This window comes from Bubalus bubalis, chromosome X (genome assembly GCF_019923935.1).
Source record: "Bubalus bubalis isolate 160015118507 breed Murrah chromosome X, NDDB_SH_1, whole genome shotgun sequence".
Taxonomy (NCBI): domain Eukaryota; kingdom Metazoa; phylum Chordata; class Mammalia; order Artiodactyla; family Bovidae; genus Bubalus; species Bubalus bubalis.
In genome coordinates this window covers 97,989,307-98,133,485 of record NC_059181.1, presented here as the reverse complement: position 1 = coordinate 98,133,485, position 144,179 = coordinate 97,989,307, and the positions used below count along the sequence as shown (strand labels likewise).

The 144,179-nt window shown below is 40.3% G+C and overlaps 2 protein-coding genes and 1 pseudogene across 2 annotated transcripts; all 3 read left to right on the top strand.

Moving 5' to 3' along the window:
* Positions 1 to 1,859: 1,859 nt before the first annotated feature.
* Positions 1,860 to 2,233, top strand: LOC102396957 (annotated as a pseudogene).
* A 32,520-nt stretch (positions 2,234 to 34,753) lies between these two features.
* Positions 34,754 to 127,160, top strand: LOC112582039 (endogenous retrovirus group PABLB member 1 Env polyprotein-like). The gene is given in 5 exon segments (XM_045164348.1): positions 34,754 to 35,612; positions 35,615 to 36,188; positions 63,901 to 63,963; positions 64,569 to 65,009; positions 126,881 to 127,160. Coding segments are annotated over 5 exon segments (2,217 nt in total).
* Positions 126,958 to 128,729, top strand: LOC102397612 (E3 ubiquitin-protein ligase SIAH1-like). Its single transcript, XM_006074123.3, has one exon. The coding sequence runs from the start codon at positions 127,201 to 127,203 to the stop codon at positions 128,083 to 128,085; it is 885 nt and encodes a 294-aa protein (XP_006074185.1). The 5' UTR covers positions 126,958 to 127,200; the 3' UTR covers positions 128,086 to 128,729.
* The last annotated feature ends 15,450 nt before the right edge of the window (positions 128,730 to 144,179 follow it).

The following is a 144,179-nucleotide window of genomic DNA, read 5'->3' as shown; positions in this document are numbered from 1 at the left end:
TTTTGTACTAAAGCAGACCACTGGTCCATATAATTAAACAAAGGAACTCTAGTAACTAATATTCAACACTCCACTAAAAAGTATGCAACATGCAACTACTTCTGTGATATTTAATTATTAAAAACATTTATTTATTACTTATATTGAGGAATGTAAAGATAGTGGTCATGATATTTACATCATAACACAATTTGTGCATTCAGAGAGAGGACCCCATAATGAATTAGTCAGATTTAGTAATAATATTTATCAAAGTTACCAATTAATATAATTTATGTTGTCCATGTCTCTTTTTAAAAAAATTTCCTATGTGTCTGATTATCTTCAACTGTTTTACCAGTTATCGCCCTTAAAAAACTGTGTCATAAGGCAGTTCTATTTCCAGTTTTTTAAGGAATCTCCACACTGTTATCCATAGTGGCTGTACTAGTTTGCATTCCCACCAACAGTGTAAGAGGGTTCCCTTTTCTCCACACCCTCTCCAGCATTTATTGCTTGTAGACTTTTGGATTGCAGCCATTCTGACTGGCGTGAAATGGTACCTCATTGTGGTTTTGATTTGCATTTCTCTGATAATGAGTGATGTTGAGCATCTTTTCATGTGTTTGTTAGCCATCTGCATGTCTTCTTTGGAGAAATGTCTATTTAGTCCTTTGGCCCATTTTTTTTTTAAATTTTATTTTATTTTTAAACTTTACATAATTGTATTAGTTTTGCCAAATATCAAAATGAATCCGCCACAGGTTTACATGTGTTCCCCATCCTGAACCCTCCTCCCTCCTCCCTCCCCATTCCATCCCTCTGGGTCGTCCCAGTGCACCAGCCCCAAGCATCCAGTATCGTGCATCGAACCTGGACTGGCCCATTTTTTGATTGGGTCATTTATTTTTCTGGAATTGAGCTGCAGGAGTTGCTTGTATATTTTTGAGATTAGTTGTTTGTCAGTTGCTTCATTTGCTATTATTTTCTCCCATTCTGAAGGCTGTCTTTTCACCTTGCTTATAGTTTCCTTTGTTGTGCAGAAGCTTTTAATTTTAATTAGGTCCCATTTGTTTATAACCCAGCAATCCCACTCCTGGGCATACACACCGAGGAAACCAGAATTGAAAGAGACATGTGTACCCCAATGTTCATCGCAGCACTGTTTATCATAGCCAGGACATGGAAGCAACCTAGATGTCCATCAGCAGATAAATGGATAAGAAAGCTGTGGTACATATACACAATAGAGTATTACTCAGCCATTAAAAAGAATACATTTGAATCAGTTCTAATGAGGTGGATGAAACTGGAGCCTATTATACAGAGTGAAATAAGCCAGAAAGAAAAACACCAATACAATATACTACTGCTAAGTCGCTTCAGTCATGTCCGACCCTGTGTGACCCCATAAAGGGAAGCCCTATACTAACACATATATATGGAATTTAGAAAGATGGTAATGATAACCCTGTATGTGAGACAGCAAAAAAGACAAAGATGTATAGAACAGTCTTTTGGACTCTGTGGGAGAGGGAGAGGGTGGGATGATTTGGGAGAATGGCATTGAAACATGTATAATATCATATAAGAAACGAATCACCAGTCCAGGTCCGATGCAGGATACAGGATGCTTGGGGCTGGTGCACTGGGATGACCCAGAGGTATGGTATGGGAAGGGAGGTGGGAGGGGGGTTCAGATTTGGGAACACATGTACACCCATGGTGGATTCATGTTGATGTATGGCAAAACCAATACAATATTGTAAAGTAATTAGCTTCCAATTAAAATAAATAAATTTAAAAAAAAACTATTTTTGGACTTTGGGTCCAATGTCTTAGCAAGGCAGCAGTGGCAGCAGCGCTCTCTAAGCTTCACTATGAGACTCAAGGATGACAAGAAGAATAAAGATGCCAGAAAGCTAGCTAAGAAAGACAAAGACCCAGGGAACAAACTTGGCAAGGCCAAAAAGAAGAGGTGGTCCAAAGGCAAATTTTGGGATAAGCTCAATAACCTCAATTTGTTTGACAGAGCAACGTATGACAGACTCTATAAGGAAGTTCCCAACTGCAAGCTTAAAACTGCAGCTGTGGTCTCTGAGAAACAAGATTTGTAGTTCCTTGGCCAGGGCAGCCCTTCCGGAGCTCCTTAGTAAAGGACTTTTAAAACTGGTTTCAAAGCACAGAGCTCAAACTAACTTATACCAGAAACACCAAGAGTGGAGATGCCTCGACTGCTGGTGAAGATCTATAAACAGGTCCCACCAACTATACATTTTGAAAAATAAAACTTTATTAAATCAAGAACAATTGTTTGTGGAGATTCTCCAAGGCTTGTAATAAGTGTACTTTCCTTCTTTTGGCTGTGCTTTGGGGGCTGTACAAGTTGGGGATCACATCAAGCCAAATTCTTTGACTATCTATGCTATATATTCCTAGGGTACAAATCTGCCATATATTCCTAGGGTACAGATCTTCTCAGGAGTATTTTATCCCCCTTCCTTTCCCTTCTTCTGCTCTGTTTAGGTTGGAGGATCAGGAGGTGACCAATTAGTTCTGATTTATCTTAATCTTGATAGTGGGTACCCCTTGGGGATCCAGCTTATGTAGGTAAATGTGTCATGTAGAAGTCTCTACATTGAATGTGCTCTGTGCCTTGAATTCTATCACCCTTACCCCTCCAATGTCTTCAAGGCAAAAGCAACTTTGGCACTCAAATAATCTGCTAGCCTCTTTGGTCAAAGTGTTAGTCTCTCAATCGTGTCCAACTCTTTTGTGATCCCATGGGCTATAACCCACCAGGCTCCTCTGTCCATAGAATTCTCCAGGCAAGAACACTGGAGTCGGTTGCCATTTCCTTCTCCAGGGGGTTTTCCAGACCCAGGGTTCAAACCTACATCTCTTAAATCTCATGTATTGTAGGCGAATTCTTTACCATCTGAGCCTCCAGGGAACCCCATGCTTCCCCTCAGAATGGGCCTGCTAGGATTGCATTATCTTTTCAACTCAGTGTTTTTTTTTAGGGTAAGTTTCCCATGCAAATTTATTTATTTTTGGCCACACCAAGTGGTTTGCAGGATCTCAGTTTCCTGACAAGGGATTGAACCATAGTCATGGCAGTGAAAACCCAGAACCCTAACCACTAGGCAACCACAGAATCCCTGAAAATCCTTAGTGCTTGTAAGGTGATTTATTCAGTTGTTTTCAGCCAAAGGATTTGATCAAAATAACCTGCTGCCTAGTTTGCCCTTATGGGAAATAGCTATTACATTTTTATTGTATGAAATTATGCATTTGAATTTAACAACTGTGATATTTCCTTTTAGGAACTTTACAGGGCAAAAAGATGAAGGCAATGTAGCCCCACAAGTTTTATTTGAGAAATCAGTAACCATATGGAAGACTGCTCTGCTGTAGACTTTTGGGGGGAAAGGGTGTGAGACTTTTGATAGATTGTCCCATTAACATTATGAAACAGAAGAGCCCATCTTGCTGATGACACTTGTTTTTTCCTCAAGGGGTAACTTCAGTTGGTTAACCAATAAATTGTATCCTTGCCTTGAAAAAATAACCACCAAAGGAAAATCACTACTAGCTGGTTTCCCAACCACCTCCACCTAATCTTGAGCTGCCCTGTGGTGACCGAAGTCCAGCCTCATGCAGGAAAGCTGTTGAGGGCATCTGGCTGAATCAGACTGTAGAGACAGAATTTAGTCAGGAGCCTTGTCTCAGGTGCCCTGCTGCCTTTGAACTCCAACGTGTGTCTGTGACAATGAAGACAGAGTCCAAACTCTGGCACAAATAAGTGGATAAGCTCGGGCCAAGTTTGTGACTTCACAATTCTTTAACAACAGCTCCATTCATGCCTCCATGCTTAACTAGCCAGAACAATGGATTTGATTCCTGAAAGAACAAATCAATGACACTGGACACCACAGCTTTGAGGGCAGGATTATGATGAAAGTAGTATTTTATATCTTACAAAGGAACAGTAAATTTACATTTACTAAAGACAAAGTTTAGGTATTAACATACTTTCTTACAGTGGAGAGGGAAATGGCAACCCACTCTAGCATACTTGCCTGGGAAATCCCATGGACAAAGGAGCCTGGTGGGCTACAGTCCATGGGGTCACAAGAGTTGGTCACGACTGAGCGACTGAGCACGCATGCACATACTTCTTTATATATACTTAAATATATATATACTTAAAGCTTGTCTAAATTACCCAATATTAACCAAAAGGAAGCATAGAAATGCATTGCAAATATGAAAAAAACACTAAACTTAAAATCACAAGAATGTGTTATTCTTCTCTTAGCATATTAACATCGAGGTCATCTGAAATTCACAGAGTATTAACTTTTTGTTTTTGCATGTACATAAATAGCACCTTTTACCTAAGACACTGGACTTTTTATGAAAATAACTAGTCCATTAAAATTAGTTCAGTGCCTTTACAAATGAATAAACTGAAATACAAAGCAAGATCTATTTATCCAAAAACAAACTGAACCAGGATTTTAGTTTATTAGTGAAACAAAATTGTTAATCTTCTACTAAAAATTATTTGTATAATATCCCACAGTTTATAAAGTACTTACACACCCAATATCTTATTTAATCCTTTCAACAGCCCTATGAGGTAAACATTACCACCATTTTACAGATTAAAAAACAAACTCAAGACTCATTTAGAATATTGTTGTTATTTAGTCACTAAGTCATGTCTAACCCTTTTGCAACCCCATGGATTATAGCCTACCAGGTTCCTCTGTCCATGAGATTTCCCAGGCAAGAATACTGGAGTGGGTTGCCATTTCCTACTCCAGGGGATCTTCCCAACCCAGAGATCAAACCTGCGTCTCCTGTATTGGCAGGCAGATTCTTTACCACTGAGCCACCAGGGAAGCCCCATGTAGAATATACATCTTCCTAAGTTCACAGACAGAGAAGGCAATGGCAACCCACTCCAGTACTCTTGCCTGGAAAATCCCATGGACGGAGGGGCCTGGTGGGCTGCAGTCCATGGGGTCGCTAGGAGTCGGACACGACTGAGCAACTTCACTTTCACTTTTCAGTTTCATGCATTGGAGAAGGAAATGGCAACCCACTCCAGTGTTCTTGCCTGGAGAATCCCAGGGACAGGGGAGCCTGGCGGGCTGCCGTCTATGGGGTCACACAGAGTCGGACACGACTGAAGCGACTTAGCAGCAATAGCAGCAAGTTCATAGAATAAATCAGGGGCAAATCAGTCTTAAATTCAGTCATCTGACTTACAGTCCAGTGCTTTTTACACTAAGTTTATAATTTACACTGTTCTCATCATTGCAGAAATCACTACTAGCATCCTCATAGGAAAAAAAGCAACCCTTACAACTCTACATCATGTGTGCAGATAATCCATGAAAAAATACAAGTTTCACGAACTTTCAGTTCAAGTTTGTCAATCAAAAGATTCTATATTTACATGTGTACTCAGTAGTGTCCAACTCTTTGGGACTCCCTGGACTGTAGCCTGCCAACTTTTCTGACCATGGGATATCCCAGGCAAGAATACCAGAGTGGGTTGTCATTTCCTTCTCCAGAGGATCTTCCTGACCCAGAAGTCAAACACCCTGTCTATTGTATCTCTGGCATTGGCAAGTGGATTCTTTACCACTGTACCACCAGGGAAGCCCTACAGACAGAGGAATTCCTCCATGATGAATTAATAGCAATGCCTAGAAAATACTCTCCAGGTCTAAATGAACAACACTTCAACTATCTAATAAGGGAATTTTACCTCCTAACAAAAAGATTTTTTCCCTCCATACAAGTGAAGTTAAATTCTGGCTTAAGGCCAGATAGTTAAATTATTTTTGTCATCCTTAAACCTATAAGTTGCTCTTCTTAACTAAATTCACAGAAACACTCTACATATTTTAAGAATTTTCATTTAGTGTTACATCAACTTTCACCTTTACTTTATGGCTGAAACTTTGAATGAGTACCAATAAATCATGACTGAGATGAACAAGATCCTTAGAAGTAGAATAATCAAGACATATGCATTTGAGAGATCTGGAAGTATAAATGAATGTTACCTGCTCCTTCAATTTTGCTTGCATTAAATTTACATTTATTCTGCTTAAAATTATTAAGACTTGGATTTGATATACTTTCTAAGTCATTAGTGCTTAAGATATCATACCATTTTTGAGGAAATATTTAAACATTATATAAATATTGATCAATAAACTACACGTTTGTAGGAACTTTTCAATACAGTTAATAATTCTGTTAAATCCCAGTGTTTTTATTTCTTTCTACAGACTATAACATTCCAATGACATTTATATCTATCTCAATACATTCATTAACAATTCATTTCATATTTGTAATTTAAAAGTTAACTTTACAGTACATATTCCAAGTTTATAGGCCAAAAGGATTATTTTTCTCTAATTGACATTGAAACAAATGATTAGCATGCTACAGTACTTGTCCAACTCTTTTATATTCATTAATTATTCAGGATTAATTCTGCGAAAATCCAGAGCATGCTCATGATGATGAGATTTTAAGATATACAACTGTTCCAGGAGATAAGAAATGTTCATGAATTTATCATGTGTTGAAATACACTATAAAGCTCTTGACTGCTAGAAATGTCTTCTACATTTTTAAAAATATAATTACTAAATGTTGGTGGAGAATGCACATTAACATTTGCCCATTAACACTCAGTTACAATTTTCTGAACTATTAAGATTTATTAACCTTGTGCAAAGTTATATACAAGCTATTCAAATGCTTTTTATTTGTGAAGTACTTTATTTGGGCTTCCCTGGTGCCTCAGACGGTATAGAATCTGCCTGCAATGTGGGAGACCCAGGTTCAATCCCTGGGTGGGGAAGATCCCCTTGAGAAGAGAATGACAACCCATTCGATTATTCTTGCCTGGAGAATTTCATGGACAGATGAGCCTGGCAGGCTATGGTCCATGGGATTGCAAGAGTTGGACACAACTGAGAGACTTTCCCTTATATTATTTCACGTGCATTGTCTCATCTGATCCTCTTAACAATCCTGGCAATATGGGGAGCAGTTAGTAAGCCCATTGTAAAGGAAGAGAAGACATGCTAGAAGCCCAGGAGAGAAAGTGTCAACTCTATGTCAGGTACAGTAGTAGGTGCTTATGATGTAATGAACAAGCTGCATAATCAGAATGTTTTTGATCTGGCAGAGAAGACAATTAAACAAGCAGTAAGAATAAGTTGTGATGCTAATGGAGGAATCAAAGATGCTACAGATGCTCAGAAAATGCAATGTAACTTCATCTTAGAGCAGTCAGGAAAGTGTCCTTGAAAGAAAATAGATTTGACAGACACAAAATCAGAAACTTCCTTGCATGATATGTTCAGTGGTTTGTATCTTACTGTGAAGGCTGTAGGAGCAGTAGGAGAAAATTAGAGGAGATACTGGAAACATGGGTCTGAGATATAAAAAACATTTTTGAAAATTATACTAGCATTCATTAGCCCCTTAAAGGTGGGGCAGGAATTGTGGTGAATCTATTTCTGCAATCTATATTTTATTACATCCTTACATCAACCCTGGGAGTTAGTTACTAATGGTATTGATATTATTACTAGTAGCAGTAGTAATGGTAGTATTTGACCAAAATGTCTAAATAATAGTTGATGATTACTTAAATACTGTGTAACAGGTATACAGCAAACATAGTAATATCCCATCTCATATAAAATAAAAGAGAAAATGTCATGCAAATGGTCCATCCTCAAAAAAGTAATGAGAGTGATTGTTATGGATTGCTTTGTGTCTCCCCCAAATTCATGTATTAAAGCACTAACTCCCACTGTGATTGCATTTGGAGATGGGGCCTTTAAGAAGCTCCTAAGTGTGAGGCCCTAATCCAATCTGACTGGCATCATTAGAAGAAAAGGAAGAGACACTTGGGTTATGGATGCACACAAAAAAAAGGCCATGTGAAGACACAGCAAGAAGATGGCCAGCCACAAGCCAAGGAGAGAGGTCTCAGGAAAAATCAGACATGCTGACATCTTAATCTTGGACTTCTAACCTCTAGAACTGTGAAAAGTAACTTTCTGTTGTTTAAGACACCCAGTCTGTGAAATTTTGTTATGGCAGCATGTTGTGCTGTACCCCACAGTCCTGTACCTACCCAGCTGTGCAAAGAAAGAACTCAGAGCCAGTGACAGAGACATTGATGATTTGTTGAACTGGGTATCATATAAGCCAGAGGCAAAAGTCCTGGAGCAACACCCCACATCCTGCCACATATGGGTGTACAGCCAATGGCAGGCAGGACACAGCAGCAATCTTTGCTCTACAGCGACCAGGAGGAGGAGGCTATAAGTTAGAGAGAGCATGATGTCAGAAGAGCTCCTTCATTGCAAGGGCAGCCAAGGCAAGGACTGCTCTTTTCCTATTGATGGCCGAATATACTGGGCCTTTCTGGTCCCAGAGCTAGAATAATCATTATCTGAGGATCAGGCCAATCACACAGACAATTACTGATGAAACTTTCAGCATAGAAAAAGGAGGCAATCATGCACAGAAAGTTGAGGCAGGGCCAGGTAGGGAAAGGGTTGCACAGAGAGCAAGAGAGCAGCCATTTTATGGGCCTTGACCATACTTTGCAAGAGCAGAATAACACAGTTACATTATTTATTTTCAAGTCATCATATTGACCAGCCCACTTTCAGCCAAAAGGAAAAATAATTGTTTTGGATAACATTTTGCTTATTTGTTTGCTTTAGCTTTTGTATTTTCTAGTGAGAGGAGGGTGGATACTCTGCCCTAAGCTTCAGCAGAGTGTGAGCCCACTGGTACAGGTGTGGAAGCAAAGGAAACTAAGCCTATGTCCAAGGCACTCACACCTAATACATATATGTAAATTCTTTAGAAGATTTCTTACACATTGTAAGTGTAGTACATATATTGTTTGTTTAGTTGCTAAGTTGTGTCCGACTTTTTGTGGCCACATGGACTGTAGCCTGCCAGGCTGCTCTATCCATGGGATTTCCCAGGGAAGAATACTGGAGGGGTTGCCATTCCTTTCTCCAAGGGATCTTCCCGACTCAGGAATTGAACCCATGTCTTCTGCATTGGCAGGCAGATTCTTTACCACTGAGCCCAAAGGGGAGGTGGTATATATATTTTATTTTTTTAATTTTTTTTATTTTTTATTTTTACTTTACAATATGGTATATATATTTTAAATGTCATTATATATGAGAGTATGGGGGTCATCATTTGTTTTACAAAGATGGTATTATAACATAGAGATCCTTTTGGAAGGAGAATCATGTTTTCCTGATAGGTGAGACATAACAATGTATTTCATTAAGTCTTTAAATGCACTTGATTGAGAGATGCATTATTACTTTGTGCACCACTAAGAAAGAAAAGCTGGGCTTCCCAGGTGGATCAGACGGTAAACGATTTGCCGACAGTGTGGGAGACGTGGGTTCGATCCCTGTGTCAAGAAGATCCCCTGGAGATGGAAATGGCAACCCATTCCAGGATTCTTGCCTGGAGAATCCTATGGACAGAGGAGCCTGGCAGGCTATGGTCCATAGGGTTGCAAAGAGTCAGACACAACTGAGCAACTTTCACTTTTTGCAAAGAAAGAAAAAGTGTTACCAGTTAAATATGACACAATATTTTCTTCTCATTTAGTCTTCATTCTTATTGAAAGATTTATTTGATATATTTGATATATTTATTTGATATATTTACACATAGAATTTTATGATATATTATTCTTATGCATATGTTTGTTTAAAAAACTATAAAAGAACTAAATTAGTTATAGTATTCTTTAAAAAAAACTTTCTCAGGAGTCCAACTAATGTGCACACTCTCAAGTCAGAGTTATCATAACCCATGGATTTATACCCATGTTTTCCTGTGTCATCAAGAGCATTGGTGGTGAGTCATTTCTTTAAGAAGGGCTTCACTATCATCACTGGGATTTTATTTGAAGCCACGTACACCCATTCTGCAATTCTTGATGCTGCAGTCATCTTGATCATATCAGAAAGTGTTAATACAAAGTTTTCAAAAAACAGTCAGGGGAGTTCCCTGGTGGTCCAGTGGTTAGAACTCTGTGCTTTCACTGCCAAGGGCCTGGGTGCAATCCCTGGTTGGGGAACTAAGATCCCACAAGCTGCACAGTGCAGCCAAAACCAAAAAACTGTCAGGACTCATATTCTTTTCTCCAATGATTTGCTTGGGTGAAATATTGAAGAACTGTAGTTTCCTAGCCATGCTTCTTGCCTTGATAATCCCAGGGACGGGGGAGCCTGGTGGGCTGCCGTCTATGGGGTCGCCTAGAGTCGGACACGACTGAAGCGACTTAGCAGCAGCAGCCATGCTTCTGGGAGCAACAGCCGTTTTCGTGCATATGCAGTGGGGGTAACTGTGTGCTGTGCTATGCTTAGTCGTTCAGCTGTGCCCGACTCTTTGCAACCCCATGAAATGCAGCCCTCCAAGCTCCTCTGTGAGGATTCTCCAGGCAAGAATACTGGAGTGGGTTGCCATGCCCTCCTCCAGGGTGGGTAACTATAGCTTGACTGTTACATAGCCCAAAGTGACTGTAGAATGTCATCAATTCTAAGGTACGTTCCAACTTTAGAAATGAAAAACTGACAGAAAAAAAAAAATGTGTTTGAACTAATGCAATATTGTAACCCATTATTCTGATTAAAAATATTTTCCCTGACTGCCACTGAGCTTAGTAGGAGGAGGATTTAGTCTTCTGTGATTTGGTTTTTTATCTCCTTCATTTTTCTACTGGGGTATTTTTTTTTGTGTGTGTCATTTTATAACAGTTCTTATATATATATGATAGATTTAACTCTTTGTTATCATCAGTACTAGAATTTTCCCAAATCTGTAATTTATCTATTGACTTACTGGAGTTTTTCTCATACCAAATAGTTTCATTTTTATATGGTCAATATGTATACTTTTTTAAATAACTTTTGCTTCTCCTGCCTTGCAAATGTAAATATAGTCATTTTATTTTGCTTCCGTAATTTTTATTTTGTTTGCTTACACATAGTATTTAACTCACCTATCTGTTTCTCTGGTGTTTTTTTAAATATGTTTTGAAATTGGAGTCTAACATTATATTCTTCCATATAGATAGCCAGTTGTCTCAGAACCATATATCAAGTATTTCATCCTTTTCCCACTGAATTTGAAATACCATCTTTGTTATAGATTATCTTCTCATATACATTGGGGTAGATTCCATTCTATGTGGTAGATTCCATTCTTCAAATTCATCTTGAATTTATTCTTAGGCAAATGGTTATCCAGTTGTTTACAGTTATATTTTGAATAATTATGCCTTTTCCACTGATTTGAAATGACATGTGTGTCTGTTCCATTCATCCTTCAACTTTGGCACTAACCACCCCATTTCAATTTTTTCCCCTCTATACTATATTTTTATATTTAGTAGACAAGTCATCTTTTCCCATTCTTTTATCCTTCCTTATCAGAATTTAACTGAATATCTTCTCATGTTTATTCTTTCATATGAACTCGAAGATGCTCTGGTCATGTAACATCTCTCTTCCCACACACATAGATACTAAATAAATAATAAATACTGTTAAGTGGTTTTGATTAAGAGTGTGTTGCATGAATAGATGGATCTCTCCATTAAAATACACTTTCCATAATATGCTCCTCCATTTACTAAAGTGTTCTTTCATGTCTTTAGTTGAGCTTTGTAGCTGTCTTACTTTGGTGGTGCACATGTTTTTGCAAACTTTATTATTTTTTGTTAATACAGTGATTTTTTTTCATTTTATTATCAAATGAATTAGCATTAAAATATTAAAACATTTTGGTTTTAGTATATTAATGTCATAGTTTTGTACTTCATTTTCTGAGAGTTACAGATGAGAATTGCACCACTTATGAATAATAAATGTTTGTATTTTTTATTTATATTTGATTTGTCTATTCATATTTTAGAAACTCATGGACAAACATATCCATATTATGTTAAATAATAGAGATGGTGAACAATCCCATTTGTTTTTCAACAGGAATGCTTTTGGTATTTCCTCATTAAGTATGATGCTAGTTTTAACTTGCATTAGTTTTTTTATCATGTGAAGAAATTCTCTATTTATATTTTACCAGGGGTTTTCTTTAGGAATGTCTGTTGGGTTCTTCCCCTCAAAAGATATTTAAGCATCTGTTGAAATATCTTTCTCCATTGATTTATTTTGAACTAATATTAGTTTCTTAATATTGAACCATCTGTTTTAATGGTATAACATTTACTTAATCAGCAAATATTAATCTTTGACTATATCACTAGATTCAATTTGCTTTGTCATTTAAGATTTGTACACCAATATTTACAATTGGTGTTGAACAGCTGTCAAAATTTGTGCTGTCAAATTTTGGCAACAGGTTTATACTAGCTTTGTAAAATAATTTGTAAAAGCTTTCTTTCTCTACGATCTCTCACTTGGAAGTTTTTAAATAACGTAGAATGAAATTGTCTTGACAGGTGGCTTTTACAAGATGTTTTCTTTGATAAGTCTCAATTATAATCGTTTTCTACCTCTGCTTGTGTTGATTTCAATAATTAATATTGCCCCAAATATTCATGCATTATGCTGAGGTTTTCAGATTTTTTATACTTTTTTAAAAGTGAGTTTCTATCTCTAATTATACCATTTATTTATTTCCTCAGTCAGTTTATCAGTTCAGTAGCTCATTCGTGTTTAACTTTTTGTGACCCCATGGACTGGAGCAAGCCAGGCTTCTGTGTCCATCACCAACTCCCGGGCGTGCTCAGACAGATGTGCATAGAGTCGGTGATGCCATCCAACCATCGCATCCTCTGTCGACCCCTTTTCGTCCTGCCTTCAATCTTTCCAAGCATCAGGGTCTTTTCAATTGAGTCAGTTCTTCACATCAGGTGGTCAAAGTATTGGAGTTTCAGCTTCAACATCAGTTCTTCCAAAGAACACCCAGGACTGATCTCCTTTACGATGGACTGGTTGGATCTCCTTGAAGTCCAAGGGACTCTCAACACCACAGTTCAACAGCATCCATTTTTCGGCGCTCAGCTTTCTTTATGGTCCAACTCTCTCATCCATACATGACTACTGGAAAACCCGTAGCTTTGACTAGATGGACCTTTGTTGGCAAAGTAATTTCTCTGCTTTTTAATACGCTGTCTAGGTTGGTCATAGCTTTTCTTCCAAGGATCAAGTGTATTTTCAGCATCTGCAGTGATTTTGAATCCCAAGAAAATAAAGTCTGTCGCTGTTTCCATTGTTTCCCCATCTATTTGCCAAGAAGTGACGGGACCAGATGCCATGATCTTAGTTTTTTGAATGTTGAGTTTTAAGCTAGCTTTTTGACTTTCCTCTTTCACTTTCATCAAGAGGTTCTTTAGTTCCTCTTCACTTTTTGTCATAAGGGTGGGATCATCTGCATATCTGAGACTTATGATATTTCTCCCAGCAATCTTGATTCTAGCTTGTGCTACATCCAGCCCGGCATTTCCCATGATGTACTCTGCGTATAAGTTAAATAAGCAGGGTGACAATATACAGCCTTGTACTCCTTTCCCTATTTGGAACCAGTCTGTTGTTTCAAGTCCATTTCTAACTGTTGCTTCTTGACGTGCGTACAAATTTCTCAGGAGGTAGGTTAGGTGGTCTGGTATTCCCATCTCCTTCAGAATTTTCCACAGTTTGTGGTGATCCACACAGTCAAAGGCTTTGGCATAGTCAATAAAGCAAAAGTAGATGTTTTTCTAAAATTCTCTTGCTTTTTTGATGTTCCAACGAATGTTGGCAATTTGATCTCTGGTTCCTCTGCCTTTTCTAAATCCAACTTGAACATCTGGAAGTTCACGGTTCATGTACTGTTGAAGCCTAGCTTGGAGAATTTTGACCATTACTTTGCTAGGTGTGAGATGAGTGCATTTGTGTGGTAGTTTGAACATTCTTTGGCATTGCCTTTCTTTGGGATTGAAATGAAAACTGACCTTTTCCAGTCCTGTGGCCACTGCTGAGTTCTCCAAATTTGTTGGCATATTGAGTGCAGCACTTTTACACCATCATCTTTCAGGATTTGGAATAGCTCAACTGGAGTTCCATCACCTCCACTAGCTTTGTTTGTAGTGATGCTTCCTAAGGCCCACTTGACTTTGCATCCAATAAGTCTGGCTCTAGGTGAGTGATCACACCATCATGATTATCTGGGTCATGAAGATCTTTTTTGTATAGTTCTGTGTATTCTTCCACCTCTTCTTAATGTCTTTTGCTTCTGTTAGGTCCATATTATTTTAGTCCTTTATTGTGCCCATCTTTGCATGAAATATTCCCTTGGCATCTCTAATTTTCTTAAAGAAAATTACTCTATCCCATTCTATTGTTTTCCCCTATTTCTTTGCATTGATCTCTGAGGAAGGCTTTCTTATCTCTGCTTGTTATTCTTTGGAACTCTGCATTCAGATGTTTATATCTTTCCTTTTCTCCTTTGCTTTTTGCTTCTCTTCTTTTTACAGCTATTTGTAAGGCCTCCTCAGACAGCCATTTTGCTTTTTTGCATTTCTTTTCCATGGGGATGGTCTTGATCCCTGTCTCCTGTACAATATCATGAACCTCTGTCCATAGTTCATCAGGCACTCTATCTATCCTTTGCCTTTAGCTTCTCTTCTTTTCTCAGCTTTTTGTATTTACTTCCTACTATTGCATATTTCGGAGAAGGCAATGGCACCCCACTCCAGTACTCTTGCCTGGAAAATCCCATGGATGGAGGAGCCTGGTCGGCTGCAGTCCATGGGGTCACTAAGAGTCGGACACGACTGAGCGACTTCACTTTCACTTTTCACTTTCATGCATTGGAGAAGGAAATGGCAACCCACTCCAGTGTTCTTACCTGGAGAATCCCAGGGACGGGGGAGCCTGATGGGCTACCGTCTATGGGGTCACACAGAGTCGGACATGACTGAAGCGACTTAGCAGCAGCAGCATTGCATATTTATGCTTTCTTTCTTTTTTTTTTTTTTTTCTTGTTTGGCCTTGCTAAAAGTTTGTCCATTTAATTCCTATCTTTGAAGAAATTATCTCTGTAATTGTTCATCAAAAAAACTGTATAATAGAGGAAAACAATAGAATGGGAAATACTAGAGATCTCTTCAAGAAAATTAGAGATACCAAGGGAACATTTAATTCAAAGATAGGCTCAATAAAGGACAGAAATAGTATGGACCTAACAGAGGCAGAAGATATTAAGAAGAGGTAGCAAGAATACACAGAAGAACTGTAAAAAAAGATCTTCATGACCCAGATAATCACGATGGTGTGATCATTCACCTAGAGCCAGACATCCTGGAATGTGAAGTCAAGTGGGCCTTAGAAAGCATCACTATGATAAAGCTAGTGGAGCTGATGGAATTCCAGTTGAGCTATTTCAAATCCTGAAAGATGATGCTATGAAAGTGCTGCACTCAATATGCCAGCAAATTTGGAAAACTCAGCAGTGGCCACAGGACTGGAAAATGTCCGTTTTCATTCCAATCCCAAAGAAAGGCAATGGCAACGAATGCTCAAACTACCACACAATTGCACTCATCTCACATGCCAGTACCCTTGCCTGGAAAATCCTGTGGACGGAGGAGCCTGGTAGGCTGCAGTCCATGGGGTCGCTAAGAGTCGGCTACGACTGAGTGACTTCACTTTCACTTTTCACTTTCATGCATTGGAGAAGGAAATGGCAACCCACTCCTGTGTTCTTGCCTGGAGAATCCCAGGGACAGGGGAGCCTGGTGGGCTGCCATCTATGGGGTCGCACAGAGTTGGACACGACTGAAGCGACTTAGCAGCAGCAGCAGCACATGCTAGTGGAGAAGGCAATGGCACCCCACTCCAGTACTTTGCCTGGAAAATCCCATAGATGGAGGAGCCTGGTAGGCTGTAGTCCATGGGGTCATGAAGAGTCAGACACGACTGAGCGACTTCACTTTCACTTTTCACTTTCATGCATTGGAGAAGGAAATGGCAACCCACCCCAGTGTTCTTGCCTGGAGAATCCCAGGGATGGGGGAACCTGGTGGGCTGCTGTCTATGGGGTCACACAGAGTCGGACACGACTGAAGTGACTTAGCAGCAGCAGCAGCACATGCTAGTAGAGTAATGCTTTAAATTCTCCAAGCCAGGCTTCAGCAATACGTGAACCATGAACTTCCAGATGTTCAAGCTGGTTTGAGAAAAGGCAGAGGAACCAGAGATCAAATTGCCAACATCCTCTGGGTCATCAAAAAAGCAAGAGAGTTTCAGAAAAACATCTATTTCTGCTTTATTGACTATGCCAAAGCCTTTGACTGTGTAGATCACAATAAACTGTGGAAAATTCTGAAAGAGATGGGCATACAAGACCACCTTGCCTCTTGAGAAACCTGTATGCAGGTCAGGAAACAACAGTTAGATCTGGACATGGAACAACAGACTGGTTCCAAATATGAAAAGGAGTACGTCAAGGCTGTATATTGTCACCCTGCTTATTTAACTTATATGCAGAGTACATCATGAGAAATGCTGGGCTGGATGAAGCACAAGCTGGAATCAAGATTGCTGGGAGAAATATCAATAACCTCAAATATGCAGATGACACCACCCTTGTGGCAGAAAGTGAAAAAGAACTGAAGAGCCTCTTGATGAAATTGAAAGAGAAGAGTGAAAAAGTTGGCTCAAAGCTCAGCATTCAGAAAACTAAGATCATGGCATCCGGTCCCATCATTTCATCACAAATAGATGGGGAAACAGTTGAAACAATGGCTGACTTTATTATGTTGGGCTCCAAAATCACCGCAGATGGTGACTGCAGCCATGAAATTAAAAGACACTTACTCCTTGGAAGGAAAGTTATGACCAACCTAGATAGCATATTCAAAAGCAGAGACTTTACTTTACCAACAAAGGTCCATCTAGTCAAGGCTATGGTTTTACCAGTAGTCATGTATGGATGTAAGAGTTGAACTGTGAAGAAAGCTGCGCGCCGAAGAATTGATGCTTTTCAACTGTGGTGTTGGAGAAGATTCTTGAGAGTCCCTTGGACTGCAAGGAGAGCCAACCAGTCCATCCTAAAGGAAATCAGTCCTGAATATTCATTGCAAGGACTGATGCTGAAGCTGAAACTCTTTTACTTTGGCCACCTGATGCAAATAATTGACTCTGGAAAAGTCCCTGATGCTGGGAAAGATTGAAGGCTGGAGGAGAGGGAAATGACAGGGGATGAGATGGTTGGATGGCACCACCAACTTGATGGACTTGAGTCTGAGCAAGCTCCGAGAGTTGACAAAGGACAGGGAAGCCTGACATGCTGCAGTCCATGGGGTAACAAAGAGTCGGACACGACTGAGTGACTGAACTAAACTGAACTGAAAAACGACAGATTATCTTAAATAAGAACAAAAATTAGACTGAATAGCTGTTTTAAAAAAGCAATATTATGTACTAGGAAACAAAAGATAATAATTTCAATGTCTTAAGAGTAAAGTGTTAGTCCCCCTTAAGCTACCATTCAAGGATGTTACCAAAGGAGGGAAGAAAAAGAGGAAGGAAGGAAATAAGAGAGGGAGGGAAGGAGGGAGAAGCAAAGAAAGAAAGAAAATAGAATCCAGAATGAAAGCACTGGATAGAAAAACACAAAGCTGAGCAAAGAAGTTGTCAGTAAAACAAATTAATTTTTTTATTATAAAAATGAAATATCAGCTCTCTTTAAGCTTCAGAAAAAAAGTTTAATACAACAGTAGCAAAAATGCACATTAAAGTAAGTCCTTATTGTCATCAAATGGAAGAGAAAACCTAAACAATCTATGAGAAAATATATATATAAAAATTTAAGGTCCAACTTACATTTCTACAAATGTGGAAGACTAGATAACCTGAAAATTCCCCAACCACAAAACAGCTAGAAATGCTGGAATAATAAGGTATAATTGACATCCTTTTAAAAGCATAGCTGCACTTTTATGAAAGGAAAGGAAATCACCAGTGGCAAAAAATGAAGAGGAAGCTGAAAGCCAGATAAATAAGCTTCTGAGCTGATATTGCAGGAGTGTTGAGGAAAGTTTCTGGTCACAAAAATTTAGGATTTTAAAGTCCAAGCAAGGATAGGACATCAGGCTTAGAGAATATGCAAAGTGTGGAGTTGAAACTGAAAAATTCCTCACCAAAAAATGGGTCTCCAATGGCTAAATTTGATTAAAAGGAAGAAGCAGAAAAATGTAAACAACTGGTACAAGGAGAAAACAAAGACAATAGTCTGTATTGTCTTGCTTGATTTGTGGGGAGAGGGGTAGGCAGGGAATCACCTCTGAGAATTCCTAACCACAGCCCTGCTTTTAAACAATGAGTTTGTGGTATGAATTTACATTACTTGCTTGATCTAATCTAAAGAATCTAGCTCATATGATTATAATGGTTGCCAAGTCAAAAGTCTCCAGAGTGGGCAGGTAGGCTGGATATTCAGTGAAGAGCTAATGCTGCAGTTTAAGTCCAAAGGTAAATAGCTAAAGATTCAGAAAAGAGCCAGTATTACAGTTGAAGTTTAATTATCATCTGCTGCAGAAAGGTCCATATAGTCAAAGATATGGTCTTTCCAGTAGTCATGTACATATGTGAGAGTTGTTGAACCATAAAGAAGACTGAGAGCTGAAGAATTGATGCTTTTGAAATGTGGTGCTGGAGAAGAGTCTTGAAAGTCAATTGTTACCATCTTTCTAAATTCCATATATATGCGTTAGTATACTATATTGGTGTTTTTCTTTCTGGCTTACTTCACTCTGTATAATAGGCTCCAGTTTCATCCACCTCATTAGAACTGATTCAAATGTATTCTTTTTAACGGCTGAGTAATACTCCATTGTGTATATGTACCACAGCTTTCTTATCCATTCATCTGTTGATGGACATCTAGGTTGCTTCCATGTCCTGGCTATTATAAACAGTGCTGCAATGAACATTGGAAAGATGGTAACAATAACCCTGTATACGAGATAGCAAAAGAGACACTGATGTATAGAACAGCCTTTGGACTCTGAGGGAGAGAGAGGAAGAGGGTGGGATGATTTGGGAGAATGGCATTGAAATACATATAATATCATATAGGGAACTAGTCACCAGTCCAGGTTCGATGCACGATACTGGATGCTTGGGGCTGGTGCACTGGGATGACCCAGAGGGAGGGTATGGGGAGGGAGGAGGGAGGAGGGTTCAGGATGGGGAACACATGTATACCTGTGGTGGATTCATTTCGATATTTGGCAAAACCAGTACAATATTGTAAAGTTTAAAAATAAAATAAAATTAAAAAAAAAGAAAGAAAGAAAGTCAATTGGACAGCAAGGAGATCAAACCTAAAGGAAATCAACTCTGAATATTCATCGGAAGAACTGAGGCTGAAACTGAAGCTCCAATACTTTGGTGACCTGATGCAAAGAGCCAGCTCATTAGAAAAGGCCCTGATGCTGGGAAAGATTGAAGACAGTAGGAGAATAGGATGACAGAGAATGAGATGATTGGATGGCATCACTGGCTCGATGGATATAAGTTTGAGCAAACTCCAGGAGGTGGTGAAGGACAGGGAAGCCTGGCATGCTGCAGTCCATGGGGTCACAAGAATCCAACATGACTGATGGACTAAACAACAGCAGGGGAGATGAGTGTGTCTTCTATTCAGGCCTTCAACTGATTGGATAAGGCCCACCCATATTATAGAGGGTAATCTGTTTTACCCTTAAATCTGTTGATTCAAACGTTAATCTTACCCCCAAAACACTCTCACAGAAACATGCAAAATGTTTGACCACATATTTGTGCACTGTGGCCCAGCCAAAATGACACATAAAATTAACCATTACAGTTAGCTGACTCAACAGTCATCTACAGCTTTATTTTCCCTTGCCTCTTACCCACAAATACTAGAGATGGTGGAGAAAGTACATGCTTGCTTTTCCAATCTCTGGAAATGGCTATATGACCCAGATCTGGTCACTGAGACTTAACTAGAAGTTGACTATTGCAAAGGGAGTAGTTTCTTTTGTGGGTAACAAAAATACCCTAAAATTGATTGTGATGGTTCCAGAATTCTGTAACACTTCATACAGGTGAGTAGTATGATAATCTGAATTATATCTCAATAAAGCTGTCACCAAAAAATACTTGTTTCTTCACATCATTTTCTACTTAATTCTTTCAGATCAGATCAGATCAGATCAGTCACTCAGTTGTGTCCGACTCTTTGCGACCCCATGAATCTCAGCACGCCAGGCCTCCCTGTCCATCACCAACTCCCGGAGTTCACTCAGACTCACGTCCATCGAGTCAGTGATGCCATCCAGCCATCTCATCCTCTGTCGTCCCCTTATCCTCTTGCCCCCAATCCCTCCCAGCACAGAGAAGGCAATGGCACCCCACTCCAGTACTCTTGCCTGGAAAATCCCATGGACAGAGGAGCCTGGTGGGCCACAGTCCATGGGGTCGCTAAGAGTCGGACACGACTGAGCAACTTCACTTTAACTTTTCACTTTCATGCATTGGAGAAGGAAATGGCAACCCACTCCAGTGTTCTTGCCTGGAGAATCCCAGGGACAGGGGAGCCTGGTGGGCTGCCATCTATGGAGTCGCATAGAGTCGGACACAACTGAAGCAACTTAGCAGCAGCAGCAAAGTATAGAAATCTCTCCTCCCTGAAAGAAAGTAAGAAAAAAGAATAGAGGAAAAGTCACCTCTGCCAACTCTTTTCAGGCCCTTAAGAGAGCAGAAATCTGAACCAGACTATTTCCAGCTTTCTATGTGATAGTGACTAACCCAACCATACAATAGGTCAAAATTGATTGCTTTGTATTTGTTTCTACTTTACTGCCTTGTTCCTAACTAAAATAATCTCTGACACCCTTACTAATATTTTTGGCAAGTAACTTGCTCTTGGGACAAAGAAAATCCTCTTTATTAAAAAAAAATGGCAGGGGAGGGGGTTCAGTGGGCAAGAGGAAAGAAAACTATTTGACTTAGCCTTTCTTTGTGACAAATTAAGTACAATGAGGTTCCTTCAATCCTTATGCAGTTTCCTTCAATCCTTATAGAGGTTCCAAAGACAAACATGTACAAAGAAATTTTAAAAACATAACAGAAGACTTCAGAGAAATTCCTCAGACTGGCTACTTTGGACTATGCTTCAAGAGTTACTAAAAGTGCACGTGTGACTGGCAGCTTCTAAAATGGCCCTGAGTGATCTCCAACTCTTGATAGTCAGATGTACTATAGTTCCATCCCCTTGGGTATGAAGTGGAATTTCTGTCAACAAATAAAACATGTCTGAAAAGATGGGATGCTACTTTTAAGTTACAAAAAGATGGTGGCTTCCATCTTGGGCTCCCTCTTTCACAGTTTCACTTCAAGGGAAACCAGATGCCAGCTTGTGAGTTGTGCCATGGAGAGGCCCACAGAATGAGCACCTGAGGCCTGCCAACAGCCATATGAGTGAGCTTGGAAATGGGCTCTTTCCGAGTTGCACCTTGGGATGATGGCATCCCAAGTAAACACTGATGGGAGTCTTATGAGAGACATTGAGAAAAAGACACTCAAGTGAACAGCACACAGACTCCTGACCAACAGAAATTGAGATAACATGTGTCTGTTGTTGTACGTCTGCTGTTTGAGATAATTTGTTAAGCATTAACAGATAACTATGGACTTCCCCGGAGAAGGCAATGGCACCCCACTCCAGTACTCTTGCCTGGAAAATCCCATGGATGGAGAAGCCTGTTAGGCTGCAGTCCATGGGGTCGCTAAGAGTCTGACAAGACTAGGCGACTTCACTTTCACTTTTCACTTTCATGCATTGGAGAAGGAATGTGTTCTTGCCTGGAGAATCCCAGGGACGGGGGAGCCTGGTAGGCTACCATCTATGGGGTCACACAGAGTCGGACATGACTGAAGTGACTTAGCATAGCATAGCATAGCATGGGCTTCCCAGGTGGTTCAGTGTTAAAAAAAAAAAAAAAATCTACCTGCCAATGCAGGAGACACAAGAGATGCGAGTTTGATCCCTGAGTCAGGAAGATCCTCCGGAGAAGGGAATGGCTACCCACTCCAGCATTCTTGCCTGGGAAATCCCATGAACAGAGGAGCCTGGCAGACTACAGTTCATGGGGTTACAGTCAGACACAACTGAAGCAACTTTGCACGCATGCACATGTGTGTGTGTGTGTGTGTGTGTGTGTGTGTATCACTGTTGCACATCTGTAACACAAAATTGTAAATCAATTAGAGTTCAAAAAAATAATAAAATTTAAATGAAAAAAAGAAGACTGGTTATTGTATGTCCAGGAAGCCTTTTCATCCAGCTAGAGTTCTAAAACAGATGGCAATGCATTACAGTTTATTGACATATCCAGAAACATAAACTATGTCATTTACTATGTGCATCACTCCCCTTTACACAATCCTTTACAAATCCATCCATGACGGGAACTGAATGGTGACCTTTAACCTTTAGTTTTACACAAGTTTGGGGCTCATACTCAGCATTGTTGTTTGACCCTCTCCCTCAATTTGACATGCATACAACTAAGGCAGTGATTTTTCCATTATTAATTATTGCATATAAACTGATTTTGGGGGGTACTATAGATACTCCTATAGATACTCCTAGTGAATTATGCATGGGTTTGCCAAGAAAGTTATAATTCTGTCATTCCAAATACTTTGTTCAACCAGGATATCTGGACTGATTTAAAAGTATGCTGTGATTGTAAACCACTTTGGGATCCTTTGGGATGAAGCACAATGTATAATAATGCTACATCATATGAGATCTGGTAGAAACAAGAATGACAGAATAAATGAGGAGTTAATCACTTAATATTATTTCTAAATTATGCAAAGTGATTCCCAAGACAAATGTTATCTTCATTTTGACATCAAATCTATGTTAACTTGACAAGTAGAAAGCAAACTACTGCTTTATATATTCTCTACCTTTTTCTATAGATTCATAAGTCAATAGTAAGTTGGCTTGTTTCTTCACAAAAGACAGAACTACATCAATAGATATCATCCATAAAATAAAACTCAGATCATACCCCAGGGAAATAGATTTTCCCCAGATACTCTTAAAATCCCCACAGTGGTCAACCAACTGTTCTAACCTCTCTGTCTTTCACATGGACATAAATTGCTTTCTTTCTTGAATTCAACAGAGATTTGGCTTTTTCTAAGGCAGCCCTAAGGGACATTGTTAAAGCTTTCTCAAGATGGTATCATTTATTTATCTGCCACAGAGAAATGCAAGCAAAAAGCCATGTTGTAAGTAACAGCTAGAATTACATTTGAAGTCCTTCTCTCCTTATGCTCAGGTCAAGGCCTAGCTGTTTAGTTCTCAACCACAGAGTAAGTCATTGTTACTATTTTGTAAAGGGAAGCAAACTGAGGAAAAGTGAAGCAACTCTTTTAGGGAAAAGGGGAAAAAAAAATCAGTGAAACTCAATAATCTACTTTCTCCAGTTGGAGAGCAGGTTTTTATCTTTCCTTTCAAGAATATATATGGAAGAGCTAATCTTTTCCTTCAATCACGTCAATGAAAATTTTCCTCATGTTGCTAATGAGAATTCTGAAGACACTTCCAAAGGAGTTTTGACATCATCGTTATGATTAAAGGAAATACGTTCAAATGAAAGTTGGGAAGACTGTAGCAAAAAAAATAATTTAAAAAAATTTAGCATTTTAGCTTAGGAGGCATCTCATATTAGTGGATTAGAGATTATATTTTTGAAGTCCTGCCTATTATAAAAACCCCCAGGTTTTGTTGAAAAGGTTTATTTCAAAGACTTGGTGGCACTTCAAAGAACATATACTCAGCCCAGCATAAGCAGTCAATCTACTCAAAGACTCAATGAATTAAAGGGCACCATATTTTTTAACTTTTTTAATTAATTTATTTATTTTAATTAGAGGCTAATTACTTTACAGTATTGTAGTGGTTTTTGCCATACATTCACATGAATCAGCCATGGGTGTACATGTGTTCCCCATCCTGAACCCCCCCTCCCACCTCCCTCCCTATCCCATCCCTCAGGGTCATCCCAGTGCACGAGACCTGAGCACCCTGTCTCATGCATTGAACCTGGACTGGTGATCTATTTCATATATAATAATACACATGTTTCAATGCTATTCTGTCAAATCATCCCACCCTCGCTTTCTCCCACAGAGTCCAAAAGTCTGTTCTTTACATCTTTGTCTCTTTTGCTGTCTCACATATAGGGTCATTGTTACCATCTTTCTAAATTTCAAATATATGCATTAATATACTCTATTGGTGTTTTTCTTTCTGACTTACTTCACTCTGTATAATAGGCCTCCAATTTCATTCACCTCATTAGAACTGACTCAATTCATTCTTTGTAATAGCTGAGTAATATTCCATTTTGTATATGTACCACTGCTTTCTTATTCATTTGTCTGCTGATGGACATCTAGGTTGTTTCCATGTCCTGGCTATTGTAAACAGTGCTGTGATGAACATTGGGGTACATGTGTCTCTTTCAATTCTGGGTTCCTCAGTGTGTATGCCCAGCAGTGAGATTGCTGGGTTGTATGGCAGTTCTATTTCCAGTTTTTTTTAAGGAATCTCCACACTGTTCTCCATAGTGGCTGTACTAGTTTGCATTCTCACCAACAGTGTAAGAGGATTCCCTTTTCTCCACACCCTCTCCAGCATTTATTGTTTGTAGGCTTTTTGATAGCAGCCATTCTGACCAGTGTGAGATAGTACCTCATTGTGGTTTTGATTTGCATTTCTCTGATAATGAGTGATGTTGAGCATCTTTTCATGTGTTTGTTAGCCATCTGAACGTCTTCTTTGGAGAAATGTCTGTTTAGTTCTTTGGCCCATTTTTTGATTGGGTCGTTTATTTTTCTGGAATGGAGCTGCAGGAGCTGCTTGTATATTTTTGAGATTAATTCTTTGTCAGTTGCTTCGTTTGCTATTATTTTCTCCCATTCTGAAGGCTGTCTTTTCACCTCACTTATAGTTTCCTTCATTGTGCAAAAGCTTTTAAGTTTAATTAGGTCCCATTTCTTTATTTTTGCTTTTATTTCCACTACTCTGGGAGGCGGGTCATAGAGGATCCTGCTGTGATTTATGTCAGAGAGTGTTTTGCCTATGTTTTCCTCTAGGAGTTTTATAGTTTCTGGTCTTACATTTAGATCTTTAATCCATTTTGAGTTTATTTTTGTGTATGGAAGGGCACCATATTTTGTGTCTTGAAAATCATGTATATAAATCTGTATCCCTATGCAAATGAACATAAAAACTGATGTCACATGTCTGTACAATTGAATTATGTATAAACTATAAAGAATTAATAAGCAAGAACCTCAATTAAATAGATTTGGAAACCAGAAGGGAAAGCTCTCATGCCTTGTGATGATAACAGAGCCCAACAGGAAGAGGAAACACTCCTATTCTTTCCTAGCAAGGACTTAGCCAATGAAAAGCCATGGATTCTTTGTTTACTACAGGCCACCCAACTTCCTTTTCTATTTAAAATATGTTCTTGTTCCTTGCCCTGTGGGGACTTGCATGTGGCTTGCCATGGTTGCAGACCCTGAATGGCAATTCTCTGCTGATCTAGTCTTTGCTAGAGAGATATCTGATGGTTTATTTGATTCTAATCAACATTTGGTGCCCTTACAGGGACCAGAGAAGACTCCTGTTGGCTCCAGGACTGGTAAGCAAATAGGTGTGGTGCCCAAAATTGAGCCCTTGTTGCACACTGCTTTTCTTGCCAACCATGGAGTTCGAAGATACATCTTTCTCCTGGATCTGAACTCATGCCCTTGTGAAATGGAATATCTCCTGCCATATCAATAAACAAGGATGTCACAGCTATCTGGGATTCTGGTCCTCCAATGTGAATTTCTGAGTCAGGTGGACAAGCAGCAGACATGAATTCCAGAACCATGCTGACAAGCAGTGCCACTCTCTACAGGAGGAACTTCAGGGTGTCACAGTCATCAGTAATTACAGCCCTCGTGTGTAAGCAGAAGGCCTTAAGGGAATTCAAGAAAAAGAGCAAGATCTCTGTAAATATGCAGGATGCTGGCCCCAGATAGCCGAGATGCAAAGTCCTTTCATGCAAAGATGAAAGGACTGACTTCAATAAGCCCAGACTCTTGCATCTCCCCATGCATAGAAGAATGTTAAATTCCTTAAATTTATATATGGATGCACGATACTGGATGCTTGGGGCTGGTGCACTGGGACGACCCAGAGGGATGGAATGGGGAGGGAGGAGGGAGGAGGGTTCAGGATGGGGAACACATGTAAACCTGTGGCGGATTCATTTTGATATTTGGCAAATCTAATACAGTTATGTAAAGTTTAAAAATAAAATAAAATTTAAAAAAAAAAAAAAAAAGAAAATAAGAATATCAAAAAAAAAAAAAAATAATAATCTTTAATGTTCAGATTGTCTGCCCCCTTTGTTGCAAACTTGTATATCGCCTGACTCTATCTCCTGCATCCTTGGAGCAGTTTCTCAGGGCTACCTAACATTCCCACCAAATAAAATAACTCTCTACATTCAGGTTGTAACTGTATTTTTTAGTCAACACCCTCTTTGCATTTGAAGCCCCCCAGCATGGCACTAGTGGTAAAGAACCTGCCTGCCAATGCAGGAGACACAGGTTTGATCCCTGGGTCAGAAAGTTCCCCTGGAGGAGAGCATGGCAACTGTCAGGGGAGTGTGTAATTTCCTTGGTTCTGTCTCGTCACAACAAAAATTTGAAGCAACAGACGTTAAAGCCCTTGGGCGTCACAGCTGTCAAACAGTGTTACAGCTCCGTGTTACAGCTCAGTTTTATTTAGAAAATAAAGGAAAGTACATCCTTGAGGCGTGAGGGCTGCTGCTGCTAAGTTGCTTCAGTCATGTCCGACTCTGTGCGACCCCACAGACGGCAGCCCATCAGGCTCCCCCATCCCTGGGATTCTCCAGGCAAGAACACTAGAGTGGGTTGCCATTTCCTTCTCCAATGCATGAAAGTGAAAAGTGAAAGTGAAGTTGCTCAGTCATGTTTGACTCTTAGCAACCCCATGGACTGCAGCCTACCAGGCTCCTCCGGAGGCGTGAAGGCATGCTGACCCAAAAGACTTGAAAAGGAGGGAGAAAGAAAAAAAAGAGAGAGAGAGGGAGAGCATGCACGCATGCATGCATGGGAGAGAGACCCCTGGCCCTTTGACTCCTCTTTTTATATGTTTTATCCTCCCCCTGGGCCTGCCCTATGTAAACTGGGCTAACCAGGAATTCTGTTTGCTCTACCTGAAGTCCTCACTCTGGTCCTCTTGAAGGAGGAAACAGACAGAACAGGCTCCATCTTGAAAGCAGGACCCCATCTTGGGCCGGACTGTGGACTTTGAGCTATATGCCTAGTATCTATGGAAACGACATACCAACTGGAAAACCAGACCTCCCCCCCCCCCCCCCCCCCGCCTTGGAAGAGCCCCAAGGCTCATACCTAGACTCTCCATCACCTGAAAGAATACCCTAATTATCTGTGTAACCGAATAGAATCATAAATTCTACTATGCTTATTGGGGTATGATCACAGGCCTATTGATAATTCTCCACTGTTAACTACCTAGGCTTAAGGCAAATGAATCACTGGTTAACTTTGATTGTATCTTTTTTTTCCTTTGTTCAGACTAGTTTCAGGGAATTTGGAGAGGTGGGTTTGGACACATACACTTAGGGTATATAAGGTTTTCACAAAAACTGGCTAAGAGGAGACTCTGCCTTGGGTCCGCTGGTGTAATAAACTGCACTCCACTATCTGCTTTGTCCTTCTGAATGAGTTTGTTTCCCGGAACGTGTTGGTACATTTGGTGCACTGGCTGGGAAACTCCTCACTTCAAGGAGACAAGTCCCATTTGGGTCTACTCTGAGGCCTTGCAGCTCAAATCTTTTAGAAGGGGGAAGGCACCTCACCCTTCTAGAAGGATTCTGCTTCTCAATTCCAGACCTTTCACATTAGCAGGTAGTGGATGGCAGCAGGGGAACTGAGCACTCAGGTGAGGAGGAACCCACCCAGCAAGGTGGAAGAGGGGGCCTGATCACCCCCCTGGGAGGGACTAGAAGGGGCACAGACCCACAGGAGCCTGGAATAGGCAGGTGGCAGTGATTGCTTGGTACACAGGTTGACGAGACTGTTAGGGTTTAGGAAGGAAATTTGTGAATGTCATTTAGAAGGTGGTGTCCACGCCATTTTGGGGAAAATTATTACCAAGCAATCGCCAGGGGATTGTTAGGAGAAGAAACTAGGTCTTTGTGTGCTCATATTCTGCCCTCCCCAAGGAGGTATCCCATCTGCTGTGAAATTCTTGACCCCCTCGGAATTGTCAGGCTAGAAGGAGGGGGATACATAAGTGAGTATGAATTGACTTTTTCCGGAGATGGCCTGGGATGTGGGCTATTTAACCCACCTGTGTTTTCATCCACACCCAATCAAGCCCACCAAGGCAGAACGGACTTTAAAAGTTAAGGGAGAAACAGTCTTGGACCACGTAGTGTTCTGGTTCGGTGGTGCTGACTGACAGATGAAGACACACCAATCCCCCTTCTCCTTCTGGGATCTGGCAAGTAAGGCTCTTCTCACCCAATTAGGAAGGAGGTGGAATGGCAATTTAAGTGTTTCACAGAGTGGAAATATCAGAAGTACATAGGGTACCAAGAACTTCTTAGACAGAACAAAAAGGAAAAGTAGAAGAAGGTCCAAGAAGGTAAGCAAGATGGAGGAAAGTGGATTTAAGGCAACTGTATTGAAGTGCATGATTAAAAATTTAAAGAAGGGATTTGTAGGGGACTATGGGGACTATTTGGGAGAAGGCGATGGCACCCCACTCCAGTACTCTTGGCTGGAAAATCCCATGGATGGAGGAGCCTGGAAGGCTGCAGTCCATGGGGTCACTGAGGGTCGGACACAACTGAGCGACTTCCCTTTCATGGGTTGATCAGATCAGATCAGATCAGTCGCTCAGTCGTGTCCGACACTTTGAGACCCCATGAATCTCAGCATTTAAGTGTTTCACAGAATGGAAATATCAGAAGTACATAGGGTACCAAGAACTTCTTAGACAGAACGAAAAGGAAAAGTAGAAGAAGGTCCAAGAAGGTAAGCAAGATGGGGGAAAGTGGATCTAACGCAACTGTATTGGAGTTGCCTATGGCCTACCTGTCCATCACCAACTCCCGGAGTTCACTCAGACTCATGTCCATCGAGTCAGTGATGCCATCCAGCCATCTCATCCTCTGTCGTCCCCTTCTCCTCCCTCCCCCAATCCCTCCGAGCATCAGAGTCTTTTCCAAGGAGTCAACTCTTCACATGAGGTGGCCAAAGTACTGGAGTTTCAGCTTCAGCATCATTCCCTCCAAAGAAATCCCAGGGCTGATCTCCTTCAGAATGGACTTGTTGGATCTCCTTGCAGTCCAAGGGACTCTCAAGAGTCTTCTCCAACACCACAGTTGAAAAGCATCAATTCTTCAGCGCTCAGCCTTCTTCACAGTCCAACTCTCACATCCATACATGACCACAGGAAAAAACATAGCCTTAACTAGATGAACCTTTGTTGGCAAAGTAATGTCTCTGCTTTTTGAATATGCTATCTAGGTTGGTCATAAATTTCCTTCCAAGGAGTAAGCGTCTTTTAATTTCATGGCTGCAGTCACCATCTGCAGTGATTTTGGAGCCCAGAAAAATTAAGTCTGATACTGTTTCCACTGTTTCCCCATCAATTTCCCTTGAAGTGGTGGGACCGGATGCCATGATCTTCGTTTTCTGAATGTTGAGCTTTAAGCCAACTTTTTCACTCTCCACTTTCACTTTCATCAAGAGGCTTTTTAGTTCCTCTTCACTTTCTGCCATAAGAGTGGTGTCATCTGAATATCTGAGGTTATTGATATTTCTCCTGGCAATCTTGATTCCAGCTTGTGCTTCTTCCAGTCCAGGGTTTCTCATGATGTACTCTGCATATAAGTTAAATAAACAGGGTGACAATATACAGCCTTGACGAACTCCTTTTCCTATTTGGAACCAGTCTGTTGTTCCATGTCCAGTTCTAACTGTTGCTTCCTGACCTGCATACAAATTTCTCAAGAGGCAGATCAGGTGGTCTGGTATTCCCATCTCTTTCAGAATTTTTCACAGTTTCTTGTGGTCCACACAGTCAAAGGCTTTGGCATAGTCAATAAAGCAGAAATAGATGTTTTTCTAGAACTCTCTTGCTTTTTCTATGATCCAGCGGATGTTGGCAATTTGATCTCTGGTTCCTCTGCCTTTTCTCAAACCAGCTTGAGCATCAGGAAGTTCATGGTTCACATATTGCTGAAGCCTGGCTTGGAGAATTTTGAGCATTACTTTACTAGCGTGTGAGATGAGTGCAATTGTGTGGTAGTTTTAGCATTTTTGGAATTGCCTTTCTTTGGGATTGGAATGAAAACTGACCTTTTCCAGTCCTGTGGCCACTGCTGAGTTTTCCAAATGTGCTGGCATATTGAGTGCAGCACTTTCACAGCATCATCTTTCAGGATTTGGAATAGCTCAACTGGAATTCCATCACCTCCACTAGCTTTGTTCGTAGAGATGCTTTCTAAGGCCCACTTGACTTCACATTCCAGGATGTCTGGCTCTAGGTCAGTGATCACACCATTGTGATTATCTGGGTCGTGAAGATCTTTTTTGTGCAGTTCTTCTGTGTATTCTTGCCATCTCTTCTTAATATCTTCTGCTTCTGTTAGGTCCATACCATTTCTGTCCTTTATTGAGCTCATCTTTGCATCAAATGTTCCTTTGGTATCTCCGATTTTCTTGAAGAGATCCCTAGTCTTTCCCATTCTGTTGTTTTCCAGATGACGCCTAACTGCCTCCACATACTCTGTGAGGTCGAATGGCCCTCTATGGGAGGAGGATGGCCACCATAGAACACCATGAACTTAAAAATAGTGGAAGCAGTCTATACAGTAGTCACAGGAGAGCCAGGACACCTGAATCAATATCCATATATTGACTCATGGCTAGGGTTAGCTCAAGACCCTCCTACTTGGACAAGGTTCTGTATCCAGAAAAAAAAAAAAAAAAAAAGGAAAAATATCAATGGCACAAAAATTGACTGACGATAAAAAAGGAAATTCTACAGGATTTGGACGGGGATGACCTGACCCCTCCCCCATACTGAATAATGATGCGCCTGCCTCTCAGTGCTCCACCAATACCGGAGGCCACCTTAACGCCCAATCCAGGGCCAGGGGAAGTTCCTGCAGCAGCCGCTGCTCTTCCACCAGCTCTCCCAGAGATCATAGAGCCACCATTTTGGCAGGCTCCAATTCCAGCGATGGAGATCCTGGTCAACACCCCCAGAATTCCACCTCAGCTGGACCTCCTAGACTGTATCCCCCTCTCCTGGTGAGTAGGGGAAGGGGTAAGAAAACAGGAATTAGACAGAGGCTGCCCTCCACCAAGGAACAGGGGGAAAGAACCCCACTACAGATGCCCCTCAGAGAGCTACAACAGCCTCCGATTCAGGACGCATGTGGGCACTACCATCAGGCCCCTGTAGCCTATTATTACCAGCCATTTTCCTCTACAGATATATTAAACTGGCAGAGACACACTCCACCATACTTAGGGGAGCCACAAGCCATGATTACGCTAGGAAACTATTTTTCAAACCTACCGCCCTAAATGGGATGACATAATCCAACTACTAGTCTCCCTTTTCAGCCCTGAGGAAAGACACAAGATCCTAACTGAGGCCAGAAAAGGGTTAAGAGAAATGGCACCTGAGGGTACTGCAAATCTGCAGCAGTGGGCAGAACTAGCCACCCCAGATGAGAGGCCCAACTGGGACTGTAACACAGAGGAAGGGAGGGGCCGCCTGGAGAGATACCGGGCAGCTATTTTACAAAGTCTCAAGAGGGGGTCCCAAAAGCCTATGAGTATGGCAAAACCCTCCGAAGTGATTCAAAGGGAAAGCAAATCACCCTTTGAGTTCTTTGAAAGACTGTGCGAGGCCTGTAGACTTTATACACCAAAAAATCCAGAGGCTGCTGGGTCTCAGATGGTTGTAAATGCAGCCTTTGTGTCTCAAGCCTACCCCGAAAATGTCAGATGGGGGGACTCCAAGTGACTCAATTTTTATACATCCCTGAATGCCCAGTACCTTTGTTGGGAAGAGACTTGCTGTATAAATTGGGGGCACAAGTGACCTTTCCCCCCAACGAAAGGCTCACTCTTTGAGTAGGCTCAACCACCTATTTACTCTTCCTCTCAGTAACCCCTCAAATTGAATGGAGGTTGCACCATGTCCCGGAAGAAAAACCAGACGGGCTAAACAGTTGAGAGAGAGAGTTAACTCAACAATTCCCTGAGGTCTGGGTGGAAGACAACACCCCAGGCTTGCAAAACAAGTCCCACTGTTAACAGAACTCAAACCCATTACAATTACATCACACCCGCCTTGGGCCTACAAGACCTTGCTAAGCCATTAACTCTTTGCATGACTGAAAAGGACAAGGTAGGTATGGGAGTGTTGTCCCAGACTATGGGAACATGGGACAGACCCATGGCTTATCTCCCAAAATGGCTGGACAATGTTGTCACTGGGTGGCTGGGATGCTTATGGGCAGTTGCTGCAGTTGCCTTACTGGTCCGGGAGGCAACCAAGCTGACTTTGGGCAAAGATTTGATCGTAAAAGTCCTTCGTGAGGTCAACACTCTCCTGTGAGGGGACCTCCATAAATGGCTGTCAACATCCCGGATTACTCAGTACCAGGGACTGTTATGTGAGAACACCCACGTTACTATTGAGCCTTGTCAGGCCCTGAGTCCAGCCACTCTCCTTCCTGTGGGAGAATGTGGGCCCTCACATGATTGCAAGGAAATATGCCAGCAGACCTGACTTGAGAGACCAGCCAATCCCGGACCCAGATTTGGTCCTGTACACCAATGGCACCAGCCTGGTGAAACAAGGACAAGGACTGTCGGGATATGCAGTCGTCATGGAAGAAACCATCGTTGAGGCTAGCTCTCTGCCATCACACTGGTCTGCTCCATGGGCCAAACTACATGCTCTAACCCAGGCCCTCCAGCTGTCAAAAGGTGAGAAGACAAACATTTACACAGACTTCAGGTATGCTTTTGCCACACTACATGTACACAGGTCTCTGTATAAGGAGAGAGGGCTTTTGATAGCTAGTGAAAAATATATTAAAAATAAGGAAGAAATTAAGACCCTATTAAATGCTGCCTGGGAGCCAGAAAGGGTTGCAGTCATACACTGCTGAGGACATCAAAAAGAGGATACCCTCCAAGCTCAGGGAAACAGACTGGCAGATGAGACCACCAAACAAACAGCTGAGGGCTTGGGGGTGACAAGTAAAGCCCCTATTAAAGTTTTCATATTGGCAGAGCTGCCTGAGCTAAGGCTGGACTCTCCAAAATACAGTGAAGCCCAAAACCAACTAGCCAAAGCAGAAGGGGCCATCAAGACTGAAAAGAGATTGTGGGAATTGCCAAGTGGCAAATTATTGGTACTGGAAGAGCTGGCACCCACTCTGGTAAGCCAAACACACCAAGTGACCCACCTAGGCCATGATAAACTGGAAAAGCTAATTTGAAAATATTTCTTGGTTCCCCGCCTCTCTTCCCTATGCAGGACAGAATCTCAGAACTGCACTGCCTGCTCATAGGTCAATGCTGCCTCTCGGCACAGACAGAAACATCTGGGGATTCAACTAAAAGGCACACTGTCCTTTGAACACCTTGAAGAGGACTTCACTGAAATGAAACCTCACCAATACTACCGTTACCCACTGGTCATGGTATGTATGTTCTCAGGATGGGTAGAAGCTTTTCCTACCCGGACTGAAAGAACATCAGAAGTAGCCCAGTGCCTGCTTAGGGAGATAGTTTCCAGATTTGGATTTCCTACCAGCATTGGATCAGACAGAGGCCCAGCTTTCATAGCTGATTTAGTACAACAAGCAAACAAAACTTTAAACATCAAGTGGAAATTACACACAGCATATAGGCCCCAGAGTTCTGGGATGGTGGAAGGAACCAACTGGACACTTAAAGAGACAGTTTCCAAGTGGATCATAGAGACTGACTGCTCCTGGGTGGACTTGTTTCCTATGGCTCTGCTCAGACTCAGGATGACTCCACGGTCCCATGGCTATTCTCCATAGGAAACTGTGTATGGGAGGCCCCCTCCCATAATAGAACAAGTATCAACAAATTTGTCTCAGGTAAGGGGAGATGAGATTTCACAACAGCTGGAACAACTGGGTAAGGTAATAAATCAGGTAACTAAGTTTGTACAAGAAAGGGTGCCGTTCCCCCTTGGGGAACAGATTCATGAATTTGTGCCTGGGGATCAGGTGTGGGTCAAGGACTGGAAACACGACTCCTTGACCCCACTTTGGAAGGGTCCATATACTGTTGTTCTAACCACCCCTATGGCAGTTAAAGTTGCAGGTGTCACCCCTGGATCCAGCATATGAGGATGAAGAGAATATACCATGCGGACCCAGAAAACGTTGAGTGGACTTCACAGAGGGACCCCACTGACCCTCGAGAGACTAAGATCATCCTTAAGAAGAAGAAGGAAAAGAAGATCCTGGACGAGCCCCTTCAGGATGAAGCCACAAAATCAACTCCTGCTGCTTGGCCTCATCATTGTGATTTTGAATTTAACTTCTGTTTCAACTCAAGACAATGTTTTCATCTCATGGATACATTCCTATGCGGACTTCCACAACACCTCCAACTGCTGCGTATGTGGGGCTCTGCCTCTATCTGTGATGGATGGACTTCCTTGGTGGGTGTCACCGTTCCGCCAAGGAGATTTTAAACCACTCTGCTCTTTTCTGAGATGACGAAAAGAGACTTTCCTTTCTCTTGTCAATCATAATCTCTCCCTGCTCTCTTGGTATAAGCCAGACCTACAGTCAATAGACTCGGGTCATGGGGTTACATTTGATGTAAACACCAGTTTCATAGAAGTAACAAAATCCTATACCTCATATTTAAAGAACAAAAAGGAAAAAAGCTCCCTGACCAGCAAGGGAGGACAGGCCTCTAGGTATGTTAAACAATTCTACCAAGTCTGGGATGAATATTTCTGGATGACCCCAGAAAAGGGTGAATTAATTACTCCTGCCGCTATATTCTGGGAACAAAAAGAACAAAGGGTAGGGTTTAGTGACCTTCCATTAGACCCAAAAGAACTAAAATATATGGGGTATCTATCCCCCGAACAATCTAAATGAACATTCAAGGTCACATACAACCTCAACCAGTCGTCCATCCATTAGCCAGGCTCTGATTGGAAATATAACCCTGAAATCCACTGGGTGGCGCCCAACAGAACCCAAATGTTTTGTGGGCTTAACCTTTGGCCTTGGTTACCAATCGGCTGGGTAGGCCGCTGCAGACTGGGATTCGCTTTTGCCCATGGCAGCATAAAGCCTAACCTACAACAAGCCCTGGTAAATCTAATTATTTACATGCTAGGTGGACAAGGTCTGTGTTTCAATGGTATGAGTATATTGCTGCCTTATTCATACCTTCTATAGGGATAACAGATATTATGATTAAAGTAGAAGCCTTGAGTAATTTCACAAAACAGGCCCTCCTAGATAGTGCTAAAGGAATCCAAGCCTTAAATGAAGAACAAATCCAAAAGAGAAAAGCGGTAATTCAAAATAGAATGGCTTTGGACATGCTCACAGCTATTCAAGGAGGAACCTGTGCTATAATTAAAGTTGAATGTTGTGTATATATTCCTCATTTATCTGACAGTGTATCAGCTGCTTTAGATGACATGAAAAACCAGGTAAAAGCAATGTCAAATGAAAACATTCCTTTCTGGACTTCGGTCCTATCTTGGATGAAGGGTGATTGGTGGAAAACTATATTTACCATTGTTATAGTTGCCTTGATAGTTCCACTTTGTGGACCCTGCATTTTACAATGTATTATGAACTTTGTAACCCAAAGGTTGGTGTCATTCTCCCAAATTGGAAGTCAGAGAGCCAGGGTGCAATATATCCCTAGATACTCATACTATGAGTTACGAGCATCAAGACAGGGGAATGAAGGAGGAAAAAGACAGAACAGGTTCCATCTTGAAAGCAGGACTCCATCTTGGGCAGGACTGTGGACTTTGAGCTATATGCCTAGTAACTATAGAAATGACATACCAACTGGAAAACCAGAGCTCCACCCCCTCACCATGGACGAGCCCCAGGGCTTGTACCTAGACTCTCCATTGCCTAAAAGAATACCCTAATTATCTGAATTAATTAAGCTGAATAGAATCATAAATTCTATTATGCTTATTGTGGTATGACCACAGACTTATTGACAACTGTCCACTGTTAACTACCCAGGCTGTATGCAGGTCAGGAAGCAACAGTTAGAACTGGACATGGAACAACAGGCTGGTTCCAAATAGGAAAAAGAGTACGTCAAGGCTGTATATTGTCACCCTGCTTATTTAATTTATATGCAGAGTACATCTTGAGAAATGCTGGACTGGAAGAAACACAAGCTGGAATCAAGATTGCCGGGAGAAATATCAATAACCTCAGATATGCAGATGACACCACCCTTATGGCAGAAAGTGAAGAGGAACTAAAAAGCCTCTTGATGAAAGTGAAAGTGGAGAGTGAAAAAGTTGGCTTAAAGCTCAACATTCAGAAAACGAAGATCATGGCATCCGGTCCCATCACTTCATGGGAAACAGATGGGGAAACAGTGGAAACAGGGTCAGACTTTATATTTTTGTGCTCCAAAATCACTGCAGATGGTGACTTCAGCCATGAAATTAAAAGACGCTTACTCCTTGGAAGAAAAGTTATGACCAACCTAGATAGCATATTCAAAAGCAGAGACATTACTTTGCCAACAAAGGTCCGTCTAGTCAAGGCTATGGTTTTTCCTGTGGTCATGTATGGATGTAAGAGTTGGACTGTGAAGAAGGCTGAGTGCCAAAGAATTGATGCTTTTCAACTGTGGTGTTGGAGAAGACTCTTGAGAGTCCCTTGGACTGCAAGGAGATCCAACCAGTCCATTCTGAAGGAGATCAGCCCTGGGATTTCTTTGGAGGGAATGATGCTGAAGCTGAAACTCCAGTACTTTGGCCACCTCATGTGAAGAGTTGACTCATTGGAAAGACTCTGATGCTGGGAGGGATTGGGGACAGGAGGAGAAGGGGACGACAGAGGATGAGATGGCTGGATGGCATCACTGACTCGATGGACATGAATCTGAGTGAACTCCAGAAGTTGGTGATGGACAGGGAGGCCTGGGCCCCTACTGACCTGGGGAGTTCCTCTTTCAGTATCCTATTATTTTGCCTTTTCATACTGTTCATGGGGTTCTCAAGGCAAGAATACTGAAGTGGTTTGCCTTTCCCTTCTCCAGTGGACCACATTCTCTCAGATCTCTCCACCATGACCCACCCATCTTGGGTTGCCCCACGGGCATGGCTTAGTTTCATTGAGTTAGACAAGGCTGAGTTCCTAGTGTGATTAGATTGACTAGTTTTCTGTGAGTATGGTTTCAGTGTGTCTGCCCTCTGATGCCCTCTTGCAACACCTACCATCTTACTTGGCTTTCTCTTACCTTGGGCGTGGGGTATCTCTTCACAGCTGCTCCAGCAAAGCGCAGCCGCTGCTCCTTACCTTGGACGAGGGGTATCTCCTCACCGCTGCCCTTCCTGACATTCAATGTGGGATAGCTCCTCTAGGCCCTCCTGCGCCCGAGCAACCAGGGCTCCTTGGACGTGGGGTTGGTCCTCCCGGCTGTGGCCCCTGGCCTCGGGTGTGGGGGTGTGGGGTAGTTCCTCTCAGCCACCGCCCCTGACCTCGGACTTGGGTAGCTCTTCTCGGCCGTTCCTGCGCCGTCGCAGCCTGGCACTCTCGGCCACTGCCCCTGACCTCGGACGTGGGGTAACTCCTCTTGGCCACCACCCTTCGGGCATGGGGTCCTTCCGGCTCCTGCCCCTGACCTCAGACGTGGGGTAGCTCCTCTCAGCCGCACTTAGTGCACCGGTCACAGCCGCCACCATGCTTAGTGCGCCGGTAGCAGCCACCGCCGACTTTATTTTGGGGGCTCCAAAATCACTGCAGATGGTGATTGCAGCCATGAAATTAAAAGATGCTTACTCCTTGGAAGGAAAGTTATGACCAACCTAGACAGCATATTAAAAAGCAGAGACATTACTTTGTCAACACAGGTCCATCTAGTCAAGGCTTTGGTTTTTCCAATAGTCATGTATGGATGTGAGAGTTGGACTATAAAGAAAGCTGAGCACCAACGAATTGATGCTTTTGAACTGTGGTGTTGGAGCAGACTCTTGAGAGTCCTTTGGACTGCAAGGAGATCCAACCAGTCCATCCTAAAGGAAATCAGTCCTGGGTGTTCATTGCAAGGACTGATGTTGAGGCTGAGACTCCAATATTTTGGCCACCTGATGCGAAGAGCTGACTCATTTGAAAGACCCTGCTGCTGGAAAGATTGAGGGCAGGAGGAGAAAAGGATGACAGAGGATGAGATGGTTAGATGGCATCACCTACTCAATGGACATGAGTATGGGTAAACTCCGGGAGTTGGTGATGGACAGGCAGGCCTGGCGTGTTGCAGTTCATGAGGTCGCAAAGAGTCAGACATGACTGAGCGACTGAACTGAACAACCTAGGCAAAAGGCACATGAATCATGGGCTAACTTTGATTGTATCTTTCTTTTCCTTTGTTCAGACCAGTTTCAGGCAATTTGGGGAGGTGGGTTTGGGCACATACACTTAGGGTACATAAGGTTTTCACAAAAACTGGTCGGAGTCTTTGGCTAAGAGGAGACTCTGCCTTGGGCCCCCAGTGTAATAAACTGCGCTCCACTATCTGCATTGTCCTTCTGAGTGAGTTTGTTTCCTGGAACGCATGGCTACAACACTCTGACCTTCCTTTGCTCTATTTTCACGGGCTATTCCCTTCCTTGTCTTTTAGCCACCGCCATTCTGGATTCCTTTTTCCTATTCTAACTACCTAACAGCAACCCACTCCAGTGTTCTTGCCTGCAGAATTCCATGGGCAGAGGAAACTGGCAGGCTACAGTCCATATGGTTGCACAGAGTCTGACGTGACTGAAGCGAAGCCAGACAGCAAGCAAAGCAAGCATTTACTCGAGATCCATTCAAAGATTTTGTCTTGTGGTTAAAGCCTTGCCTGTATGCAAGTGCTCATTTTGTACTAATACTTCAGTATGTTTTGGGATCAGATTGTTTGACTGAAACGGGCCGGCCTTTGACCCTCTCAGGAACAGCTCTTGTTTCTCTGAAACAGGGCTGGGTTTTTTAGTCTTTGGCCTAGTCCTTTGGAGACAGGCTTTGGCCTGGCTCTGGGACCAAGCTCTCTCCCTAAGACCAGCTGGTATTGGCTTGCAAGCTATTTGAATTGAACCCTTTGTGGTGGTTGTAAGCCATTTAAACTGTTGGACAATTGCTTTTTTTTTTTTTTTTTTAATAAATTTGGAGTGCAAATTCTTGATTCTGGTCCTGGTTTTCCCACTGACTCATTATACGGGCAATTGCTCTTTACTCTAGAGGAAAAACCTCTAGGAAATGGGATCACGATTATCTTAAGTATTTTAAGGGTGCCTCCCTACACTGACCTCAACCTGAGTCCTTCCTCATGCACATTTCTAAGAAAATGGACCAACCTGACCAAGGGCAATCTAGAATATCTGTGGCCATTATGGAGAACTTTTGAAGTCCTCAAATTTAATTAAATTAAATCTGAATTGGACTTAATTTCCCCAAAACTTGGAGAAGGAAATGGCAGCCCACTCCAGTATTTTTGCCTGGAAAATCCCATGGACGATGGAGCCTGGTAGGCTACTGTCCATGGGGTCGAAAAGAGTCGGACATGACTGAGCGACTTCACTTCACTTCACTTACTTAACTTCCCTAAAACTAAAGTGAGCTACTTCTTAGAACTGAGTGGAATTCTTAGTTCGATTGGTATTTTGAGGCTGAAATTGCCTCTCTGCAAAATAACATTTTAAGATTAGCTGAGGCAAACAGGCAAAATGATAAAAGATAAAATGACTCCCAAAGCCTCGGGCTCTCCTTCCCCGGCTTCTTCGTCTCAAATTTCACCTCCTTCCCTTCTCTGTCACCAAAACTCTTGTCTTCAACTTGAGCAAATGAAGGCTACTAAAAGAAACCAAAACCCCTCTAGATTCTGCTACTGTTGCAAAGAGCCAGGACACTGGAAAATAGATTGTTAACCACTTTAAGAATTTTAGGCATCTTCAAGTCTCTAACCAGCCTTTGTAACATCCTCCTAATTCTCCAAGGAACTACAAGGGCCCTTCCCAATCTTCCTTCTTAATCTGCTTGGGAAAACATTTTCCTATATTGGGAATGAATCTCTTCCAGTCCTGACCCAGAGTCACACACTCAGTGCTCAAACCCTCTACTGTAAAACAGCCACTGCCTCAGAGTACTCATGCTTGTGCTCAGTCACTTCAGTCGTGTCAGACTCTTTGCAACCCTACGGACTGTAGCCCACCAGGTCCTTTTAGCCATGGGATTCTCCAGGCAAGAATACTGGAGTGGGTTACCATGCCCTCCTCCAGGGGATCTTCCTGACCCAGGGATTGAACCCATATCTACTATATCTCCTGCATTGGCAGACAGATTCTTTACCCACTGAGCCACCTGGGAAGCCCCCTCAGAGTATTAAAACAATTCAAAGAATGGGTTCTCTAATAAATCTCCAGAGATTTCTGTCTGTGAACCCCATTCCCTTTTGTTTAGGCTCTTTGAAAGATACACACCCTTGTCCCCTTAGTTTTTCCATGTCTGTCCATTTATTAGACCAAGACTTCTTACAGAAATATCATGCCAGAATTTATTTCTCCCAAAAGGGGGAAATCATTTTAGAAATTGATCGTTGGCATCAAAGCAACAAGGCAAGTGAATTAAATGACCCTTTGACATCTTTTACTTGTTCCTCTCTGATGACACTAGAGCTGATTCTGGAAACACTCATCATTTGTCCCTATTGAATCAGCTACCACTTTCTTTTCCTGTAGAAGGTCTTCCCTGTAGCTCAAACAGTAAAGAAACAACTGCAATGCAGGAGACCTGGGTTCGATCCCTGGGTTGGGAAGATCCTCTGGATAAGTGAATGGCAATCCACTCCAGTATTCTTGCCTAGAGAATCCCATGGACACAGGAGCCTGGCGGGCTACAATCCATGGGGTCACAGAGCAACCAACACTACCACTACCACTCTCCTTATGGGCAAAATCTCTAACTGATGTTGGCAAGATTCACAGCAAACCTTCCAACAAAATTCAAATAGACCCTCAAATAGAACCTTTTCCCAGAATTAATCAATACTCTATAAGTAAAAAGCCTTCAAGGCATAAGTCCATAATAGAAGATTAAAGGCTCAAGGCCTCATTATCCATTGTACTAGTCCCTGCTGCTAAGTTGCTTCAGTAGTGTCTGACTCTGTGCGACCCCATAGACAGCAGCCCACCAGGCTCCCCCATCCCTGCGGTTCTCCAGGCAAGAACACTGGAGTGGGTTGCCATTTCCTTCTCCAATGCATGAAAGTGAAAAGTGAAAGTGAAGTCCCTCAGTCATGTCCGACTTTAGTGACCCCATGGCCTGCAGCTACCCCTATTTACTGATGAGAAAATCTATAGCACCTCCAAGCAATAAGCAACATTGTTATCCTTCCAAATCCTGTTGTTGCTGACTCTCATAGGCTACTAACATCCACTCCCACTGGAAACAAATTCTTTACTGTAATTGATTTATGCATTGCATTCTTTGGTATTCCAGTTGATGAAGCTAGCCAATATACCTTTCTTGCATTCACTTGGGAAGAAAAACAATTCGCCTAGACAGTCATGCCTCAGGGTTGTACTGAAACTCCTTATTTCTCACAAATCCTGAAGGCTGATCTAGATGATGTAAAGTTCCCTAGGGGTTCTGCTTTGTTGTAATATGTAGATGATTTGCTTCTTTGCTCTACTTCTTATGCTGCCTCACAGGAAAAGAGCAACCACATGCTAAAGTTTCAGCCTGAAGGGACATAAGGTCACCAAAGAAAAACTGCAGTATTCCCAGACCCAGGTTTTTTTGTTTTTTTTGTTTTTTTTTTTTTCCCTAAATGAAGGATAATTGCTTTACAATATTTTATTGCTTTCTGCCATACATCAACATGAATCAGCAATAGGTATACATATGTGCCTCACCCCTCGAACCTCCCTCCCACCTCTCACCCCATCCTACCCCTCTAGGTTGTCACAGAGCATCACCAAACCCAGGTTTGATATTTAGAATATCAGAATAAGGGCTGCAGCTAGATCCAGTGTCCTGTGTTTCCCAAAACTAAGCACCAACTGAGAGGTTTTCTCGAGCTAGTTGCTTATTGATGAAATTGGATTCAAAATTTCTCTCTTATGGCCAAACCCCTATATGTTTTAATAAATAGTTACAACTGTAAACCAGTTTTATGGGAAAAAAACAGATGACACAGTCTTCAAGGCCTTAAAGGAAAATTTGAAGAATCCACCTGCCCTTGGCCATCCCACTGATCAGATTCCCTTTTTCCTTTTTGCATATGAAATGAAAGGGAATGCCCTTGGTGTACTCACCCCAAAACATGAGAACCACCATTGAAACATACAGTATTTAACCAGCAACTGGACCTTGTGGTACAGGGGTGCCCCCTGCTTACCTTAAAGCCATTACAACCACTGCCCTTTCAGTTAAAGCCATTGAGAAAATCACTGTGGGATCTCCTTTAACCATTTTTATACCTCACCTATTAGGACTGTGTTGTGTTAGTCACTCAGTCGTGTCCGACTCTTTGCGACCCCACAGACAGTAGCCCGCCAGGCTTGTCTGTCCATGGAATTCTCCAGGCAAGAATACTAGAGTAGATTGCCATTCCCTTCTCCAGAGAAACTTTCCAACCCAGGGATTGAACCCTGGTCTCCTGCCTCACAGGCAGATTCTTTACCATTTGAGCTACACAGTGAAGTCTCCTGATTTCTCATCACACTCAACATTTCTCAGTCAGCACCTCACCTCTGAAGTCCTTTTGTTAATTTCTTCTCATATAACTCTTTTATGTTGTAGTAACCTTAACTTGGCTGATCTTTTCCTCTTTGTCCCCAATTAAGTCCCTTAGGACTGCTTAAGGCTGACAGACCATCTCCTGACTCCTCGTAATGATCCACAGGAAATTCCACTGGGTAATGTTGACCTCTCATGGTTCACTGATGATTCTGATTTAAATGGTGACCATAACAAATACTGCGCTGGATGTGGTATTACAAATTCTTTTGAAGTTGTTGAAGCAACACCTCTACCTATGACTACTTTGGCACAACAATAAGCTCTTACAAAGGCTTGCGTTTTAGCCAAGGACAAAACTGCCAATATTTACACTGATAGCAGATAAGATTTTAGAGTAGCTCATGATTTTGAAATGTTGTTGAAACAACATGTCTTCTTTACTTCCAGTGGAAATAAAATTTAAAATGGCCTCTATGTTCAGGAATTATTGAATGCAATATTTTTATCTGCCACTTAAGTTCTTTTTTTTTTAAGCTTTGTGGGCATTCTATACTTGACTCTTTGGAAGCTGCTAAGGGAAATCACCTTGCTGATATTTCAGCAAAGATTGTTAAAGGGACCAATAGCAGCCAAACCTCTGTCATGGTCCAAAGAGATATTTCATAAAATTGACATTGATATCTAGAAGATTGATATTAGAAAATAACAGATCCCAAACACGGAACTGATTGATTGCAACTGAAATGTGGGACAGTCGATTCTCCTGCCTCCAGCCATGAAATTGACAGTAGATTTTGCAGTAGTTTATTAAACTACCCCTGCTGCATCTTAGGACTTGAGCTTACCAAACTTTAGGGGCTTGATATAAATACTTCAGGATACTGGATTTCATCGTCTACTGCCTTTGTCCTTGAATAGGTGCATATGCAAGGAGGATAAAAGGTATGGTCCATGTTTTTATGTGTGACAGTGGATAGGGAAGAAAATATACTTTCTGCTTGTGGCTAGAAATACAAAATGGCTGACAGATAGATAATCATGAATTTTACCAGGTTGGAAGTACTGTATGTATACTCTGCTCCAAGCTAAACTTATGTGAACAAGTTTTGGGGAACAGCAGATATATCAGGAGACAAGACCAGTATAGATATCCTAGTTGCCTACCAAAGACCTTATCCTGTGCATTTCCTGTGTGACAGAGGACACAATTACCTGCATTTTAAGGAACTATTAGGATTCTGCCTTGGGCGAGGGGCAGATTACCTGTACCTCCATCATACCCTAACCTACTTTAACTTCTCCCAAGAAAGAGCAAGATGCTATTTAACTAAGGCCCGTGTCAATGGGTAGAGCATCTTGGTTGGTTGCATAAAGGCAAAAATTCTAGGACTTCTTTGGTGATTCAGTGGTTAAGACTCCACACTTGAAATACAGGGGGCCCAGATTTAATCACTGGTCAGAGAACTAGATCCCACATGCTGCAACCAAGATCAAAGATCCTGTGTGCTACAACTAAGACCTGGCACAGCCAGATGAATAAAGTGTTAGTCACTCAGTCACGTCCAACTCTTTGCAACCCCATGGACTATAGCCCACCAGTTTCCTCTGTCCATGGGATTCTCCAGGCAAGAATACAGGAGTAGGTTGCCATGCCTTCCTCCAGGGGATCTTCCCGACCCAGGGATAGAGCCTGGGTCTCTTGAACTGCAGGTAGATACATATTTTAAAAAAAATTTTTTTTAAAGGCAGAAATTATGAGGCCCAGACTCAAGGTCTATGACTCTAAGAGAAATGTGCCTTTGGTTACCAGACCATGAAACTGACCAGATACAAACTGGCAAAAAGCAAATAAAAATTTTATCAATAAAAGGATTGGATTGGAGTCTGCCTGAAAATAAGCCAAAACAGTGAAGAGCACTACCAAGAGAAAGACATTCTAATGGCATTGGTGAAACACCTTGAATTTCCCAGTTAAATGAATGAACATATTCTTTTTTTTTTTTTAAAGATTCTGTTTGATGAGGGTTTCCACCACTTGTAACTAAGAGTCCTGACTAACACAAGACTAAAGTGAATGGGAAGAAAATTAATCTGTATTCAGAAGTTATGATGTACCAGAAACTGTGCTAGGTGCTTTCCAATATTTTGATTTAACGTTCACAATAAGCCTGGAAAGTATTAAGTATCTTCCCTCATTTTGTATAAAGGAAATTGAGGCTTAGAGACATAAGCACGTATTAAATACCCATGGCTGACTTGTTAGTTGTTCCCTGGTAGCTCAGACAGTAAAGAGTCTGTTTGCAATGCAAGAAACCCGGGTTTGATCCCTGGGTCAGGAAGATCCCCTGGAGTAGGGCATAGCAACCCACTGCAGTATTCTCACCTGGAGAATTCCATGGACAGAGGAGCTTGGTGGGCTACAGTCCATGGGGTTGCATAGAGTTAGAAACAACTGAGTGACTAGCACACACACACACCCACATACATTGTTAGTAATTGGTAGATTCAGAATTTAATTCAAGTCTGTTTCTTGCTAAAATTCATACTATTTTTACTAATCTACATTCCTCTTCAATAAAATGAGGATTGCAATAGTGCTTGCCTCATAGAGTCACGGTAAACACTTAGATTATTACCAGGCACATAGTAAGTGCTAGATAGTTAAACAAAATGCATAAGGATAAAATAAATAAATAGACAAATGTAGACCAATACATTCCTCCTTGACATCAGAATTTAACATAATCTACAAACGACATGCTGTTTGATCGTGACAAATCTTATGATGTCTAATGGCCTCCATTATTTGAAATCTGTAATCAGAAGATGGTTATATTCACTCACCAGCTTAAAGAAGATTAATTATAAATGCCACAAACTTTTAAAATACAAAAGCTACCATAGTCAAAGTTGACTTGGTTACCTTTTTTTCAGGAGAGCTAAAATAATTAAAATATGTTTACTATAAAAACACTGTTTGGACATTATAATTCTTTCAGCATCCCAAGCTGGGAATTTTTAGCATGAATATTATAAAATTAGAAACATTAAATGCTGGACTTTTGTAATGAGATTTCTCACTTAATATGCAATACTACACATAGGACTTGAACTTACTGCTATCTTGACTGGTATCTGCTTGAAAATTTAGGTAACATCAACTATGCCCAGAGTTTCCAGGTATAAAATAAATTATTCGTAATGAGTTAATTATCATCTCAGTGTACCATAACTCCTATTTTTAAGGTGATATTCAAAAGATTAAATCCTCTGGAATTTAATCATAATTTGCATACATAGTTTTGAAAATAAGTAACAGTCTCTCGATCAATGCAAAATTACAAAATCCTCCAAATGAAAGATAACCTTGACACCAAAATACAGATAGAAAAATATTTTCCTGTCAAAAAAGCTAACACCCATCCTCAATTCCTTGCAGGCATTTTATAGTTTATTTTAATAAATTGTCTCACATTCCCCTTTTTTATGAAAAGAGGAAAAATTATATTTCTAATTCTATGTGGGTCTTTGATTTTCAGGACATCCCTGTAGCACAAATGATAAAGAACCTGCCTGCGATGCAGGAGACCAAGATTCAATCCCTGGGTTGGGAAGTTCCTCTGGAGAAGGAAATGTCAATTCACTCCAGTATTCTTGCCTGGAGAATCCCATAGACAGAGAAGCCTAGCCAGCCACAGTCTGGGCGGTCACAAAGAGTCGGACACGACTGAGTGACTAACACAGTGCACACACACACTTTGATTTTCAGCACATAGAGCTTCAGTAATTGAGTTTCTGTTTCTGCTCTTTTCCTTTGACTATATAGGTGTTTGAATCACTGAATGGTGACTGACACATAGTGTCCCCCTCAAAACTACTTAGACTTGCGTAGAAAAGAAACTAACAGATTGTCACAGAAATTATTATTTTCTCCCTGAAGCCAATGTGAAACACAATGGCTGAACAGTATAAATGCAGGCATCTCTTTTTCCTCTGGACCCCAAAGCAAGCCTTTGTGATAACAAGGACCAAACATTACCTAAGAGCAGACGCAACATTTCTTCCACTTTGAAAATAAAGAATCAATAGATATAAAAGCTTTATGATTTCTCGTATTTAGTTTACTACCAAGTTATGTTTTGGACTAGTATTTCTTCCTGCACAGAAATCCACATAACTGTAACATATTGAGAAATTATACAGAATTAAACCATTTCATTTTACAAGCATATTTATTGTTTCATTGAACGTGTTACAGATCACAGTTAAGTCTAGATCTTATCATTTACTGCTTAACTCAATAAATGTGTTTTCCCCAAATTTATTACAAACTCCAAGTGTTTTTGTCTGAAGACTCTATGTAACACTTCCGTATTCTCATTGTATACTTTATCCCAGCATTGACACTGTAGTCTGCGCTACTTCTTCAAAAACAAAACATGTTTGTTATGATTCTAACCAAATAGAGTCTAGACATCAAAAGAAAAGTTTTCTATAATCTTTCCACCTTTTCAAATACTCAGAGAATTTACTGAAGAGGAAGAGAAGAAAATGGGATCAAAGTTTTAGCATTTTTTAAAACTGTATGTTCCCATTTCTTGATAGATAAAGAGACAATGAATAAGATCTGCATCCTGTGATCAATAGAAATGTAGAGGTTTGAGTTTTATTATTTTTCTCTTGCTTGCCTTTAAAAAATGAATAGCACTTGCCAATGACTTCATTACACCCAGCACTTCAAGGTAAACATAATAGAATTCTACTTTCCTGGCACACTGCAATGGTATGCATTTCTTGGTAAATAAAAGATGATACTGAATTAAAGAACTTATTTCTTTATAGGAACTCAATTATAACCTTCTCTGGTATTTTCCTGAATCAAAGCCAGGGCTACATCTTGTGTTAAAATTCTCATACACTCCTTTGGCACAGAGGTAAAGAAAGGCTTCTCTGTCTCCCTCTTTGATTTTCCTGTTCAATCAGGTTAAACTCCAACCCAGGATTTTTAACAAATAAAACTGTATATAAAAAACAATTGCTTAAAAAAAAAAAAACAATTGCTAGAAAACAAAGGAATTCTTAATAGACTTGAATAACAATGTGGAAAAAAAAAAAAAAACTGTTCAAATGCTGCCAAGTTCTCCAGTCTTCTGAAGCTACTCTTTCATATAATACCCAAATATAAAATTATATGTCACTATTACTTATATAATGAAAAGTCTAGCACTCTCCCTAATATCCAAGGATTCCTGGGATGGGGATGCTGGCTGCAGAGGTGCAATCTCGTCCCCAAGTACATCCCTCACTGATTCTAAATCCCTTTGTCATCACATGTCTGAAAAGCTGCTGACTTCTTATCTCCCCCTCTTTGTAGGCCCCCCATCCTCCCACCCCTCCTCAACTAGCACTATTCCTCCTTGACTCCCCAAAGTGCCACAAACACATGTACTGCGGAGTTCAAGGAAGTCATTTGGAATCAAACGAAGCCAAAATGAGATGTGGAATTAAACTGGAGAAACAAATGAACAGCAAGACAGAAACAGACTCACAGATACAGAAAGCTAACTAGTGGTTACCAATGGGGAGAGGTAAAGGGGGAGGGGCAAGGGTAAGGGATTAAGAGATACAAAACTACTATGTATAAAATAAATAAGTTTCAAGGATATATTGTACAGCACAAAGAATATAGCCAATATTTTATAATAATTTTAAATTGAGTATAATTTATAAAAATTTTGAAACACCATATTGTATATCTGAAACTAATATAATACTGTAAATCAACTATTGCTGTTGTTGCTGTTGTTTAGTCACTAAGTCGTGTCTGACTCTTTTGCAATGGACCCTATGGACTGTCGCCCACCAGGCTCCTCTGTCCATGGGATTTCCCAGGCAAGAATACTGGAGTGGGTTGCCATTTCCTCCTCCAGGGATCTTCCCAACCAGGAATCGAACCTGCATCTCCTGCATTGGCAGGCAGATTCTTTACTACTGAGCCACCTGGGAAGCCCTAAATCAACTACGCTTCAATTTTTTTTTTTTTAATTTTTATTAAAAAAAAATGTTGCCCCAGGGGAAAAAGTCAAACAGAAGAAATGTCAAACTGATAAGCCCAAAGGTGACAATGAAGACAGAGACGTAGCTCCAAAAATATGAGCCTTGAAGGTCTCTGCCTTCAAGGAATGTATATACAGTCTATTGGGACACTTTGAAATATACTTGAGCACAACTTGGGCTCAAGTTGAGGCCTCTGTTATACACTTAATGTCTTTCCATGATCGTGTTTTTTTCCCTTTAATGAACCCAATGATCAGAGGTCTGTCAAAGTAAATAGGAAGCCAGAGAGTAAACAGCTACCTATTGGTGTGCTTTATAACTGGCCAAGTGATTTAAGACCTGTCTTGAGTGAATAACTGGACAGGAAGTGGCCAGGAAGCGACAATATTTTCAGAAGATTTGACTGAGTGGGAGTTGTATTTTCCATTGTCTGATACTTGCCAATCATTACACATATGTCAGTAAAACAGAGTTTATTCAGCCCATTCAGTGCACCTGTGTGATCATGTTCTTTTTTTTTTTTTCTTTGGCTTAAAGAACTAACATTTATTTTCTCAGTTCTGGAGTTTGGAAGTCCAAGGTCAGCATCTAATTCTTGATCAGAGTTCACTTGCTTTAGGGGAAGCCATTTCCAAATGAACAGTTCTTATTTCATTCTCCTGATTTTTTCTTTGCTTTTTGGAGCCAAAGAAGTGCTTCTTTCAAAGGGTAAAATTTTCTGAAATATCCAGTGAGCTGAAAACTTAAATAAATGCCAGATTCCAACTGTAAATAGGAAGAGTGGAAAAGAAAGTATATCTGAACATTGAATTGTAGAAATATGTAATCAGAGTTGGGAATAGTGATGTAGAAATAGACAAGACTGTCAAAAAAGATTTTTCCAGGCATCCTTGTAATCTACTTAGATATTTCAGTATTTGACCTTGAAGCAACTTCTGGAAAGTTGGATGGCATAATTTCCTAGAATATCATAGTGGATAAATCCATTAGCCCGATGGGCCTCACTTGGCATTTTCAAAGAAATTTACTGCCAGTAATAAGGTTGCAAACACTAAAAGCTGCCTGGCTGATGAAAATCTTGCTTAAAAAAAATCTAGGCAGATTTCTCACAGGAGTTTCACCAAATACACTCACACACCCATACTATTAAAATGTATGAAAAGTGAAAATCGAGTCTGACTCTTTGAGAACCCATTGACTATATGGTCCATGGAATTCTCCGGGCCAGAATACTGGAGTGGGTAACCTTTCCCTTCTCCAAGGGATCTTCCCAACCCATGGATGGAACCCAGGTCTCCCACATTACAGTCAGATTCTTTACCAACTGAGCTATCAGGGAAGCCTGTCAAAATGTATACCTTTCAAATATATGCATTAAGGCCTGAGGCTATTATGGATATTACGAAGTCTATTTCATCTATGAAATTATTTTTAATCCAGCAAAAATGTTGTGAGACATATTAGGTGCAAGGCATATGCTTGGTGCTTAGGAGAGCACAGAGAAGAATAAGAGAGTCCCTTCTTTCTAGTAACAGATAAGACAACTAAAACAGAATAAGTAAGTACTAAATAGAGAGACAAATACCCTCCTGGGAGAGCTCAGGGAAAGAAGCAATTGATTATGACCAACAGAATTAGGGGAGACTTAACTGGGGTCAAAACTGACTCATAGAAACAAAAGTAAGCCACACTCTTTGTGGAATCAAACAAGAATACACATTCTTTAGCTAGATTTATACATGATTGGAAACTCATTTAAAGATTATCCATCCTACAAAGGGAGAAATGTTATTAATGAAAAAAAAAAAAAAAAACAGTAATCCACAATGTCATCACAAATTACACAACCTGTGGAAAATTCTTCCAGAGATGGTAGTCCCAAACCACCTGACCTGCCTCTTGAGAAACCTATATGCAGGTCAGGAAGCAACAGTTAGAACTGGACATGGAACAACAGACTGGTTCCAAATAGGAAAAGGAGTACATCAAGGCTGTATATTGTCACCCTGCTTATTTAACTTACATGCAGAGTACATCATGAGAAACGCTGGGCTGGAAGAAACACAAGCTGGAATCAAGATTGCCGGAAGAAATATCCTCAGATATGCAGATGACACCATCCTTATGGCAGAAAGTGAAGAACTAAAGAGCCTCTGGATGAAAGTGAAAGAGGAGAGTGAAAAAGTTGGCTTAAAGCTCAACATTCAGAAAACTAAAACCATGGCATCCAGTCCCATCACTTCATGGGAAATAGATGGGGAAACAGTGGAAACAGGGTCAGACTTTATTTGGGGGGGCTCCAAAATCACTGCAGATGGTGATTGCAGCCATGAAATTAAAAGACGCTTACTCCTTGGAAGGAAAGTTATGACCAACCTAGACAGAATATTAAAAAGCAGTGACATTACTTTGTCAACAAAGGTCCATCTAGTCAAGGCTATGGGTTTTCCAATAGTCATGTATGGATGTGAGAGTTGGACTATAAAGAAAGCTGCTGCTGCTGCTGCTGATAAGTCACATCAGTCATGTCCAACTCTGTGCGGCCCCATAGACAGCAGCCCACCAGGCTCCCCTGTCCCTGGGATTCTCCAGACAAGAACACTGGAGTGGGTTGCCATTTCCTTCTCCAATGCATGAAAGTGAAAAGTGAAAGTGAAGTCACTCAGTTGTGTCTGACTCTTCGAGACCCCACAGACTGCAGCCCACCAGGCTCCTCCATCCATGGGATTTTCCAGGCAAAAGTACTGGAGTGGGGTGCCATTGCACCAACGAATTGATGCTTTTGAACTGTGGTGTTGGAGAAGATTCTTGAGAGTCCCTTGGACTGCAAGGAGATCCAACCAGTCCATCCTAAAGGAGATCAGTCCTGAGTGTTCATTGGATGGACAGATGTTGAAGCTGAAACACCAGTACTTTGGCCACCTGATGCAAAGAACTGACTCATTTGAAAAGAGCCTGATGCAAAATGCACAGAAGTAGGACAATGGGTTAAAGTTATAGCAAATCAAATTTGGGCTGAGTATTTAAAAATAAAATCCTAACAAATATTCTAAAAAAAAAAAAAAGAAAGAAAAGACCCTGATGATGGGAAAGATTGAAGGCAGGAGGAGAAGGGGACAACAGAGGATGAGATGGTTGGATGGCATTACCAACTCAAAGCACATGAGTCTGGGTAAACTCAGGGAGTTGGTTATAGACAGGGGAGGCCTGGTGTGCTGCAGTTCATGGGGTCACAAAGAGTCAGACATGACTGAGTGACTGAACTGAACTGAACTGAAAATGCTATCAGTAAATAATATCTGTTCTCCTGGGAATTGCAATATTTTACAAAAGTGTATTTAATTCAAGAAGGACAACATCATGACTCTTAGTTGCAGGAAAATAACATTTTGAACAGTGGCTAACAGAGCAGGAGGACATAAATATTATGTCCCTAGAAAGATGTGCTATAGAGTACAACAGGAGTAGTTTGCTTGTCCTAAACATGTCCATGATTCACTCTTCTCCCAAGACTATCAATTAGTTTGCTCTTATTTCACAAATACCTGGTAGGTCTTTGATTACTAACGTACAGTTGTCCCTCAGTATGCACAGGGCACTGGGACCCCGCCACCTCCCCCTGTAGGTTACCAATATCCAAGGATGCTCAAGTCCCTCATATAAAATAGCATAATATTTGCATATAACCTATGCAACACTTTAAATCATCTCTAGATTACTTATATTTATTACAATGTGAAAGCCATATAAATAATGTGCAGCAAATTCAAGTTTTGCTATTTGGAACTTTCTGTAGTTTTTTTTTTGTTTTTTGTTTTCTCTTATTATTTTTGATCCATGGTTGGTAGAATCCACAAATTTGGAACCTGTGGATAAGTAGGGCTGATTATAACCATGCATTTTAATCGCAGAAAGGAAACTGAAGAATAGCACTAATCTTTGAACTCCTTGAGGGCAAGGACTATACATTGGTTATTGGTTTTTTTTTTGTTTAGTCACTAAGTCATGTCTGACTCTTCTGTGACTTTATGGACTGTAGCCCACCTGTCCCCTCTGTCCCTGGGGTTTCCCAGGCAAGAATACTGGAGTGGGTTGCCATTCCTTTGACCAGGGGATCTTCCCAACCAAGGGACCAAACTCAAGTCTCCTGCAGTGGCAGGCAAAATTCTTTACCACTGAGCCACGTGGGAATTTATACACTGGTTAGCATAGATCAACATGACAGTGCTTGGTGACAGCTTAGTAAACTGACAAAATTGAAAATTCAAAAAACTGTCAAAAATCACAATTTGAAGTACCAGCAAAGCAAGATAGACTCTTAGTTGTCACTTAACTCTCATACATCCTACCAGACTCACAAATTTACCTGTTATACACTTATTTTACAAAAGAAAAGAAAGCCAGTAGAAAAATGATGGAAGAATCCACATAAAGTAATCTGATATATCAGGTCAGATCAGTCGCTCAGTCATGTCCGACTCTTTGCGACCCCATGAATCCCAGCACGCCAGGCCTCCCTGTCCATCACCAACTCCCGGAGTTCACCCAGACTCACGTCCATCGAGTCAGTGATGCCATCCAGCCATCTCATCCTCTGTCATCCCCTTCTCCTCCTGCCCCCAATCCCTCCCAGCATCAGAGTCTTTTCCAATGAGTCAACGCTTCGCATGAGGTGGCCAAAGTACTGGAGTTTCAGCTTTAGCATCATTCCTTCCAAAGAAATCCCAAGGCTGATCTCCTTCAGAATGGACTGGTTGGATCTCCTTGCAGTCCAAGGGACTCTCAAGAGTCTTCTCCAACACCACAGTTCAAAAGCATCAATTCTTCGGCGCTCAGCCTTCTTCACAGTCCAACTCTCACATCCATACATGACCACAGGAAAAACCATAGCCTTGACTAGATGAACCTTTGTTGACAAAGTAATGTCTCTGCTTTTGAATATGCTATCTAGGTTGGTCATAACTTTCCTTCCAAGGAGTAAGTGTCTTTTAATTTCATGGCTGCAGTCACCATCTGCAGTGATTTTGGAGCACAGAAAAATAAAGTCTGACCCTGTTTCCACTGTTTCCCCATCTATTTCCCATGAAGTGATGGGACCAGATGCCATGACCTTCGTTTTCTGAATGTTGAGCTTTAAGCCAACTTTTTCACTCTCCACTTTCAACTTCATCAAGAGGCTTTTTAGTTCCTCTTCACTTTCTGCCATAAGGGTGGTGTCATCTGCATATCTGAGGTTATTGATATTTCTCCCGGCAACCTTGATTCCAGTTTGTGTTTCTTCCAGTCCAGCGTTTCTCATGATGTACTCTGCATATCAGTTAAATAAGCAGGGTGACAATATACAGCCTTGACGAACTCCTTTTCCTATTTGGAACCAGTCTGTTGTTCCATGTCCAGTTCTAACTGTTGCTTCCTGACCTGCATACAAATTTCTCAAGAGGCAGATCAGGTGGTCTGGTATTCCCATCTCTTTCAGAATTTTCCACAGTTTATTGTGATCCACACAGTCAAAGGTTTTGGCATAGTCAATAAAGCAGAAATAGATGTTTTTCTAGAACTCTCTTGCTTTTTCCATGATCCAGCGGATGTTGGCCATTTGATCTCTGGTTCCTCTGCCTTTTCTAAAACCAGCTTCAACATCAGGAAGTTCACGGTTCACATATTGCTGAAGCCTGGCTTGGAGAATTTTGAGCATTAGTTTCCTAGTGTGTGAGATGAGTGCAATTGTGCGGTAGTTTGAGCATTCTTTGCCATTGCCTTTCTTTGGGATTGGAATGAAAATGGGCCTTTTCCAGTCCTGTGGCCACTGCTGAGTTTTCCAAATGTGCTGGCATATTGAGTGCAGCACTTTCACAGCATCATCTTTGAGGATTTGGAATAGCTCAACTGGGATTCTATCACCTCCACTAGCTTTGTTCATAGTGATGCTTTCTGAGGCCCACTTGACTTCACATTCCAGGATGTCTGGCTCTAGGCCAGTGATCACACCATCGTGATTATCTGGGTCATGAAGATCTTTTTTGTACAGTTCTTCTGTGTATTCTTGCCATCTCTTCTTAATATCTTCTGCTTCTGTTAGGTCCATACCATTTCTATCCTTTATCGAGCCCATCTTTGCATGAAATGTTCCTTTGGTATCTCTGATTTTCTTGAAGAGATCTCTAGTCTTTCCCATTCTGTTGTTTTCCTCTATTTCTTTGCATTGATCACTGAGGAAGGCTTTCTTATCTCTTCTTGCTATTCTTTGGAACTCTGCATTCAGATGTTTATTTCTTTCCTTTTCTCCCTTGCTTTTTGCTTCTCTTCTTTACACAGCTATTTGTAAGGCCTCCCCAGACAGCCATTTTGCTTTTTTTTTTTTTTTGACAGTGCCATAATCTTTTTATAATGTAATCTCACAAGTCACATCCCACCATTTCTGCCCTATTCTAAATACCTGCCTGCCAGTCTTTAGCTGGATGTTATGTAGCTACTAAGTAAAAAGTAAAAGTAAAAAGTCACTCAGTCGTGTCCGACTCCTTGCGACCCCGTGGACTATAGCCTATCAGGCTCCTCCGTCCATGGGATTCTCCAGGTAAGGATACTGGAGTGGGTTGCTATTTCCTTCTCCAGGGGAGAAGTTACTGCTGCTGCTAAGTCACTTGTCGTGTCCGACTCTGTGCGACCCCATAGACGGCAGCCCACCAGGCTCCCCCGTCCCTGGGATTCTCCAGGCAAGAACACTGGAGTGGGTTGCCAATTCCTTCTCCAATGCATGAAAGTGAAAAGTGAAAGTGAAGTCGCTCAGTCGTGTCTGAGTCTTAGCGACCCCATGGACTGCAGCCTACTAGGCTCCTCCGTCCATGGGATTTTCCAGGCAAGAGTACTGGAGTGGGGTGCCATTGCCTTCTCCAGCCATTTTGCTTTTTTGCATTTCTTTTCCATGGGGATGGTCTTGATCCCTGTCTCCTGTACAATGTCATGAACCTCATTTCATAGCTCATCAGGCACTCTATCTATCAGATCTAGGCCCTTAAATCTATTTCTCACTTCCACTGTATAATCATAAGGGATTTGATTTAGGTCATACCTGAATGGTCTAATGGTTTTTCCTACTTTCCTCAATTTAAGTCTGAATTTGGCAATAAAGAGTTCATGTTCTGAGCCACAGTCAGCTCTTGGTCTTGTTTTTGCTGACTGTATAGAGCTTCTCCATCTTTGGCTGCAAAGAATATAATCAATCTGATTTCGTGTTGACTATCTGGTGATGTCCATGTATAGAGTCTTCTCTTGTGTTGTTGGAAGAGGGTGTTCGCTATGACCAGTGCATTTTCTTGGCAGAACTCTACTAGTCTTTGCCCTGCTTCATTCTGTATTCCAAGGCCAAATTTACCTGTTACTCCAGGTGTTTCTTGACTTCCTACTTTTGCATTCCAGTCCCCTATAATGAAAAGGACATCTTTTTTGGGGTGTTAGTTCTAAAAGGTCTTGTAGGTCTTCATAGAACCGTTCAACTTCAGCTTCTTCAGCGTTACTGGTTGGGGCATAGACTTGGATTACTGTGTTATTGAATGGTTAGCCTTGGAAACGAACAGAGATCATTCTGTCATTTTTGAGATTGCATCCATGTACTGCATTTCGGACTCTTTTGTTGACCATGATGGCCACTCCATTTCTTATGAGGGATTCCTGCCCACAGTAGTAGATATAATGGTCATCTGAGTTAAATTCACCCATTTCAGTCCATTTCAGTTCGCTGATTCCTAGAATGTTGACATTCACTCTTGCCATCTCTTGTTTGACCACTTCCAATTTGCCTTGATTCATGGACCTGACATTCCATGTTCCTATGCAATATTGCTCTTTACAGCATCAGACCTTGCTTCTATCACAAGTCACATCCACAGCTGGGTATTCTTTTTGCTTTTGCTCCATCCCTTCATTCTTTCTGGAGTTATTTCTCCACTCATCTCCAGTAGCATATTGGGCCCCTACTGACCTGGGGTGTTTCTCTTTCAGTATCCTATCATTTTGCCTTTTCATACTGTTCATGGGGTTCTCAAGGCAAGAATACTGAAGTGGTTTGCCATTCCCTTCTCCAGTGGACCACATTCTGTCAGATCTCTCCACCATGACCCGCCCATCTTGGGCTGCCCCACAGGCATGGCTTAGTTTCATTGAGTTAGACAAGGCTGTGGTCCTAGTGTGATTAGATTGACTAGTTTTCTGTGAGTATGGTTTCAGTGTGTCTGCCCTCTGATGCCCTCTTGCAACACCTACCGTCTTACTTGGGTTTCTCTTACCTTGGGCGTGGGTATCTCTTCACAGCTGCTCCAGCAAAGCGCAGCCGCTGCTCCTTACCTTGGACGAGGGGTATTCCTCACCACAGCCCTTCCTGACCTTCAACGTGGGATAGCTCCTCTAGGCCCTCCTGTGCCTGCGCAGCCACATCATGGGGTTGGTCCTCTGTGCCGCCGCCCCTGGTCTCCGGTGTGGGGGTGTGGGGTAGCTCCTCCCGCCCACCACCCCTGGCCTCGGGCTTAAGGGCGTAGGGTATCTCCTCCCTGCCGCCCGCCCGTGGCCTCAGGGGCCTATTATTTCCAGTTTAACAACAAGTATTTGATATCAGAATCAGGTGGACATCTAGATGATCAAGGATCTATTTAAAATTTTTTAAAATTGTATCAGAAATATTTTAATAATATATATGATGAAAGAATGCAGAACATTTTTCAAGCAGGTCAAAACTAGAGCACAATGAAGTTAGGAACAAAATCTAATGAAATGAGTATATCTTGCTTAGTTAAATTTATTTTAAAGTCTTGTGATTCAGGTATTTAGAAATACTGCCTGTTTAGTAAAAATTTAATCCATTTATTTATTTGAGAACTATTTATTAAACAGCTACTCAATGTTGGCATTGAGTGTACAGTAGTGATGAAGACAGGTAATATTCATCTTTTTGAAGCCAGGGCAAACTTATCCATTAGGCATGGTGAACACAGTGCCTAGGAACCACAGTACTTTTCAGGGATCCACAAAAATATTTTAATTTTCTTTAAGATGAGAAAAAAGAAATGAAATGAATGTAATCCTGGCTGGACTGTATTAGTCTTTATTCTAATACAGTGATAAAATATAATTTTAATGTTAGTTATGGCTAAAGAGGCCCACAAAAGCAAAAGTTGCTAGGACAGGCCTGTGGGGATTTTATGTTCTATTAGAGGAGACTGGCTAGTGCTGCTTCTGATAAAGAAAGAAAAGGAGGAAGGAAGGAAAGAAGGAAAGATGGCTGGAAGAATGAAGGGAAGGAAGAAGGAAACAGTCATTAACCTTCGACCTCCCATCCCCCATAAAGAGATTGATTCCTAGAAAAGCAAGATAGGTTTAAGACTCCAAGAGTTGTATTCAGCAGTGAGGAAGATCTTAGGAAGACTCTGAAATAAAGAGCATCTTTAATAATACTCATGGTAAAACATTTGAAATCTATTCAAAGGAAAGAACTCAGAAGACAGGAAAATATTTCGACCTACTGGATCCTCTAAAGTTCACTAAATTTAACAGGTCATCACACCCATTTCTCTTTCCTCCCTCACATGGGCAATGACCCACATGCTTTTTGATTGCTGAATAAGATAAGATCATGTGACCTGCTAAGAGACTTTTAATCAATAGAAAAGAGCAGCAGGCACAAATGTATGGAGTTTATCAAACACTGGCATAGCAACATAAAATTTGATTAGAGTGGATTTCCGCTTTAAATGACAACATCAAGTTACTGTACTATTGGAAGGCCATTACAAGTGAGGATGAAGCAGAGCATAGACTACTTAAGGAGATGTATACTTTAGAATCCTTTAGCAATAAATGGAAAAAGTTATTTTATGTTATCTTCCCCAAACTTTGCTTTTCTGAAAATATTCAGAGTTGTAGTCATCTTTAACATGAGCTAAAATATGTTTCCAGAAAGTTCTGACACTAATTTTTTAAATCAAACTTACTGGAATAGTTTTGCAACCCCAGACTATCAATTCTATGATCACACTGCCATTTAGATTTCCTGCTGTTAGGCACTGCACCAAAAGTTATGACTGGAAAAGTTATGGGAAGTATTCTGCCACCTTAAGGCCCTGTGTTCAGGGAACTGAATCAAGTACCTTATTTATATTAGTTGGCACCCTACAAAGATTATGTAAAAGAGATTTTTAAACACTAGATGATGCATAATTAATCAGTTCTCATATCTTTGAAGTAGCTGAAAGAATGTCACCAAATACACCACGGACACACACACAAATCTCTCTGAGGAATAAGTACTTGCCAATACACATATGCAATCACAGCAACATTCTTTTCTCTGTTTAGAAGTCAGAGCAGACTAGCTCAAGACCTGTTTTTTTTTTCTTTTTTAAGTGGCATTGATTTACAATTTTATGGTAGCTTCAGGTGTACAGCAAAGTGATTCAGCTATATATTGTTTTTCAGATTCTTTTCCATAATAGATTATTACAAGACACTGAATATAGGTTCCCTATGCTATACATTAGGACCTTGCTGATCTATTTTATATAGTTCAGTTCAGTTCAGTCACTCAGTCATGTCCGACTTTTTGCCACCCCATGAATTGCAGCACACCAGGCCTCCCTGTCCATCACCAACTCCTGGAGTTCAGTCAGACTCATGTCTATCAAGTCCGTGATGCCATCCAGCCATCTCATCCTCTGTTGTCCCCTTCTCCTCCTGCCCCCAATCCCTCCCAGCATCAGAGTCTTTTCCAATGAGTCAACTCTTCGCATGAGGTGGCCAAAGTACTGGAGCTTCAGCTTTAGCATCATTCCTTCCAAAGACACCCAGGGCTGATCTCCTTCAGAATGGACTGGTTGGATCTCCTTGCAGTCCAAGGGACTCTCAAGAGTCTGCTCCAACACCACAGTTCAAAAGCATCAGTTCTTCGGCGCTCAGCTTTCTTCATAGTCCAACTCTCACAATCATACATGACCACAGGAAAAACCATAGCCTTGACTAGATGGACCTTTGTTAGCAAAGTAATGTTTTTTATTTTGAATACGCTATCTAGGTTGGTCATAACTATTCTTCCAAGGAGTAAGCGTCTTTTAATTACATGGCTGCAATCACCATCTGCAGTGATTTTGGAGCCCAGAAAAATAAAGTCTGACACTGTTTCCACTGTTTCCCCATCCATTTCCCATGAAGTGATGAGACCAGATGCCGTGATATTCGTTTTCTGAATGTTGAGCTTTAAGCCAACTTTTTCACTCTCCACTTTCACTTTCTTCCAGAGGCTTTTTAGTTCCTCTTCACTTTCTGCCATAAGGGTGGTGTCATCTGCATATCTGAGGTTATTTATATTTCTCCCGTCAATCTTGATTCCAGCTTGTGCTTCTTCCAGCCCAGCGTTTCTCATGATGTACTCTGCATAGAAATTAAATAAACAGGGTGATAATATACTGCCTTGATGTACTCTTTTTCCTATTTGGAACCAGTCTGTTTTTCCATGCCCAGTTCTAACTGTTGCTTCTTGACCTGCATATAGGTTTCTCAAGAGGCAGGTCAGAAATTTCCAGTTTATTGTGATCCACACAGTAAAAGGCTTTGGCATAGTCAATAAAGCAGAAATAGATGTTTTCTGGAACTCTTGCTTTTTCCATGATCCAGCAGATGTTGGCAATTTGATCTCTGGTTCCTCTGCCTTTTCTAAAACCAGCTTGAACATCTGGAAGTTCACGGTTCAAGTACTGCTGAAGCCTGGCTTGGAGAATTTTGAGCATTACTTTACTAGCATGTGAGATGAGTGCAATTGTGCAGCAGTTTGAGCATTCTTTGGCATTGCCTTTCTTTGGGATTGGAATGAAAGCTCACCTTTTCCAGTCCTGTGGTCACTGCTGAGTTTTCCAAATTTGCTGGCATATTGAGTGCAGCACTTTCACAGCATCATCTTTCAGGATTTGAAATAGCTCAACTGGAATTCTATCACCTCCACTAGCTTTGTTCATAGTGATGCTTTCTAAGGCCCATTTTACTTCACATTCCCGGATGTCTGGCTCTAGGTGAGTGATCACACCATCGTGATTATCTGGATCGTGAAGATCTTTTTTGTATAGTTCTTCTGTGTATTCTTGCCACCTCTTCTTAATATCTTCTGCTTCTGTTAGGTCCATACCATTTCTGTCCTTTATTGAGCCCATCTTTGCATGAAATGTTCCCTTGGTATCTCTAATTTTCTTGAAGAGATCGCTAGTCTTTCCCATTCTGTTCTTTTCCTCTATTTCTTTGCATTGATCACTGAGGAAGGCATTTTTATCTCTCCTTGGTAGGTGCCCAATATGCTACTGGAGATCAGTGGAGAAATAACTCCAGAAAGAATGAAAGGATGGAGCCAAAGCAAAAACAATACCCAGCTGTGGATGTGACTGGTGATGGAAGCAAGGATCGATGCTGTAAAGAGCAATATTGCATAGGAACCTGGAATGTCAGGTCCATGAATCAAGGCAAATTGGTAGTGGTCAAACAGGAGACAGCAAGAGTGAACATCGACATTCTAGGAATCAGCAAACTAAAATGGACTGAAAAGGGTAAATTTAACTCAGATGATCATTATATCTACTACTGCAGGCAGGAATCCCTCAGAAGAAATGGAGTAACCATCATGGAAAACAAAAGAGTCCAAAATGCAGTACATGGATGCAATCTCAAAAATGACAGAATGATCTCTGTTCGTTTCCAAGGCTAACCATTCAATAACACAGTAATCCAAGTCTATGCCCCAACCAGTAACGCTGAAGAAGCTGAAGTTGAACGGTTCTATGAAGACCTACAAGACCTTTTAGAACTAACACCCAGAAAAGATGTCCTTTTCATTATAGGGGACTGGAATGCAAAAGAAGGAAGTCAAGAAACACCTGGGGTAACAGGTAAATTTGGCCTTGGGATACGGAATGAAGCAGGGCAAAGACTAACAGAGTTTTGCCAGGAAAATGCACTGGTCATAGCAAACACCCTCTTCCAACAACACAAGAGAAGACTCTACACATGGACATCACCAGATGGTCAACACCAAAATCAGATTGATTATATTCTTTACAGCCAAAGATGGAGAAGCTCTATGCAGGCAGCAAAAACAAGACCAGGAGCTGACTGTGGCTCAGATCATGAACTCCTTATTGCCAAATTCAGACTTAAATTGAAGAAAGTAGGGAAAACCACTAGACCATTCAGGTATGACCTAAATCAAATCCCTTATGATTATACAGTGGAAGTGAGAAATAGATTTAGGGGACTAGATCTGATATATAGAGTGCCTGATGAACTATGGACAGAGGTTCGTGACATTGTACAGGAGACAGGGATCAAGACCGTCTCCATTTAAAAGAAATGCAAAAAAGCAAAATGGCTGTCTGGGGAGGCCTCACAAATAGCTGTGAAAAGAAGAGAAGTGAAAAGCAAAGGAGAAAAGGAAAGATACAAGCATCTGAATGCTGCTTACCTGTGCAGCCCAGAAATTCACATTTGGTGAGGCTGGAATCACAGATAGATGTGACATATTTGTTTGTTGACATGACAGGAGATGTTCCATTTCACACTACCCGTGAAATGACTGTACGGAAGTGAAACTAACACATCCCTCTGCCAGAGGCTTGTCATTCTACGAGATATTTGCAGCAATTAAATGGTATTTTTACTTTGTTTCCTCATCTCCCCCCATCTCTGATACATAAAGAATCTGACATCCAGGCCCCAACAAGACGGTTACTTTGAGGTGTTAGCCTGCTATCTTCTAGGTCTGCTGGTTCCCCGATTAAAGTCTCTTTCTTGCCTCAACACCTCGTCTCTCGGATTCATTGGCCTGTCGTGAGGTGATCAGAGGGAGTTTGGACTCAGTAACATGTTAACCCCAAACTTCTAATTTATCCTTCCCGCCCCTCCTCTTTCCCCTTTGGCCATAAGTTTGTTTTCTATGTCTGTGAGCTCAAGATCTATTCTTAAGGGCAATTACTAACAGACATATGAGCTCCTTTACCTTGTTTTCACTAAACAGTTATAAGTTTGAGTTAATTTTAGTAAGTTAATTCATCACTCTGGATCTTTGTCTCCCTATCTAGAAAATGGAAATAATAATAAACTGCCCTACCTACTAGTCCATGAAGCTTATGAAAGGCTGAAATAAGATGTTGTATATAAGAGTTATTCACAAAATATAATGGTTTGTTTTCACATATTTCACATTCTTTTAGCCGAGAAGCACCTAGTGGTGTTCAAGACGTAAAAGTGAAGTCAACAGAGTCACTGTTCTCATGGACTTTATAACACAAGGTGTTCAATTGGCAGACCTATTTCAACCCCTAATATTATGGTAGTCACTGTGCTAACTCAGGGGGTTAATGAGAATGAAAAACAAGATCCTTAAATTTAACGTTGTAAATCCATTACACTTCAACTTTTTTAAAAGGGAAAAAGAAAAGCAGGATCCTTACCTTCACAAAGCACACAGTTTATGCAAGAGGCTTGCCCATTAACCAACAACTACAAAATAGCACAGGTAGTACCTTGAGAGAAAAGAGCACAAGAAGGAAAGGCTCCCATGCATTTCTAATCATTTCTAATGTTCTCTGCCTGTGCTTCAGAGATGCTGCCAACATGTCATCAGTACTGACCCGGCTCTTTCGACTTGCACAGTTGAGTTCCCCGTATGTGTGGGTAAACTGAATAACAAATTAGCATGCTTTGTATTCCATTATCTATTTTACTGGATTGGCCAAAAAGTTCATTTGGGTTTCGAACTTTTTGGCCAGTCTAATCCAATGAAAAAGCCTGAAATCTTTATTAAAATAGGTTAAGCACCAACATTAAAGAATGAAGCAATAGTAACCCAAGACAACTTTTTAAAAAGACATTAACTCCTCAGTTCAATTTCTTTTCTTTTTTTTCTCACTAATGCTAAACAAACATTGTTTAGGGAAGATCCATATTTTTGGCATTGTAGTCCTCAAAATCAAAATATCTATTTATTGTTGGAAAAACATCTCAGAATTGCTTTCATTAGTTACCTAATTTAATCTGACTTGAAATATTTAAGCAAAATAAATTTAAAATTCCAACTAGAAACGTAAAAGATTTACCAAAGGAAACTTCTACTCTAAGCACTTAACTGACATGAGATATTGTTGTGTATGAGCTCTTCCTGTTTTTTTAATAAAGTATCAAGTTTTCCCAAGATAACATCCCATGGGACCTGGAAAATTTATTTTTAAAGGGTGTAATTTTTTCCTTTAATATGCTGCTATAATTCTAGGACAGCAGTCTCTCTCTGGGGGAAAAAAAAAGGCATTCCAGTGGGTTGCCATCTGTATAGCCCCATTCCAAATGATCGGAACAAACTGGTTCAGAGGCTGAATGACAAATATTATGAATTTCAAGCAAATCTAAACCTGCCATTCTTCTCAGCTCGGATGCTCAGGAAATCATTTAAAACATTTGATAACTGTGTCATTGCACACATTGAGAGGTGTTTTGATTTCAGGGATTACAATTACCTGAGAAACGCAGAACCGTTTGCCTTGCAGAAGCTATTTAGATTTGAAGACCTCTTCATCACAGCCCTGAAACTTCATCTTACATCATCTCCCGACGCGAGCTGCCTGTATTATACTTGGAGCTGCTTTGAAAGCTGCAGCCTTGTTTTACTGCCAAGTCTCACAGACAGCGTTAGTATGATAGGCTGTGACACATACAGGTACTTTTGAGAAGAGAGGTTAAATCCTAGAGGGAAAAGGGTCTGGGGAACAAATGACTTAACAACAGGAAGAAATCAGTTAGCCAGCAAAGCAGCAGGACTGAACAGGTATTTCGCTTTTTAAGGAAACATCCAACTATGTATCAAGATCAAAGAAAAGAATGAGATCAATTGGAGTAGATATTTACAGGTACTTAATATTTGATGATGCTGATATTTAAAGACAAATGACAAGGAATTCATCATTTCTGTGTGCCATTAATTTATAAATATTCTTCATTTAAAAATAAACTTTCTTACAGAAATGATATCCATTTATCATATTTCTTTTTTGAAATGTATTTCTTATTTGATTTGTTTCAATAATTGAACTATACCAGAGCATACCACTTAAAAAGCTTCTTCATTTAACCCCAAAGTAATTAAATCAGTAATAGGCATGTATTATGAATAACTTTATCAATCGATGTCAGCATTTCAAATGTTGGAAATTGTTCAGTAATATCCAAGATAATGATTTCAGAAATACAGGGGAAGCATCATGACTCAATGTGTATTATGACATTTATGAAATGTTAAGGAGAAAAAAATGAGAAAGAAAAAAAAGAAAAAGAGCTATTAAAGCTATTCATGTCAATTTCATGAAGTGGCTCAAGATTAGTATTTTATTCAGAATGAACTAATTTAGTATTATTTTATAATCCTCAGACCAATAGACCAGTCTCCACTTCAAAAATGCTCAGATAACATTTTTCTAATTTAAAGTTTCTCTCTGCTTAAGATTTAACTATCCAAAGAATAATATTTATAAGTTTCATCTATTTTTACCTCGCTTACCAGTAATAGCCTCCAAAGATTTCGTGCCTTCAAAGACTTGATTGTTTCTTCCAAGATTTTAGCTATCAAAGTTTTAAATTGTTCCTTGGGATATGTTGGGGCAATTAGATCACTGCCCTCAAAATCTGCATTTAATAGCAGTGATTTTATTTCAAGTTTTGAAAGAAGTAAAGCAAGAGTTATCTCATTAGAAGTTCATTGGCTAGAACTTTATCAAAAAATACTTGTTTTGGGTGTCGTTTTATCTTTTATTAGAAGCCTAATAGATTCATTCTAAAATCAAAAAGCATAAATCCCTTTCCAAATTCTCAAATGTTTCTAAGAAAAAAGGTTTTTATTTTGAATTGGTTTCCACTATTAAATTCTTATTTTAGAAAATTCCTTCCTCTTTTATATACAATTGCATATTCTAAAGATGATACATACAGTAACCTTTGCATATATCTGTGTATCATCTTTGTATACATTGTGTTATTATTATAAAATTGAGATGTCAAGGATATTGTCAATCTTTAAGGTGCTTTGCTGATCTCTTGAATAATAAAGTGAAAGAGGTTAATATTATTTCATTATCACCCCTCTTTTTCTGTTTCTGTACTCAACATGAATCATTCATTCAATAAGCTTTTTTGCTAAACATTGTGGGTAACACACAAAAAAGACACACACACTCTAGGAAGTCAAGACACATACACCATCAAGGAGAAAAAATGATTAAATGCCAATACAGCAGGAGTTATGATAGAGCTTTTTAAATAGATGAGATTCATCTTCACTGAAATTTATGAAGATGGTGATAGAACTTGAGCTGGGTCTTGAAGTATACTGGATTAAGTTGAAATGAAGGGAGAGGGTATGTACAAGGAAGAGTTAAGAAACAAAGAATGAGCATGACCACGAGACAATGAATGGAGACTGCTTAACATAAGTGGAAGATGAAGATGTTGATCTGCTGCTGCTGCTGCTAAGTCACTTCAGTCGTGTCCGACTCTGTGCGACCCCATAGATGGCAGCCCACCAGGCTCCCCCATCCCTGGGATTCTCCAGGCAAGAACACTGGAGTGGCTTGCCGTTTCCTTCTCCAGCGCATGAAAGTGAAAAGTGAACGTGAAGTCGCTCAGTCGTGTCTGACTCTTAGCGATCCGATGGACTGCAGCCTACCAGGCTCCTCCATCCATGGGATTTTCCAGGCAAGAGTACTGGAGTGGGGTGCCATTGCGTTCTCCAGAAGGTGTTGATAGGGAAAGATAAATTTGGAAATAAATTTTGGAGGAATGTAAGTACTAAAGGGGAGATTTGGCGCTAGTTTTACCCTGGGAATGGGGTAGAAATGGTGAATACAGATGTCCGAGGGAAGAAAACATCAACAGGGTTTTCATCTATTCATTCTAGCAAGCATTTGTCAAGTACCGTGTGTGTGTGTGTGTGTGTGTGTGTGTGTGTGTGTGTGTATAGTCGCTCAGTGTCCTACTCTTTGCAACCCTTTGAACTATAGCCCACCAGGCTCTTTTGTCCATGGGATTCTCCAGGCAAGACTACTGGAGTGGTTTGCCATTCCCTTCTCCAGCAGATCTTCCCAATTTAATTGGTAGAATATTAATGGGCTGGAGATTCCAATATGGCTTCAAGGCTTTGAGATTTCAAAAACAAATTTTATATTAACTGAAATTTTATTATGCTCTCTGTTCCTTTTAAAAATAAAATTCTAAAAGGTGCTTGAACCACGTAAGGAGAGGGAAACAGATGAACCAAATTTGTGTAATTAGTTCCTGAACTGACCTTCATTTCCACTGTGCTCCTTGCCTTTGAATCCTTCAGTTTCCAAACCTGTCTTCAGCTCCTTTCCTGCCTCACCTCTCCAACTTCCCAGACCCTAACTACTTTCTTTCTAGATGTTGTTCCAACTTGGAGGTTTAGATCACCCTGGGCAAAGCCTAAGATAGCTTTCCTTTTCTGGTTTGCACTGGAAAAAATTGACTTGGAGAAAAATTAGGAAGTTTCAGAAGAAAAACAATTAGGGTAGGAGAAAATTGATCACTTTGTCTATGATTCTATTGACTTTCACTTTTGTGGCTTCCCTTATAGCTCAGTTGGTTTAAAAAAAAAAAAAAATCCGCCTACAATGCAGGAGACACCAGTTGGATTCCTGGATCAGGAAGATCTGCTGGAGAAGGAATAGGCTACCCACTCCAGTATTCTTGGGCTTCCCTTGTTGCTCAGCTGGTAAAGAATCTGCCTGCAATGTGAGAGACCTGGGTTTGATCCCTGGGTTGGGAAGATCCCCTGGAGAAGGGAAAGGCTACCCACTCCAGTACTGTGGCCTGGAAAATTCCATTGACTGTATAGTTCACGGGATCACAAAATGTCAGACATGACTGAGCGACTTTCACTTTCACTATTGACTTGGTAGTGATGGTGGGATTCATTTTCATATAGGTGAGTCCTGATAGACAGATGGAAAATATAAAATTGGAAATTAAGGTAGGAAACAAGATTGGAATGCAGATTTGGGAGTCTTCACCAATGGCAATTAAAGTCTCACAAATGCCCTGAAGAGTATGCCCCTTTCCGTGAGTGGGCATTAGTGGTAAGGAAACAGGTCTGTGGTGTTCTTCATGGTCAACTAATATTAATGTGCTGAGTCTTATTAAGTTTTTGCAACAACTCTATGAGGTAGGAAGGTGAGACAGATTGTCTATCATTTCTTATTAGGATTTTTTTCTAATTAGATTAAGAATTTTACTCATATTCAGACTGATATACATATTATTCTGAGACTGATTTCTTCTAAGGCCCTACACACATAGACCAAAACTTTATTTTCATGCCTGGTCTAATTATTCCAAAAATTAGCTGACTCTGTTGTCTTTCCTATCAGCGCACACAGTCTTGCTCTCACAAATAAATGTGATTAGAAAAATTGCACATGTTAAAAAGAAGAACAGCTTAAGGAAATTTGGTCTATAACACACAGATCCACTTGTCAGCTAAAAATAAAGCAAATGTGTAAGGGAAAGCATAAAAGAGAAAAGGGCTTGTTATTCTTTGAGAGATATGTTTTGAAACCATTGGTAACTGTACCTGGAAAAACAATAGACTATAAAAAAAACCAGTCTTTTTATTCATTTATTAATTTTCTATTGAAATACTATATTGTATTCAAGTTCTTTTCTCTTTTTTAAATCATTTTGTTATATACCATCAAGAGGAGCCATAAATATAAATCCCAGAGGATGGGACAACATTCAGTAACTATAAGACATGGGTGGGAAATTAGAAATACAGAGAACTCTTATTCACTCCTTTGGATCACCAGATCATAGAATTGAAAGGAATTTGAAAAAAAATTAATTTAGGCATCTTTGGTTTAAAGAAGAGAGATTGTGAAAAGCTTAAGGTCCTATAGCTGGTAAATGGTAGAGCTTTCATTCCGTGGCACCACACTAATATTAGTCCCCACACCATGACTAAATGAATGAATCCAAAAGTAACATTTGAGTTCCTACTATGTGGTATGCATTGAAGGGGAAGCTAAAGTTTAAAAGAAAGTGAAAGTGAAGTTGCTCAGTTGTGTCCAACTCTTTGCGACCCTATGGACTGTAGCCCACCAGGCTCCTTCATGATGGGATATTCCAGGCAAGAATACTGGAGTGGGTTGCCATTTCCTTATCTAAAAATTTAAAACAGAAGGGTTTTAAAAATCTATATGTCCATCAACATCCTTCCCAGGTGGCTCAGTGGGTAGAGAATCTTCCTGCAAAGCAGAAGACACAGGCAGACATGGATTCGATTCCTGGGTCAGGAAAATTCCCTGGAGCAAGGCATGACAACCCACTCCAGTATTCTTGCCTGGAGAATCCCATGGACAGAGGAGCCTGGTGGGCTACAGTCCATAGGGTCACAAAGAGTCAGACACAACTGAAGCAACTAAGCATGCACACACACACATGTCCATCAACAGATGAAGGTATATATATCAAATCCATGTCTGCCTGTGTCTCCTGCTTTGCACGTAGATTCTCTAACCACTGAACTATATATATATATATATATATATATATATATATATATACGAATCACTTTGTTGTACAGCAGAAACTAACACAACATGGTAAAACAACTATATTCAATAAAATAATTTTTATTTTTTTAAAAGAGTTTTAAATTTGAAGACACCTACCCTGTTGCTAGGAGTTTTGAAATTGATGTGAAGTCAGCATACAAGAATCAGTTAACAAATACAATCAGAATGAGTCTATAATCAAATGTTCAATGGAAGCAGGGCATTGACTAGGAATAGAAGTTGGAATTGGATAGAACAGAGTTATATAACTCTGTTATATAACTGAGTTATAACTGTGTTATAGGCTCTCATTAGTTATCTATTTTATACATAGAAGTGTATATATGTCAATCCCAACCTCCTAATTCATCCCACCTTCTTTTCCCACCTTGGTTTGCATACATTTGTGTCTCTATCCCTGCCTTGAAAATAAATTCATCTATACCAATTTTTCTAGACTCCACATATAAGTGATACTATACAATATATGTTTTTCTCTTTCTGACTTACTTCACTTTGAATGACACTCTCTAGATACATCCACATCTCTGTAAATGGCATAATTTCTTTCTTTTTATGGCTGAATAATATTCCTTTATATATATATATATATTTATACATACACACACACACATATATATATATGTATATATCACATCTTCTTTCTTTATTCCTCTGTTGATGGACATCTAAGTTGCTTCCATGTCCTGGCTATTGTAAATAGTGCTGCAATGAACACTGGGGAGCGTGTATCTTTTTGAATTATGGTTTTCTCTGGGTAAATGCCCAATAATGGGATTGCTGGGTCATATGGTAGTTCTATTTTTAGCTTTTTGAGGAACCTACATACTTGTTTTCCACAGTGGCTGCACCAACTTACATTCCCACCAACAGTGAGAGAGAGCTCTCTTTTCCCCACACTCTCTCTAGAATGTATTATTTGTAGATTTTCTGATCGTGGCCACACCAGCTATACCGGTGTGAAGTGATATCTCATTGTAGTTTTGATTTGCATTTCTCTAATAATGAGCAATGTCAAGCATCTTTTAGTGTTTGTTGGCCATCTATATGTCTTCTTTGGAGAAATGTCTATTTAACATGAGTCTTCTGCCCATGTTTTGATTGGGTTGTTTGTTCTTTTGATATTGAGCTGCATGAGCTGTCTGTGTATTTTAGAGATTAATCCTTGTTGGTTGCTTTGCTTGCAAATATTTCCTTCCATTCTGATGGTTGTCTTTTCATCTTATTTATGATTTCCTTTGCTATAAAATTTGCTCAGGAATTTTAAATCCCTGCCCCCCAGATAAGCTGTATTTACTCTTACTGTGAAATTATCAAAATTCCTGCCAAAGCAGTTTCCTCCACTTTAAGATCTTATATCTCACTAACATATGATAAATATTATAGTCTCCTTTTTATGGCAAATAGCACATAACTCCAGAAAAATGTAGAGAAAGCTTCTAGCATAAGTCCTCATTGAAGTGGAAGCATTCAGTGCCCCAAACTGCTTTGCTTTAAATTAATGGTTACTATCAAAAGGCTAAGATACAAATGTATACTTATCCAATGGTTTGAGACAACCAAAAAGAAAAAAAAAATGGGCAAGTAATATTACTCTTGAGTTTTACTCATTTACAATAAAGTTATCGTACTGCAAATATTAAACCCACAAATGTATTTAACCTGTTTCAAGGAAAAATTGCATCATCTATAGAGGAATTTTTAAATGCATGTTTCATTGCCATTGAATCAGTATTCTTTTTCATGGCTGAGTTCTCCAGGACCTGTAATTATGCTGACACATAGTAGGCATGCAATAAATATTGTTGCGTTTTCTAGATCAGGTCCTTTTCTCTCTCTAAATATATTAACATTTAACCTCAATGGTTGCTTAGGCCCCAAGGGCTACACAGAGACTAACAACAATTTGAAAACATACTTTCAAAGCCATTTCATAAACAATGCTAAAATTAGATATAGTTCTGTGTGGGGGGGAGGAGGCATTTCTCTTCTTTCTGTGGAAAAATAAAGGATTAAAACCAGTGAGATCTTTCAGAGCTGCAGTGTGAGTTTGAATAACAAAGAAAGAAGGAAAGAAAAAGGAAAAAAGCAAGTAAAGCAAGTCAGCCTGATGCAGAATAAGAGAATTAAGAACTGCTTTTATCACTAACCCCCAGGGGGAAAAAAGTTGATAAATGGAGCAAAAATAAGGTAAATACTATACTCCCAAAACAGAAAACTGAAATTTTATGAGGCTGTTGCCAGCTGATATTCCTTACCTACGTGGCTTGAAACAAATGAGAGGCAGAAGAGTTAAATGCTGTGGTGTTATGAGACCAAACCTGGGTCCACTAGTCCACATGTAGTAAAGTCAGTCTACAGACAGCAGGTTGTGGTGAAGAAAAGTGCAAAGTTTATAGCAGGGCACCAGGCAAGGAGTCCAGGGCAGCTAGTGCTCAAAACAACCTAACTCCCCAGTGGATTTCAGGAAAGCATTTTAAAGACCCACCACCATATGAGAGGGGGTGGGTCTTGGGGTGAGTGTTCAGCTCAATTGTGATTCTCTGATTGGTTGATGGTGAGGTAACAGGGTGGTGTCACAGGGGTTAACATTATGGATCCTCAGGCTCCAGTAGGTCTGGGGGTACATGCTTCTGGTCATCAAGTAGTTAAGTCTTCCACTTGGTGGAGGTTTTAGCATCTGTAAAATAACTCAGGAAATGTCCAACTACTATTAGCTACATACTTCAGAGAGGAGCTAAAGCCAAGGATATGGGAGGAGGACTATCCCAGAAAAGACCCGTAGGGTCCTACTTGGTTACACTGGTTTTGGAGTCAGATCAGGATATTCACTCCAATTCTGCACTTAAACAAATGTGAAACTTTCAAGGTTACTGTGACGTTAGAGAAAATATTAATAAATAGCAGCTTTCAATAAGTACAGCTTTTTCAGCTCCTTAAGTTATAATTAGTATTTCAACTGTGGACAATCATGCTGAATTTAGTCCTAATAAGGCAATTTTTCTGCCTAAAACAAATACCCACACCATAGGCACTATGAACATGCCAGTAAAATCTTGTTGGAATATTTTTAAGCCAAATTTTTTATCACACTAATAATATCCCTAGAGTCAATACAGACAAAATAAAAAAATGCTGCTATAGTACAATCAAGTGTTTAAAAAATAAGCATGATAAGTTCCTACTATGTGACATGTTTTGCCAGGCAGAGGCTACCACAATAAGTAAGGCTTAATTGTTGCCCTTAGGGGAGAGAGTGGGAGAAGAGCCTTGTAAATATTTATAAAAGGGGTAATGAGGAGGTCCATTGTTTTCAACTCAGCGAGTCTTGTGGCAGAAAACAACTTGGGATCAGAAACATCCTTGGTCCTAGTTCCCATAATCCTGTAAACCACAACTGGAGATTTCTAGTAGGTCACCACTAAAATGTGAGCCATCTAAACTCAATGAAAACAATCACAATTAAAAAGAAAAGAGTCCATATATCCAAAGCATGATATGAATCACTCTTATAAAAGTAAGAGCTAACAGAAAATCAACATTTTTATAGAGTATGCAATTTACCAAGCACTTTCCTTTCTATAATCTCATTTGACCATCATTGTTACAGAGTCCAAGCTCACTCTGCTTGCCACATGACAGGCCAATGAATCCGAGAAATGAGATGTTGAGGCAAGGAAGAGACATTAATTGGGGCAGATCAAGAAAATGGCAGGCTTGAGCCTTAAAACAACCACCTTATTGGGGTCTAGGCTCCAGGTTCTTTCATAGATCAGAGAGAAAGAAGAGAATGAAGCAAAGAGGAACTAAAGTCAAAAGGCAGAAGAGAGAGGGAGAGGCAGTGGGGAAGAAAAATGAAAGGGTCTCCAATCTTGCAAAACATCTCCAAGGTTATGTCCAGCCTTCGGAAGGGGTGTGTTAATCTCTTCTATTCACAGGTGGACAGGGACAAACTATCTCACCTTGAGCTGAACGAAGGCATTTTGGTTTACAGTCAAGCAGGGGGCAGGGTCCTCTAGGCAAGCCATTGTGTATGATTATAATAATGAAAGCAAGTCAAAGAAACAGTTTCCAACATGGAATCAGAATTGGCTTCCTCCCTGCAACATCATAAATCCATGAACTAAGCAGTCATTCTTTGGCACATTTTATAGGTAAGGAAACAGGCTTCAAAAAGTGGAGCAAATAATTTGAATTGGTATGATATGCTGGGAAATAAAGGCAGGTGTTCTTGAGGACTGCAAAAAGAAATGCCTCAAAGGTAGAAATCAGGTGGGATCAAATTAAAGAATAAAAAGGAAGGGAAGAAGGGAGGGAGAGAAAAAAAGCAAGCAAGGACCAAAAGGAAGGAAGGAAAGAAAGAAAGATAAGCCACAGTCCAAAGGCACAGAGGAGGAAGAGCTCCTGAAAAGGGAGGAGACTTTTTGAAGTGCTTCTAACACAGAGATGGCTGAGACCATGGAGCAACCAAAATGATGATAGGTGAGCCCTACAGAAGAAGCAGTGAGAAATTTTGACCCCACCGTAATGCCTCTATCATGATCTTGGACCAGCCAACAAAAAGTTGCCTATGTGTCCTATCTCCATTTCCTTTCCGTGATGCCCTTAGACCACTCTAATCAGATTCTAGCCCTTCCGTTAATGCCACCAACAGTGCTCTCATGGAGGTGACTAACGAACTCCAAAGTTGTTGTGGGAGCGTGTAATTTCCTCCGTTCTGTCTCATCACAATGAAAATTTGAAGCAACAAACGTTAAAGCCCTCAGACAGACCATGCCTCAGCTCTCGAACAGATCTGCATTACAGCTCTTGGACAGATCAGTGTTACAGCTCCGTGTTACACCCAGTTTTATTTAAGAAAATACAGCCTTGAGGCATGAGGGCATGCTGACCCAAAAGAAGCGAAGAGAAGAGAGAGAGACCCCTGGCCCTTTGACTCCTCTTTTTATGTTTTTTCTCCTCCCCCCGGGCCTGCCCTGTGTAAATTGGGCTAGCTAGGAGTGTTGTTTGTTCTACCTGAGGTCCTCACTCCGGTCCTAGGACCTTCCTTTGTTCTATTTTTGTGGGCTTTTCCCTTCCTTGTCTTTTAGCCACCACCATTCTGGACTCCTTTTTCCTATTCTAACTACCTAACAAAAGTGTTCGGAAAAGGCAATGGCAACCCACTCCAGTACTTTTGCCTGGAAAATCCCATAGATGGAGGAGCCTGGTAGCCTGTAGTCCATGGGGTCGCTAAGAGTCAGACATGACTGAGTGACTTCACTTTCACTTTTCACTTTCATGCATTGGAGAAGGAAATGGCAAGCCACTCCAGTGTTCTTGCCTGGGGAATCCCAGGGACGGGGAAGCCTGGTGGGCTGCCATCTATGGGGTCGCACAGAGTCAGACACGACTGAAGCGACTTAGCAGCAGCAGCAACAAAAGTGTTAATCCAGTAGTTAATTCTCAGTCCTCATCTTACTTGACTTGAATGTTCGTGTGCCACAAATTCATATGTTGAAATCCTAATCCTAACAGGTGAGGCTTCTGGGATGTCCTTAGGTCATGAGGGTGAAACTCTCATGAATGGAATTAGTGTCCTTATAAAAGAGGCTCCACAGCCCCTTCCACTGCATGAGGACACAGCAAGAAGTTGGCAGTCTGAGACTCAGAAGACAGCCCTCACCCAACCATGCTTGCACCCTGATCTTCGACTTCCAGCCTCCAAAACTGTGAGAAATTTCTGTTGTTTATAAGGCCCCTAATCTGTGGTATTTTGTTATGGCAGGCCAAATACACAAAGAGGATTTATCAGGAAAATTAAACACAATAATGGGCATCTCTTCCTGTATATCTGAGAGACAATTCAAATTCAGCATGTTCAAACCTGAACTCCTGGGCTTCTCCCTAAAGCTACTCTACCAGCCTTTCTCATCTCAATGGATGTCAGTTTCATATTTCCAGTTGTTCAGGCCAATAAAAACCTTGAAGTTATTATTTTAAAAAATCTTTCTTGAAATAAGTATATATATTAGACATCTAATGTTTAAGAATTTATACAAATTGAACAAATGCAGAATCAGAACTGGGAGTCCTCTGGTAACCTAGAGATTAGGATTCCAGGATTTCACTGCTATGACCGGGTTTAATCCCTGGGAACTGAAATGACTCAGCCATTTGCACAGCCAAAAAAAAAAAAGAAAAAGAAAAAAAAAAAAAAACAGAATTTTAATAATATCCCAGAAGCCTTCTTTAGACTTCCTCCTTCTAGTCACTTCAGTTCAGTTCACTTCAGTCACTCAGTCATGTCCAACTCTTTGTGACACCATGGACTGCAGCACGCCAGGCCTCCCTGTCCATCACCAACTCCCAGAGCTTACTCAAACTCACGTCCATCGAGTCGGTGATGGATCCAACTATCTTATCCTCTGTTGTCCCTTTCTCTTCCCACCTTCAATCTTTCTGAGCACTAGGGTCTTTTCAAATATGTCAGTTCTTTGCATCAGGTGGCCAAAGTATTAGAGTTTCAGCTTTAGCATCAGTCCTTCCAATGAATATTCAGGACTGATTTCCTTTAGGATAGACTGGTTGGATCTCTTTGCAGTGCAAGGGACTCTCAAGAGTCTTCTCCAACACCACAGTTCAAAAGCATCAATTCTTCAGTGCTCAGCTTTCTTTATGGTCTGACTCTCACATCCATACATGACTACTGGAAAAAACCATAGCTTTCACTAGATGGATCTTTGTTGACAAAGTAATATCACTGTTTTTAATATGCTGTCTAGGTTGGTCACAACTTTTCTTCCAAGAAGCAAGTGTCTTTTAATTTCATGGCTGCAATCACCATCTGCAGTGATTTTGGAGCCCCAAAAAATAAAGTCTGACACTGTTTCCACTGTTTCCCCATCTATTTGCCATGAAGTAATGGGACCAGATGCCATAATCTTAGTTTGCTGAATGTTGAGTTTTAAACCAACTTTTTCACTCTCCTCTTTCACTTTGATCAAGTGGCTCTTCAGTCTTTCACGTTCTGCCAAAAGGGTGGTGTCATCTGCATATCTGAGGTTATTGATATTTCTCCTGGCAATCTTGATTCCAGTTTGTACTTCATCCAGCTCAGCATTTCTCATGATGTACTCTGCATATAAGTTAAATAAGCAGGGTGACAATATACAGCCTTGACAAACTCCTTTTCCTATTTGGAACCAGTCTGTTGTTCCATGTCCAGTTCTAACTGTTGCTTCCTGACCTGCATACACTTTTCTCAGGAGGCAGGTAAGGTGGTCTGGTATTCTCATCTCTTTAAGAATTTTCCACAGTTTGTGGTGATCCACAAGGTCAAAGGCTTTGGCGTAGTCAATAAAGAGAATAGATGTTTTCTGGAACTCTCTTTTTTTTTCAATAATCCAAAGGATGTTGGCAATTTGATCTCTGGTTCCTCCGCCTTTTCTAAATCCAACTTGAACATCTGGAATTTCATGGTTCACATACTGTTGAAGCCTAGCTTGGAGAATTTTGAGCATTACTTTGCTAGCGTGTGAGATGAGTGCAATTCTGTGGTAGTTTGAACATTTTTTGGCATTGCCTTTCTTTGGGATTGGAATGAAAACTGACCTTTTCCAGTCCTGTGGACACTGCTGAGTTTTCCAAATTTGCTGGCAGCTCTTTCACAGCATCATCTTTTAGGATTTGAAATAGCTCAACTGGAATTTCATCACTTCCACTAGCTTTGTTTGTAGTGATGCTTCCTAAGGCCCACTTGACTTCACATTCCAGGATGTCAGGCTCTAGGTGAGTGATCACACCATTGTGGTTATCTGGGTATCTAGCTACTAGCACCTCTCCCATAAAAAACAGGGGTTTTTAAATATAAAATAAAATCTGGATATTTTAGCATTTGTCTATCATCAGTGCCAGAGAAAAATAAAAGTTTTTAAAAAGCAAATAGGAAGGAGAATAGACAAATCTATCAAAGAAGAAAATTTCCCAGAACTAAAGAAAGACATGAGTTCTCAGATTTAAGAAGCCCATCAGTTGTCAAGCTCAATATATGGATAAAGACCCACACCAAGACACACTGTTGTGAAATGTCAGAATAAGTGAAAAAAAAAAAAAGCCTCTTAGATTCCAGAAAGTAAAACATTGCCCTAAAGAAGCAATAATCAATGATATCTGAATTGCCATAGGCAACTTTGTGAAGGAAGAAGATGGGACAATATTAAAAATTAAGAAAATAAGATGTTTGTTAATGTTTTAGATCATATTTATATTTCTGCACATTACTGAAAAAACAGATTAAAAAGCTTGCATTCCAAAACAAAAATAGTCCATAATCCCATCACCTAACCAGATCAATGATATTTTTTTAGCCGGGTTTCTTCTAGTCCTTTTTTATATGCATTTTCAAAGTTAATATATTTGCAATAGTATTAAAGGTAGAAATTATATGTATATCTATATATAGATATAGATATATTTGGGCTTCCCTTGTGGCTCAGCTGGTAATGAATCTGCCTCAAATGCAGGAGACCTGGGTTCTATCCCTGTGTTGGGGATACCCCTTGGAAAAGGGAAAGGCTAGCTACTCTAGTATTCAGGCCTGGATAATTTGAAAAGAGTTGGACATGTGACTGAGCAAATTTCACTTTCATATTCTACAAGCTTATTTTACAATACATCACAGGAATTGTTCTAGTTGGTAGTTGGTAGCCTTTCTTTATTTCTCATCTTCCCCCATTTCTTCTCCTTCTCTCTCACTCCCTCCATTCCCAATCCATGGTAACATTACCACTTTTTCTCCCATTCAAGTACTAACAAGGCCTGACCCTGCCAAGGCTTCTGAGATCAGACAAGATCAGGTGCATTCAGTGTGGTATGGCCTTAAACTACCACTCTTTCTATCATTGTTAGTTTTTCAAAATTTCTCAACTCTTCTAGCTCATTTTCTCTACCTCTTAAAAGTTAGAATCAGCCTATCATGTGTTTATTAGCCATCTGTATGTCTTCTTTGGAGAAATGTCTATTTAGTTCTTTGGCCCATTTTTTGATTGGGTCATTTATTTTTCTGGAGTTGAGCTGTAAGACTTGCTTGTATATTTTTGAGATTAGTTGTTTGTCAGTTGCTTCATTTGCTATTATTCTCTCCCATTCTGAAGGCTGTCTTTTCACCTTGCTAATAGTTTCCTTTGATGTGCAGAAGCTTTTAAGTTTAATTAGGTCACATTTGTTTATTTTTGCTTTTATTTCCAATATTCTGGGAGGTGGGTCATAGAGGATCCTGCTGTGATGTATGTCAGAGAGTGTTTTTCCTATGTTCTCCTCTAGGAGTTTTATAGTTTCTGGTCTTACATTGAGATCTTTAATCCATTTTGAGTTTATTTTTGTGTATGGTGTTAGAAAGTGTTCTAGTTTCATTCTTTTACAAGTGGTTGACAAGATTTCCCAGCACCACTTGTTAAAGAGATTGTCTTTAATCCATTGTATATTCTTGCCTCCTTTGTCAAAGATAAGGTGCCCATATGTGCGTGGCTTTATCTCTGGGCTTTCTATTTTGTTCCATTGATCTATATTTCTGTCTCTGTGCCAGTACCATACTGTCTTGATAACTGTGGCTTTGTAGTAGAGCCTGAAGTCATTATCAGAGAAATGCAAATCAAAACCACTATGAGGTACCATTTCACACCAGTCAGAATGGCTGCGATCCAAAAGTCTACAAGTAATAAATGCTGGAGAGGGTGTGGAGAAAATGGAACCCTCTTACACTGTTGGTGGGAATGCAAACTAGTACAGCCACTATGGAGAACAGTGTGGAGATTCCTTAAAAAACTGGAAATAGAACTGCCTTATGATCCAGCAATCCCACTGCTGGGCATACACACTGAGGAAACCAGAAGGGAAAGAGACACGTGTACCCCAATGTTCATCACAGCGCTGTTTATAATAGCCAGGACATGGAAGCAACCTAGATGTCCATCAGCAGATGAATGGATAAGAAAGCTGTGGTACATATACACAATGGAGTATTACTCAGCCATTAAAAAGAATACATTTGAATCAGTTCTAATGAGGTGGATGAAACTGGAGCCTATTATACAGAGTGAAGTAAGCCAGAAAGAAAAACACCAATACAGAATAGTAATGCATATATATGGAATTTAGAAAGATGGTAACAATAACCCTGTGTATGAGACAGCAAAAGAGACACTGATTGTATAGAACAGTCTTATGGACTCTGTGGGAGAGGGAGAGGGTGGGAAGATTTGGGAGAATGGCATTGAAACATGTAAAATATCATGTATGAAACGAGTTGCCAGTCCAGGTTCGATGCACGATACTGGATGCTTGGGGCTGGTGCACTGGGACGACCCAGAGGGATGGAATGGGGAGGGAGGAGGGAGGAGGGTTCAGGATGGGGAACACATGTATACCTGTGGCGGATTCATTTTGATATTTGGCAAAACTAATACAATTTTGTGAAGTTTAAAAATAAAATAAAATTTAAAATAAAAAAAATAAATAAAGGCAACCCTGAAAGACAAAAAAAAAAAAAAAAAAAAGAATCAGCCTATCAAACTTCAAAGAAAATTTCGGTTGTCACTACTATGTTTAAAGTGGATAACCAACCTACTGTATAGCACAGGAAACTCTGTTCAATGTTATGTGGTAGCCTGGATGGGAGGGAAGACTGGGGGAGAATGGATACATGTATATGTATGGCTGAGTCTCTTCATTGTTCACCTGAAACTATCACAACATTGTTTGTTAATGGCTGTAATCCCACTACAAAATTAAATGTTTTTTTAAAAATTTCTGTTGGGTTTTAATTGGAACTCCATAGGATTTACAGAATAGTTTGATGAGGACTGCCTTCTTTAGAAAATTGAGCCTTTCCATCTAGGGGCATGGCCTGTCTTTCCATTTATTGCCGTTATCTTTTGTGTGGAGGAACTGCTAGCATCACTGTCACAGACAAGTGGCCATGTCTATTATTCACATCCTCAGTTCAGTTCAGTTCAGTCGCTCAGTTGTGTTCAACTTTTTGTGACCCCGTGAACTGCAGCACACCAGGCCTCCTCGTCCATCACCAACTCCCAGAGTCCACCCAAACCCATGTCCATCGAGTCGGTGATGTCATCCAGCCATCTCATCCTCTGTTGTCCCCTTCTCCTTCTGCCCTCAATCTTTCCCAGCATCAGGGTCTTTTTGAATGAGTCAGCTCTTCGCATGAGGTGGCCAAGTGTTGGAGTTTCAGCTTCAGCATCAGTCCTTCCAATGAACACCCAGGACTGATCTCGTTTAGGATGGACTGGTTGGATCTCCTTGCAGTCCAAGGGACTCTCAAGAGTCTTCTCCAACACCACAGTGCAAAAGCATCAATTTTTCGGTGATCAGCTTTTTTTATAGTCCAACTCTCACATCCATACCTGACCACTGGAAAAACCATAGCCTTGACTAGATGGACCTTTGTTGGCAAAGTAATGTCTCTGCTTTTTAATATGCTGTCTAGGTTGGCCATAACTTTCCTTCCAGGGAGTAAGCGTGTAAGTCTTTCAATTTCATGTAAATAAGTAAGTCCTTTAATTTCATGGCTGCAATCACCATCTGCAGTGATTTTGGAGCCCAGAAAAATAAAGTCAGCCACTGTTTCCACTGTTTCCCCATCTATTTGCCATGAAATGATGCACATCCTATGACTCAACAATTCCTTTTCATCAACTTTGGAGTAATATCCATACTTTAACGTGCCCGACAGTATTCTCTATAGTAGGGAAAAAGGGAAATAACCTAAATTTCCATCGATAAGGGGATGGATAAAGAACATATTTCCATCCATTGTTAAACAAGTCACATCACAAAACACATTTATATTCATGTAAAGCACACATGCATGTACACAAAACACACATTTTTACCACCCATCAACTTTAAAATCTTGAACTTACCTAATGCTTACTTCACTTCATTGTTATTTTTCTGATTTCTGAGAGGATTAAACAGATTAATACTTCTAAGGTCCTTAAAGCCGTGGTTGGTACAAAGTAATTGCACTCAATGCTAGCTGAAGTAATTGCATTCAATGTTGTGTGTGTGTGTGTGTGTGTGTGTGTGTTAGTCAGTTGTGTCCAACTCTTTGTGACCCCAAGGACTGTAGCCTACCAGGGTCCCCTGTCCATGGAATTCTGCAGGCAAGAATCCTGAAGTGGGTGGCCATTTCCTTCTCCAGAGGATCTTGCTTACCAAGCGATCGAAACCTGGTAACCTTCATTGCAGGCAGGTTCTTTACCATCTAAGCCACCAGGAAAGCCCTGCTAGCTGCTATTATTGTTGTTATTATTATTATTAGTCTTAGTTATATTCAACAGATAATTCATTAACTAACCACCTTGTGTGAGGCACCCCACTATCCATTGGTGACGCAGAAATGAGAAAGAATCTGTCCCCATCATTGAAAATGCTTACACAATGTGGAACAAATAGACACATATGTCTGCAATGGCCATATAATGTGGTAAGCACTTTGAAAGAATAATTGGGGAGTGCTGTGAGCATACAGAGGAGGCTCACTCAACACAGGATTGGAACAGGATGGGTGGAAGAGTGGGGCATTTTTTATATGGAAAATTCTAATGACAACTTTCTTTCCATCCCCTGTCCTTGTTAAAGGAGAGAAAGTCCTTCGTACATTATTTATTCCTCTCCAAACCTAAAAGTACCCACCACAATTTATGTTACCACAAGATTTTCTGATTACCGCTCAAGCTTGGCAACCAAAAGTAACCATTATGAGACATGACAGGGTTGTTCAGCAGAACAAGTTGGGAAACAACTATAAATCTTGCTGTCAAGCTCACAAGGAATTGACTTTATTCTGCAGGGTGCCAGCCTTTCATAACATAGTTTCCACATTCAGAGAGCATTTTATGGTAAGCTTCCAAATATTGTGTTGCACAACAAATATCTAAATCCCTTGCCAAGGGTTTAAGATTGTACAAACTCAAGATAAACATGAGTCAGCATTGCATCACTATGTTTTTTAAAGGGGCTGGGCCATGACAGTGGCATGTATTAACTAGAGTATATTAACTAGGAACCATTAGGTAAGTTTCCAACTTGGATCACACTCTTACAAGATTCAGTCTGAAAATTCAAGAAAGAGATGGAAAATCTGATACTGATTAAAAGACCAACCTATAAGACAGTGATGGATTAAAGGAATATGGAATGTTTTCAAACTAATTCAATAAGAACTGTTCACTCTAGGACAAACAAAAGTAAGAGATTTTCTGCCCATAAAAGCTCATGGTCTAGTCAGAAAAACAAAGTACTAGCACAGAAAATGTGATGCTATAAAGTCTTTTACAATATGAACTTTAAGTATAAGCTAGAGCAAGTGGTATTTTAGCTAGATTTTTAACAAGGATTACACATCCCTCGTGAAAAACTTGTCATGGCTTCTTATTGCTGACAGGATAAATCTGCTTTTCTCACCTTGTCCCACAGACTATACTCAATGGTAATCTTCTAGTCTAACTAGAATGGCTTAAGCAGTATGCCCCAAGTTTCCCATCTGGAATACTCTTCTGCACAAAACCTAACCATGCGGAGCCATGTTGATCCCATCTCTTCCATGGAACCTTTGTGGATCAGAACAGAAAACATGCAAAGTTCCCTATCAAGGTCAGAATAAGCCTTCAACACTTGTACTGCATCCTAATTGAATTAGTTTATGTCTCTAAGGAAAGCAAGGGTCAACCACTAAAAGGATAACAAATCTAAAAAGCTGGAACACCTAGCTTTGTCAAATAACACTTTCCTGGGGAGAGGAAGACTCGGGAAGACTTGAATATCTTTATTTCCTAAAGCAAGACATTCTTCACGGGGAGAGGATGGAAGGGCTTTCAGCCAGTCAGTTCAGTTCACTCACTCAGTCACATCCAAGTCTTTGCAACCCCATGGACTGGAGGAAGCCAGGCTTCCCTGTCCATCACCAACTCCTGGAACTTGCTCAAACTCATGTCCATCGACTCAGTGATGCCATCCAACAATCTCATCTTCTGTCGTCCTTTTCTCCTCCTGCCTTCAATCTTTCCCAGCATCAGGGTCTTTTCCAAGGAGTCAGTTCTTTACATCAGGTGGCCAAAGTATTGGAGTTTCAGCTTCAACATCCTTCCAATGAATATTCAGGACTGATTTCCTTTAGGATAGACTGGTTGGATCTCTTTGCAGTGCAAGGGACTCTCAAGAGTTTTCTCCAACACCACAGTTCAAAACCATCAATTCTTCAGTTCTCAGCTTTCTTTATAGTCCAACTGTCACATCCATACATGACTACTGGAAAAACCATAGCTTTAACTAGATAGACCTTAGTTGAAAAAGTAATATCACTGTTTTTAATATGCTGTCTAGGTTGGTCACAACTTTTCTTCCAAGAACCAAGCGTCTTTTAATTTCACGGCTTCAGTCACCATCTGCAGTGATTTTGGAGTCCAAAAAATATAGTCAGCCACTGTTTCCATTGTTTCCCCATCTGTTTGCCATGAAGTGATAGAACCAGATGCCATGATATTAGTTGTCTGAAAGATGAACTTTAAGCCAACTTTTTCACTCTCCTCTCTCACTTTCATCAAGAGGCTCTTCAGTTCTTCTTTGCTTTCTGCCATAATGGTGGTGTCATCGGTATATCTCAGGTTATTGATATTTCTCCCAGAAATGTTGATTCCAGCTTGTGCTTCATCCAGCCCAGCATTTCACATGATGTACTCTGCATATAAGGTAAATAAGCAGGGTGACAATATAGAATCTTGATGCACTCCTTTCACAGATTGAAACCAGTCTGTTGTTCCATGTCCAATTCTAACTGTTGCTGCTTGACCTGCATACAGATGTCTCAGGAGTCAGGTCAGGTGGTCTGGTATTCCCGTCTCTTTAAGAATATTCCACAGTTTGTTGTGATCTACACAGTCAAAGGCTTTGGCATAGTCAATAAAGCAGAAGTAGTTATTTTTCTGGAACTTCCTTGCTTTTTCTATGATCCAACAGATGTTGGCAATTTGATCTCTGGTTCCTCTGCCTTTCTAAATCCAGCTTGAACATCTGGAAGTTCACACTTCAAATACTTTTGAAGCCTGGCTTGGAGAATTTTGAGCATTATTTAGCTAGCATGTGAGATGAGTGCAATAATGTTGTCATTTGAACATTCTTTGGCATTCCCTTTATTTTTAAAATGAAAACTGACCTTTTCCAGTCCTGTGGACACTGCTGAATTTTCCAAATTTTCTGGCATATGAGTGCAGCACTTTCACAGCATCATCTTTCAGGATTTGAAATAGCTCAACTGGAATTCCATCACCTCCACTAGCTTTGTTCATAGTGATGCTTCCTAAGGCCTAATTGACTTCACATCCTAGGGTGTCTGGCTCTGGGGAGTAATCACACCATTGTGGTTATCTGGGTCATGAAGATATTTTTTGTATAGTTCTTCTGTGCATTCTTGACACCTCTTAATATCTTCTGCTTCTGTTAGGTCCATACTATTTTGTCCTTTATTGTGCCCATCTTTGCATGAATGTTCCCTTGGTATCTCTGATTTTCTTGAAGAGATCTCTAGTCTTTGCTGTTCTATTGTTTCCTCTATTTCTTTTCATTGATCACTGAGGGAGGCTTTATTATCTCTCCTTACTATTCTTTGGAACTCTGCATTCAATTGGTATCTTTCCTTTTCTCCTTTGCCTTTAGCTTCTCTTTTTTTCTCAGCTATTAGTAAGGTCTCCTCAGACGACCTTTTTGCATTTCTTTTTCTTGGGGATGGTTTTGTACAATGTACAAGAACTTCTGTATAATGTCATGAACCTCTGTCCATAGTTCTTCAGGCACTCTATCAGATCTAGTCCCTTAAATCTATTTCTCACTTCCACTTGATAATCATAAGGGATTTGATTTAAGTCATACCTGAATGGTCTAGTGGTTTTCCCTACATTCTTCAGTTTAAGTCTGAATTTGGCAATAAGGAGTTCATAATGTGAGCCACAGTCAGTTTCTGGTCTTGTTTTTGCTGCCTCTATAGAGCTTCTCTATCTTTGGCTGCAAAGAATATTGAACCATCTAGTTATATCCATGTATATAGAGTGTTCTCTTGTGTTGTTGGAAGAGGGTGTTTTGTATAACCAGTGCATTTTCTTGGCAAAACTCTGTTAGCCTTTATCCTGTTTCATTTTGTACTCTGAGACCAAATTTGCCTGTTACTCCAGGTATCTCTTGACTTCCTACTTTTGCATTCCAGTCCCCTATGATGGAAAGCACGTCTTTGGGGGGTGTTAGTTCTAAAAGGTCTTGTAGGTCTTCATAGAACCATTAAACTTCAGCTTCTTTGGCATTACTGGTTGGGGCATAGACTTGGATTACTGTGATATTGAATGGTTGGCTTTGGAAACAGAGATCATTCTGTCGTTTTTGAGATTGCATCCAAGTACTGCATTTCAGACTCTTTTGTTGACTATGAGGGCTACTCCATTTTGCCTAAGGAATTCTTGCCCATAGTAGTAAATATAATGGTCATCTGAATTAAATTCGCCCATTCCAGTCCATTTTAGTTCACTGATTCCTAAAATGTCGATGTTCACTCTTGCCATCTCCTGTTTGACCACTTCCAATTTACCTTGATTCATGGACTTGACATTCCAGGTTCCCATGCAATATTGTTCTTTACAGCTTTGAATTTTACCTCCACCACCAGTCACATCCACAACTGGGCATTGTTTTTGCTTTGGCTCAGCCTCTTCCTTCTTTCTGGAGTTATCAACTCTTCTCTAGTAGCATACTGGGCATCTACAGACCTGTGGAGTTCATCTTTCAGTGTCATATCCTTTTGCCTTTTCATACTGTTCATGGGGTTCTCAAGGTAAGAATGCTAAAGTGATTTGCCATTTCCTTCTCCAGTATACCATGTTTTATCAGAACTATCCACCATGACCTGCCCATTTTGGGTGGCCCTACATGGCATAGCTCATAATTTCATTGAGTTAGGCAAGATTGTGGCCCATGTGATAAGTTTATTTAGTTTTCTGTGATTGTAGTTTTTCATTCTGTCTGCCCTCTGATGAATGAGGATAAGAGGCTTGTGCAACCTTCCTGATGAGAGAGACTGGCTGTGGGGATACTGTGTCTTATTCTGGTGGACAAGGTCATGTTCAGTTAATCTTTAATCCAATTTTCTGGTGATAGCTGGGGCTGTGCTCCCTCTCTGCAGTTTGGCCTGAGGCCAAACTATGGTAGGCATAATGGTGACCTCGTTCAAAAGTACTTATGCTAGCATACCGGGCTTCCCAAGCCTGTTGTAGACAGTGTCCCTAACCCTGTGGTAGGCCACTGTCAAGCCACACCTCTGCCAGAAACTCCCAAGCATATACAGGGATGTGTGTTTCAGTCTCTGATGGGGTCACTGCTCCTTTCTCCTGCAACCTGGTGTCCACAAGGTTTTGTTTGTGCCCTACAAGAGTCTCTGTTTCCCTAGTCTTGTGAAAGGTCTGTAATCAAGTCCTGCTGACCTTCATACTCAAATTCCCTGGGAATACTTAGTCACTTTGCCAGATCCCAGGGTTAGGATGTCTGTTGTGGGGCCTAGAACTTTTGCAGTAGCATAAGAGCCTCTTCGGTATAATTGTTCTCCAGTTTGTGAGTTGCCTGCCTGGCTACTCTATAGTGGCACTAATGATGATCTCCTCCAAGAGGACTTAGGCCACATGCTGAATCTCCTAGGACTGATGTTGCTAGAGCTTCTGTCCTCATGGTAGGCCACTGCTGACTCATACCTCCATAGGAGACCCTCAAACACTCAAAGGCAGGTCTGTCTCTATTTTTGAGGGTGCCTGCTCCTTTGCCTTGGTCCTGGTGCGCACAAGGTTTTGTTGTGCCCTCCAAGCATCTCTGGTGGGTGTGAAGTTTGATTTTAAGCACAATTGCACCCCTCCTACCATCTTGTTGTGGCTTCTCCCTTGCCCTTGGCCATGGGGTATCTTTTTTTGATGGGTTCCAACATTAACCTGTCAATGATTGTTCAGCAGCTAGTTGCAATTTTGGTGTTCTCATAGGAGGAAAATGAGTAGTAATGTGTATCTATTAATCCCCCAAAAAATATTTTTTTAAAAAGTTCCTGGCCAAGCCATTTGCTATCCTCACTGAATACAGAAAAAAAGGAAACAAATTAGCATTTTACCAGAAAGGTTTTAGATGACACATAAAGAAGGAAGAACTGTGGTAAACCTTAGACAGTGTTACCAAAGGAACTGGCACAACAGGGAATCTCTAAAAATAATATTAATACAAATTAGTCTTAACTATTTAAAGAGATTGTGATGGGTGTCCAAGAAATGTCCTGGATAATTCCTTAAAGTTGCTTTCATTTTCAAACCCATGAATTCATCAGACAACTTGTTTTTCTCCAGGTATAAGCTCCATACCTCTAATAAAGAAGCTCTAAAAAGGAATGATAATATTTTGTTTAAAAATAATTGATACTTCAAATTATATCATATATACTAATTTATATATTTTCATGCTTGGTCAAAACAGACTGTATAAAATAATAATTTTTTAAAAATTATTCTGCAATGGGTAACTGTAATGGATAACTAAAATTTAATCCAAATTTGATGGCTTTAGCCTTAGGTCCTATAAATTTCCATTTGGCCATTTATGATGAAAGATTTAGAGGAAAGAGAATAGGTTATAAATATTTCAGAGGTGGAAAATGAAGAATGTCAAATAAGTGAATTGCCTGTCTTCATTACAGCAACAAAGTTGTGATGTAAAGCCTGGTCCACTGGAGAAGGGAATGGCAAACCACTTCAGTATTTTTGCCTTGAGAACCACATGAACAGTATGAAAAGGCAAAATGATAGGATACTGAAAGAGGAACTCCCCAGGTCAGTAGGTGCCCAATATGCTACTAGAGATCAGTGGAGAAATAACTCCAGAAAGAATGAAGGAATGGAGCCAAAGCAAAAACAATACCAAGTTGTGGATGGGACTGGTGATAGAAGCAAGATCCAATGCTGTAAAGAGCAATATTGTATAGGAACCTGGAAGGTCAGGTCTATGAATCAAGGCAAATTGGAAGTGGTCAAACAGAGATGGCAAGAGTGAACGTTGACATTCTAGGAATCAGCGAACTAAAATGGACTGAAAAGGGTGAATTTAACTCAGATGACCATTATATCTACTACTGCGGGCAGGAATCCCTTAGAAGAAATGGAGTAGCCATCATGGTCAGCAAAAGAGTCTGAAATGCAGTACTTGGATGCAATCTCAAAAACGACAGAATGATCTCTGTTCGTTTCCAAGGCAAACCATTCAATAACACAGTAATCCAAGTCTATGCCCCAACCAGTAACGCTGAAGAAGCTGAACGGTTCTATGAAGACCTACAAGATCTTTTAGAACTAACACCCAAAAAACATGTCCTTTTCATTATAGGGGACTGGAATGCCAAAGTAGGAAGTCAAGAAACACCTGAGTAACAGGCAAATTTGGCCTTGGAATATGGAATGAAGCAGGGCAAAGACTAATAGAGTTTTGCAAAGAGAACGCACTGGTCATAGCAAACACTCTCTTCCAACAACACAAGAGAAGACTCTACACATGGACATCACCAGATGGTCAACACCAAAATCAGATTGATTATATTCTTTGCAGCCAAAGATGGAGAAGCTCTATGCAGTCAGCAAAAACAAGACCAGGAGCTGACAGTGGCTCGGATCATGAACTCCTTATTGCCAAATTCAGACTTAAATTGAAGAAAGTATGGAAAACCACTAGACTATTCAGCCATGACCTAAATCAAATCCCTTATGACTATACAGTGGAAGTGAGAAATGGATTTAAGGGCTTAGATCTGATAGAGTGCCTGATGAACTACGGACAGAGGTTCATGACATGGTACAGGAGACAGGGATCAAGACCATCCCCATTGAAAAGATGCAAAAAAGCAAAATGGCTGTCTGGGGAGGCCTTACAAATAGCTGTGAAAAGAAGAGAAGTGAAAAGCGAAGGAGAAAAGGAAAGATATAAACCTCTGAATGCAGAATTCCAAAGAATAGCAAGAAGAGATAAGAAAGACTTCCTCCGTGATCAATGCAAAGAAATAGAGAAAAACAACAGAATGGGAAAGACTAGAGATCTCTTCAAGAAAATTAGAGATACCAAAGGAATATTTTATGCAAAGATGGGCTCCACAAAGGATAGAAACTGTATGGACCTAATAGAAGCAGCTTTGTCAACAAAGGTCCGTCTAGTCAAGGCTATGGTTTTTCCAGTGGTCATGTATGGATGTGAGAGTTGGACTGTGAAGAAAGCTGAGCACCGAAGAATTGTTGCTTTTGAACTGTGGTGTTGGAGAGGACTCCTGAGTGTCCCTTGGCCTGCAAGGAGATCCAACCAGTCCATTCTAAAGGAGATCAACCCTGGGTCTTCCTTGGAAGGAATGATACTAAAGCTGAAACTCCAGTACTTTGGCCACCTCATGCGAAGAGTTGAATCATTGGAAAAGACTCTGATGCTGGGAGGGATTGGGGACAGGAGGAGGAGGGGACGACAGGGGATGAGATGGCTGAATGGCATCACCGACTTGATGGACGTGAGTTTGAGTGAACTCTGGGAGATGGTGATGGACAGGGAGGCCTGGTGTGCTGCGATTCATGGGGTCAAAAAAAGTCGGACATGACTAAGCGACTGAACTGAACTGAACTGAACTGAATCTACTAATACAGTACAGAGGCTTCTCTGGTAGCTCAGCTGGTAAAGAATTCACCTGCAATTCAGGAGACCCTGGTTCAATTCCTGGGTTGGGACGATTCCCTGAAGAGTGGATAGGCTACCCACTCCAGTATTCTTGGGCTTCTCTGGTGTGTCAATTGGTAAAGAATCCACCTGCAATGTGGTAAACCTGGGTTAGATCCCTGGGTTGGAAAGATCACCTAGAGAAGGGAATGGCTGCCCACTCCAGTATTCTGGCCTGGAGAATTCCATGGATTTATACTCCATGGAATTGCAAAGAATTGGACACGACTGAGCAACTTTCACTTTAATATGTACGTAGTTATTTTCATCTATATTTTGAAGTTAATATACCTTGTTCACATTTAAGGACCAGACTTAGGCTGAATATAAAATGCATTGAGTAGGTATATGGTTAAGGGTCTTAATTTAAAACAGCAAAAAATGATACTGGTTAATATAAGCAAGCATGGAGTTTATTGGAAGAATGCTAGATATTTCACAGAATTCATAGTAAGATCAAAAACCTAGGATCAGTATGCAGTCAGGAACCACAGGAAGATAGAGGTTAGCACTACAGTTTACATCATGCCATTGGAACAGTCTGGTGACCACAGTGCATGGACTACTGCCATTGAATACTGGATATTGCAGCCAGCATCCACTGTTAGAACTCTTCCCTGTTTCTATTTCTTTGTTTTAGATTCCTAGTCCCTGGTAAGAGAATCTGATACATTTAGTGTCAGTTATGTATCTAAAGGGTTTACCTGGTGGCTTAGTGGTAAAGAATTCGCCTGCCAAGCAGGAGACAGGAGTTTGATCCCTGGGTCAGGAAGATCCCCTGGTAAAGGAAATGGCAACCTACTCCAGTATTCTTCAAGAGTCAGACAGGACTTAGCGTATAAACAGCAACAAAGATATCCAAGACCTAATTCTCCAGAACCTCTGGACATGCTGTCTTAACATGATGAAAGCAAATTTGCAGCTGTGGTTCAGGTAAGGATCTTGTAGGGGCTTCCTCAGTGGTAAAGAATCTGCCTGCCAATGCAGAAGATGCAGGTTTGATCTGTGGTTCAGAAAGTTCCCTGGAGAAGGGAATGGCTACCCAATCCAGTACTCTTGTTGTTGTTTAGTCACTAAGTCATGTCCGACTCTTTGCAACCCCATGGACTGCAGCACGTCAGGCTTCCCCGTCTTTCACTATCTTCCAGTTTGCTCAAACTCATGTCCATTGAGTCAGTGATGCCATTCAACCATCTCAGCCTTGTCACCCCCTTCTCCTCATGTCCGGAATCATTTCCAGCATCAGGATCTTTTCCAATGAGTCAGCTGTTCGCATCAAGTGGCCAAATATTGGAGCTTCAGCTTCAGCATCAGTATTCTCGCCTGGAAAATCCCATGGACAGAAGAGCTTGGCAGACTACACAGGGTTGAAAGAGTCAGACATGACTTAGCAACTACACAATAACAAAGTGCATCTAAAAATTAGGGTTTAGGGACTTCCTTGGCAGTCCAGTGACTAAGACTTGGCACTCCCTTGTCAGGGAACTAGATCCCACATGCCAAAACTAGGAGTTCACATTTTGTGATTTAAGATCCCACATGACAAAATGAAGATTAAAGATCCCCTGTGCCACAACTAAGACCCAGTGCAGACAAGTAAATAAATAAATAATAAAATCAAATAAAAACTAGGGTTTAGAATTAGAGATAGTATCTTGCCTTTTAGTTTCTTTCAGTTCAGTCGCACAGTCGTATCTGACTCTTTGCGACCCCATGAATCGCAGCACACCAGGCCTTCCTGTCCATCGCCATCTCCTGGAGTTCACTCAAACTCATGTCCATCGAGTCAGTGATGCCATCCAGCCATCTCATTCTCTGTCGTCCCCTTTTCCTCCTGCCCCCAATCCCTCCCAGCATTAGAGTCTTTTCCAGTGAGTCAACTCTTTGCATGAGGTGGCCAAAGTACTGGAGTTTCAGCTTCAGCATCATTCCTTCCAAAGAAATCCCAGGGCTGATCTCCTTTAGAATGGACTGGTTGGACCTCCTTGCAGTCCAAGGGACTCTCAAGAGTCTTCTCCAACACCACAGTTCAAAAGCATCAATTCTTCAGCACTCAGCTTTCTTCACAGTCCAACTCTCACATCCATACATGACCACTGGAAAAACCATAGTCTTGACTAGACAGACCTTTATTGGCAAAGTAATGTCTCTGCTTTTCAATATGCTGTCTAGCTTGGTCATAACTTTTCTTCCAAGGAGTAAGCATCTTTTAATTTCATGGCTGCAGTCACCATCTGCAGTGATTTTGGAGCCCAAAAAAATATAGTCTGACACTGTTTCCACTGTTTCCCTGTCTATTTCCCATGAAGTGATGGGACCAGATGCCATGATCTTCGTTTTCTGAATGTTGAGCATTAAGACAACTTTTTCACTCTCCTCTTTCACTTTCATCAAGAGGCTTTTTAGTCCCTCTTCACTTTCTGCCATAAGGGTGGTGTCATCTGCATATCTGAGGTTATTGATATTTCTCTGGCAATCTTGATTCCAGCTTGTGCTACTTCCAGCTCAGCGTTTCTCATGATGTACTCTGCATATAAATTAAATAAGCATGGTGGGAAGGCAAAGAAAGGCTTTATTTTCCTCAATCATAAAGCAAAAACTTGGGCTGGACAGTCACAAAACATATGCAAGAAAAACTCCCTGTAAAAGTAAAGCAAAAACTAAAGTTGACAACAGATGACTTTAATCATGTTTGATGATTTTCAATAGGCTGCATTGTATGGGAAATTGCCTGTGAACCAGCCAAGGCACAGAGAATTTCCTGGGAGAAATTCCTGGACAGAGACATACCACAGAGATATTGGTTCCAGACCACCACAATAAAGCAAATATTACAATAAAATAGGGCACATGACATTTTGGTTTCCCCATGCATGTAAAAGTTATATTTACACAGTTTTATATTATGTATGTAATAGTATTATGTCTAAAAACCATACATATCTTAATTTTAAAATGCTTTATTGCTAAAAAGTGCTAAACATCATCTGAGCCTTCAGTGAGTTATAATCTTTTTGCTGGTAGAGGGTCTTGCCTTGATGTTGATGGCTGCTGACTGATCAGGGGTGGTGGTTGCTGAAGTTTGTAGTGGCTCTGGCAATTTCTTAAGACAACAATGAAAATTTCCACACAGATTGTCTCTTCCTTTCATGATTTATTTTTTTAATTAATTTATTTATTTTAATTGGAGGCTAATTACAATATTGTAGTGGTTTTGCCATACATCAACATGAATCAGACATGGGTGTACAGGTGTCCCCCCATTCTGAACCCCCCTCTTACCTCCTCCCCACCCCATTCCTATGGATTGTCCCAGAGCACCAGTTTTAAGTGCTCTGTGGCATGCAGTGATATTTTATAGCATATTACCCCTAGAACTACTTTCAAAATTAGCATCAGTCCTCTCAAACCCTCCCATTGCTTTATCAACTAAGTTTTTGCTGTATTCTAAATTGTTTGCTGTCATTTCAACCATCTTCATAGCATCTTCACCCGAATATTCAAGTCAAGAAACCACATTTTTTGCTCATCCATGGAAGCAACTCCTCATCTGTTAGTTTTATCATGTGTTAGTCACACAGTCATGTCTGACTTGTGACGCCATGGACTGAAGCCCGCCAGGCTCCTCTGTCCATGGGATTCTCCAGGTGAGAATATTGGAGTGGGCTGCCATTCCCTTCTCCAGGGGATCTTCCCAACCCAGTGACTGAACCCAGGTCTCCCGTGTTGCAGACAGATTCTCTACTGTCTGAGCCACCAGGGAAGCCATGGTATAAGACTGAAATTCAACCTGCACATAAAGGTGGGCAGGTTTGCCTTTATCATGAGATTGCCACAATCAGTCACATCTTCAGGTTCCACTTCTAGTTCTCTTCCTATTTCCACTATATCTGCAGTGACTTCCTCCACTGAAGCCTTGAACTCCTCAAAGTCATTCATGAGGGTTGCATCAGCTTCTTCCAAACTCCTGTGAAGTTTGATATTTTGACCTCTTCCCATGAATCCTGAATGTTTTTCATGGCATCTAGAAGGATGAGTACTTTCCAGAATGTTTTAAAATTACATTGCCCAGATCCGTTAGAGGAATCACTGTCTATGGCAGCTATATCCTTATGAAATGTATTTCTTAAATAAGATTTGAAAGTTGAAATTACCTCTTGATCCATGGCCTGCAGAATGGACACTGTGTTTGAAGCATGGAAAAAAAAAATTATCTCATTGTACATCTTCACCAGAGCTCTTGAGTTACTAGGTTCACTGTTAATGAGCAGTAGTATTTTGAGAGGAATCTTTTTTCTGAGCAGAATTTCTTAACAATGCAATTAAAATATTCAGTAAACAATGTGGTAAAATGATATTCTCTCATCCAGATCCTGCAGTTCCACTTATAGAACATAGACACAGTAGATTTAGCATTCTTCTTCTTCTTTTTCTGGCTTCACAGTACAGCATGTGGGATCTTAAATCCCGAACCCGAACAAGTGTTCAAACCCATTACCCCTGCAGTGGAAAAATGGACTCTAAACCACCAGACCACCAGGGAAGTTCCCAGATTTTGTGTTATTTTTAAGAGCCTTAGGGTTTTCAGAGTAGTAAATGGACACTGACTTCAGTTAAAATCACTAGCTGCATATTAGCCCTGACAAGAGAGCCAGCCTGTCCTTTAAAGCTTTGAAGCCAAGCATAGACTTCTCTCCAGCTATGAAAGTCTTAGATGGAATCTTCTTTCAATATAAGGATGCTTTGTCTACACTAAAAATCTGTTGTTTAATGTAGCCTCTCTCATAAATGATATTATACATCTTCTGGAGAACTTGCTGCAGCTTCTACACCAGCACTTACTGGTTCATCTTGCACTTTGATGTTATAGAGATGGCTTCTTTCCTTCAATCTCATGAACCAACATCGGTTAGCTTCAAAATTTGCTTCTTCAGCTTCCTCACTTCTCTCAACCTTTATAGAATTGAAAGGAGTTAGTGACTTGTTCTGGATTTTGTTATGGCTTATGGGGAGTATTGTAGCTGGTGTGATCTTCTATCCAGACCACTAAATTGTTCTCTATTTCAGCAATAAGGGTATTTCAATTTCTTATCATCCATGTGATAAGCACAAAGAGCATTAATTTCCTTCAAGAACTTTTCCTTTACATTCACAACCTGGCTAACTTCTGGGTACAAGAGATCTAGCCTTCAGTCTATCTCAACTTTCCACATGCCTTCCTCACTAAGTTTAATCATTTCTACTTTTAAAGTGATAGATTTTTTATTCTTCCTTTCACATGACACTTAGAGGCCATTGTAGGCTTAATTTCAATTCATTGGTCTAATTTAAATATTGCTGTGTCTTAGGGAATAGGGAGACCCAAGGAGATGGAGAGAGACAGGAGAACAACCAGTCAGAACACACAAAACATTTTTTGGTTAAGTTTCACCATCTTATATGGGTGTAGTTCAGTTCAGTTCAGTCGCTCAGTCGTGTCTGATTCTTTGTGACCCCATGAACCACAGCACACCAGACCTCCCTGTCCGTCATTAACTCTTGGAGTTTACCCAAACTCATGTCCATTGAGTCGGTGATGCCATCCAACCATCTCATCCTCGGTTGTCCCCTTCTCCTCCTGCCCTCAACCTTGCCCAGCATCAGGGTCTTTTGAAATGAGTCAGCTCTTCACATCAGGTGGCCAAAGTATTGGAGTTTCAGCTTTAGCATCAGTCCTTCCACTGAACTCTCAGGACTGATCTCTTTTACGATGGACTGGTTGGATCTCCTTGCAGTCCAAGGGACTCTCAAGAGTCTTCTCCAACACCACAGTGCAAAAGCATCAATCCTTCTGTGCTCAGCTTTCTTTATAGTCCAACTCTCACATCCATACATGACTACTGGGAAAACCATAGCCTTGACTAGACGGACCTTTGTTGGCAAAGTAATGTCTCTGCTTTTTAATATGCTCTCTAGGTTGGTCATAACTTTCTTTCCAAGGAGCAAGTGTCTTTTAATTTCATGGCTGCAATCATCATCTGTCATGATTTTGAAGCCCCCAAAAATAAAGTCTGACACTATTTCCACTGTTTTCCCATCTATCTGCCATGAAGTGATGGGACCGGATGCCATGATCTTAGTTTTCTGAATGTTGAGCTTTAAGCCAACTTTTTCACTCTCCTCTTTCACTTTCATCAAGAGGCTCTTTAGTTCTTCTTCACTTTCTGCCATAAGGGTGGTGTCATCTGCATATCTGAGGTTATTGATATTTCTCCCGTCAATCTTGATTCCAGCTTGTGCTTCTTCCAGCCCAGCGTTTCTCATGATGTACTCTGCATATAAGTTAAATAAGCAGGGTGACAATATACAGCCTTGACATACTCCTTTTCCTGTTTGGAACCAGTCTGTTGTTCCATGTCCAGTTCTAACTGTTGCTTCCTGACCTGCATACAGGTTTCTCAAGAAGCAGGTCAGGTGGCCTGGTGGTCCCATCTCTTTCAGAATTTTCCACAGTTTATTGTGATCTACACAGCCAAAGGCTTTGGCATAGTCAATAAAGCAGAAATAGATGTTTTTCTGGAACTCTTTTCCTTTTTCCATGATCCAGCGGATGTTGGCAATTTGATCTCTAGTTCCTCTGCCTTTTCTACAACCAGCTTGAACATCTGGAAGTTCACGGTTCACATATTGCTGAAGCCTGTCTTGGAGATAGTGGTGCCCAAAACAATTACAATAGTAACAGCAAAGGTCACTGACTGATCATAGATCACCATAACAAATATAATAATGATTTTAAAAGTCTTAAATATTGTGAGAATTACCAAAATTCTCATATAGAGACATGAAATGAGCAAATGTTGTTGGAACAATGGTGCCAATAGACTGGCTCAATTCAGGGTTTGCCGCAAACATTCAACTTGTAAAAAAAAAAGTGCTGTATCTGCAAAGAGTAATAAAGCAAAGCCCAATGAAAGGAGGTATGCCTGCAGTTATATTTTACTTTTATCTATGGTTATTGCTCTTCTCAAGTTGTCTATAATTTTGAAAAAATTATTTTCTAAATCTGCAAAAATAAAACACAAGCATACCCATGTAAAATGAAAACTAGATAATACAGAGAGTAAAAAAGTGAGCTCTCTTTCATTTCCATGAGATAATAAATTTGGCAGTCATTTCTGCATGCATTTACATAGAGAATGTGTATATACATAGATTATTTGTAGCTTTGTCTTTACACAAAGTGTGATGCTAAACATATTACTCAATTTCTTTTTATTTAATAACATAGCAAGGTCATTTTTCCATATCGTTTCTTCCATACCACTATATAGAGAGACATTTTTTAAGCATTTTATAATGGTCCATTGTATGGATTAACATAATATTCTTAGCCAATAGTCTCTTGTTGGATACTTGGGTTTTCAATTTCTTGCTATTACATATGACAATGAAATGAATATTCTTCTACCCCATATTTCCATATTTTAATCTTCTTGATAGAGGCTAATGATGGTATGTTAAGCTTTTGTAATCCTATTTCTGTGCATTTCTATTTTTAGCATCATCAAGTACTTAATGAATTTTAAAAAGAATGATACTGGATGCTTGGGGCTAGTGCACTGGGACGACCCAGAGGGATGGTATGGGGAGGGAGGAAGGAGGGAGGAGGGTTCAGGATGGGGAACACATGTATACCTGTGGTGGATTCATTATGATATTTGGCATAACTAATACAATTTTGTAAAGTTTAAAAATAAAATAAAATTAAAAAAAAAAAAAGAATGTGAAACTCAGTTCTGTCTGACTCTTGACGACCCCATGGACTATACAGTACTTCTCCAGGCAGTTTCATAACCTTTAGCAAGTCTAGCAAATTAAAATTAGTAAAGGTGTAACACGTCTGATAATGACAATAGTGTGAGAGCTTGTACAGTAAACATGCACTTTCTTCTACTATTGGCACCAGTGTTTTCCCTATCATCTTTTAAATGAGAAATTCATGATGTCTTTCAAAATTTGGCTCAGCAATTCCAGTTGAAATTTATCCTACTCTTGTGAAAGTCATTCAGTTATGTCTGATTCTTTGTGACCCCATGGACTATACAGTCCATGGAATTCTCCAGGCCAGAATACTGGAGTGGGTGGCCCTTCCTTCTCCAGGGCGTCTTCCCAACCCGGAGATCAAACCCAGGCCTCCCTCATTGCAGACAGATTCTTTAACAGCTGAGCCACAAGGGAAGGCCCTTTTTTTTTTTTTTTTTTCCTACATCATGTCTTCTTTATTTTCAACTTGTAAATGGATGCAGAGAGATGTTAGACTTTAGGCTTTACAAATGCAAATAAATTCCAAGACTGTTTTCTGAATTTCCAGTTACTATAAAAATTAACACTTAGAGGTAAATATTTTACATGACTTTTGTTTTGTTGTTATTTTTTAACATTTTTTCCATGAGAGCATTTACTATTCATCTATTGTGTTATATTATTGCAGTTTCTTTTTTTAATTTATTTTTTAATTGTAGGATTAATGCTTTACAGGATTTTGTTGTTTTCTGTCACCTTAAAATGAATCAGCCATAGGTACGGATATGTCCCCCTCCCACTTCAACCTCCCTCCAATCCCCCTCACCATCCCCACCCTAGATTGGTATAGAGCCCCTATTTGAATTCCCTGAGACATACAGAAAGTTCCCATTGGCTACCTATTTTACATATGGTAATATAAGTTTCCATGTTACTCTCTCCTTACATCTCACCCTTTCCTCCCCTCTCCCCATGTCCATAAGTCTGTTCACTATGTCTTTCTCCACTGCTGCCCTGCAAATAAATTTTTCAGTACCATCTTTAGATTCCGTATGCATGCATTAGAATAAAGTATTTATCTTTCTCTTTCTGACTTACTTCACACTGTATAATAGGCTCTAGGTGTATCCACCTCATTAGAACTGACTCAAATGTGTTCCTTTTTATGCATGAGTAATGCTCCATTGTGTATATGTACCACAAATTCTTTATCCATTCATCTGTTGATGGACATCTAGCTTGCTTTCATGTTCTAGCTATTGTAAATAGTGCTGCAGTGAACATTGGGGAATTTGTTTTTTTCAATTTTGGTTTCCTCAGGGTATATGCCTAGGAGTGGGATTTCTGGGTCATATGGTGGTTTTATTCCTAGATTTTAAGGAATCTCCATACCATCTTCCACAGTGACTGTATCAATTTACATTCCCACCAACAGTGCAAGAGGATTCCCTTTTCTCCACACCATCTCCATCATTTATTGTTTGTAGACTTTTTGATGATGGCCATTCTGACAAGTGTGAGGTGATATCTCCTCATAGTTTTGATTTGCATTTCTCTAACAACGAGCAATGCGTTTGAACTGTGGTGTTGGAGAAGACTCTTGAGACTCCCTTGGACTACAAAGAGATCCAACCAGTCTATCCTAAAGGAAATCAGTCCTGAATAGTCATTGGAAGGACTGATGTTGAAGCTGAAACTCCAATACTTTGGCCACCTGATGCAAAGAACTGACTCCTTGGAAAAGACCTTGATGCTGGGAAAGACTGAAGGCAGGAAGAGAAGGGGATGACAGAGGATGAGATGGCTGGATGATATCACTGACTCGATTGACATGAGTTTGAGTAAGCTCTGGGAGTTGGTGATGGGCAGGGAAGCCTGGCATGCTGTAGTCCATGGGGTCGCAAAGAGTCGGACACGACTGAGCGACTGAACTGAACTGAGAAATGAGCAATATTGAGGATCTTTTCATGTGTTTGTTAGCCCTTTGTATGTCATTTGGAGAAAGGTCTGTTAAGGTCTTTTTCCCACTATTTGATTGGGTTGTTTGTTTTTCTGGTATTGAGTTGTGTGAGCTGCTTGTATATTTTGGAAATTAATCCTTTGTCAGTTGTTTCATTTGCTGTTATTTTTTTCCCATTCTGAGGGTTGTCTTTTCACCTTGTTTATAGTTTTCTTAGCTGTGCAAAAGCTTTTAAGTTTAATTAGGTCCCATTTGTTTTTATTTCCCTTACTCTAGGAAGTGGGTCATAGAGGATCTTGCTTTCATTTATGTCATCAAGTGTTCTGCCTGTGTTTTCCTCTAAGTATTTTATAGTTTCCAGTCTTATATTTAGGCATTTAATCCATTTTGATTTATCTTTATGTATGGTTGAGGAAGTGTTCTAATTTCATTCTTTTACATGTAGCTATCCAGTTTCCCCAGCACCATTTACTGAAGAGGCTGTCTTTGCCTCATGGTATATCCTTTCCTCCTTTGTCAAAAATAAGGTACCCATAGGCTCATGGGTTTATTTCTGGGCTTTCTATCTTATTCTATTGGTCTATATTTCTGCTTTTGTGCCAGTACCATACTGTCTTGATGACCGTACCTTTGTAGTATAATCTGAAGTCAGGAAGGTTGATTCCTCCAGCTTCATTATTCTTTCTCAAGACTGCTTTGGCTATTCAAGGTCTTTTGTGTTGCCATATAAATTGTGAAATTTTTTGTTCTAGTTCTGTAAAAAATGCTGTTGGTAATTTGATAGGGATCACGTTGTACCTGTAGGTTGCAATTGGTAGTACAGTCATTTTCACAATATTGATTCTTCCTACCCAGGGACACGGAAAATCTCTCCATCTGTTTATGTTACTTTTTATTTCTATCATTAGTGTCTTATAATTTTCTTTATACAGTTCTTTTGTCTCCTTAGGTGGGTTTGTTCCTAGGTATTTTATTCTTTTTGTTGTAATAGTGAATGGGATTGATTCCTTAATTTCTTTTTCCAATTTCATTATTATTATATAGGAATGCAAGGGTTTCTCTGTATTTATTTTGTATCCTGTGACTTTGCTAAACTCACTGATAAGCTGTAGTAATTTTCTGATAGTATCTTTAGGGTTTTCTATTTATAGTATTATGTCATCTGCAAACAGTGAGAGCTTTACTTCTTGTTTTCCAATCTGGATTGCTTTTATTTCGTTTCTGTCTCTGATTGCTGTATCTATGACTTCAAAACTATGTTGAATAACAGCGGTGAGAGAGGACACCCTTGTCTTCTTCCTGATCTTAGGGGGAATGATTGCAGTTTTCCACCACCGATAATAATGTTTCCTGTGGGCTTATCATATGTGGCCTTATCATATGTTGAGGTAGGTTCCTTTTATGCCCATTTTCTGAATAATTTTAACCATAAATGCATGCTGAATTTCATTAAAGGCTTTTTCTGTAACTATTGCAATGATCTTCAAGAAAGTTAGAGATAACAAGGGAACATTTCATGCAAAGATGGGCTTAATAAATGACAGAAAGTGTATGGATCTAACAGAAGCAGAAGATAATAAGAAGAGGTGGCAAGAATACACAGAAGAACTGTACAAAAAAGATCTTTACAACTCAGATACTCATGATGGAGTGATCACTCACCTAGAGCCAGATATCTTGCAATGTGAAGTCTAGTGGGACTCAGGAAGCATCACTACAAACAAAGCTAGTGGATGTGATGGAATTCCAGTTGAGCTATTTCAAATCCTAAAAGATGATGCTGTGAAAGTGCTGTATTCAATATGCCAGCGAATTGGGAAAACTCATAAGTGGCCACAGGACTGGAAAAGGTCAGTTTTCATTCCAATCCCAAAGAAAGGCAATGCCAAAGAATGCTCAAACTACTGCACAATTGCACTCATCTCACATGCTAGTAAAGTACTGCTCAAAATTCTCCAAGCCAGGCTTCAAAAATACCTGAACTGTGACCTTCTAGATGTTCAAGCTGGATCTAGAAAAGGCAGAGGAACCAGAGATCAAATTACCAACATCTGCTGGATCATCAAAAAACCATGAGAGTTCAAAAAAAAAAAAAACACATCTATTTCTGCTTTATTGACTATTCCAAAGCCTTTGACTGTGTGGATCACAACAAACTGGAAAATTCTGAAAGAGATGGGAATACCATACCAACTGACCTGCCTCTTGAGAAACCAGTATGCAAGTCAGGAAGCAACAGTTAGAACTGGACATGGAACAACAGACTGGTTCCAAATAGGAAAAGGAGTACATCAAGGCTGTATATTATTACCCTGCTTATTTAACTTATATGCAGAGTACATCATGAGAAACGCTAGGCTGGAGGAAGCACAAACTGGAATCAAGATTGCCAGGAGAAATATCAATAACCTCAGATATGCAGATGACACCACCCTTGTGGCAGAAAGTGAAGAAGAACTAAAGAGCCTCTTGATGAAAGTGAAAGAGGAGAGTGAAAAAGTTGGCTTAAAGCTCAACATTCAGAAAACTAAGATCATGGCATCTGGTCCCATCACTTCATGGGAAATAGGTGGGAATAGAGGAAACAGTGGCTGATTTTATTTTTGTGAGCTCCAAAAATCACTGCAGATGGTAGCTGAAGCCATGAAATTAAAAGATGCTTGCTCCTTGGAAGGAAAGTTATGACCAACCTGGAGAGCATATTAAAAAGCAGAGACACTACTTTGCCAACAAAGATCTGTCTAGTCAAGGCTATGGTTTTCCCAGTAGTCATGTATGGATGTGAGAGTTGGACTATAAAGAAAGCTGAGCACAGAAGAATTGATGCTTTTGAACTGTGGTGTTGGAGAAGACTCTTGAGAGTCCCTTGGACTGCAAGGAGATCCAACCAGCCCATCCTAAAGGAGATCAGTCCTGAGCATTCATTGGAGGGACTGATGTTGAAGCTGAAACTCTAATACTTTGGCCACCTGATGTGAAAAGCTGACTCATTTTAAAAGACCCTGGGTCCGAGAAAGATTGAAGGCGGGTGAAGGGGATGACAGGATGAGATAGTTGGATGGCATCACTGACTCAATGGACATGAGTTTGAGTAAACTCCAGGATTTGGTGATGGACAGGGAGGCCTGGTGTGCTGCAGTCCATGGGGTTGCAAAGAGTCAGACATGACTAAGCAACTGAACTGAACTGAACTTATTGTGATGATCATATAATTTTTATCTTTCAATTTGTTAATATAGTTTGTCACACTGATTGATTTCTGTATATTGAAGAATCCTTGCATTCCTGGAATAAACCCAACTTGATCATGGTGTATGAGCTTTTCACTGTTTTGTTGAATTCTGTTTGCTAGAATTTTGCTGAGGATGTTTGCATCCATATTCACCAGTGATATTGGCCTGTAGTTTTCTTTTTCTGTGTTGTCTTTGTCTGGTTTTGATATTAGGGTGATGGCAGCCTCATAGAATGAGTTTTAAAGTGTTCCTTCCTCTGCAATTTTTTAAAAGAGTTTTATAGGGATAGGCATTAGCTCTTCTCTAAATGTTTGATAGACTTCCCCTGTGAAGTCATCTGGCCCTGGGCTTTTGCTTTTGGGGAGATTTTTTATCACAGTTTCGATTTCAGTGCTTGTAATTGGGGTATTCATACTTTCTATTTCTTCCTGGTTCAGTCTTAAAAGGTTGAACATTTCTAAGAATCTGCCAGTTCTTTCAGGTTACCCATTTTATTGCCATGTAGTTATTCATAATAGTCTCTTAAAATCCTTTGTATTTCTGCATTGTCTGTTGTAACTGCTCCTTTTTCATTTCTAATTTTATTGATTTGATTCTTCTCTCTTTTTTTCTTGATAAATCTGGCTAAAGGTTTGGCAATTTTTTTATCATCTCAAATAAGCAGCTTTTAGTTTTATTATTTTTATTATTGTTTCTTTCATTTCTTTTTCAATTATTTATGCTCTGATATTTATGATTTCTTTCCTTCTGCTAATTTTGGGGTTTTTGGGTTCTTCTTTTTCCAGTTGTTTTAGCTCTAAAGTTTGGTTATCTACTCAATGTTTTTCTTGTTTCTTTAAGCAGTATTGTATAGCTACAGGCTTACCTCTTAGAATTGTTTTGTTGCATCCCATAGATTTTTATTTGTTGTGTTTTTATTGTCATTTGTTTCTAGGAATTTTTTCATTTCCCTTTTTATTTCTTCAGTATCCTGTTCGTTATTTAGAAATGTATTGCATAATCTCCATGTGTTTATGTTTTTTACAATATTATTCTTGTAGTTGATATCTAGTATCATAGTATTGTGGTCAGAAAAGATGCTTAATATGATTTCAATTCTCTTAAATTTGTGACCCAGGATGTGATCTATCCTAGAGAATGTTCCATGTGCACTTGAGAAAACGGTGTATTCTTCTGCATTTGGATGGAATGTCCTGAGGATATCAATGAGACTCATCTCATCTAATGTATCATTTAAGACTTCTGTTTCCTTATTAATTTTCTGTTTTGATGATCAGTTCACTGGTGTAAGTGAGGTATTAGAGTCTCCTAATATTACTGTGTTACTGCCAGTTTGTCCTTTTATGTCTGTGAGTGTTTGTCTTATGCATTGGGGTGATCCTATGCTGGGTGCATCAGTCAGTTCTGTCACTCAGTCTTCACCAACTCTTTGCCACCCTACGGTCTGCACCATGCCAGACTTCACTATTGATCACCAACAACCGGAGCTTGCTCAAACTCATGTACGTTGAGTTGGTGATGCCATCCAGCCATCTCATCCCCTGTCATCCCCTTCTCCTCCTGACTTCAATCTTTCCAAGCATCAGGGCTTTTTCCAATGAGTCAGTTGTTCTTATCAAGTGCCAAAGTATTGGAGCTTCAGTCTCAGCATCAGTCGTTCTAATGAATATTCAGGACTGATTTCCTTTAGGGTTGACTCATTTGATCTCTTTGCAGCCCAAGAGACTCTCAAGAGTCTTCTCCAACACCATAGTTCAAAAGCATCAATTCTTCTGTGCTCAGCTTTCTTTATAGTCCAACTCTCACATCCATATATGACTACTGGAAAAACCATAGCTTTGACTAGACGGACCTTTGTCAGCAAAGTAATGTCTCTGCTTTGTACCGTGCTGTCTGGGTTAGTCATAGCTTTTCTTCCAAGGAACAAGCATCTTTTGATTTCATGGCTGCAGTCACTATCTGCAGTGATTTTGGAGCCCAAGAAAACAAAGTTTGGCACTTTCTCCACTGTTTCCCCATCTATTTGCTATGAAGTGATGGGACCAGATGCCATGATCTTTGTTTTATGAATGTTGAGTTTTAACCACCTTTTGACTCTCCTCTTTCACTTTCATCATGAGGCTCTTTAGTTCTTCTTCACTTTCTGCCATAAGGGTGGTGTCATCTGCATATCGAGGTTATTGATGTTTGTCCCAGCAATCTTGGTTCCAGCTTGTGCTTCATCCATCATGGCATTTTGCATCATGCACTTATACATGATATAAGTTAAATGAACATGGTGACAATATACAGCCTTGACATACTCCTTACCCAATTTGGAACATCTGTTTTTCCATGTCCGGTTATAACTATGGTGTCTTGATCAACATACAGATGTCTCAGGAGGCAGGTAATGTGGTCTGGTATTCCCATGTCTTTAAAAATTTTCCACAGTTTGTTGTGATCCACACAGTCAAAGTCTTTGGCAAAGGCAATAAAGCAGAAGTACATGTTTTTCTGGAACTCTTGATTTTTTGATGATCCAATGGATGTTGGCAATTTGATCTCTGGTTCCTCTGCTGTTTCTAAATCCAGCCTGAACATATGAAATTTCTCAGATCATGTACTGTTGAAGTCTCTCTTGGAGAATTTTGAGCATTATTATGCTAGCATGTGAGGTCAGTGCAATTCTGCAGTAGTTTAAACATTCTTCGGCATTGCCTTTCTTTGGGACTGGAATGAAAACTGACCTTTTCCAGTCCTGTGACCACTGCTGAGTTTTCCAGATTTGCTGGCATATTGAGTGCAGCACTTTCACAGAATCATCTTTTAGGATGTGAAGTAACTCAACTGGAATTCTATCACCTCCACTACCTTCTGAAGAAGGCAATGGCACCCCATTCCAGCACTCTTGCCTGGAAAATCCCATGGATGGAGGAGCCTGGTGGGCCACAGTCCATGGGGTTGCTAAGAGTCGGACAAGACTCAGCGACTTCACTTTCACTTTTCACTTTCATGCATTAGAGAAGGAAATGGCAACCCACTCCAGTGTTCTTGCCTGGAGAATCCCAGGGTTGGGGGAGCCTGGTGGGCTGCCGTCTATGGGGTCGCACAGAGTCGGACACGACTGAAGAGACTTAGCAGCAGCAGCAGCCACTACTTTCATTTGTAGTGATGCTTCCTAATGCCCTCCTGACTTCACTCCCCAGGATGTCTGGTTCTAGGTAAGCAATCACACCATCATAGTTATGTGGTTCATTAAGATCTTTTTTGTGTAGTTCTGTGTATTCTTACCACCTCTTCTTAATATCTTCTGCTTCTGTTATGTCCATACCATTTCTGTCCATTATTGTGCCCATTTTTTCAAGAAATCTTCCCTTGGTATCTCTTGTTTTCTTGAAGAGATCTCTAGTTTTTTCCATTCAATTGTTTTCCTCTATTTCTTTGCATTGATCACTGAAGGATGTTTTTTTATCTCTCCTCGATATTCTTTGGAACTCTGCATTCAGATGGGTATATCTTTCCTTGATATATACAGTTGTTATCTCTTCCTCTTGAATTGATCCCTTGATTATTATGTAGTGTCCCTCCTTATCTCTTGTAATACTGTTTATTTTAAGGTCTATTTTGTCTGATATGAGGATTTCACTACTCCAGCTTTATTTTGCTTTCCATTTGCATGGAATATATTTTTCCATCCTCTCTCTTTCAGTCTATATGTGTCTATAGGTCTGAAGTAGGTTTCTTATACACAGCAAATGTGTGGGTCTTATTTTTACATCCATTCTGTGAGTCTGTGTCTTTTGTTTGGAGTATTAATCCGTGTACATTTGAAGTAGTTATTGATATATATGTTCCTATTGCCATTTATTTAATTATTTGGGGTTTGTTTTTGTATGTCTTTCTCTTCTCTTGTATTTCCTGACTATATAAATTCCTTTAGCATTTGTTGTAAAGCTGGTTTGGTGGTACTGAATTCTCTTCACTTTTGCTTGTCTGTAAAGTTTTCTATTTTTCCATCAATTTTGAATGAGATCCTTGCTGGGTAGAGTAACCTTGGTTGTATATTTTTCCCTTTCATTATGTTAAATATATCCTGCCATTCCCTTCTGGCCTACAGAGTTTCTGCTGAAAGATCAGTTGTTAAATGTATGGGGTTTCCTTTGTATGTTACTTGTTGCTTTTCCCTTGCTGCTTTTAATATTCTTTCTTTTTGTTTAATCTTTGCTAATTTGATTAGTATGTGTCTTGGTGTGTTTCTCCTTGGGTCTATCCTGTATTGGACTCCTTGTGCCTCTTGGACTTGCTTGACTATTTTCCCTTTCCTTGTTGGGTAAATTTTCAGCTATAATTTCTTCAAAACTTCTCATACCCTTTCTTTTTCTCTCCTTCTTTTGGGACCCCTATAATTCAGAAGTTGATGCATTTAATATTGTCCCAGAAGTCTCAGAGACTATCCTCAGTTATTTTCATTCTTTTTACTTTATTTTGCTCTTCAACAGTTATTTCCACCATTTTATCTTCCAGCTCACTGATCTGTTCTTCTGCTGCAGATACTCTGCTATTGGCCCCTTCCAGAGTATTTTTAATTTCAGTAATTGTGCTGTTTATCTCTGTATGTTCATTCTTTAGTTTTGTCTAGGTCTTTGTTAATTGATTCTTGCATTTTCTCCATTCTATTTTCGAGGTTTTTGATCGTTTTTACTATCATTATTCTGAATTCTTTTTCGGGTAGTTTGCCTATTTCCTCTTCATTTATTTGGACTTGTGTATTTCTAGTTAGTTCCTTCATTTGTGCGGTATTTCTCTGACTTTTCATTATTTTTTTAAACTTATTGTGCTTGAGGTCTCCTTTTCCCAGGCTTCAAGGTTGAATCCTTCTTCCTTTTGGTTTCTGCCCTCATAAGGTTGGTCCAGTGGTTTGTGTAAGCTTCCGGTAGGGTGAGGTTTGTGCTGAGTTTTATTTTTCCTCTGATGGGCAGGGCTGAGTGAGGTGGTCATCCTGTCTGTTGATGATTGGTTTGTATTTTTGTCTTTGTTGTTTGGATGAGGCATCCTGCACAGGTGTTATTGGCAGTTGGGTGATGCCAGGTCTTGTATACAAGTGGTTGTCTTTGTGGGAGTTCTCACTATTTGATGCTCCCTAGGGTTAGGAGTTTTCTGGTAGTCTAGGGTCTTGGAGTCAGTGGTTCCACCTCAAAGACCCAAGGCTTGGTCTCTGGCCAGGAACAAAGATTCCACAGGTGGTTTATTATGACATTAAATGGAATTAAAACAAATACCCAAAAACAAGACACCAATGATGAACCCCAGACAAATGGCAGTTACAAAATCAGTCAAATAATCATTCAGATAATGGAATATACACACATACATATATACTCATAAACAAATAAAAACAGTCCAAAACAAAAATAAAGCACAAAGGCAACAAAGGGAACCAAAAATGATATTCACCAGTTAAGAACAAAACTAACTAAAGCACAAACTAGAAAACAAAACTAAAGCAAGGTGCTAACTGGGGAATAAAGCAATGAAAACAATACTAACAAATATGGTAAGAAAAAGAAAGGAAAGAAAGAATAGAAATTCAGGGTTAAACAGAGGTAGATAAAGAAGACATATATTAAAGATGAACTGCAAGGGGAAGAAAACAGTAGGAAATGCAAACAATGGAATAAATGTAAAAAAAATAATAATAGGTTTAAAAATGTAAATGTTAAAATTCAAAAAAGAAATAAAACAAGAAAAGAAGAAGAAAGAAAAAGGGGAAACTCCACAGAACTGCAAGAGGGCAATGAACAGGCAGAGGTTTATAACAGCAATAAAAAGTGTGATTGAAAAAAAACTCAGAAGCTTAATTATATTTCATAATGCTAATAAAATGGACAACTACAACAGAACAGGGAGTAAAGGGGGGTAGGTGGGAAATCCAAAAGAAACTACAGAACAAGTCACAATATAAGAATAATAAATGTTTTTATTGAGTCTCTGTGTTGTAGCCACACGTCCGGGAAACAAATTCATTCAGAAGGACAGTACAGATAGTGGAGTGCAGTTTATTACACCAGGGGGCCCAAGGCAGAGTCTCTTCTTAGCCAAGGACCCCAGCCAATTTTTGTGAAAACCTTATATACCCTAAGTATACATGTCCAAACCCAGCTCCCCAAATTCCCTGAAACTAGTCTGAACAAAGGAAAATAAAGATACAATCAAAGTTAACCCATAATTCATATGCCTTAAGCTTAGGTAGTTAACAGTGGACAATTATCAATAGGCCTGTGGTCATACCCCAATGCCATTTCCTTCTCCAATACATGAAAGTGGAATGTGAAAGTGAAGTCGCTCAGTCGTGTCTGACTCTTAGCGACCATGAGCGACTTCACTTTCACTTTCCACTTTCATGCATTGGAGAAGGAAATGGCAACCCACTCCAGTGTTCTTGCCTGGAAAATCCCAGGGACAGGGGAGCCTGGTGGGCTGCCGTCTACAGGGTAGCACAGAGTCGGACACGACTGACGCGACTTAGCAGCAGCAGCAGCAGCATACCCCAATAAGCATAATAAAATTTATGATTCTATTCGGTTACACAGATAATTAGGGTATTCTTTTAGGCCACGGATAGTCAGGGTACGAGCCCTGGGGTTCTTCCATCCGGGGGGTGGGGGGAGGTTCTGGTTTTCCAGTTAGTATGTGGTTTCCATAGATACTGAGCATATAGCTCAAAATCAACAGTCCAGCCCAAGATGGAGCCCTGCTTTCAAGATGGAGCCTGTTCTGTCTGTTTCCTCCTTCATCTTCTGTCAGCATCCTCTCCCTCCCTGGGAGTCACAGTCCACCTTGCCTCCCTAGGATGCCCTCCAACACTGATCTGGTCTCTGGACCTGCTGTGGGGTCAGCTCAGACTCTAATCTGGTCCTACACCTGTGTGTTCTTGCCTCCAATGTCCACAGCTATCAGAACTAGTGTGTTTTCTTTTGTGGGAGGTCTCAGTGTCCATTTATATATTACATAGACCCAGAATCTGCCTAGTTGATTGTGTGGATTTAATCTGAAGCTTGTACAGCTGGTGGGAAGATTTTGGACCTTCTTCCTTAGCCACACTGCACCTGGGTTTCGATTGTGGTTTTATTTCTAATTCTGCCTGTGGGTCTTCATTGGAGTTTGCCCCTGAGGCTGCCCTGGAGGACTTGGCTCTGCCCCAGTGAGGGCCAGGTGTGAAGGTGGTGCAGCTGCTTGGGTCGCAGGGGCTCTGGCAGCACCGGGTACTCAGGCAAGTTGACAGGTAGGGGAACACAAAACATAGTTCTCTAGAAGGGTATGGCAACCCATGCCAGTATTGTTTCCTGGAGAACCCCACTGACTGAGAAGCCTGGCAGGCCATAGTGCACAGGGTCACAGAACTGGACACTACCAAATTGACCCCGCAAGCATAGATGCAAGAATATTTTGGCCTGTGGCAGCTCTGCCCCGCAGTGAGAGTTGAGTGTGAAGGTGGCACAGCTGCTTGGCTTGCAAGGACCCTGACAGCGCCAAGCATGCGGGGACACCCACTGCCTCAGCTGCAGGAGTTATGGCCCTATCAGTCTTTTTTTTGAGCCTCTGGTAGCTGGTAATCAAAAGGCCTCTTTGGTTAGGCTTTCTCCACAGCTTGGCCTTCTCTGTTGATCAGTGCATCAGGCACATAGAGGGTGAAAGGTTGTTGCTGAGCCACAAAAGATGCTGGGATTCTTGGCCTCCGGAGAATTCAATCCGGGGCCAGTGACGAGGCTTGCTTGCTTAGATCTTTTATGTAATAAAGATTTATTAAAGTATAAAAGAGATAGAGAAAGCTTCTGATATAGACATCAGAAGGGGGCAGAAAGAATACCCACCTGCTAGTCTTTAGCCGGATATTATACAGCTATTAGCAATCTGCTAATTAGAGAAAGGAAAAGTCTCAAAACACAGAGAATGGCACCAGGCCCCTCACCCACAACACGCATTGAGATAACATTGGCATCAGGGGTGTCATCCCATGCCATAAAACGATTGACATGAATCCTGAAGAAAGGCAGATTTCCAAACAAATGTATAGTTTAATTAACATAGATTAGGAGAACAAAATATGAGTATAACATACTGGTTTGCAAGTCGGTTCTGAGCCTTTAGGCAGAACCGACCTGAAGACAGAGTCTAGGGTGAATACACAGTACATTAACATAGCTTAAGACAAACATTTCCATAAGAAATATGCATTGGTTAGCTCACGGTTTGAGAAAAGTTAAGTTGAGGTGGAACCAGGTGTCATTATGGCAACACAGAATTTTAAGAGAAACCTCTTTTTAAAATTGTATAGAGAAGGGGAAAAAAAATATGACACTGGTTTGTTTCCTCCTGCTGCTTAAGAGAGAGATTAAAAATGTCTGACACTTGCAGCCTATATCCTCAATTAGGAGACCCCTGGCCTTCCTCCCGGTTACCCTCTCAAGGGGCCACCTTGGCTTGGGTCATACACTGTAGAATTTTGCATCAGGCATATAAAGGGGAACATAGGTTGGTGTCCTACCCTGTAGATTGGTGCATCAGGTACTAAAGGGGCAAACTGGTGGGGTCCTACTCTTTTGTTCCGCATGTCAGGTGCTTGATGGGTCAACCTCGCTGTTGTTCAGCTGCCAGATGCTGGCTTGTAGGGAGAGAGAGGCTATGGTGATGACTCCACCCCCTACGCGTGACTCAGCAGTATCACCTTGCTTCCATGGCTGCCCGGCTTTCCTCCACAGGCTTTTCCCACCACAATCTCCTCCCTCACGTTCCCTTGGTCTGTCCCTCTGCAGTCAACAGCAGCATTTGCTCTGGGGTTGCTCCACAATCCCTATGGTCCAGCTCCCAACTGCTGCACCTTCTAGGGGACCTGCGTCCCTGTCCGGGGTACATATGGCTGCGGCAAGGGCTGTCTGTTTCTCACTCCATTTACGCTGCCACAGATCAGCTGCTTCACTCTCAGCCTTAAATGTTTCTCCTCTGACCCAGACAATTGCCCCGATGTGGGGATTGGACCCCTGCTTCAGTTCCCCCACCTGCTGAGGGCAGGTCCAGTCGTACTAACACTCCTGTTTTTCCCCCAAGGTCCTTCATCCTACTAAATTTTGCAAGGCTCAACATATTGTTTTCCAGTGGTCAGGTACTCCTGTCCACTCTCAGCTGGTGTCTGCAAGCACTTCTGTGTCTGAAGGTGTATTCCTGATGTATCCGTGGACAGAGATATACTCCACGTTCACCTAATCCTCCCACGTCTTGTTCATCCTTGGTATTACTTTTTAGTGCACAAAATTCAGGACTAAAATACCTTCATTTGGATTTTTAAAATGAATATAAACTTATTTTGCCCCACTAAATGTTTTTTCTTAAATTATATTTATCCAATATTGACAGCAGTTTTCTTTTTGGATGTGACTGTCATAAATATGTTATTCACTCACACATTTCTTTTTGGCATTTCTAGATGGCTGAGTTTTGGGAGTCTCTCTCATAAACAACACATGGCTGAGTGGGCTGCCCCTTTATTCAGTATTAGAATTCTCGTCCTTCGTGAGTCTATCTCCATGAACTTGGAAGGGAGGGTTAGGTCAGTAAAATAGCCCCATTCTCAAAAGAAGTCTGTAAGGAGTAGACATACCACCTCTTGCTATTTAAATAAGCCAAAACAAAAGAGTTTTAAAATCAGTTGAATCTAGCAATCCCACTCCTGGACATATATTCTGAGAAATCATAATTCAAAAAGATACATGTACCCCTATGTTCACAGCAGCACTATTCACAATAGCCAATGTGTGGAAATGACCTAAATACTCATAGACAGATAAATGGATAAAGAAGATGGAATACTACTCAGCCATAAAAAGAATAAAATAGTGTCATTTGTAGCAATGTGGATGGACCTAGAGATTATCATGAGAAGTGAAGTACTTCAGGAAGAGCAAGACATATCATATGATATGACATATATGAAATCAAAACTATGACATGAATGAATTTATTTAGAAAGCAGATTTGTGGTAACCAAGAGGGAGGGGGGTTGGAGGAGGGTTGAAGTGAGAGTTTGGGATTAGCAGATGCAAATACATACTATTATATGTAGACTGGATAAACAACCAGGTCCTACTGTATAGCACAGGGAGCAATACAGAAAATCCTATGATAAACCATAATGGAAAAGAATATGGAATGCATATATACATATAACTGAATCATTTTTGCTGTACAACAGTAATTAACACAATGTTGTAAATCAACTATATTACAATAAAATACATTAAAAAAAAATCAATTGGCTAGAACTTGCCTGGTGGTACAGTGGATAAGATTCTACCTCCCAATGCAGGGGACACAAGTTTCATCCCTGATCTGGGAAGATTCCACATGCCATGGAGCAATTAAGCTTGTGCACCACACATACTGAGCCCACGTGCCTAGAGCCTGTGCTCTGCAAGAAGAGAAACCACCACAATGAGAAGCCTGCACACCACAACTAGAGAGTAGCCCCCACTCGCCTCAACTAGAAAAAGCCTTCATGCAGCAATGAAGACCCAGCCAACCAAAAATAAACAGAAAGCATTTTAAAACATCAGTTGGCTAAATTGCAGGAAATGACAGTAACATTTCCTGTCTGATCTGATCTGATTGAATCTGATCAGGCTGCGTGCTTTAGTAACTCCTTTCCCATCCACAGGTAAGGCCATATATGCTAACACATAGAGGTAATATTTCCTAGAACCTTCCCCTTAACTTGGGCTTCCCTTGTGGCTCAGCTGGTAAAGAATCCGCCTGCAATGAGGGAGACATGGGTTCGATCCCTGGGTTGGGAGGATCCCCTGAAGAAGGGATAAAGCTACCCACTCCAGTATTCTGGCCTAGAGAATTCCATGGACTGTGTAGTCCATGGAGCCTCAAAGAGTCTGACACAACTGAGTGACTTTCACTTTCACTTTCTCCTTAACTTGCCTCTCATCGTGCTTGCTCTACCTTGGCAGCTTTTTGATTGCAGTCACATCAGTTAACTCCTGCTTCCTTACCTCTCTTCTCTGCTCCTTTGACTTGGCTCTCTAAATGAATTATTTGTTTCTCCAAACCAGCTTTGCTCCCATGGCTTCATGCTCTGCAAGCCATGGGCTAGACCTAACCTTCCTCCATGCCCATCTACAGCTTCAAGGAGGCCCCTTGGGTCTATGATCTTCTGCATAAAGATGATCTGATATAGGAAAAAATTCTGAAGTTTATAAATAATGCAAGAGATTTCAAACAGGAAATGATCATTTGTCTCTCCTGCTCTCTGATCCAGGCAGGACTATTATTGACTATATCACTAAACTACAATGTAAAAATGGCCCATCCCCCAACTTGGGACCTAGAACATGAGAAGTTTCAGGTTTAGCTATTCCTCGGTACTACTCCTGAACTTCTCCATCTTTTGGAAGCTAGTTTATATCTTGTGGGTATGTAATGGCCCCTTCACTAGACTGAAAACACCTGTGTCGTATCTACCTGTGTAATATCCACCTGGCCTAACAGAGTACTTTACGTGTGTAGGCACTCAATAATGTAAAATAGAGAAAAAGTTAATAAAACAAACTATCAGAAAAAAGAGAATCAAAAGGGGGGAAAAGATGACTCTTTCAGAACTGTGTTTATATAAAATTGGGATGTGATCAATTGAATGAGAATTTGTCTAGATTGGTTAGTTCTGGTAGTGAGATGAATGGATAAGAAAGCTGTGGTACATATACACAATGGAGTATTATTCAGCCATTAAAAAGAATACATTTGAATCAGTTCTAATGAGGTGGATGAAACTGGAGCCTATTATACAGAGTGAAGTAAGCCAGAAAGAAAAACACCAATACAGTATACTAACGCATATATATGGAATTTAGAAAGATGGTAACAATAACCCTGTGTACGAGACAGCAAAAGAGACACTGATGTATAGAACAGTCTTATGGACTCTGTGGGAGAGGGAGAGGGCGGGAAGATTTGGGAGAATGGCATTGAAACATGTAAAATATCATGTATGAAACGAGTTGCCAGTCCAGGTTCGATGCACGATACTGGATGCTTGGGGCTGGTGCACTGGGACGACCCAGAGGGATGGAATGGGGAGGGAGGAGGGAGGAGGGTTCAGGATGGGGAGCACATGTATACCTGTGGCAGATTCATTTTGATATTTGGCAAAACTAATACAGTTATGTAAAGTTTAAAAATAAAATAAAATTAAAAAAAAAAGAAAAATAATTGTAAATATCTCCAATATGTGTGTAACCTTAATCATTTCTTTAGACTCTACTAACAAAGCTATGGAGAGGAGGACCCAACAGTCCTGCCAGTCTCTCACCCTCCAATAGTTGCATCCCTGGCATGCTTTCCCCCTTCCAGTTGAAGGGGGTGGAGCAGAATCAACAGAGCCAGCAGAATGTGGCTCCCATGGTTTATGTATGGCTAGTGGTGGTTTTCTTCCCCTTTACAGCATTTATCATCTCTGCCTCTGTCGCTCCAGACCTGTGCCCTAGCAGAAACTACTGCTTCTGTCATACCTCTGGATGTCCGCCATGATGTTGTAGCCTTAGCTGGTTTTCCATTCCATCCCGCAAGTCATTTCTGCCCTTACTTGTACATCAGTGTATTACTAAGCCACAAATAGCACTGCCTCGTGCTTTCAAGTTCTTAGGATGACTCTAATGCTAGAGCTCTTATCTATCAGAGCCAGCACCATCCCCCGATGCTGAGCCTCCAGCACAGCACAGACCCACAAGACTTTTACTCAACTCCTCCTTCCTCTCTAACACAAATAACACATTATTTTTCTGATCAAAGCAGTTTACCTCAATAATAACTCCCCTCAAAGTTGGTTCTTTCCCATTGACCAAACTGAATTTTTATTCATAGGAGGGTTCTTATTCTCCCAAACCTCAGGGAGGGGTATTCTTGCTTAGGGCCAGATGTTCATTTCAACTTACCTAGTTATTATAGCTCATATCAGAGTCCTTAAACCCTCACTTAAGTAAAGCTTTGATGGCTCTGCCCTCCTGGGCATCTAGATATGCCTGGACATGCTTCCATCCACAATGGGTACTTCTACAACTTAGCCTCTCACTGGAGGACTCCTGCTATACTTGAGTAGTGTTTTATAATTAAAAACAACAAATGAACTTGTGAGAACCAAATGAGAGCAAGCGTGTGAAAGTGCTTTGCAAATACAATGTATTATAGTTAATTCCTTATTATTTGTTTGTTTGCTTGCTTAATAGAAACCCATGTCCATGGGGGAACTGAAGGCTTCAAATAGTGAAGATTTTAAAAATAAAGGACAGGCATGTTTAACTGTAGAAGAAATCAAATTGAAAAAACATGTGAATATAAATTCAAAATCTATATACTAGATAGAATTTCTGTGGCCCTTTTGAATGCACCGTTAGTCACTCGGTCATGTCTGACTCTCTGTGACCCCGTGAACTTGCCAGGCTTCTCTGCCCACGGAATTCTCCAGGCAAGAATACTGGAGTGGGTTGCCTTTGCCTTCTCCAGGGGATCTTCCATGACCTGGGTATCAAACCTGGGTCTCCTGCATTGCAGGCAGGTTCTTTACCATCTGAGCCACCAGGGAATCCCCAAGAATTCTGGAATGAGTAGCCTTTCCCTTCTTTAGGGGATCTTCCAAACCCTGGGATCAAACCTGGGTCTTACGCATTGTGGGCAGAATTTTTTACCATCTGAGCCAGACACTTGCCAAGTGAACAGAGAGAAAGTTGGAAGATGGTCCTGCAGTACCTAAAAGTTGTCATACTCAGGCTGTGTATGTTAGGCCACAGAAATCTAAATTAAACTATACAGCATGGAGAATTACAAAGCTTGACTCCAGAGGTCAACTACTTGGATTTGAATCTGAGCCCTGCCCCTTAAGAGCTCTAGGTGAATTTTGACAAATTACTTAATCTTAGTGTCTCATCTATAATAAATTAGAGATGTCATAGTACCATCTCCCCAAAGTATTACATGAGTCAATACATATAAAGCACTTACTGTCAGATCAGGCACAGAGAAAGTCTTTAATATGAATAAATTTTACAATCCATCTACTCATATACCATTGTTTTTCACGGGACTAAATTGGGCTAGACTTTATCCAATTTTTGCTAAAGTGGAAATTTGGGGAATGGTTTTTTCAGTTAGGTAGAAATTGATAAATATTTATTTGAAATTGAATTAAAATTATTTACTCCCATCATCCCATCAACAGAAAATAGGATTAAAGATTTAATGAGCATGGCCCCACCCGAGTTTCCTCCACATTAAGTCTCTCCCATTGGGAAGCTTCCATAAGCCTCTTATCCTTATCCATCATAGGGGAGACATCATGAAAACCACAGTCACAGAAACCTGACCAAACTGCTCACATGGACCACAGCTTGTCTAACTCAATGTAACTGTGAGTCATGCCATGTAGGGTCACCCAAGACAGATGGGTCATAGTGGAAAGTTCTGACAAAACGTGGTCCACTGGAGAAGGCAATGGCAAACCACTTCAGTATTCTGGCATTGAGAGCCCCTGAACAGTATGAAAAGGCAAAAAGATATGATACTGAAAGATGAACTTCCCAGGTTGGTAGGTGCCCAATATGCTACTGGAGAAGACTGGAGAAATAACTCCAGAAAGGATGAAGAGATGGAGCCAAAGTGAAAACAACACCCAGTTGTGGATGTGACTGGGGATGGAAGTAAAGTCCGGTGCTGTACAGAAAAATATTGCATAGGAACCTGGAATGTTAGGGTCCATGAACCAAGGTAAATTGGAAGTGATCAAACAGGAGATGGCAAGATTGAACATCGATATTTTAGGAATCGGTGAACTAAAATGGACTGTTAACGGGTGAAGTTAAATCAGATGACCATTATATCTACACTATGGGCAAGAATGCCTTAGAAAAAGTGGTATAGCCCTCATAGTCAACAAGAGACTGTACTTGGGTGCAATCTCAAAAATGACAGAATGATTTCTGTTCGTTTCCAAGGCAAATCTTTCAATATCACAGTAATCCAAGTCTATACCCCAACCACTAATGCCAAAGAAGCTGAAGTTGAACGATTCTATGAAGACCTACTCAAAAATGATGTCCTTTTCATCATAGGGGACTAGAACGCAAAAGTAGGAAGTCAAGAAACACCTGAACTAACAGGCAGGTTTGGCCTTGGAGTACAAAATGAAGCAGGGCAAAGGCTAACAGAGTTTTGCCAAGTGAATGCACTGGTCATAGCAATCACCCTCTTCCAACAACACAAGAAATGACTCTACACATGGACATCACCAGATGGTCAATACCAAAATCAGATTCATGATGTTGTTTGTGGCCAAAGATGGAGAAGCTCTATACAAAACAAGAAGCAAAAATAAGGCCAGGAGCTGACTGTGGCTCAGATCATGAACTCCTTATTGTCAAATTCAGACTTAAATTGAAGAACGTAGGGAAAACCACTAGACCATTCAGGTATGACCTAAATCAAATCCCTTATGATTATACGGTGGTAGTGACAAATAGATTCAAGGGATTAGATCTGATAGAGTGCCTGAAGAACTATGCGTGGAGATTCGTGACATTGTACGGGAGGCAGTGATCAAGACCATCCCCAAGAAAAGGAAATGCAAAAAGGCAAAATGGTTGTCTGAAGAGGCCTTACAAATAGCTGAGAAAAGAGAAGCTAAAGACAGAGGAGGAAAGGAAAGATATACTCATCTGAATGCAGAGTTCCAAAGAATGGCAAGGATAGATGAGAAAGCCACCCTCAGTGATCAATGCAAAGAAATAGAGGAAAGCAATAGAATGGAAAAGACTAGATATCTCTTCAAGAAAATTAGAGATATCAGGGGAACATTTCATGCAAAGATGGGCACAGTAAAGGACAGAAATGGTATGCACCTAACAGAAGTAGAAGATAGTAAGAAGAGGTGGAAAGAATACACAGAAGAACTATACAAATAAGACCTTAATGACCCAGAAAACCATGTTGGTGTGATAACTCACTTAGAGCCAGACATCATAGAGTGTGAAGTCAAGTGGGCTTTAGGATCATCAATATGAACAAAGCTAGTGGAGATGATGGAATTCCAGCTGAGGTATTCCAAAATCTAAAAGATGCTGCTGCTAAAGTGCTGCTCCAAATATGCCAGCACATTTGGAAAACTCAGCAGTGGCCACAGGACTGGAAAAGGTCAGTTTTCATTCCAATCCCAAAGAAAAGCAATGCCAAAGAATGTTTAAACTACCGCACAATTGTACTCATCTCACACTCTAGTAATTTAATGCTCAAAATTCTCCAAGAGAGGCTTCAACGGTATGTGAACTGAAAACTTCCAGATGTTCAAGCTGGATTTAGAAAAGGCAGAGGAAACAGAGATCAAATTGCCAACATCCGTTGGATCATACAAAAACAAGAGAGTTCCAGGAAAATATCTACTTCTGCTTTATTGACTACGCCAAAGCCTTTGATTGAGTGGCTCACAACAAAGTGTGGAAACTTTTTCAAGAGATGGGAATACCAGACCACCTTACCTGCCTCCTGAGAAATCAATATGCACGTCAAGAAACAACATTTAGAAGCGGACATGGAACAACGGACTGGTTCCAAATCGGGAAAGGAGTACATCAAGGCAACGTATATTGTCAACCTGCTTATTTAGCTTATATGCAGATTATGTCATGCGAAATGCCGGGCTGGATGAAGCAAAAGGTGGAATCAAGATTGCTGGGAGAAATAGCAATAACCTCAGATATGCAGGTGACACCATCCTTATGGAAGAAAGCAAAAGAGGAACTAAAGAGCCTCTTCATGAAAGTTAAATAGAAGCGTGAAAAAGCTGGCTTAAAACTCAACATTCACAAAACGAATATCATGGCATCAGGTCCCATCACTTCATGACAAACAGTAGGGGAAGCAATGGAAACAGTGACAGACTTCATTTTCTTGGGCTCCAAATCACTGCAGATGGTGACTGCAGCCATGAAATCAAACGACAAAGATGCTTGCTCCTTGGAAGAAAAGCTCTGACTAACGTAGTGAAAGTGAAGTCACACAATCGTGTCCGACTCTTTGCGACCCCATGGACTGTAGCCTACCAGGCTCCTCCCTCCATGGGATTCTCCAGGCAAGAGTACTGGAGTGGGTTGCCATTTCCTTCTCCAGGGGATCTTCCCAACCCAGGGATCGAACCCTGGTCTCCCACATTCCAGGCAGATGCTTTAACCTCTGAACCACCAGGGGAGCCCTGGTATAACATTAGTCAGCCCTGTCTGACTAACGTAGACAGCAGATTAAAAAGGAGAGACATTGCTTTGCTGACAAAGGTCTGTCTAGTCAAAGCTATGCTTTTTCCAGTAGTCATGTATGGATGTGAGAGTTGGTCCATAAATAAAGCTGAGTGCCAAAGAACTGATGCTTTTGAACTGTGGTGTTGGAGAAGACTCTTGAGAGTCCCTTGGAAAGCAAAGAGATCAAACCATTGAATCCGAAAGGAAATCAGTCCTGAATATTCATTGGAAGGACTGATGCTGAAGCTGAAGCTGAAGCTCCAATATTTTGGCCACCTGACGCGAAGAACTGACTCATTGGAAAAGACCCTGATGCTGGGAAAGATTCAAGGCAGGATGAGAAGAGGACGACAGAGGATGAGATGGTTGAATGGCATCACTGACTTGATGGACATGAGTTTGAGGAAGCTCCGGGGGTTGGTGATGGACAGGAAGGCCTGGCGTGTTGTGGTCCATGGGGTCACAAAGAGTCGGATGTGACTCAGTGACTGAAATCAACTGAACTGAAAGCAAAAGTTAACGAGTTATTGAGAATATTCAAGTGACTTAAACAATTCACATTATATAAAACTAGTTCATTTGCCCTTTTGCTCACAATATGGGCAAAGGGACACACTATCATAGAACCGCATCAAGAAATAACAGTTGATACTAACATGGTTAAAAATCTCATTTACTCAAAACAAGTGTTATAAATGGAGATTACTCTCACAATTGCTATAGAAAACATAATAAATATTCATGTGCAGTTACAGTTTTATTTACAAATATCAGCTCGTTTATAGTGTACTTTTTTTCCAACTACTGCCAAAAATGGAAATCAGTTTTGCTACCACCACAAAGAGCTACATTCATAATCATATGTAGATATAGTTGAGAAGCTCTGAATATTAGTGAATGTATCAAGTCATTTGTCCTAAAGTACAGCCTTATGAAAGAAAATTACTTTCATAACTATTTGAGAGCTTAATTGCTAATCAAACATAGATAGAGTTTTAGTTACAAATACTAGAGTTTATTGTGTAATACTTGAAAATAACTGCACTCTAAAAACATTTATTTTCAACAATTCCTGAAAACCAAATGCTTACCATAAACCACAAAATGTTCACCATAACAATACTTTCAAAAGGCTGTTTACTAAAACATGAATCTGGAGGAATAATAAAAACAAAAGGATTTGGATACCAGCAATGCTTATATCGTCTCCCAGAAAGGCATGGGAGAGAGTCAATCACATTCCCATTGGTCCAAAAGAAGGGCTGTCTGCCAAAGTCCTGACTCATAAGCAGTCTGTTGGCCATATTTAGCAGAGGAGCCTGTAGTTGATTAGCTGTGCTCTGACAGTAAGTATCCTATCATTGCTGTCCAGGAAAATCACTGCAGTATAGAGAATTTCTAAGACTATACCATAAATCATGTTAACCAAGATAGACTCTGCATACACGAAAACCCTTAATATGAAGATCTGTTGTCATGACATATATCTTTGTGGAATTTACTTAAGCAGATAATTAATAGCTGATCCTCACTGTAGTCAACTCACCCATTTTGAGGCTGATTATCCAGTTTCTGGTGTTATCCATGTCTTGCTTTTGTTCCTACTGCTCCCTTTGGCTGACAGCCTTTTGACCACTTCACTGTTCATTAGCACCTGCAAAGGATAACTGAAAGCAGATGAACTCAAACCACTCAATTATGCTTCTCATTAGCAGTTCTACTGAAGGGTTCTGTCCAGGCGGTGGTTGCAACTATTCGGTAAAATTAGGTTTCTGGATCATCAGTGGATTTCAGTTATCCACGTTGCTTCTGCCCACTGATGACCCAGCATAATCTACTGTTGGCCATTTCTGCATTATTTGCCTGGCCAGATGGAGAAAAAAAGTCTATCTTCAGTGACAAAATTAAAGATACTGGCTATCTGCTCTCTCATTTCTATTGGGAGTCTCCTCCCAAATCCCCTCCCCCCACACACACACCCTGCTTTTTTTTTTTTTTTTGTATAGCTAATGAAAAAGCACACAAGGTTCTCTGAGAATTCATGCTAATTGTTATTTGCTTAAATAATTACTGTAATTGCTAAAACACTGAAAGTCATCTTAGGAACTTTAGCCACATTTCTCACATTGGAAGGGCTTTTTGTGAGAGCCCTGAATTTGGCGACTCATTATTTATACTAATCTCAATCAGAAATCGGAGAAGGCAATGGCAACCCACTCCTGTACTCTTGCCTTGAAAATCCCAGGGATGGAGGAGCCTGGTGGGCTGCCGTCTATGCACGACTGAAGCGACACAGCAGCAGCAGCAGCAGCAATCAGAAATACTGTAGCCAGGGAGTGCCAGTAATAATATGCTGTTAAAGGTTTACCCTGTGATGCATGAACAAGGGTGTGTCTCCAGGGAAAACAAGACTTGTGTATCTTTATAAAGCATGAAATATCTCTGTCTAATGTAATCACTGTTGTTCCATGCATTTGTATATTTTTATTATAAATGTAGTACAGATTTATTTTAGCAAATAGAGATAATCATAGAAACTCTCCATAATCCCCCCAGTGATACCGTTACCATTTTGTGGTATCTGCTTGCAGATTTTTTGTGTTCAAATAGATTACCTGCACAAGTCTTCAAATGGGGTCATATGTAATTTTGTCTTCTAACTTGTTTTTTTCACTCAATATGTCAGGAAGGTTTTTGTGTACTAATATGTGCACTTTGACAATATTCTTTGAATTGGCTGTATAGTATTCCACTGAATGAATGTGCATCATGTATTCCAATGCTCTAGATTGAGCTGTTTAAATGGTCTCCAATTTTTATTATAACAAAAGCCCTGAGAAACACTCTGGGATGTAAATCTTTGTGCATGTTCTTAATATCATCTCAGGAGAAATTAGTAGAAGTGGAGTTCTGGATCAAAGGAGATGAGTGTGTCTCTAAATTTTTTTTTTTTCTTAACAAATGCCATATTATTAACCATACTGAGTTTGTACAGATTTTCCACAAAAGTGAAATCAGTAACACACTCCTTAAGATTTCACTCGCAGAAGTAGTGTAACTTCAGAGTTATGTGCGTGTAGCATTTTCAGTTTAATATAGTGTGGCTTCTTGTGGCTCTGATCTTGTTTTTGCTAGTGGTTTCCACCTTGTATGCATACATATATGTAATTTACAGTTTACTGGTATCAATGAATTTAAGATGACCAATAGACACCAAAACCACGTCACTTCTTTTGGTGAATTTCATAGTAAAACACTAAATGAACTCATCTTAATGTGCTCATTAATCTGCTATAATAAAATCTATTCCTTCCTTGATAGATATTCTGAATATTCTTTGTACTGGATCATATTTAATCTCAGGAATAAAAACAAAAATCAACCCCTCAAAACCCTACTCACAGCTTTGTTGACTTACACAATCGACAGTGAAATGATTAGTATCCAGCACCACTACCATCCTGCCTCACTGAAGGAAGAAACATGATCTGAAAATGCATTAAAATCCCCAAGGTATTTTTTTAAACATCCTCAATCATTCAACAACCAAGTTTTTCCTGTCTCAATAAAATATTTCCATTCTTCCATTTGCTCAGGGCAAAACACTATCATCTTCCTTGATTCATTCTCCTTCTATCAAACACCATATCCAATCCATCAAGGAATCCCATTGGCTATACCTTCAAAAGATACCCTCAGTCTGACCAGTTCAAAAAACCTCTGGTGCTACCACTCAATTCCAAGCCATCATCATCTGTGTTTTGGATTATTGCAGTAGTCTCTTCACTGGTCTTCCAGCTTTGGCCTTTTTACCCCTCTAGTTTATTTTTCACACAGCATCTCAAGAGATTCTGTTCAAATATATGTCAGATCAAGTCACTCTACTCCTCAAAACTTTCCAGTGGCATCCCACCTCTCTTGGACTCAAAGCCCAAATCCTTACAATGGACAACAGGGCCCTACAGAATAGATCATCCCCTCACCCTTCAGTATCCTCTGAACCCCTTTCCTGTTGCTCTTCCCTTTCCTCAGCTCACTTTGATGGGTCTCCATTCTATTTGTCTAAAAAGCAGCAGACAGAGAGAACTTGTACCTTTTTTTCTTTTTCCCTCTTTTGGCCATGCCAAGCAGCATGCAGAAAGTTTCCCCACCAGGGATCAAACCCTGTGCCCCCTGCAGGGGAAATGAGGAGTCTTAACCACTGGACTACCAGGGAAGTCCCAAGAACCTATACTTAAAAGTAGAGTCCACATGACTATAGAAATAACAGTTGATAAATAATGCATCATATTGAGCTCAGGGTGTTTTGACCCGTCACTAAGGCACTCTGGAATGAGTTCCCATACTCATTTCTTAAAATCACTTAGTCAGCAAATAGTTACTGAGAGCCTATCATATTCCAGACACTGTTGTATATGCATACATCAATAAACAAAACATACAAACCTGTCTACCTCAGTACCTTCCATTCGGTAGGGAGTGAGAGAGAGAACATGGTTAAGTTAATTGTGAAGCATGTTAGAAAGTGATACTGAAATGGAAAAATATAGAACAGGCCTGTGGGGCTAGAAGTGTGTGCATGTGTGTGTAAGTGCTGTGTGTGGGGGTAGCTGTACTGTTGCTCCATGCCACAATGTCCCACGTGAATTTGACATGTTTCTCAGGTTTGAGTTTTGGGTCAGATCAGATCAGTCGCTCAGTCGTGTCTGACTCTTTGCGACCCCATGAATCGCAGCACGCCAGGCCTCCCTGTCCATCACCAACTCCCAGAGTGCACCGAGACTCACGTCCATCGAGTTAGTGATGCCATCCAGCCATCTCATCCTCTGTCGTCCCCTTCTATTAATAGATTATATCTACTTGCAGTATCCTGGCTTCTGACACGATTCCCACATGAATATGCTATTCCAATTCTTCCTGTACTTCCAGCATGACCTGTTCCTTGTATTTATTCTTACTCATCCCATTGTTTTAACAGATTTATCTCCCTGCTCTCTGGGCCATTGGTTGAAATTATGGCTGACATCTTATGAATTGTTGGTGATCTTCTACCACCACCACTTCTTCCCTTCAATTTGGTCTTCTCTCTTGTTTATGCCTCAGGCCTGCCAGTAGCAGTCAGTGACACCCACATGCATTCCTTCACCCCAAAAGGTTGATGAAACTGCCATAGTCAGAAATGAATTATTGACCTGCACGGAATCAGACATGGTGATGTAACTGGTTATTTTCTTAGCAATATGTCCAATTCTAGTTAAAACCAGTGTATTTATTTGGTTTTATAATAGTCCATCACTGACCCTGAATATGTACAAATATCCAGGATAGTTCTGGGCTTCCTTGATTTCTCAATTCTGAGATTTTTGTTTCGCTGTGGGATAAGACCTTAGGTTATTCCTAAGGGTTTCAGGTAAAACTGAATTTTTTTAATCTACTGAACAGCCTGACTGTTCAGATAAGCAGAATTTAATTGACACCTATTTAGGAGAGTCTGCCTGGAGATGAGTTATGGAAAAATACAGCTCCACTAGAAACTTTTCACTTTTCTCTCTTCAAAACTCTGATTTTCTCCTAGTCCAGCCATGCTCACAGAGGTTTTCAGCGGATTAATTAGTGCTTGAAAAGCACCTTTATACATGAAAAGTAGCTAAGTACTAATTTAATCTTTTAAAATCTGGATTATTCCTATTGCAGTTCTAATTTCATACTTTTTCCATAATGTCACCAGATTGTAGGTGAGCTCCCCAAATAGACAGTTACTAGGACTAAAACTGTTATATGACTCAACATGCAAAATAGCTCTGGGCAAGGAATGCTAGATTGTAACAATGACCTATTCCTTTAAAAAGATTCTTGTTGGCCCCCTGCGGGCCGCAGGCGCGCGGGGCCGCGCTTCCCCGCGGTGGCCGCCATAGTGTGAGGTATTTAGCGGGCGCGCGCGCGGGTTCGAGAACGCGCGGAACGCCGGCGGCGGACTGTGGGGAGCCGCGGCGACCATTGCTGCGCGCACTCTCTAATGGCGGCGGCGAGCCAGAGTGTCCCGTCGGTACTGGCATGAGGCAGAGGCAGTGGCAGTGGCGCTGCCCGTGGTGGCGGGCGTTGGCGGCGGCGACGACGGAGCGTGTTTGAGTCAGGACCGAGGTCCGAGGCGCGCTCTCCCCCGACAGACATGAGTCGTCAAACCGAAAGAGCATTACCTACTGGAACCTCAACTGAAAGAGCATTACCTACTGGAACCTCAACTGGTGCGCCCTCCTCCCGGAGGGCGCCTGTCTTGACTGACACCACTGTGTCCAACAATGACTTGGCGAGTCTTTTTGAGTGTCCGGTCTGCCTTGACTATGTGTTACCTCCAATTATACAGTGTCGGAGTGGCCATCTTGTTTGTGGCAACTGTCGCCCAAAGCTCACACGTTGTCCAGCTTGCCGGGGCCCGCTGACATCCATTCGCAACTTGGCTATGGAGAAACTGGCCAATTTAGTACTTTTCCCCTGTAAGTACACCTCTTCAGGATGTGGAAAAACTATGCCACCCACAGAAAAAGCAGACCATGAAGAACACTGTGAGTTTAGGCCCTGTCGTTGTCCTCGCCCTGGTACTTCCTGTGGGTGGCAAGGCTCCATGGATGCGGTAGTGCCGCATCTGATGCAGCACTATAATGACTCCATTATAACCCTGCAGGGAGAAGTTGTAGTTTTCCTTGCAGCCAACATTCATCTGGCTGTTACCCTTGAGTGGGTGATGGTGCAGTCCTGTTTTGGGTTTCAGTTCTTACTAGTTTTGGAAAAACTGGAAATCTACGATGGTCACCAGAAATTCTTTGCAATTGTCCAGCTAATAGGAACACGCGAGCAAGCTGAAAATTTTACTTATCAACTTGAGCTAAATGGTAATAGGCGGCGATTGAGTTGGGAAGCCACGCCTCTATCTATTCATGAGGGAATTGCAACAGCCTTTATCAACAGTGACTGCCTAATATTCGACCCTGAAGTTGCGGAACTTTTCGCAGAAAATGGCAATTTAAGCATCGATGTAACTATTTCCATGTGTTGAAATGCTGATCAAACATTTTCTGACGAGTGTTTAAAACCAATACATTCAATTTCACAGAGAATAAGGCACCTGTCTTCCTACCAACCAGAAACTTTTGGTAGGTTCAAGCTAGAGACACTAAAGTAAATAAAACGAAAGCGTGTTAAATACAGGAAATAGTTGCATGTAATAACACTAATATATTTAAAATAAGCCAACAGTAAACCACTGAAAAAATATATGTATGTTTATACCCGAGATGGGCATCTTTTTGAATTAAAAAAGGAACCTTTGAAAACTAATTATGAATTTTTGTTTATGGTAGATTGAGTATACTGTTGAAAAATACTGGGTTCCTTTTTGTGTGCCTGTGCTCTGTGTGTGTGTGCACACGTGTGCATGCTTGGATTTCTCCTATAACTGACAAGCCATATTGAGTGGTCTTGGACCACTGCATATCCCCTCTGTGAGTCAATACATAGTGTTCTTGCGTGTGTATTTTTCAGTGTGTGTTTGTGTATTTGCTAATTTTTAATTCTAGTTTTTAATTAAATAAATTTGACTTTCTTTTCTGTAAAAGAAACTAAAATTATTCTTATTTATTTGATATCACCACAAAGAGTTTTTCAGGGCTTTGGAAATGGAGCATTTTGTATTTGGTGTAGAGCAAAAAAAGCTATTCATGTAAGGGGCTTCCCTGATAGCTCCACTGGTGAAGAATCTGGCTGCAATGCAGGAGAACATGGTTCAATTGCTGGGTGGGGGAAAAATCCGCTGGAGAAGGGATAGGCTACCCACTCCAGTATTCTTGGGCTTCCCTTGTGGCTCAGCAGCTAAAGAATTGCCTGCAGTGTGGGAGATTTGGGTTCGATCCTGGGGTTGGGAAGCATCTCTGGAGAAGGGAACGGCTACCCACTCCAGTATTCTGGCCTATGTGGTCGCACAGATTGGGAGAAGGGACAGACTACCCACTCCAGTATTCTTGGGTTTCCCTTGTGGCTCAGCTGGTAAAGAATTGGCTAGCAATGTGGGAGATCTGGGTTGGATATCTGGGTTGGGAAGATACCTGGAGAAGGAACTGCTACCCACTCCAGTATTCTGGCCTGGACAAGTCCATGGAATGTATAGTCAATATGGTCATAAAGAGTGGGATAAGGGATAGGCTACCCACTCCAGTATTCTTGGGCTTACCTTGGGGCTCAGCTAGTAAAGAATCCACCTGCAATGTGGGAGATCTGGGTTCGAACGGGTACCCATTGCAGTATTCTGGCCTGGAGAATTCCATGCACTGTATGGTCCTTGTGGTCAGAAAGAGTGGGAGGAGGGATAGGCTACCCACTCCAGTATTCTTGGGCTTCCCTTGTGGCTCAGCTGGTAAAGAATCTGCCTGCAATGTGGGAAGTTTGGGTTTGAGCCCGGGTTGGGAAGATGCCCTGCAGAAGGGAAAGGCTTACCTACTCCAATTTTCTGGCCTGGAGAATTACAAGGACTGTAGATTGCTTGGAGAAGGGAATGGGTACCCACTGCAGTATTCTAGCCTGGAGAATTCCATGGACTTAGAGTCCATGTGGTCGAAAGAGTGGGAGGAGGGATAAGCTACCCACTCCAGTATAACTGGGCTTCCCTTGTGGCTCAGCTGGTAAAGAATCTGCCTGCACTGTGGGAGATCTGGGTTCAATCCCTGGGTTGGGAAGATCCCCTAGAAAAGGGAAAGGCTACCCACTCCACTCTTCTGGCCTGGTGAATTCCATGGACTGTATCGTCCATGTGGTCGCAAAGTGTGGGAGAAGGGATTGGATACCCACTTCTCTATTCTTGGGCTTCCTTTGTGGCTCAGCTGGTAAAGAATCAGGCTGCAAAATGGGAGATCTCAGTTCGATCCCTGGTTGGGAAGATCCCCTGGAGAATGGAAAGGCTATGCACTCTAGGATTCTGGCCTGCAGAATTCCACGGACTGTAGATCCCCTGGAGAAGGGAACAATTACCCACTCCAGTATTCTGGCCTGGAGAATCCCATGGACTATACAGTCCATGGGTTCACAAGAGTCAGACAGTCCCGAGCGACTTTCACTTTCACTTTCTTTCATTGCAGATTAGCTAAAATGCCATCGAAATTTTGTTTCAAAACTCAGACTTGGAATTTGAGTTCATCAATAGACTAGATACATTTTCATGAGAATCTTGGTGGTGTACGTCTCTTCCTTCTTCCTGAAACATTTCATTACATTTTTCACAAATATCTCTTAACAGGTTGTGATGAGCTATTTCTCCTCCAGGACTGATTAAAAGATATTCATTTGGATTTATAACCAAATGTCTACGAGAAAAACAAGTCAGACTATGACTCCCACAGGCAATGCAGGAATATTAATACCACTGAATTGTATAACTTTCTATCAATTTCACCTTTCCAATTACCTTGCTAAAAGTAAAAAAGAAAGGTAAAAGCTAATAATCTGATCTGAAGCTACCAAGTGTTGAAACAGGCAGGTTATTGAAAGGTGCTGAGAGAGCATGTGGGTGTGTCATTGTTTTTAAGTCTGAACAAGTTCAAAGTTGTTAGCTGCTCTAAAATTAGTACCTAAAATCTATAATAAAGATTTGATAAACAACAAGGTCTTACTGTATAGCACAGTGAACTGTATTTAATACCCTGTGATAAATGATAAAGGAAAAGAATATGACAAAGTGTGTGTGTGTGTATATATATATATATATATATATATATATATATATATATAATCTGAATCACTTTGCTGTGCAGCAGAAATTAACACAACATTGTGAATCAACTATACTCCAGTAATGTTTTTTAAGAGTAAGATTTCTTAGTTTATTGCATCTACCTAAGGGAATGAGGATCTACTCTTCTCCATAATATAGATCATATTTACTTAATGGTCTTCCAGGCTAGCTCTATGCCTTACATTGTTAAGGATCTCAAACATTTAACAACCTTGTCATGTTAATTATTGACTCTGCAAGCCTTACTTTTGGAAATAATGCTTTATTTGTTTTTGCCCTTTTAGGAGTTCTGTAGTATAGTCTCTAAAAAATTAAATGAAGAAAATTGATAATTATATCACAAATAAAGATGTGTATATTAAAGTTTGATGTTTTTGAAACTATTGCTATATTAAAAAATGAGTTGAACATTTAAACCATAAATTGTCTTAGGAATATACGTGTCAATGATATCAACTGCATTTAACCAGTTAAAGCAATAATAATGAATACATGAACAAAGCTAGAATACTGGACAAGCTATCTTTAATCCAAAAATAGAGAAGAATCATCTATGATAGTCAATAGGAAATCTAAATAGTTAACCTCTAGGGGGAACGGAGAAGGCAATGGTACCCCACTCCAGTACTCTTGCCTGGAAAATCCCATGGAGGGAGGAGCCTGGTGGGCCGCAGTCCATGGGGTTGCTAAGAGTCGAACATGACTGAGCGACTTCACTTTCACTTTTCACTTTCATGCATTGCAGAAGGAAATGGCAACCCACTCTAGTGTTCTTGCCTGGAGAATCCCAGGGATGGGGGATCCTGTTGGGCTGCCATCTATGTGGTCGCACAGAGTCGGACACAACTGAAGCGACTTAGCAGCAGCAGCAGCAGGGGAGGAAAGTGCTTCTATGAAAACAGTACTATTCCCACATCTTCTCATGCTTACATATTAAGCTTGTAACTAGAGGGTGAGCATGTGCTACTTTAGCTATGGATTATAAAGTGTTTGAAAGGTTGTTGTTGAATCACGCGAATACACCGGGATTCTTGGCCCCCGGAGGAGAAGAATTCAATCCGGGGCCAGAGACGAGGCTTGATCGCTCAGAGCTTTTGTGTAATAAAGTTTTATTAAAGTATGAAGGAGATAGAGAAAGCTTCTGACATAGGCATCAGAAGGGGGCAGAAAGAGTACCCCTCCCCCGCTAGTCTTCAGCTGGATGTTATATAGTCACTAGCAGTCTGTTAATGAAAGAAAGGAATGTCTTATAATTCAGAATAGCACCAGGCCCCTCGCCCATAAGATGCATTTTGGGATAATCTTGGGCCATAAAATAATTAACTTGAATCTTAAAGAAGGGCAGACCACCATACAAATAGTTTCATTTACATAGATTAGGGGAACAATATCTGAGTATAACATACTGGTTTGTCAAGTAGGTTTTGGGCCCAGAGGCGGAACCGACTTGGAGACCGAGTTTGGGGTAAAGGCGTAGTACATTAGCATAGCTTAAGACAAACATTTCCATAAGAAAAAGGCATTGGTTATCTCTAGGCTCAAGAATAGCTAACTTCAGGTGAAACCAGGTGTCATTATGGCAACACAGTATTTTAAGAGAAACCTCCCTTTAAATTTGTATAGAAGGAAAAAAATATTGCTAGTTTGTTTCCTCCTGCCGCCTAAGAGAGATAAAAATGTCTGACACTTGCAGGCTATTTCCTCCATTTGGAGACCCCTCTCTTCTTGGGGACCCCTAGATTTCCTATCAACCTGCCTAGGAAATGACTCTTTCATGTTTAAGAGGTGGAAAGGTAAGAGTAAAAATGAATGACCGAATTTCAGTGTGTATGAATGGTTAATAGGGAGGTGCTACAGTCCTATAAATGACTGGTGGGGTTGCAGTTTCACCAATTTATTAAGAACCAGAGAAGGATGAATATTAGAGTTAGTCAAGATGGTGGGGGTGGGAATTAAAACGCCCTCCTGGGGAGGTAAACAAATGTTATCACTGGACAACAGATGAACAGTGACAGATACAATTTACTATCTCCATACAAGTCAATGCACATTGGAAAAAATTAAACTGCTTGCAGACCCTGAAAGATTTTGAATTAGCATTGGGTTGACAAAGAAATTCATTTGAGGTTTCTCCATTACATCTTAACAGAAAACCTGAAAGAACTTTTTGGCCAACCCAATATATCCTGAGAGGGGGGGAAAACCCTTAAATGTCCAACACAGAAAATTCAGTGAGATTGTCTGCTCAGTGTTGACTGTTGTCAAATGCTAAGCAAAATATGAAAAGCATTTTGAAACAAGTGAAAAATTATTCGAAAGATATAATGACATACCACGTACAGATTCCTAAGGCTTACGAGCACAACACACAAAAAATAATACATACACACGTATGATACTCATTTGGCCTTGTTTAGAGCAAACAAATGTCTTTCAACTTTATTTTGGTGTCATGAAACATAATTGAGGATACACTTAGCATTTCACTATCCCTCTGTGTCATAAAATAAAATGGGAAAAGAAAATACACAGAACCACAGATGTTTAGCATAAATAGGTCTGGAAGAGAGTATATAATCATAATAGAACGTAGTATGGGATAGTGGCTGTTAGCATAGGCTTTGAAATCAGACACACCAAAGTCCCAATCCCACCTTATCTATAAAAACGCCATCCTTAGCTCATGAGATTAACCCATTGTGTAGTCTACTAATTCCCAATAAGTGAAGGTTGGAAAAAAATGTAGGCTTCCTGTCATAGATAACCATATAGCTTTTCTAGATCTCAATAGGTCCAACTGAGGTTCTATATTCTTTAATAAATGTTTATATGAAATATAACAATATGCATTCTAAAAAGCATACAAATCACAAGCATACAGCTCAATGAATTTTCACAGCATGAAGAGATCTGTGTAGGGGTTTCCTGGTTGCCTAGTGGTTAGGATTCTGGGCTTTCAACGCCACGGCCAGAGTTCAATCCCTGGTCGGGGAACTGAGATCCTATGAACTGCATGATGTGTCAGACAAACAACCCCTGCCCCCACCCCAAATAAAATCCCCTGTGTAACCATTCCCCAAGTCAAATAGAACATTCCCCTTCCCATTCATTATCCTCCTCCTACTCAAAATTGATCACTATTTATTATCATAGATTAGGTTTGTGTTTTTGAACTTTATATAACTGTAATCAAAGAGTATGTAGTCTTTTGTGGCTGACAGCTTTCACTCAACATGGTGTCTGTGAGCTTCCTCCACATTGCTGCCTGTGGTAGTTGTTCGTTTTCATAGCTGTGAAGCATTGAATTAACAGAATATACTTTATGCATCCATTTTCCTGTGGATAAACATTAACTTACTGGTTCTCATATGATGCTGCTGTGAAATTTCTTGTGCATGCTACTGGTGAATCTACGTATGTATTTATGTTGGTATGGAATTTCTGGGTCATAAGTTAAGCATATATTCAGCTTTAATCAAGATAGAGAAGCAGTTTCCCAAAGTGGCTGTACCAATTTACACTTCCATCAGCAGTATATAAGAATTCCTGCTGTTCCATTTCCTAGCCAACACTTCAGTTTTTTTAAATTTTAGTATAATTCTGGTAGGTGTCATCATTTGCTATTATAGCATGTTATTTAGTGCTAAGAAGAAATGAGCTATTAAGCCATGAAAAGACTGGAAGAATCACAAATGTATAGCACATGTGTGCTTAGTTGTGTCCAACTCTTTGCTACCCTATGGACTTTAGCCTGCCAGGCTTTCTTCTCCATGGAATTCTCCAGGCAAGAATCCTGGAGTGGGTTGCCATTTTCTTCTCCAGGGGATCTTCCTGACCCAGGGATCAAACCTGTGTCTCCTGCATTGCAGGTGGGTTCATTACCACTTAAGCTATCAGGGATATTACTGAGAAAAAGGGAACCAATCTAAAAAGAATACATACTGTTTGATTCCAACTTTGTGACATTCTAGAAAAGGCAAAACTATGTAGATGGTAAAAAGATCAGTGGTTGCCAGGTGTTAGGGTGGAGGGAGGGATGAATAGGCAGAGCAGAGAAGATGTTTAGGGCAGTGAAACTATTCTGCTTGAACTATAATGCTGGATCCATGTTATTATGCATTTGTCAAAACCCATAAAACGTACTTCCCTATTGTAGTTTCCCTGGTATAGCTTCCCTGAATATAGCTTCCCTGGTGACTCAGATGGTAAAGAATCTGCCTGCAACGCACGAGACTCAAGTTCGATCCCTGAGTCAGGAAGATCCCCTGGAGAAGGGAATGGCCACCCACTCCAGTATTCTTGCCTGGAAAATCCCATGGACAGAGGAGCCTGGCGGGCTACAGTCCATGGGGTCACAAAGAGTTGGACACGACTGAGTGACTGACACTATGGGGTGTACGGCACCAAGAGTGAAGCTAACATAAATAATGGTCTTTGGGTGATCATGATGTGTTGATGTAGGTTCCTCATTTGAAATAAATATACCACCCTGGCAGAGGATGTTAATAGTAGGCAAGGCTATGCATGTGTGGGGTTAGTGTGTTTATGGGAACTCCCCATACTTTCTCCTCAATTTTGCTGTGAACCTAAAACTGCTCTAAAAAATAAAGTCTATTTTAAATAGATCTATTTAAATATATCCTCATTGGGGGATATACTAAGGAAGTGACCACTGTGGGCTTTATCATAAGAATATGGAAAGGCCAAGAACTGCAGAAATTTTTAGAAGCATGCAAGCTTTTACTCATTCCCATCAACTTTTCAATTAAAATTATGTTTTCATTGTCTTCATTATCTAGGAATAGGAGGAAAATTAGGACTGTATTGCAGGGCCTCTATTTCCTCCTGTGTCGGGTAGGGCTGGTCTTTACGTAAGTGTTAATAGTCACCTACCTGGTAGAATATGAGAGATGCTTAAAGGCTACATTTGACCTAAAATCTCACCTGGTATTCTGTCATGGAATCACCTTCTTCCTCTCGTGGATTGAAATGTATCCTGCCTGCTTCTCATTTTTAACACGTCTAGTATGTAGCCCATCACCAAATGACACATGGAAGGTATTCAATAAGTGCTTGTTGAATAAATTAGTTATTGATTCTGTTTTTTTTTTAAATAGGATAAGCATCCCTGCCCCCACCCCCACCACCCTGTTTTTACTTCTCGAACTTGTCAAAGTCAAATTCTTAAAGCCCAACTATCTCACAACTTTCTTTGAAACTGCTCTGTTTATCTTGCTTCTTACAAGGGCAAATAACATGACTTTGAAACAAATAGATTCTGTCAAAAGGAGTTGATAGTCCAGTTGATTCTGAATTCACTGACGTTGCAGTTAGGAATGCTCATTCTCAAATAGGCTGAGTTCCATATTTGGGGTACAAAACACATATAAAATACAAATTATTTATACATTTTATTTACTGCTTCTCCTGGTAGAAAGGTCAGATGGCACTCTAGAGCTTCTAGATATAATGAAAAGTAAATTAGAAGCTATTCCTATAAGTTCAGCTTTATTTCTTATTCTTTCCCTTTCTGTTATACTCCTCTTAAGGCGTTATTGCTTCTTCCTGTTCCTTCCTGCTTCCATGCAAAGCGACAGTGGTGCACATCTTCTGTCACCACCTTACCACCGGGTCTGGCCCCAGATCACCATGATGCCATCACAGATGGATACCTATTTCATTCCTAGCTTTCTGATTGGTGAGCCTTTGATTTTGTACTGATACATAACTAACCCTCTTTGGAATCAAAATACTTTAGGATTCTGCAAAGTACTCTAGGAAATGAAAGGTAGAAAGAGTAATTGAGGTAAATCACAAAAAGATCACACATTTGTATGAAAATCATCTGTGATGAGGCTGTGGCAGGGAAAAAGAAAAGTTTAAAGTGAAATGAGCCCTTGTCCTTCAAGGTATGAGATGAATGCAATGTGGGATCAGGAAAAAAAAATCCCCTTGGATTGTTTTATTATCTAATCCCAGAGTGTGGGATTTATACTTCTCACTATTGAGCACTGTGTCAGAATGTTGTGAATTAAACAGGTAACTAAAAATATATTTGATGACTAAGTATCTAGGCATTGAAATGATAATTTAGCAAATACTATCTTAGTTTCTGACTTTACCCCAAGGATTTCTTTTCAAACTTACCTACCAACATGGTCTCCAAAAAAATACATTTCATAAAGCAATCTTTTCTTCTTCAGTTTTTCCTTCGATATGCCAATAAAGCTTATGTGACCACAGTCAACAACTTCCTAATCAATATTTTTAGCTCATAAGAACCTAGTTATTCCACAATATCTGTTTTTCTCCTTCCCACCAATACCCTCTCGTGTATTAGAAGCAGTCTTTCACTGTTTAAGAATAGCAGAAGAGGCAGTTCCCTGGTGGCCTATTGGTTAGGATTCTGGTCTTTCACTGTCATAGCCTGGATTCAATCCTTGATCCGGGAATCCGGGAACTGAGTACCTGTGAGCTGTGTGGTGTGATACCCACCCCCCACCACCCCACCTTACCCCACCCCTCGCCAAAGAGAGCAGAACATCTGTAGCAAGAGAAGCTTTTCTAAGTCTTTCTGTCTCTTTTAAATCCATTTAATTCAGAAGGCAGGAGCAATAAGCCAAATCCTACCAAGATGAAATGAATAATTACAATTTTCTCTCGTTACTTTGTCCAAATATAGGCTACTGGTTTATGTAATCAAGTACAGAAGTTCAGGCACAACCAGCCCTTTCCAGTCATGGTTACTAAACTTTGGACATCACTGTTTTCACTGTGAGGTGGTTATATGGGCTGATAACAACTGCCAACCTATTCTGCCCTTCATCTTGACTTGACCAAACCAAAGAGAGGACATCTAGATGGAAAAGAATGCAGGGAGTTTTGATTCCTTTTGCCACTGCTAGGGCTTTTTATGCGAGCACTCTTTACTCTGGATTGAAAGAGCACAGATACTGTGAAAAGACTTTACTGGAAGTATCAAGTAAAACTCAAAACTGTCTCATTACTTAGCGGTGCCTGGAACCTGTATCTTCCTGCCACCATTATAGCAATAAACTCATAAAGGTGTGAAACTATGCAAAACTATGTCAGAGACATTAAAATAATGTCTGCTAAATATCTCTTATGGCTCATTTCTTTCCCTCTTATTCTTCTCCATTCATCATTTTCTCTTTACAGAGTTGAACTGGGCTGAAATAGGAAACAAAGAAAGAAACAGAAAACATTACTATGGTTACTGTAGTATAGCTGTTTTGGTGTTGTTATCTTTGTTTTTGTTTCTAACCACGTTCTAAGAAATATTAAAGAACAGCATAAACATTGTATTGCATGAAAATAAAACACTATTATCTCTATCTCAATCTACTTAGGAATTTTCTGAAAATACTAAGTTTATATACATGTCATTTTTAACAGTTGAGGCTGTATTATCACTGTTCCTGAGAGGTACTTTTACAGTTGGCAAAATATACTTTAATTCTCTCTGGTTTTCAGAGATATCAGAGTTTGGATCATTACTTAACCATCATTTCCTCCTGTAGTACCAATCTTGGTGAATCGTCTGGTCACCCAAGACAGAAACCTGAGGATCATCCTTGAGATGTTCTTTGCTCCAAATTTACACATCCAATCTGTGTTGATTCTACCTCCTTGATATATTTTGAATCTCTTCTAGAGACCTATAATTAGTAACTCCAATCTGGTCTATCAATTCCCATTTCTACTAACTTAGTTTTGGTTTTTAATCACCTGGACGATATAAATCTCCCATCTAATCTGCCTGCCATCAGTCTCTCCCAAATGTTTCTAAATAGTCTAACAAAATGTTCTCTCTAAAATGCAAATATTAAGTCATGAAAAAAATCCACAAGAGAATCTCTATTACTTTTACAACAAAGCTCACATTCCTTAATATGGGTTACAAGGAACTGGCCTTTACTCACCTCTACAACTTCATCTCTGGTCTCCTTCTTCATAACGCCAATCAGTTGGTTTCCTTACAGTTTCTTCATATTGAGCTTCTCACTCCATATCTTTGTGAATCTCATTGTTTCCTATGCCTGGGAAGTTTCTCTTGAACTCTTTACCACCAAACTCCAGTACTCTTCTTATTACTTAGAATTGTATTTAACAGTACATCATAGAAAAGTGACTACAATGGCTTAAACAAAAATCCAAAGGAAATATAAGTTGTATGGTATCATCAGGGACCAAGACTCCTACTATCTTTTTATTTTACCATTATTGTAAGGAGGTTTTATGGCTGAGAGATGATGATTCCATCTCTAGGTTTCATATCTGCATTCCAAGCATGAATAAAAGGAAGAGGGAAGAACCTGTCAGCTAAGTTCATTTTCACTGGGGGAAAAATATTTTCAACAAAGCCCTGTTCAACAGGCTTTTTTTTTTCACTTACATGGTCATTCAAACCTAGAATGGTATATGAATGGGTAGGCACCTTTTAATACAATGCTGCCTCAAAAAATTCAGATTTCTATTTGTATGCAGGAAGGGGAGAATGAATAATGTCTGCCACATGCTTTTACCTGACTACCTCTTACAAAAATCAGATCAACTTTCACCTTCTCTTGGAAGTTTTCTATGACATTGAAAGTCTGGACTGGGGATTATCCTGTGTTTCCAGACCAGTGCTATAAAATAGAAGACACTCCATGCATTTGGTTGATCGAATGACTTAATGGGGTTACCTCTATTCCTTGTACTTTCAGCATGCTGTATTGTAATCATTGAGAAGGAAATTGCAACCCAATCTAGTATTCTTGCCTGAAAAATCCCTTGAGCAGAGGAGCCTGGCAGGTTACAGTCCATAGGGTCACAAAGAGTTGGACATGACTGAGTGACTGAACAGATGTAATTAGATGCTTGCTTCTTCAAGAATCTATAAGTTTTCTAAGGCCAATAGCTATGTTTTATTCACCTCAGTATTCCACAGTATCTGAAAGACATCAATTGAATTAACTTTTTGGAATAAATACATAGCAGAAGACATTTTAAGATGAGATTTTATAAGCAAGTGCAACTCTTCAGGATATAAAAATTAAATTTTCCTTTGTGTTGGGAAATGGCAGCAGGGATCTATCTAAATAAAATTATCATAGGAATATACTTATCTTCATATTTAGCTTAGAACCCAGCAGCTAACTAAGCCCAATAGCTGAAGCCATTCTCTTTCTGCCCATGGGTTCAACTTCATCTCTAATTCTGGAACCATAATCTCAATGACCAGTACTGCCATCTTCATTTTAGACCTCATTCTGACCTCCTGCCTTATTATAACCAATCTTAGCTTCATACCTAACCTAGAATCCCTGTCTAGAATGTGTCTTTGTGGTTAGATTCTGTGCTCATTAAAACTTATCTTCATGACTTTTTCCTTGCCATCTGTAATAAGACCTCTCATATCAATTATTGGCCTGTCTGGATCTCAGTGTATCACCTGAGCTTTGTATAGCTGTCTGGACCTTTTCCTAATGCCTGCAGCTTGGAACTTTCCAGATTGCCTGCCTCCCTGCCTGCTTGACATATGTAAGTAGATCTAGGTTCTCAGCACCATCCTTCCCCTCTCTGGCCCATTCTGTTAGTTCAACCAAAGTCTGGTTCTGATTTTTGTAGTGGGGCAAGGTTTACCTAAAAAGCACTTTATCAGAGAAGACCTGGAATCAAAAAGGGAAGCAGATATTTGATAAGAATTCTGAGAACTATTCAGATAGTTGAATGAAACCAAACCCTTTATTAAATACCTAATTATCTCAACTAATTTGCATAATATTTTCTATTTCTAAACTGTCTTAGGAATATCACTTATATGTGGCATCTAGAAAAAATGGTACATATAAACCTATTTGCAAAGCAGAAATAGAATCACAGATGCAGAAAACAAATATATGGTTACTAAGGGGAAAAGCGGGGATGGGATAAATTGGGAGACTGGGATTGACATATATACACTACTATGTATAAAATAGATAACTAATGAAAACCTACTCTATTGTCCAGGGAACTCTACTCTGTGGTGACCTAGATAGGAAGGGAATCCATAAAAAGGAGGGGATACATGTACATGTTTAACCAATTCACTTTGCTATACAGCAGAAACTAACACAACATTGTAAAGCAACTATACAGCAATAAAAATTTGTTTTTAAAGTCTTAGGAAGTCAACTACATTTTTCTTTTTCACATAAGTGGTATTACCATCAACACATCTTTTACAGATTTATGACTGTACATGCAGGACAGTAAAACTTTAGTGTTTTACACAACAGAGTTATCTTGTTTGCTCTTATGGCAGTTAGTAGTTAAGTAGAAGTGTTAGTTAGTGACTTCCCTGGTGGCTCAGAGGGTAAAGCATCTGCCTACAATGCAGGAGACCTGGGTTCAATCTCTGGATTGGGAAGATCTCCTGGAGAAGGAAATGGCAACCCACTCCAGTATTCTTGCCTGGGAAATCCCATAGGTGGGGGAGCCTAGTAGGCTATAGCCCATGGGGTCGCAAAGAGTCAGACACAACTTCACTTTCACTTTTTCAGAAGTGTCAGTAAGAAGGCAAAAAAGACTCTAACATATCTGCTTTTTATGAAATATCACTATATGTAAAATCAAATCTTCTCCTTTTCAAAGAATGGCTCTACCTCTATGCCCAACTGTCTTCACAGGGGACAATTCCTCCTCACTCCTAGTATACTCATACACAGTTCACCTGAAATAATATGTATAGAGGTGGGAAGCAGATAATTCATGTCTATACAAATATTATGAAAGTGGGCAGATTCATTCAAGTTTCTATGACTCATATCTTAGGGCCTAGAGTCACTAGTTTTATTACTACAAAGCAGAAGGATGACTCCTCTTCAACTCTTGTGAATGAAACTTACTAATTTTCTTAGTCTTGTACCCATTTTGCTAAGAATGGGTCAGCTATCATCAACTGTAAATATCACAGTTTAAGAGTGCATAGTATACATAGCAAATGCTGGGGTAGATTGCCAAAATTGCAACATCCCTCATCTCATGCTGCTCTGTGTCTTAGAACTACAACTAAACACAAGTAGAGTGGATGTTTACACTCCTGTCATTTCCATATCATTACTCTCATATAAGTTCAATCTTTTGTAATTGAAGTATAGTTGATGAACAATATTATATAACAGATTCATGTTGATATATGGCAAAACCAATACAATATCATAAAGTTAAAAAATAAAATAAAAAATAAATTAATTAAAAAAAGACAAAAAATATTATATAAGTTACAGATGTACAATTATGTGATTCACAATTTTTAAAGGTTATACTCCATGTATAATTATTGTAAAATATAAGGATATATTATACAGTATATCCTTATAGCTTATTTTATGCCTAATTTATAATCTTCTTAACCCCCCACCTCTATACCTCCCCTCCACCCACTCATCCCCACTGGTAACAACTAGTTTATTCCCTATATCTGTGAGTCTGATTCTTTTTTTTTGTTATATTCACTAGTTTGTTGCATTTTTTAGATTCCACATATAAGTGATATCATACAGTATTTGTCTTTTTCTAATTTCACTTAGCATAATGCCCTCCAAGTTCATCCATGTTGTTGCAAATGTCAACAACAACCTAAATATCCATCAACAGATAAATGGATAAAGAAGATGTGATACACACAGACAGACAGACAGACACACACACACACACACACACACACACTGGAATACTACTCAGCTATATATGAGCATGGTCCTAGGCTGGATAGAGGATTATAAAGAAGTCTGAGACAAGATGCCTGCCCTCAGGAAGCTTAACATCTAGTTGGCTGGAAGAGGAGACAATACTCTGAGTAATATGTAACAGTAGAAGGCTTAAATCACAGCAGAAAGTCATAGTATATGTGAAATCTCAAACTCAGTTTAACCACCAGTAGTAAGAGTTATACCCTCTGCACCCTTTCATTAACAGAAAAGCAACCAGTCTTACCTTACATGGCCTTTCACAGAAGAAGGACACTCAATAGGAAATCAGGAGATGGTTTTGTAGAATATACCATACGACAAATGCAAACACTTTCTTCACTTTTCAAATATCACAGAAAAAATATTCCTCCCTCACTTAAAGAAAAAATATCTAAGTGCCTTTTCAAGTAGTGTCTACACTGTACACCCTGTTCTTGCATTTTGAACGCATTCCTAACATAATTTAACAATGAATAATAATTTGTGAGTCAATCCTGATACTGTTACAGAGGAAACTACTTAAGCTCTGAGAGAAATAAGAAAAGGGGTTTGAGAAGTCAGAGGAAAAGTTCTCATATTTCAGATCTCTCCTATCCTTCTCATCCAACTTAAACTTCTCCTACTTAAAAAAGAACTTGTGTCTGCCAGTTGGTGCCCTGAGCTTAGGCCAAGCTTAATTAATTAGCAGTCTTCTCTAGCTATCATCTGGCCTCATTTGCCTAGGCTGTAACCACAGCTCAGTACATTACTGAAGTGGAGACTCCAACCAAGATCGTTTTGGTCCACTGAGCTGCAGTGACTCAACAGCTGATGCGATCTACCTCTTCTTTCCATTGTGCCCCAAACTACATTGCTCCTGCCAACTTTAACTTCCCAGGCTCAGATCAGTAGTTCTCAAAGTGTGATTTGCAGACTAGTGCACTAGATTTGCAGACTAGTGCACTGTATGTAACTGTGGTGTTTGTAAAACTGCCAATTCTAGCATCCTGTTCTCAGAGATTCTGATTAAGTAGTTATAGGATGGGGGTTGAGAATACGCATTTTAATATCTTTCCCTTTGTGAAACTTGTGCTCACTAAATTGATGATGCTAATACAACTAGGGAATGGGACATGAGGCCAGTAGGCCCCAGCTAGTGTTGTCAAAGGGCAAGAAGGAAATAATTTAATTTTCTGATAACACATTTCATGTAAATGAGGATCACTCAGAAAGCTTGTAAAGCATACATAGCTCTGGGTCCTACCTCCCAAACCAAAGGAATTATAAGCACAAGATGGGCCTGGGCATCTGTATGTTTAAAGGGCTCCCCTAGGTTATTCCCTGGTTCCAAATAGGGAAAGGAGTATGTTAAGGCTGTTTATTGTCACCCTGCTTATTTAACTTCCATGCAGAGTACATCATGAGAAATGCTGGGCTGGATGAAGCACAAGCTGGAATCAAGATTGCCGGAAGAAATATCCTCAGATATGCAGATGACACCACCCTTAATGGCAGAAAGTGAAGAACTCAAGAGTCTCTTGATGAAAGTGAAAGAGGAGAGTGAAAAAGTTGGCTTAAAGCTCAACATTCAGAAAACTAAGATCATGGTATCAGGTCCCATCACTTGATGGCAAATAGATGGGGAAACAG

Excerpts from the sequence above, each read along its gene's own strand:
- LOC102397612 (XM_006074123.3), top strand. The coding sequence starts at position 127,201 with ATGAGTCGTCAAACCGAAAGAGCATTACCTACTGGAACCTCAACTGAA.